General features: G+C 33.9%; 4 protein-coding genes and 1 non-coding gene across 11 annotated transcripts; 4 read left to right on the top strand and 1 right to left on the bottom strand.

Moving 5' to 3' along the window:
- Positions 1-28,418: 28,418 nt before the first annotated feature.
- On the bottom strand, positions 28,419-28,525 carry LOC121207498 (small nucleolar RNA R71). Its single transcript, XR_005902587.1, has one exon. It is a non-coding gene; the product is annotated as a small nucleolar RNA R71 (small nucleolar RNA).
- A 31,290-nt stretch (positions 28,526-59,815) lies between these two features.
- On the top strand, positions 59,816-67,778 carry LOC107888468 (WD repeat-containing protein 26 homolog). Of its 4 annotated transcripts, XM_016812586.2 has the most exons (7): positions 59,857-60,057; positions 60,185-60,207; positions 60,338-60,405; positions 62,674-63,564; positions 65,158-65,259; positions 66,074-66,700; positions 67,403-67,778. In XM_016812586.2, exons 4-7 carry the CDS (start codon positions 62,767-62,769, stop codon positions 67,616-67,618), a joined length of 1,743 nt encoding a protein of 580 aa, XP_016668075.1. In that variant the 5' UTR covers positions 59,857-60,057; positions 60,185-60,207; positions 60,338-60,405; positions 62,674-62,766; the 3' UTR covers positions 67,619-67,778. The 4 variants fall into 4 exon arrangements, with proteins under 4 accessions (XP_040933537.1, XP_016668073.1, XP_016668075.1 ...); XM_041077603.1 differs by lacking the exon at positions 60,185-60,207 and having other exon boundaries at positions 59,816-60,057; XM_041077602.1 differs by lacking the exon at positions 60,338-60,405.
- Positions 67,779-94,376: 26,598 nt separating this feature from the next.
- On the top strand, positions 94,377-122,810 carry LOC107888469 (transcription factor PIF4). Of its 4 annotated transcripts, none has more exons than XM_016812589.2 (9): positions 94,397-94,546; positions 94,896-94,985; positions 95,080-95,587; positions 95,684-95,767; positions 95,864-95,929; positions 96,621-96,686; positions 96,774-96,965; positions 97,037-97,169; positions 102,288-102,580. In XM_016812589.2, exons 2-9 carry the CDS (start codon positions 94,915-94,917, stop codon positions 102,311-102,313), a joined length of 1,146 nt encoding a protein of 381 aa, XP_016668078.1. In that variant the 5' UTR covers positions 94,397-94,546; positions 94,896-94,914; the 3' UTR covers positions 102,314-102,580. The 4 variants fall into 4 exon arrangements, with proteins under 4 accessions (XP_016668076.1, XP_016668078.1, XP_040933535.1 ...); XM_041077601.1 differs by lacking the exon at positions 102,288-102,580 and adding an exon at positions 122,644-122,810 and having other exon boundaries at positions 94,404-94,546; XM_016812588.2 differs by lacking the exon at positions 102,288-102,580 and adding an exon at positions 97,618-97,963 and having other exon boundaries at positions 94,404-94,546.
- A 732-nt stretch (positions 122,811-123,542) lies between these two features.
- Positions 123,543-125,342, top strand: LOC107889830 (uncharacterized). Its single transcript, XM_016814382.1, has 5 exons — positions 123,543-123,694; positions 123,797-124,245; positions 124,437-124,595; positions 124,705-124,920; positions 125,167-125,342. The coding sequence occupies exons 1-5, from the start codon at positions 123,543-123,545 to the stop codon at positions 125,340-125,342; spliced, it is 1,152 nt and encodes a 383-aa protein (XP_016669871.1).
- A 10,193-nt stretch (positions 125,343-135,535) lies between these two features.
- Positions 135,536-143,210, top strand: LOC107888470 (auxin response factor 6). The gene is given in 15 exon segments (XM_016812590.2): positions 135,536-136,136; positions 136,243-136,355; positions 136,646-136,700; positions 136,703-136,743; positions 136,830-136,886; positions 136,972-137,130; positions 137,247-137,331; positions 138,362-138,452; positions 138,999-139,163; positions 139,244-139,366; positions 139,549-139,624; positions 139,745-139,892; positions 139,998-141,142; positions 141,383-141,573; positions 142,730-143,210. Coding segments are annotated over 15 exon segments (2,712 nt in total). The 5' UTR covers positions 135,536-136,093; the 3' UTR covers positions 142,950-143,210.
- Positions 143,211-144,179: the final 969 nt, after the last annotated feature.

Raw genomic sequence — 144,179 nt, 5'->3', positions numbered from 1 at the left:
CCCTCCCGAAGAATACGTGTAAAATGGATTTAGCCCGGACGGGTAATTCGAATTAGGGTATGAATTTAGCCTGGACTGGTAATTCAGATCCAAGCTCATTAGAGTAATTGTCGTTGCAAGGGATTTAGCCTGGACTGGTAATCCTGACAATACTCTTTGAGTTTATATTACAGGGGATTTAGCCTGGACTGGTAATCCCACTGTAAGGATGAGGTTCGCGAGAGTGTGCTCTCTGATATGAAATGTGTAAGACCATGGTTGAAAGATACCATGGCAACCTGTGTGTAAGACCATGGTTGAAAGATACCATGGCAACCTGATATGAAATGTGTAAGCCCATGGTTGAAAGATACCATGGCAACCTGATATGAGATGTGTAAGACCATGGTTGAAAGATACCATGGCAACGTGACATGAAAAGAATAAGACCATGGTTGAAAGATACCATGGCAACATGACAGAAAATGAGTAAGACCATAGTTGAAAGACACTATGGCATCATGTCAAAGATAAATAAGACCGTGGATGGGAGACACTATGACATCTGTTGAACAATTGATATTCAGGTAATATGTATCAGATGACGAATGGTTATATGAAATAATTATTAAGATAGATAAACGAAATAAGTATAAGTACATGGAATATAATTTATGTTAAGTTTGATATAAGTTATTACCAGAATAAATATACATAAAATATATGGAAATGATGGAGCATGAAATATTGATATAATGAAATGAATGATATATGCTTATGAAGAAACGGTAAGAGAATGATATGTTTCATGACATGTACATATATGATTATCTTTGATATGTTGATACAAGGAAATTATGTAAGTAAAGAAAATTATTAAACTCAAGTGTGACATGTCGAGAAAATAAGTATATCAATGTTGAATTTATATGAAATATGTGCAAGTATACTAACAATGATGTGGCTTGATGCTTAGACAAAGGTCAAGCTATTGATTGAATGGTAACATGTTTAATTATAAGAAGCATTGAAATGGTAAGTACTTAGATGAAAATCAAATTTAAGATTTTGCGAAATTTTTTATGATCCCGATTTAATTCCGGTTGGTTTTTAATGTATGTTTGGGGCTTCGAGGGCCCAATAAAGAGACGTTATGATTATTTTCAAAATATGAATAATAAATGACTCAAAATTATCTGAAAATGTTCAGTAAACTCTGATAATGCCTCGTACCTATTCCGACAATGGATACGAGTAGGGGTGTTACAAAACCAGACATTTTGTGTGAATTCGTCACGAGCATTAATCTGCAGCCCATGACATTTTCCCCCACCCATTCCTATTACGCATTCATCGCATCTTTAGAATAACATAAGTTTGACTCGTTTCAGAACTGCTTCAATGCCTCAGCCGATTCCCAACTAGTCTTTATGTCGGGTAGTTCCGCCCTTTAGAACATTTACCTCAGCTTGTGTCTTCTTTGTTGCTTGATTTGCCATAAATTATACTATTATTTACATCCCTTTTTTTAAACATAATTATAGCTTGGTTAATAGTAATTCAAAGCATTTTAGTATATATTAAGGTTGCCATAATTAAAGTAATAATTTATGCTTTCTAGTAGTTTATATTATATTTTATATATCTAAATAAGGTTGCATGGTCTTGTAGGTCAAGTCGGGAGCTAAAGATGCTTATTCAGGCTAAAACTGATACTTATGTTGAAACAACAAGAAACTGATATCTCAACATTAAAGGCAAAAGCTAAAAACAAGTTCTGGAGCAAAATTGCCTTCAATGTATCGACTTCAGAGTCTAATGTTGCAACACTGCAGGCCTATGTTGCAACCAACCCCCTACGCAGCCCAAAAACTCTTGCACGTTTTAATTACATTTTGGAGGGAAATTAGGTGAATTTGTCCCAATCAAACTCTAATGACTTCAATGATAATTTAGGAACTTTAATATTCCAAGTTTAGCCTATATAAAAGCCATTATAATCAATTTAAATACACAATTTTGAAGGTTTTGAGTCTTAGGTTTTTCTTTCATTCCTAGTTTTCACTTAGGTTATTTTATGTTCTTGTAATCGGAATATCCTATTCCGAAGTGAGACTTCTGCGAGGGGAAATTATTTTGAAACCACGCTTTCATCAATAAATCCATAAGCATCTCTTTTCCTTATTCTCTTCTTTCTATTTTCTTTATTTAACATTGTTAGATGAATTTTTGTGTAAATATTAGAATTATTTTATGCTTTCTACATATTTTGCATGTTTCAATTTCTTTAACTTGAATGATGGAGTTTCTTAGCGGACCAATTATTTGGGAGAGGAAGAACTTAAACACTAGGAAGTCATTTAGGTGGGAATTAACCCAAAATTGGTTTGGCCTATTCGTGAACACCTTAACCTTGAATCAGTCTGGGCTGTGAGTTTGGAAGATAAGTAGTCCTTGCTGACTTATTATTTTAGTGGAAGACCGAAGGATCTTGCTAGGCTATCAACTAACTGATTGATTAGAACCCTACATCAATAACTGATTAGGTAAAACAATTGCATCTAGGTTAAGAGGAACTCGCATAGTCAAAACAAGAAATAGGAAAAACCGATACCGGAACCTAGGAGTAGATTTAAGTTTAGTTAAATTTATTTAGTTTCTTTTATTATTATTATTATTATCATTATCATCATCATCATCATCTTGCTTCTTGGTTAACACTTTTAATTTGTGACTCGAGCAGATTAGTAATTATTTCCTGTAATTGGCTTGATAACAGGTTTCCCCAAACTGCATTCCCTTGGGTACGATCCTCGGAATACATACGAAGTGTTTCGTTGTAAACAAACTATATTAAAACCTAGCCTGTATACTTTGAACGTCGCCTCAAATCTATATCTTTAGTTGCAGTATTCACACTCTAGACGTTGGTATATCCGGAGGCGGTGAAGTTGTTGGCGCTGTTGCCGGGGATTGCAATATTGATAATTGTTATTGAATCAGTTACTTTTAAATAATATTATTCAAAAGACGAACAAGTTAGATAGTGTGCTAATTTTATTAATTTATTATTTCAGTTTAATTTTCATTTTTCATAATTTTTATTATTTTATTTCCCTTTTTGATTAAACAAACTTAATCATGAGTGCAACTAATGATGATTACAGTTGGTATAAAGGTAAGATGTGGGATAATTTATACGATGATGCGGAATCAAGTTGGTTAGATGGAAATTCGATGGATCAATGGAGTTTGTATAGAGAATATGGAAAAGAATGGTATTTTTATGAACCTCTGTATGAGTTAGATGATAAAAAGATTGATATACTCAAATACCCAATAGAGTCTCTTTCTAATCCATTAGAGATATGGTCGTGTCAAACAATTAAGCTCGACAAACCTTTAGACCAGAACATAGACGCACATATGGATAAATCTAATGATGACGATAGTGGGTTTGAGTCAGATAAGTCGTCCTTTTGGTATGATGAGTGGAAGAATAATGAAGACAAATTTGGTTGAACAGAGCTTTGACAAATCAGTGCAGTGATAACAGTAAATACAATATGGCTGAACATCTTGACGAGTTACCTTACGATGTGTATGAGAGTTATGACCACAAAGATAGAAGCAAGTATCCTGAGGAACCCATGCGTGAGCTGAATAAGCATCCATCCGAGTGTGATCGAATCTACCAAACTAACAACAAAACATATAACATTTTATCAAGAATGTTAGATAAGATGACACAAATGATGACAATGCTCCAAGAGATATCAGAGGCATTACCTCCACAGGAAGAGGTCGTACATGATGTTCTCAACTCTGTCCCTGATGACCACTATATTACCAACAATCGTCCAAACTTAGATGATGGAAATCAATAAGAGTTTAGAATTAGGGATTGTGTTGATGAACTAAACATACTCGAAGGTGTCCCCAATCCAATTAGCGTAGAAACAAATATAATAGTAGATACGACTGTTGACGTAAAAGTAGAAATAACCACTAACATAGAGCTTAAATCGATTCTAAATGAAAGTGTAGAAAAGGCAATACACTTTCTGGCTATAGCAGAAAAGGTACCAACCAAAGAGATTGATGAGTTCAACTCATTCTCATCTGACAAAGGCAACAAAGCTCGAGTGACCAAAACTTCACATGACATGGAGGGGAGGAAGCTCAAGGCAATAATATCCCAGAAAACAATTTAGGGTTGGCTCGGACTTGGTACCAAATGGCTTATAATGTGGATGTCGCATCGGTCGAAGATAAGACAATATCATTGAAATCGACTGAAAGGGCTGGTTCATATACATCGATAGAGGAACAAATGCCAGATCAAAGTGTTGAGAACCAGCTGGAATTTTTTCTATGGTGGCAACATGGATCGTCCCAGTTTTTAAAGAACTTCTATTTCCTGCTTTAAATTTTGTTTTATTTTTATTTTTATTTTTCGTTTATTTTATTTTATCAATATTAGTTGTGTTTAGTTTTTTTTTCCACAATAGGTGTAGATACCATGGAGTGACAAAACTAAAAAAAATCAAAGAATCCAAAAACTGGGCTCGATGTCGTGTCATCGCACCCTAACATCGCTACATACTAGACAGAACATAACCTCACAACATTGAAGGGCCAAGTTCACCTGAGAAGTTCTGTCATCCATTATCGACACTTATTATTTTTCCTCTTATTCTTTTTATTACATTAAATTTCATTTGTTTTCATAGTATTTTTAGGCACTTTTTCGTCCACTTGGAACATACAAAACCCAAGATTATCATAACAACAAGGATTCGACCGATTCAGGGAAGTTTTCTTGTTTTTGCACTTTAATTATTTCACACTAAGGCAATGTATGTTCTAAAGTGTGGGGGGAAGTACATAGGATTAGTTTGTGTATGATTTTGTTTGTGTGTTTGTTTTGATTATTTATTAAAAAAAATATTATTGCTGTACGGTGCTTGGATTATATTAATACTATGAATAGTAGTTTAAAATAATGAAGCATGTAATGATTTTTGTCAAGCATGAAACTTTTTTCTAATATAAGATAATTTGCTTATTTTTTAGGGAAATTGATTAGGTTACTTAGTTAAATTGCATAATAGATTAGAAGTACCTAATTAAGAATGTTTGATGATGCCATATGAGATAAGTCTTTTAGATAGTCATAAATACATGAATGCTTGAATTGATTATTATTCATTCGATTTAATTTGCAGCATGAAAGAAATTGTGTATGGTGGGATGCTTAGGGATGACCTAAGGCATTATTTGAATAGCCAGTTCTCAAATGACTCTACCTTGACGCTATGAATCTCTAGTCTCCTCATTTGAGCGTGATAATTCCTTTTTGATGAACCTACAAAAATTGAAACCCAAAAACCACACATAAATTGAAAACTTGAACTCTTCCCTATCCTTGGTCCTTTAATATATTACGAAATAGATGTCAGGCCATAGATATTAAGGGTTTAGGTAGATGCATCAATGTGGTTTCAAAAAAAAAAGAGTGAGAAAGGAAGAAACAATGTGATACAGTAATTATAGGTTGAACAAAAATGTGTGACAAAGAAGAATCGAGAAAAAGTCAAAAGTAAAAACGAGAAGAAAAAGTACAAAACAAAAACAAAAGCACTGTGATTTAGAAATGAGTAAAAAGTCAAAGTGACAAAACAATGAGCCACAATAGTAAGCAAACTCAGTCATCAGTGCACCAAAACTCATTAAGCCTATCATAGTTGCTAGTATTATGTTGTATCTTCCTACATGGAGAGATAAGGTAGAGATAAGGTAGGTGAGAGAGAGAGACAAAAGGCGATGAACTTGGATAGGACATTAAAGGGGAAGAGAGGGAACAATGTCATGTGCCTAACTATTTCTAGTGTTTGAACCGTTTTGAGCCATATATTTCTTTGAACTCCTACCGTCCTAAGCCTCAGAACGTTACAAGCGTAGAATACCAACGTGACTTAAGCGTTCTCTGTGCATAATATTCTAGAATTTCTAACAATTATACTCAATGAATATTTTTTTTATTCACATGATTGTGTCTACTACATATCTGTTTGATTTATGTTAATGGTGATATTGTTAAATATTTTGTCATGATAATTATTTCTAATTTGTTAGTAATGTAACTCTGTAAACTAATCCTGATTTGCTTTAAAAATTTTCAAGGCATCAATCTATCAAGATTAAGTTACTTGTGCGATAAGAATTGTTGTACCTTTAATATTTGACAATCATGTTCTTAGTAGTAATCAAAATCCAAGGGACGTTTCTTATTGCATGCTATGTGCCTAAACTTGGTTTGCTTGAAGACAAGTAAAAAGTTAAATGTGGGGAAGTTTAGGTGTAAGGTTCTTATTTACATCCATTTTCATTAACTTTAGCTTGTTTAAAGAAAGAAATTAAGTCATTCTTGTATTAATTTGTTTTCCAATATATGTGTTTTGGATGCTTGAGGACAAGCAACAAGTTAAGTGTTGGGGAGTTTGATCTGCCATAAATCATACTATTATTTATATCCTTTTTTATAAATAATTATAGCTTTTTTAATAGTAAATCGAATCATTTTAGTATATATTTAGGTTGTCTTACTTAAAGTAGTAATTTATGGTTTCTAGTAGTTTTTATTACATTTTATATATCTAAATAAGGTTACATGGTCTTGTAGGTCAAGTCGGGAGCTAAAGATGCTTATTCGGGCCAAAACTAATGTCTATATTGTGACACCAAGATACTGATGTCTCAACATCGAAGACAAAAGCTAAAAACAAGTTCTGGAGCAAATTTGCCTTTGATGTCACAACATCGACCTTCATTGTCACGACATCGGACTCTGATGTTGCAACACTACAGGTCTGTGTTGCAACCAACCCCCTGCTTGGCCCAAAAGTTCCTACACATTTTAATTACAATTTGGAAGAAAATTAGGTCTATTTTGTTGGGAAATCTGCTCATATTGTAGTAAACATGTAACTGTTTTCTATTTATTTGAACGATGAATAAATAAATAAAGTTAATTTTACATTTCACTATTTTGTCTTTTGTATTTTCCGTCTTTTATATTTTGCATGCATAGCAAAATTGTGACAAACAAATATTAGCTCATTGATTGTCTAAAGTTCAAACTGAATATAAGTGGCATTGTAAAGAATGTTTCCATTACAAGAAAGACAACTTACATTAATAGATAATCTAAATGAGTCTGTAATCTCATAAAAGAATCAAAGTGAGCATTTGATTCAAATACTGAGAAGGATTATTATGTCATCTACAATTTCAATTGAGGAGGTGGCTAGTCTTGGGTATCGGAGCAGTTGACACCACCAGTAGAGACATAGATGTATTCATTGGTAGAATGATACATTGGATTGGACCCAAGATGAATTAATTATGAATCCATTTGTGAATTAACTCACTTGTGACGTTCGTGGTGTGATTTACCTAAATCCTGAGTTAGTCACTGACCATGTATATGCAACTCATATGCTTTGATATAAATGGAGGCTTATACTCTAAAGATGATTGAGCCCATAGCCAATATGTTGAGTACATGACTTGTGTATGGAATTGCTTTACTAGCAACAATGGAATTCATAGCTCAATTAAAGAGTTAATAATATCCTCTATTGGCATTGTGTAGATTGATAAATATGAAATGTGACCACGGGTTGCTTGTTCTCGAACGAGAAATTTATCACAGTCATTTGATGATAATGATAATATTAATAATTAATAAGATACAATGGTGACAATGAGATAAAATAGGATTGTAATGAGTGAATGAATTTAACTCAAAGGAATCAATGATATCATATGAGGGTAACACACACATGACCAGGTCATTGGACAAAGTAGTTGGATAAGTTTCTTTAGTAAAGAGTATTCCATAAGAAGTTTTCAATCATGGTACTTTTTGTGGACTGACTCCATGATTAAGTAATTTCGAATTATCGAACGATGCTTCTATACATAATTGCAATCACTAGAGACTAATTGTATATATCCGATTGGTCCTTTTGCTAGCTCAACAAAAGCTCAATCGGACTATATTTGAATCAGAAGAAAATTTTACGACTTTGGGAATAGTTTATTTGAGTAAATATATTCAATGTGGAATTAAAGTAGGTGGTTGTAAGAATTGTTTAACTAGAGTATTTGATTAAAAAATTTTCTTGAAAATTTAATTTGGAAAATCTAAGTGATTTTTGAAAAAATATTAATTTTGATCAAGTAAAATTAAATTAATAAAAATCAATTAAAATTAATATGATATTTTTGGAAGTTAATTTTCAAGTCAAACATCGTAAATTAGGCCTGAGAGCCCAAAACCGAGACCAAGACCCAAAAATTGGTCGAACCAGGCTCGGTATGTGAAACTGGGGTGACAGTCCAATCGGTGGCTACTGGACTGGTCGGGTCATCATTGACCCTGATCGAACCGGCTTGGGGTGCCGTAAGGGTGTCGCACCTGTATCATCGGACATGCCGGTGTCGGTGGCTGCGACGGCGGCATTATAGTGGCCGGCAGCGGTTGGTCGTCGGTGATTGAGCATCGAAAGAGTTACACTCCTACTAGAATTTTACCGGAGAATTTGATTTCAGATTACTTATTCCAAAAATAATAATAGTTTAATAATTTAATATTAAATATAATTTAATACTTATTTTAATCGTATTTTATTAATTTAATATTAAAGTGATTACCTTAATATTAAATTTAAGTTAATATTTATCTTGTATATAAACATTCTATTATTTTAATAATATTTAATATTAAATTTAATCCAATATTTATTATTTATCTTGATGAATATTATATTAATTTAATATTAAAGTGATTAAGTTTAATCATAGTTGACCTCTCTAAACTCTCCCTATATAAAGAGAAAATTCAAGAGAAAATTCTTTAAAAAAATTATTTCAGAAAATTTCTAGAGATATTTTTTTGATTTACAAGTTGACCCAAAAGTTTAGAGAATTTGTAAAATTACCCCACTGGTAATTTTTGTGAAATTTTTTTGATTTGAAACGAGCCCACATTCGGCAGACGTGAGCTTGAGAATAGCGAGGAAGACTACTCAGTAAAAGCGGTCATCCAAGATGAATCGAAAAAGGTACAATTTTGATTAAGTGTTTATTACTTTAGAGATCACAACCAAGATCTTGTTTTGAAAAAAAAATTTAAATTTTGGTTTTTCCTTAGATTTATTTTCCGCTCTGTTGTCCAAACCCGTTTTTCCAACATATTTGTCCTAGTCAAACTCTAAGGACTTCAAGGATAATTTTGGCACTTTAATGTTCCAAGTTTAGCCTATATAAAGGCCATTGTAATCAAATTAAACACACAATTTTGAGGGTTTTGATTCTTAAGTTTTTCTTTTATTCCTAGTTTTCACTTAGGTTATTTTATGTTCTTGTAATCAGAAGATCCTATTCCGAATGAGACTTCCACGAGGGGTGATTGTTCCGAAACAACGCTTTTATTGATAAATCCATGAGCATCTCTTTTTCTATTCTCTTCTTTATATTTTCTTTCTTTAAAATTGTTAGATGAATTTTTGTGTAAAGATTAGAATCAGTTTATGCTTTCTACATATTTTGCATGTTTCAATTGCTTTAACTTAATTAATTAATTGAATGATAGAGTTTCTTAGCGGATCATCAGTTTGGGAGAGAAAGAACTAAAACCCTAGGCTTGACAACCCTAGGAAGTCTTTTAGGTGAGAATTAACCCAAAATTGGTATCACCTATCTGTGAACACCTTAACCTTGAACCGATCTTGATTGTGAGGTTGGAAGATAAGTACTCATTGCTGACTCATTATTTTAGTGGAAGATCGAAAGATTCTGCAAGCTTATTGACTAGTTGATTGATTAGAACCTTACATAAATAATTAAATAGGTAAAATAATTGGATCTAGGCTAAAAGGAACTGGTGTAGTCAAAACAAGGAATAGGAAAAGCAGATACCGGAACCTAGGAGTAGGTTTAGGCTTAGTTAAATTTATTTAGTTTCTTACTAATATTATCATCTTGTTTCTTGGTTAACACTACTAATACGTGACTCGATTAGATTAGTAATTATTTCCAATAATTGGCTCGATAGCAGTTTTCTCCAAACTATAATCCTTTGGGTATGATCCTCAGAAAACTTAACAAGTGTTTTGTTGTAAACAAACTATATTACAACTTGACCCGTATAGCGAACACCCACTCAAATCTATATCTTTAGTTGCAGTATTCACACTCTGGATATTGGTACGTCTAGAGGCAGTCATTGCCTAACTTGAACTTTATTTATCTATTATATATCTCGATCGTAAGAGGCCACCACTCTTACTTGCCTCCATTGAGACTTACCTCGATTGGGATCCCCTTAATCCTCAAAAATAGGCTTAGGCATGCCCACACTAAACACTGGGTTAACCTTGAGTATTGTCGTCAACTCTGGTTTGTAAGCCCTGTAGGTTACCCACTTAAAAACTCTAAAAGGGCCTCTGTGTCTTTGCCAAGCCAATGGTAAGTCATAATTTAAAGCACTAGATATGTGTTTGAGATGTACCTCACTTATAGCATTTAATTTTTCCAACTTTCTAGTTTGCATTATCACTTTTCCCACAAAGTTTGATTCACAACCCACATCTTTCATAGGTGGTTACCCTATTGATAACTTAACAAGTTTTACATTGGTTTGTCGCACCTCTAACATTTCCAAGGGGGTCTCTTTAGCACTCCAATCTACCAAGTATTCTTACAATAATGAACATTTTTGGCTAGCTGGATTGCTGATAATTCCTTGGTTCCACTTTTTTCATTACAACTCACTGGTATAATGCATTGATGTTGATGAGTATCCAAGATACATATGCAATCAGAAAAAGGAACCAAAAGATAATTAAGATGGTCAAGGAAATTCAAGCCAAGAACAAGGTTGTAATCATATAAATAAATTACCTCGAATTCTTCTTTGCTTTTCATTGAATGATCTGTAGCTCAACTCATGTTGCTACTTCATAGTTATGACCTCTTTAGAATTAACAGTCTTGATATTTTTAGTTGATTTGTTAATTGAAAGACCAAGTTTACCAACGGCTTTCTCTAACATGAACATTCTGATGTCCTCATATCAACGAGAGTACTCTTTCTTTGACCTGCGATGTTGATTACGATCCATCTTCACTTTAGTAGAATTTACTATCATTAGCCTAAGCTTTAAAGCCTCACTTTTTGGCTCTGCTTTCTTTTTATTGATCGCGTATATCTTGGATCGCTCTAGACAAATCCACATCCTATGTGGACCACAACATAAGAAACATTTCACTGACATTTTTTCATTCTCTTTGGCCCTCTTAGCTTTGATAGAACTCAAGATCGAACAAGCTTCATCGGTGCTTTGTCTAGCTCATCATTCTCCTCCATGGTAAAAAGCGCAGATTTTTTTTGAATAGTCCTTCACTATACGCGAACCGTCACAAAGGAAGCATTTCACTGGCCCCTTCAATTTGTTGTTAGGCTTCCTTTGTCATTATGTCGTTTCCCATTACCACCATTCTTACCATTGCCACCATTTCTATTTTTATCATGTTTTTTCTTATGGTCTCCCCCACCATTTCTCGTCTCGCTGGGCTTAGAAGACTTGAACATGTCTTTCCTCAAACCAAGCTCGACAAAGGACTTTGCCTCGGCCATGCTTATGGTAAGCTCAATGATAACTTGTCAAAAAAACTCCTACTTTTCCTATGGCTTCAACCCATCTATAAACCAATAGAATGCTTATTTCTCACTCAAATTAGAGATTTGAAGTATCAATTCATTAAAGTCTTTGACATACTCCTGAATAACGCATTGTCACGTAAGCCAATGCAACTTAGCCCGAGCCTCCTCATCGGCATATTGTGGATAAAATTGCTTCTTTAATACTTTTTGGAACTTCTCCCAAGTCCCAATTGTGGTACCACCTTTTTTTTTTCATTTGTAGACCTACGATGTCACCATAAGAGAATGACATCAGTAAAATAAATTACAATAGTGTTTACCTTAGTGACGTAATCCTCAATGTCCATCGCACAGAAGTTTTGTTCCATCCTCCAGAGAAAACTGTTCACATCCCTCGTGGACCTTGCCCCCTTAAACTCTTTTGGCTTGGGAACATCCATTTTACGCTGTTTAGGAACTAAAGTCAGTATCCTTTTACCCAAAGAAACCTTGTAGATAGTGAGCTCTTCTTCAACCTCTTTTCGACATCATGGCTTTAGTTTCCTCCTTCAAAGCCATGATCATAGCTTCGAGAGCATCGTTCCTCTTAGTTAGCTTAGCTGTCTTATTATCCATAGTGATATTTGTTGTACCAACCTTTATTTGATAATTATTTTGATATAACAAATTAAAATGTTTTTGAATAAAAGCTAAAGATGAACAAAATTGGCAAATTTGTATTTTCAAATAAAGTCTAAGAGACATAATTTTGAACCTACTATTTTGAACTCTTAGAAAAAATTTTAAATCGACCTTTAATCAAGTTAAAATGGTTTCAATTGAGTTAGACTTTTTCAATCAAAGTTAAAAATATTTGAAAATGAGTCAGTATAGCTTTTGGTCAAAAAGTATTGATACTTTTTTTGCCAGTATTGATAGTTTCTAAAATATCGATACCCCTCAAAAAATCAGTTCCAAATTGACATTTTATTTCTCAAACATTTCAGCTAAGTATCAATCCAGTCTCAATATTTTTCACGTGGTAACAATAAAATTTTACTGGTATCGATATTTCTGGCTCCAACAGTCACTGAATTTTTCATTAAATACTAAATATATTGATACTTTGTTAACAAGTATAGATACTCGTGGTTGCATGTGAATTAAATGTACTGGTTATTTCATCCCCAACTACTCTATTAGTTTTCCTAACAATAACAATGGTTGGAAATCAATTAGGAGGTATAAATACCATCTTACAAAGGGCCTACAACAACAAGAGGGAGTATCAAGCTTAAAGATGAATAAAAAACAACCTTGTACTTTCAATTCTCAACAATTTCCTTTATACACACTTTTGAGCTTTCATTGTATTCATTCAGTTCAAGTTTTTCTCTTTGTATTTGTGCTTCATTTGTAAACATTCTGATCTTGTAAGGGTTATTTCTTAGTTTACTTATTTATTATTCTCTTTAAGAAGTTTTTGTCTTAAGGTTTGGGTAGAAACCTTAAGAGAGTTTGTAAGGTTAAACCTTGCCCTCAAAGGTTTTCAAATTAGTGAAATTTGGAAAATCATTAGTTGTTGAAAGCTAAGGTAGTGGAGTAGGCAATTTGGGCCAAACCACTATATATCGTCGTGTTCTTGTTTCTATCTATTCTCTTAGCTACCACAAATTTTTAAAAAGACCAATTCACCCTCTTCTTGGCATTTTGAGTTGATTAATTGAGGTTACAATTGGTATCATTGATAGTCTTTTTCAGACGATTTAACAACCAAAGAGGAGATCTTTGAGGAAGCTCAAGAATTAACAACTCAATCCAAACAATGATGTCTACTTCTGGGTCAATTTTTCTTGGTGAGTCTCAATCTATCTCCAAGCCTTCTTATTTCAATGGTGCCAACTATTCTTATTGGAAAATAAGGATGATGTTGTTCATTCAAGCAAATGATCTTACCGTATGAGACATTGTCATGGATGGTCCTACAATTGCACTGAAACAAGAATGAGAGATTCTAGTTCCAAAAAGTAAGAATGAATGGAATGAGGAAGATAGGAGAAGCATTCAACTTAATGCCAAGGCAAACACACTCTATTTTGTGCACTTGGTCTAGACAAGTATAGTAGAATATTTTCATGCACAAACACCAAGGAAATTTGGGACAAATTGGAGGTCTCATGAAGGAACCAGTCAAGTGAAGAAATCCAAAATCGGAATTCTCACTCTCAATTATGAAACCTTCAAGATGAAGTTGGAAGAGAATATCAAGACGATGTCCAATCATTTCACCATCATCATCAATGGTCTAAAGTCTTATGGTAAGACATATCCAAATGAAGATGTGGTGAGAAGTATGCTTAGAAACCTACCAAAATCATGGGAAGCCAAAGTGATCGCCATAGAGGAGGCAAAAAATTTGGAGACTCTTTCATTGGATGAGTTAATCGGTTCTTTGCTCACTTATGAAATGAGAATCAAATAAGGGAATAAATAAGAAAAATTTGAGAAGAAGAAGGTTGGAGTATTTCTCAAGTACACAATAATTAAGGAGAGTGAATCAAGTGAAGAGGTAGATTGTAACACTCCTAACCCGTATCCGTCGTCCAAACAGGGTTACAGAGCATTACCAGAATAAACATATCAAATATAAACATTTTATATCATTTCTTATTTATATCAGAAATCAATCATGAAAAATCATATTGTCCCTTATATGAACCCTCAAGGCCCAAAACAAACATTAGAAACAAGTTAGGAATAAATCGGGTACTTAGAGAATTTTTCGTGAAATTTTAAAATTTTTCGTTGGTGCATGGAACACACGTCTGGGTGGTCAAGCCGTGTAGCTTACACGGCCAAGAGACACGCCCATGTCTCTGGCCGTGTATGCATTCAAATTTGGGCACATGGCCGTGTGGACATTCATATTTGGGCACCTGGCCATGTCCATACCCATGTAACTCTTTGAGTTAGGCCACACGGCCAAGTCACACACCCATGTGGTAGGCCGTGTGTAGGTGCAGGGGTCACACGGCCAAGCCACATGCCCGTGTGCCTGACTGTGTGAAAAATCTTGAGCATTCTATTTTGAAATTTTAAGATACAGGTGACACACGGCCAAGACACATGCCCATGTGCTAGGATGTGTGTCACACATGGCTGAGACACATGCCCATGTCTCTACTCGTGTGGACGAAAATAAGCCATTTCTAAGGCCATATTTCTCACCCAATCTGTCTTCAACCTACATCAACACTTTAATACATTCACCAACCAATTCAAGACATTAAAATCAGACCAAAACTAAATCTTATGCATGACATATTATCACATATGTTCAAGTGTTCAAACTTACCAAATACACATATGTGCATATAAACATATTTTAATAATTATGCTATCTCAAACCTAATCATCAATAGATCTATAAACTTTCCACCATTTAACCATTTCAAACACACACATCAAACATGTTTAGGCCATATTTATATATCAAAATATACCAAACACAAGCCATATCAATGGTTAGTTACAACTAAATATTTATATGCCATCATTTGGCCAATTTAACCTATTCATGCCATTATATCCAAAAGAAATTTTGCTATTTATACCAAAACGAGCTGAAGGGTAGTGTGATGTTGCTCCGATCCACGTCCAACCTTTAAGAGCTTTCGAATACTATAAAACAAAGGAAATAAATAAGGTAAGCATTTAATGCTTAGTAAGTTCGTATAACGAGAAATTAACTTACCATTCATTTTCATTAAAATAAACATATAAGATGCCTCCAAGAAATTTAGCTAATAGCCTAAAACACACAACTTCATCAAACATGTTAGTCATTTACTTCACATAAATTTCAAGAATCGTGTATGATCTCATCAATACCAAATTTCCATGTATTTCATATGTATACAAGTAACAATTCACTTTGAATTCGTTTATTTTTCGTATCAGGGTTTTACTCTTTGAATAATTTAAAATATCGATGGATACCCGGGTAGTACACATAAAGTGTACAAGTTTATACTTCGTCAATTGATATTCGGGAATACTCGTACGAACACATAAATGGGAAGCCTTCTCTCAAGCCATATAATGGGAAGCTCATATGAGCCATGTAACGGGAAGCTTATCCGAACTGTATAATGGGAAGCTCATATGAGCCAAGTAACGGGAAGCTTTTCCGAGCTGTATAACAGGAAACTCGTAGAAGCCATAATCAGGAAGCTCATGCGAGCCAATAACGGGTAGCTCCGAAGAGCCATTAACGGGAAACTCCGTATAACCATATATAGGGAAGTTCAAGGGAGAAATATCGAGAAGCTCACAAAGAGTCTTTAATCAGGAAGCTCAAGAAGAGCCATATAACAGGACGCTCATAAGAGCTACGGTGTGTCTACAACACATACAGAATCACAACCAATCTGGATGCTTCGAAGAGCTATTATCGGGAAGCTCGCAAGAACCATATAACATGAAGCTCGAGAGGGCTAATATTGAGACGCTCTTTCAAGCTATGGTGTGTCTGCAACATATGCAGGACCGCAACCAATTTGGGAAAATCCTGTATCCATCGAAATTTCATTTATTCAAACGAGATTTATTACTTATCGGGTATTATCGGATATGTGATCAATTTCATACATATAGCATTTATACATTTCACATATACAACATTTAATTCAAACATATAAATATACACAATTTAGTTACATGAACTTACCTCGACAATGTTCGTGAACTCGTATACTACTAATCCATTACTTACTCGTATACTACTAATCCATTACTTTTTCTTTACCTCAATCTAGCTCCATATTTGATTTATCTGGATCTATACGAGTAAATTTATCTCAATTTAATAGAATTCCTATTCAATTCAATTCAATACAATTCACATCCTAAGCAAAATTACCATTTTGCCCTTATACTTTTAATTAATGATGATTTCGTCCCTAGGCTCGAAAAATGAAATTTATGCAATTTAATCCTTATTCCTAGCCTAACTGATTTTTACATATAAAATTTGTAGCCCATGTAATTCATAAAATTCATAATTTTTCCATGAATTTTACATATTTACAATTGTCCCTAAATCACAATTTCATGAAAATTCACTTTACAAAAGTTATTTATCTATCAACAACCTTTCATTTTCTACCATAAATTTCATAATTCATATATATTCATCCATGGAAAAACCCTAGTACTTTAATAACTTTTCAAATTAATCCCCGAGATAGCTAAAATTAAGCTATTACGATCTTAGAAATATAAAAATTACTAAAAATGACACTTGAATACTCATTTAATTAGGCCAAATAAGTTTTCTCTTTCTTCAATTCTCCATGGCTAGGGTTTCCATATTTTATTTGGGAAAGATGATGATAAAATGATGACATTTTCTTTATTTTATTATTTATCATCTTTATTTATCATCTTTCCAATTTTATCCTTTTCTTTTTCTAATTTTCCATGGATGAATCATTAAACTTATCTACTAACTCCTCGTAATGGTCTATTTTCCATATAAGGACCTCCAATTTTGAATTCCATAGCTATTTAATCCTTGTAGCTACTAGAATTAAACTTTTTCATTTTATGCAATTTGGTCCTTTTATCAATTAATCATGTAATTGGTAAAATTTTCTTAAGAAAATTTTTATATGATATTCCTATTATACCATAGACCATAAAATAATTTTAAAATAATTTTTCTTACAGGTACAAATTTGTGGTCCTGAAACCACTGTTCCAATTTCACTGAAAACGAGTTGTTACATGGATGAAGACAAAGAGATGGCCATCTTTGCTAGACGATTCAAGAGGTTTATGAGGTCCAATAGAGGTAGAAAATTCCAAAAGAAAGGAATCAAACTTGAATCCACCAAGGAGAAGGATCCTATCATATGAAATGAGTGTAAAAAGTCGAGATACATCAGATTTGATTGTCTCTAATAGAAGAAGAAGGGATCAAGCAAGCAAAAGCTCAAGGCAAATGTTGCTACTAGGAGTGACAAAGATTCCTCCAATGACGAAGAACATGAAGTAGAAATTCTTTGTCTTATAGCCATAGAATAACCAAAGGTAACTTTTAACTCATCTAGCTCAATTTCTTATTATTTTTATGAGTTACAAGATGCCTATGATGAGTTAGGTTTGGAATTTGAAGTCATGGTTTCAAAGCATAAGAAAAATATTTCGAAATTGAAAAATGAAAATGACTTACTTTCTAAAACCAATTATGAAATTTAAGATAAAGTAAACAAAATGTAAGAAATTATTGATGATTTTGAGAAAAAGAATTTAGACTTGAATAACTTACTTTCAAAAGTTCATAAAGATCATGAAAAGCAACTTGAGTTTCTCAAGAAAGAAAAACTTTTTCAAACAAAGTTTCTCCAAAATGATTTGAAAAAGAATAAAATTCAAAACCAAACATTTGAAAAAGAATAAAATTCAAAACCAAACTTTGTTGGAACAAGTTTTAATTTCTATAAACTTAGAGGTCCCTTAAGATTTTATAAGGGACAATTTGTTAAGAGTATATGGGTTCCTAAAAGATCATTACTACTCAAGATAATGATATTCTTTTAAAATGGATACCTAAAGGGACTAAAATTATGGTAACTAATGCTTATGGACCGAAAAGAATTTGGGTACCAAAAATCAAGACTTAGTTCTATGTTTGTCGGGAAATGAGCATTGCTTCAAGTGCAAAAATCAAGCACAAACTCATGATACCTTGATAGTGGATGCTCAAGAAACATGATCAGTGACAATAGTCATCTAATTAAGCTAAAGCCAAAAAATGGAGGAGAAGTTATATTTGGTGGCAACTCCAAGGGACTCATTGAAGGAATTGGCTCAATTTGTAAAAATCCTTCAATATTCATTGAAAATGTGTTATATTTCAACGGTCTTAATCATAATATATTAATTATTATTCAATTATGTGATAAAGGTATCTGATCTGTCGTAATTTGGTTAGCAGATTAAACTAGTTTTCGCAGTTAAAGAGCTTGAATACAAGCATTTCCATTTTGTTTTAGTTAAGTTTTCTTGGTTTTATTTACATTCAATAAAATATGAAAATAGAGTTTTTTATTGACCTTAGGGGCCGAATGAGGCCTAAGGGTGAGCTAACGCACTTGTGAGTGTGCATAAGACCATTAGAAGGCGTACTGAACAAATACTTGTAACATCCCAATTTTATTTCAATAAAATGTAGAAATACATCACAAATAATGATTTGGCCCAATGGTTAGTTAATGGATGTGGGAACATGAAAGTTAGTTGGGGTTTTCAAGTTCAAGTCACATCTTTTACAAAATAAAATGATGTTTTGCAAATTCCTTTGTTTTTTTTATTGCCATCCAAGCCTTGTAAACCTAGGTATAAATACAATTTTTCATCAAAATAATTAGCTTTTAACTCCCTTTTTTTCTCCCTTAGCTGTCCCTGACCCCCTCTCCCTCTCATTATCTTTAATTTTTTTCCTTTCCCTTTTTCCTTCATTGTTTTCTTTACCTGCACCTTCCCTTTAGCATCTCTTTCTTTTTATTTTTGCATCAAGATTGTACATCATCTTCATCCCTACCCATATGCATTTTTTTGAATTAAATCAACCCCAAATCTGAAATTTTGAACTCCAAGATCAATCTCAAATATTGCTAAGAAAGTGTAATTGCCGTTTCTCTCAATTAGCTTGGGTAATGTCTCTTTTCTCTTCAATTTCTTGATTGATTTTGTCAATTGAAAACCTAAATTTCCAGATCTGGAATTTGGGGGAAATTAAATTATTTCAAAGGTATTTTTCCAAATTTTAATGAGATCTCAAACCGTTTTAAAATTCAGCTCAATTTTGGCCACCGTAGGTGGTGGTACGTGCGCATAAGTGTAGAAAAGGGGACTATTTTGTTTATTGAATATTTCTCAATTAATTCCAGCCTTAATTTAAGTTATTTAACCCTCGTAATTATCTTTTAAACCCATGTCAATTAGGGAAAATTATTCTTGATTGATTGGTCATTCGAAACTCACAAATCGTGAAGCGTAAGTGCAATTAAGGGTAACTAGTTTGCTATTTCGACATAGTTGTTGAGTAAAGGTTATGGATTGATTATATGAAGGAATTTAATCATTAATTAGCTACTTATTTTCCATTATATCATTGAATTAGGTGCTAACCCGAATGCCCCGAATCATTCCTAGAACCGAAGAATGATTGTACATACAATTCGCAGCGATACAATGTAAGAAATCTGATTAGTTTGAATTTGTAAAATAGTTATAAATTCGATGATGGTTTAACGACAAATTATTGATTTTTTGGGTGATCGATCTAGGTACATTTCGAGCCTTAAAAGATTGACATGTTGGCAAAATTACTAGTTTGATAATATGAATGTTTGATTGAGTTTGTAATGCATATTTGAGTTATGAGATATGAGAATGTTTGATTGAATGGGATGACGTGTTGGGATATTAAGCTTATGTATGATCTAAATTCATGAGATATTTGTTATATTGTGTACTAAAAAGGTTGTTATTTATGCATAATGAAAATTCGTAATGTATGTGAAATTGAACGATATTGATAAATACCGTCATAATGGTAATTTGAAAGTTGGAACACTGTTTCCATTTATTGAACTTATGTGATTACTGAGAACATGATGAGAATGTCAAATGAATGTGAAAAGTATTGAGATATGATTATGTATGAGATTGTGTGACATATTTAATATGCATTGGGATGGGATTTTGTGGTTGACAGAGGAGTTCTGTGGAGTATCGATAGCATATTAAGTCCGCATATATTCGTAGTCAGTGCATTGCATCTGGAGTACTGAGGGGATTGGCGATTATATCACATTATTTTTTATTTGGTAGTTCCACTACATTATTAATTATGGGTGGTTTTACTACATCGAGCTTTGCTAATATACGTTGGAGTTTGGCAGACGGGTTCTAGGGAACTCGTGGTGTGTAGCGGATGGTATGGGTAGGATCTCACATGTACATTTTTCATGATCATGTGCATTTGAAATTATTTTTTAGAATTTTTTATTGTGCTATTGTTACCTCTATGAAATTGATTGTTTGAATGCTTTATACCTGCTTGTTTAGTCTCACACTAAGCTTGCTAAGCTCAACCCATTACCTCAATTTATCAGGTAATGATCAAACTTAGGATTGAAATTGGCATGTGGACGTACGACGGACTTCTGACTTCACTTCATCATATTATTTTAATTTAATTATATTTTTAGGTCATTTTATTATTATTATTTAGTTTTGGATTGTAAAGTTTCTTTAAATTATGGTTTGGGAATGTTTGAGATATTGGGCTTTTTCATGCATGCATGACTCTCATATTTGGTATAAATACACGGTATTTATATATATTGAAGTGGACGATGCATGATATATGACTAAATTAATAATTTGACTAGTAACGGTACATTTCCGCTACTAAAAAGATAACAAAATGTTTTTTTTGAAGGGCAATGCCATCTGTAAGGTTTCTATAAAAACTCACCTAATTCACTAATTTGACCTAAGCATGGTTGGACTAAGTAAATGGACTTTTTCCAAATTTAGAAATAGAAACCTCGGTTTTACAAAAGAGTGTACTTGTAGGTTTTAAACTATCATTGGAGTAGGTCCTACACTAAGGTGTCCAATGTGTCTTTCACGATTCAACCATAACGTCTAGGCCAGGTTGGGGAGGTTACAATACTGGTCACTATGTCACAACACGAATGAATCGATGTCATAACATATGGAACATAATGGAGAAATCTCAAATTTTTCTTTAATGTCGCAACATGGACAAAAGGTGTCTCGACATACCCTTGAAGACATCTCAATGAGGAGTGTATTGTCACCTCTATTGTGACACATGTCCTGGTCTGTCGCGACATCGACTCTGTGACGGAAATAAAACACGAAGCAGGGGCGTTTTGGTCTGCACAATCAAATTTTAAACTTGACGACGTCAACTAACCTAGGGTTAAGGATGACGGCCACCTAAAAGCTATAAATAGGTTCCTTTGGCACATGTTATGGACATCATGCCTTTAGCCTAAATTCTCTTTGTAAATTTTAATTTAATTTTCTTTCGTTCTTAGGTTTTAGATTTCTTTCAGTTGTTCTTGTTGATCTCAAGAGATCTGAATTGTTAAAGCATTCAAACGTTGTGGATTTGCAATTAATCTCAATACAATCAGGCTCTTTCATTTGCCTTATCTTGTCGATTTAATTAACATTCTTTCATACTATAACTAATTTAAAATACTAATTAGATCCTTTTGGTATTACGATAACATTTGAAACATTTAACATTTCATAAAATTAAATATGCAATCATAATTACCATTAAGCAATCACATACCATTCATAAACTAATATACATATACGAACCTTAAAACGAGTCAACAAGGCCCTAAAAATAGATTGAAAAGATTCTGGGTTCAAATCGTTACAAAATGGAGAAGTTGGGAAAAATTAAAAAAATTTGGGAAAAGGGGACACACGGCTGTGTGGTCAGGCCGTGTGTCACAACCCAGGCTATGTGGACATTCGAGTCCAGACATACGGTCGTGTCTCAGCCTGTGTGTTCGCCCGTGTGAGTTTTGATGTTGGGTCACACGGCGTGTCGTTACCCGTGTCTCAGATCATGTAACTAACTTTTTTAAGACACATAGCCGTGTAGCAGGCCATGTGGAACCTGCACCTAAAGACAATAAGATACACAGCCATGTGAATAGACCGTACGAGTCACACAGCCGTGTGGCAGCCCGTGTGTACCATAAATTGCTTCAAAAACAAGGTAAATTTTATACCTAACTTGGCTACCAAACCATGCCTAAAACCATACTAAAATCATGAAAAAAAACTCTTACACAAGTCCAAATATACCAATTACCTATAATTGAAGTGCCTAACCAATGTGCCCTTATTGACACCACAATTCAATATTCATTCAATTAGTTCAAACCTTACTCTTCTATACATCTAATCCATACATTTTATGAACAAATACCAACTCAATAAGTCATGCCATACATTTCTCAAAATAACCAATTTCATTGAACTTATAGCATGAAACAACACACAAGCAATTTCAATCATCACAAAATTTTATCCATAAACACATATATATATATACAAACCAATAATCACATGTTTAAAAGATTTAACTTCTAGGACATATTTACACCCATTCATAACTATAGACTAAAAGTCTAAGACCAAAAAAAAAATATCATCCTAGGTGCATGCCAAACTGTAAAAGAGAGTTTCACCAACGTTGAGTCTAAGATTTGATCGTTGGATGCTGAATCATCAAACACAAAAATAGTACCTAACCTACATATGAGGAAACAATCTTATTTTAAGTGATCTCATTATCTCAAGAACCTCAAATAAATTTGATGATCCACATTTTTATACTCCATAGCATATATAGTTATATTTATAGAATTTACTACTCAATTCAACTAAATATTCTATACATCTTCCATAACAGCTTTCATACACCAATCTTCCACTGTGGATTAATTATACCTTGTCGATTTAAATCATTTGATGAATGGAACCTGATGCCTAACGGTTAAACCATATCTAAACTTTGCGCCCAGTGCTAGTCGGATGAACTGACAAATATAAAGGGTGTGCCCAACACTAGTCAAATAAACTAACAGAAGTTGTGCCCAAAGCTAGTTAGATAAACCGATAGATATAGAAAGTGTGCCCAACACTAGTCAGATAAACTAATAGAAGTTGCGGCCAGCGCCAGTCTGATGAACCAACAGATATAGAAAGTGTACCTAACACTAGTCAGATAAACTGACAGAAGTTGCGCCCAGAGCTAGTTGGATGAACCGACAATATCAATTACTCATTTGCAAGTCCATAAAATCATATTTCATAACCCAATATCACATTTCATAACTCAATATCACATTCACTTCAACTATCTATTAATCATTCATAATTCATTCCATAATGCCACATTCTATCTATTTATGATTTTGTCAATATCCATTCAATAGAGCTTAACCAAACACAAATAAAAACATAGTTAAATAATAACTAACACTTAACTAATTAAATTCAGCAAATAACGTTCAATTTCTAAGACTAAGAACTTACTGAATTTATGGTAGTTTCTGATGATCGAAATTGATTAATTGATAACTTTCTCCTTCCTTCAGTTAACAACAGCTTTACTTGATTCTTGATCTAAATACAATAATATAATTCAGTTAACTAACTTAAAATCATAATAATTCAATTTAACATTCTATCGTAAAAATCATATTTATACATTTAGCCCTTAACAATTGGCAATTACACAATTAAATAATTAACTTCAAAATTAACTTAATAACATCTTCATTTAATTTCCATAGCTAACCACTATACATATGGTTCATTAAAAATCCCTAAATTATTGAATTTTATAGATCAACACCATGCTAATTTCATTTATAGCATTTAACTCCTTAAAAGTTAATACAAACAAGACCTATAGTACAAAATATTCAATCCAAATTTCTAGCACAAAGAACAACCTCCAAAATAGTCCTTAAACAACTTCAAAAACTTAACTTTCACAAAGATAACATTTTCCACAACATTAACAACTCTAAAAATTTCAACATGGACAATTTAGCTTATGATCTCAAGGTTCCAAAAACACAAAATTTATACAAAATGAACCAATATTTACTAACCAATTTGAGCTTCAAAGGTAAAAGAATTACTAAACAAAAATGTTTCTTCCCTCACCCCCAATTCGGCATACAAGAAAGATAAAGAAGCTTAAATTTTCTTCTTGTTTTCCTTTTCCCCTACTCTTTTTGTTTCCTTTATTTTATTAACATTTTCATTTCATTTTCCTTTTATTATATCCTAACATAAATCACTAATTTAAGAATGACAATACAATTAACATATATATTATATATAATACCCTCATAATCATCCACTAACAAAATCCATATAATTAATGGCCTATTTATTTAAATAGTCCCCTAATCTAGTCCCACTTTGAAATTTAATATTAATTACTACTTTTATCACTCACTTAATTTAGTCATTGTACTTAATTTAAAAACTAATTATTAAAATTATCTAACTATCATTCAAATCACTTCTAAGATAACTTTAAAAATATAATAATAATATATTTATGAGCCTGATCTGCGAAAACAGAGTCCAAAAAATACATTTTTCGACACCCCTAACTTACAGGTCATTACAAGAATTGACCTAGCACTCGTCTTCCTTAGGTACCATCCTCGAAGTACTCACCTACTCCGTTGTAAAAACTATATTACAACTCAACCCGTATGCTTGCGGATATCGCCTCATATTTCTAAATCTTATTGCAGTATTCACACTCTGGACGTTAGTATGTTCAGAAGCGGTCAAGTTGTTAGTGCCATTACCGGGGAGGCAACGTCACTAGATTGATTTTATTTTTTTTTTACATAAAAAGAATAATTAATAAATTCTTAAGTTATAGATACTATTCGTATATAAATCACTAACAATATGCAGGTTTTAAGGACATTATTTGATGTAAACTGGTTAAGATCTAGCATTTCCCAACTTGTCATCCATAGTTCACATTTTGAATTAAATCTTGCATTATTAATATAGATCTCTAATAATGTCAGATTTGCCGACCACATAAACGAAGTTCCCTTAGCATTTTTGTAGAAATTTGACCATATATACAACATTGTTAGTTACTTAAGGATTCCAACCAAGACTATCAAATCATTATTGGTTCCATTTGCATTTGCATTTGAAGGGAAAGCAAAAATGTTGTTAGAGACACTTCCTCCAAACCCCATCATTACGTGGACTGATTTTGTATAGTTATTCCTTCGCTGAATGTTGACTATGACTAAGGTACTAAGTAGTTACATGCAGTTATTTTATTTCCACCAAGGTATCACATAAACTTTAGGGCTAGCGTGGAAAAGGTTTAAGTCAATCCTTAGATCTATATTAGGTGAAGGCATACATTTTGTAGTTCAAATACAACATTTTTAATACAGGTTAGATAATCAGAATAAATGAAAGTTACATATTATGATGATGGAAGTATTTGGACAAAAACCCAAAAGGAAATGATGGAAATATTGGAAAAATTCAGCATTATTGAATCAACCTGGGAAGAATATCCTGAAATACAAAGTAAAGAACGGGAACTTGTAGACCATAAAGAGCAAGAATGTAACCAATTAGAGTTCAGTACCAAAAAATCAACGGGTTTTGAAATAGAAGAAGAAGGAGACAATGCAAACCAGGAGAACAGTCACATGTTAACCTAATTGGATTGGTGGAGACAAAATAAGGAACAGCCAGAGCAATTAATCCCAACCTCAGTAAAAATGGTTCCATCTATTGTCAAACCCCTAGAATTAGAGCTAAAGCCATTACCTAACCACTTAAAATATGGATACTTGGGGAAACAAAACACTTTACTAGTAATTATTACTGCAAGATTAGATGCAAAATGGAAAGAAGCTTTATTAAATGTCCTAAAAATGAATAAAAAGGCGATAGGATGGTGATAAATGCCAAATTATACATATTTTTACCCCAAATACTTAGCATATTTATGGATGTTTATCACTAGATTTATGGATTTTGGTGCTCTTAATCTGGTTATTTCATGTTTTGTACTCAGGAGAGCACCAAGAGTCAAAAGAAGTCAAAAACGAGCCAAAAAGGGACAAAATGAACCAAATCGAGAAGATGACACGGGCTAAGCCTTGCCACACGGGCTGTTCACACGCTCGTGTCTTTTGAGGGTGTCGACCAAGGCTTTCACGATTCACACAGCCTGGCCATTGACCCACACGGCTGTGTGCAATTTAACAGATCGAACACGGCCTGGCAATCACGTCACACGGTCGTGGCATACTGGCGTGCCCCTTTTTCAAAAATTTGTATTTTACACGGAAAAAGGATACTTATGGAGGAAGAAAGCCAATCCAAAGCCTATATAAACACCCTAAGTATGACTTAGAAGGGGCGGCTCCCCTCTAGAACTTTTCTGGAGAACAAAAACACACGTCGGGAATTACTTGAAGAAAGCCAGACGATCCATCCCAAAAGCCGGCGCTACTCCAAGACTGAAGATCTCTCTCAGAATTCCTTCAGGGGTTGTAGAGTTTTCTTTATGTTTTTTTATTTTCATACTTTTGAGATGTACTCTTATTCTATTATGAACTAAACCCCTAAATACCTAAGATGAATCTTGTTATTATTTTCTGAATCGTATGATAAATATTTAACTTGTTCTTAATTATGTGTTCTTAATTCTTGTTTTGATGTCCCAGGATACTGATTCAAGACACGCTCTTATTCAGAGGAGGAATAGACCCTGTCTATGAGTACATTTGTCATAATTAAGCGAAATTGATTGCGCGTCGAGAAATAGGGTGACAAGATTTTACTTGATTAGGGTGAAACCTAATAAGGGGATCCATAGATCGAGTTAATGCAACCCTAGAGTGTCAATTAGAGAAAAGTCTCAGTTATTCAAAATAGGGATTAGACATTATTAGTCTTAAATAGGGATAAAACATAACTTAGGGATCTCTACGGAACAAGTTGAATGAATAAATCGTCCGATTCGGAGCCAGAATAACAAGTAAAGTCTAGGTGGATTTTTCCTTAGGTATTGTCTCAAGTCAATCGATTTTCCCAAAAGAAATTCCCCAATTCTTTTCTCTGTGTGTTCTTAGTTTAAATAATTAGTTAATTAAAACAAACCCTTTTACTCTTAGGCTAGATAATAAAAAGATAGTTATTACTAGTACTTTTGGTTCCCTTGGGTACGATATCCCGGTCTTGCCATTACTACACTATTGTTCGATAGGTGCGCTTGCCTTTTCGTCGTGATAATAGTTAGTCTAGGTTTGATCTTCATTATAAATATTTATTACTTGTGATAAATCACGCGATCAAGTTTTTGGCGCCGTTGCCGGGAACTAAAATATTAGGAACGCTAAATTTTTATTTCTTTAGCCATTTAAATTTTTTACAACTTAATTTTATTTTTATTATTATCTATTAATTTACTTATTCTTTCTCTTGGCAGGTTTTTATAGTTTATGACTAGAAGAAACTCATCGGGACCATTACATTTTTATGAAGAAATCGATCGTACAGTTCGTAGAAATCAAAGAGAGATAATGCGCAACTTATAATACACAGAGAACGAGCAAGAAGACGATACTCAACCCCCAACCGAAGAGATGGCTGAAAACCAAGGCAATCAGCTACCTCCTACAATTGCGGCTAATCAAAATCCTGCTCCACGCACTACGTATGATTATGCTAAACCTTCTTTAACAGGAACTGAATCTAGTATAGTTAGACCTGCTGTAGCTGCAAATACTTTTGAATTAAAACCTAACACTATTCAGATGATACAGCAGTTTGTTCAGTTTGATGGTTTGTAGGATGAAGATCCCAATGCTCACTTAGCAAATTTCCTGGAATTTTGCGATACATTCAAAATCAATGGCATTTCTGATGATGCCATTCATCTTCGGTTATTTCCCTTTTCACTGAGAAACAAAGCTAAACAGTGGTTGAACTCGTTACCACGAGGATCTATCACTACTTGGGAACAAATGATCGAGAAATTTTTACTAAAATATTTTTCGCCGGCTAAAACAACTAAATTACGTAATGATATCTCTTCTTTTGTGTAGATGGATTTAGAAACACTTTACGATGCATGGGAGAGATACAAGGACTTACTGAGAAGGTGCCCTCACCATGGGTTACTGCTTTGGCTTCAAGTACAAACATTCCACAATGGTCTGAATCCCTCGACTCGACAAATGGTTGACGCAGCTGCTGGCGGAACCATCAACAACAAAACACCTGAAGAGGCTTATGAATTCATTGAAGAAATGTCACTGAATAACTATCAGTGGCAAGTCATGAGGACTAAGCCAACAAAAACAGCCGGCGTTTATAATGTCGACTCAGTTACTATGCTGTCAAATCAGGTAGAACTTCTCAATAAAAAGATTGATAGTTTTCTTGGTTCTACGCAGGTACATCCAGTAATGAGGTGTGACTCAAGCGGAGGAGGTGTGCATACAGAATATCAATCCTTCAATCCCACAATCAAAGAGGAACAAGTCAATTATATGGGTAACAATAACTTTAGATCTAAAAATAACCCATACAGTAATACTTATAATGCAGGTTGGAGGAACCACCCAAATTTCTCCTGGGTGGTCAAGGAAATCAAAAGCCACAAAATCCTCTGGGTTTTCAACAGCCACCTTATCAACAAGAGAAGAAACCGAACCTTGAGGAGATGCTCCCAAAATTCATATTAATGTCAGAAACCCGTTTCCAAAATACCGAGACAACACTTAAAAATCAATAAGCATCGATTCAAGGACTCGCAACTTAGATAGGCCAGCTTTCCAAACTGATCTCTAAATGACCACAAGGTAGTTTGCCAAGTAATACCGAACCTAACCCAAGGGAACAACTCAATACAGTTAATACTCAAGATGACGAAGGAGTCGTTGAGCCTGAACCAGAACCGACGCAAGAAACTGTGGTAAACAAAGGGAGAGATGAGGTAGGTCAAAGTAAAAACAAACTGGTGACTGTCGAATATAAACCTGGTGTGCCAAACCCTAACGCGACAAGGAAAGACCGCTCAGACGAAGAATTCGGTAAATTCCTTAAACTTTTGAAAAAATTACATATTAATTTACCGTTTATTGAAGCTTTGTCACAGATGCCAAATGCAATGAAATTTTTAAAAGAGCTTTTAGTAAATAAGCGGAAGTTGGACGAAGCATCGCATGTGGAGCTAAATGCAGTCTGCTCAACTATCCTACAGAATAAGCTACCCCACAAATTGAAAGATCCAGGGAGTTTTACAATTCCTTACTTAATTGGTAGTTTAGATATACATCATGCATTAGCTGATTTAGGGGCTAGTATTAATGTCATGCGTTACAAAATGTTTAAGCAACTAGGTCTTGGGAAACCTAAACAAACTACGATGAGCATTCAATTGGCTGATAAAACTATAAGATTCCCTAGGGGTATTATTAAAGATGTACTCGTGAAAGTAGATAAGTTCATATTTCCCGTTGATTTCATTGTTCTAGACATAGAAGAGGATAATAACACCCCTTCGATTATAGGGAGGCCCTTTTTAGCAACTGCTAAAACAATTATTGATGTTGGTACAGGTGAGCTTACACTTCGTGTGGGAGACGAAATGATCACCCTTCAAGCTCGTAATTCTGGCATCATATCAAACATTGAAGGTAATAGTCCACACCAATATACTAAAACTGACAATATGACTTTGCAGAAATTAAGCTTCAAAGAAGTTCAAGAAATGATAAAGGACACATTCATGAAGAACGAAGGCTACGGATAGAGGAGCTAGACGAATGGCGAGTACACAAATCAAGAACACATGATAAACCGAAACTACGTCAATACAAGGCCGATACCTCTCCTAATCAACTTAAGGTTGGCGATAAAGTCTTACTAGATGCCGCAGATCCCCACATTGTCACTACCATACCGAATGAGGAAATCCCTCTTATGGTACTCAGTATTTTTCCATTCGGTACGGCGAAGGTGAGCCACCCCAAGTTTGGCACTTTTAAGGTAAACAACGCCCGATTAAAACCCTATTTTGATGAGATTGATAGCAGGAATGAGGAGTATAAACTCTTCGAACCACCCTGACCATTCACCAGAGAGGTAAGTCGGGCTTAGACTATAAATAAGCGCTTCTCGGGAGGCAACCCAGCACTAACATATTCTGATTTCTTTATTTTCAATTTCTAACACTTTAAATCATGAACTTTATCTTTGAATTGCAAAGTTTCTCAGCACACACGGCCAGGCACACGGGCGTGCCTAAGGCCGTGGCCATGCAGGAGAAGAAATACAGCCATCCGATATGGCCGTGTGGAAGCAGGACATGATCTCCCCAAAACACGAGATGCGATAAATCCCCACGGCCATGCGACAGGGCCGTGGGTGAACTTGATAGGAGAACACGGGTATGGGAATGGAAAAACACGGGCGTGCCAGGGGCAAGGCTCGATTCTGTTTCTTCGACACGGGCGGACAACAATACACGGGCGTGGTACCCTAACACACGGGCGTGGGAGAAACAAACAAGGCTAGGCACGACCGTGCGATATAGCCGTATGCCACACATGCCCCAGACACACGGACGTGGGACAGTAGCCAGGCACGACCTAAATTGCAAAATTTAAAAAACACGGGCTCACTTTCAGAGTACATGGGCGTGGCTTTAGGTCATGTGGACCTCCCCTATATAAGTAAATCACTATTCATTTTTTTCTTCCTTTCAAAACCCTAGTCAAAATCTCCCCTTCCCCACTCCCTAATCCCTTTTTCGGCCACTATTCCTGAGATTCTCACTTCCCCAACCCCCAAACCACCCTCAAATCCACTCCCCCTGCATCAATCCTCACTTTCCCCTCTCTTTTCCTTCTATTTTTCCTCCACAGGACTGTACACCCACGCCACACGCCCGTGCGCCGCCTTACAGCAGTTTTTGGTTCACTTTCTCAATCTTGTTTTTTTCCCCAATTTGTGTTGCTACATTAGTATTCTTTATACCTTACAAAGATACTATTAATATTACCCATTTGTTCTAATTAAGTTAGGAATTTTCTTTAGTATTTTCTATATTTGAATTGTTTAAACTACTAAATTGCATATACTAGTTCTAGGATTCTTGCGTAACCGGTGATGCATTTTTTATTTCAGTACATGTTTCTCAATAATCATATAAATTTTTCACCTCTCGCTTGATATCGGTAAATATTAAAACAACTTGGAACTAATATATAAGTGCTCATACATTTTCAGGTACATTATATCATCATCGAGAGGCAAGAAGGCCGTGGTCTCATCCTCAAAGAGACGTAGGGGACCGGGTTCTTTCTCGGTACGTGCTACACCCGAAGTTTGGCACCCATTCCTTGAATTTCCACAAGCTTCGTAAGAGGAGCTATTTGAGATTTTATACGCATGACCCCTCACTACAGGTCACTGCATCAACTGGGCTGCCGTAGAGCAAGTCCAGCTAGCTGATGCCATCCGCGCCCTCCTGTCCATAGACCCATGGGAACGGTTCTTTGCTATTACCGAGCCCACTTATGTAGAGCTAACTTTAGAATTATGCTCTACTTATCATTTACAGGTGGTGATGACGAACAATGACGACTCAGGCACCATTCATTTTCGATTAGGCGGTCTAGTTTGAGCGATGAGTGTCCCAGAGTTTGGAGTCGCTCTGGGACTTTACACCGATGAGTTTATGGAGAAAGAGGACATGAATGCACTACCACGGAATATCCACATTTCGCCCTCCTCGTGATGGAAAGCTTTGGCACTACTCTCTTCCACCTACGACCCCAGCCGCTCGAAAGCCTCAGCTCTCGCCCCTTCCCTACGATATCTCCATGCCATATTGGCACACATCTTGACCGGAAGGAGAGAGAGCACCGGCATTGTCAACACCCATGATGCCTACTATTTATGGTGCATTACGAATGCACACGTGACTGACTTAGCATACTTCATCGCTTTCACCATTCGCCATCAGACCGAGCGGTATCGGAAGGGAGTAATCTCTATCAGCCCCTACGTGACACGCCTTGCCAGACACTTTGGCCTCCTCAACACCGTGGCCCAGTCATCAGTGCTTACACTAATAGGTCAGATCTCCCCATAAGGCATCATGACTATGTTACACATAAGGATGATTGAGCGTCGCCGTGGGACCGATCATCCTCAGTACCGTCTCACTCATGCCATTGACTAGGAGGATCTAGAGGACATTCCTAATAATGTCCCCCCACAGCAAGGGGAGCCTTCTACCACGCCACCTAAGGAGTGACTAGTTCATGCGGCTGCTTCATTGGCACACCTTTCCGACTGACTCGCTCACTTCAAGCAGTATTGCACTACACAGTTCGAGATGATTCACGAGCGAGATCGGCAACGTGACAGACAGATGGACGACATGCAAGCCATGATGTAGCAACTGTGCCAGCATTTCCACATCGCCACTTCAGCACCACCACTTGTGGAATTATCTTTTTATTTTTATTTTTATTTTTATTTTTATTTTTATTTTTATTTTTATTTTTATTATTTTCTTTTGAAAGACATATCTATATTAGTAAATTTTACTTTCTTCATTTTTTCTAGTATCTCTAACAAGTAATTCCACTACACTCTCTTCCACACAAACTCTTAATAAGCTCTTCATGATTCTACAGACTTCCAAGCAAAGCTGCTAGGAATATTTTACAGAATGAGGAAACAAATGCGAAACAATACCTCATGAGTGTCATATTCAACGACCCAATTTCTTCATCTAGATAAGAACAGTGGCAGCTACTACTTCCCCAAACACTCTAACCTCAGAATCAAGCTCCACATCCATATAACAGGGAGTTTCACCTGCTTCCCACTTATGATTTTCTTTATTTTGAATAATCTATCTTTGTACATTGAGGGCAATGTACATCTTAAGTGTGGGGGGTGAACATGAACATGATGCCTAACTTTTTGCATTATTCTCAAATCCCTGAATTTGATCTTGTGCTAAAGTGATTTTCTCATAATATTGATCAAATGAATTCTGATTGATCTATAATTATTGTTGATATGTCATGAATTAGACCATGGGAATTATGCAAGATTATTTGATTATAGGACATTAAAGAATCGAGCATGATAAATTGATATTTTGAGAACTAAAATTTTTAGATTATTTTCCTAAATTTAGGTATTATCTTGAAATCTTAAATATACAGGATTGACATCAAAGACCCAAAGTTTTTGGTGAGATTTTTGAGCCTTTTGAGCATATAGCTTTCTTTCTTGCTCACTTCTTTTGTGGTTTGAATGTGTCAACATTGAACTGTTATTCGATAACTTGCTTCGATTATACATGTCGAGATCACACGTATGATTTGATATACTGAGATGATAAAGGCACTTAGGATTTAACCTACTTACTCCATAACAAGCCTTCTCACATAATTAAACCCTTAGTAAAACCCCTTGAGCCTATTAACCCTTTTTATTAATTAACCCTCATCATTAACCCATTAACCCATTATTGTTGAAATCCTCTTACTTAATTTACCCTTTTTTTTATCGAGATTATTTTTAATATTTTTACCTCACTATGTTCACCATTTTTTGTCACTGAATCAGGAAGTATGATTTCTATATTGTATTAACTTGATTTGTTCTTAAAAAAAACTCAGTATTATTATTGTAATTCTCAGCAAGCTAAAGTTGTCATGAGCTTATGTAATATAGTTCTAGATATTTGTTTGTGATTCAGTAATTAAGTTTTTGATAGTGGGGTAATATATTGAAATTATCTCGACTTTAACCTTTGTCTCTTTAGCTTGTATCCATACCCGTAACCTAAACCTCGTTACAACCATGCAAAGACCTTTTGATTTGTGTATCATATCATTTACAAGTGGTGGAGATTTGATTTTCATGCAAGCCTATGGTAATAACTTCTCATGTTAGACAATCGAGTACTTAATCCTGAACCTTAAACATTTTGAATGATTTAAGTGAATCTTTAGTGAGGATGTCATCTCTTGTATATTTAGGACTAAAGTTAATTACTTAGAAGAAGGAGATTACCTATGATTTTATTATCAAAATATTCGATTTAGATTGTTTAAGGCTTTTAATGCCCCTATAGTTAAATTCTCACTATATGCTTTTCTATGGAATAACTTGTAACATTATCAGTAATGATTATGTGATTGAGAGGAATGAATTCTAGTAGTAAATGAGAGTTTTGCTTGAGGACAAACAAATGCTTAAGTGTGGGGGTATTTGATAAACGCCAAATTATACATATTTTTACCCCAAATACTTATCATATTTATGGATGTTTATCACTAGATTTGTGGATTTTGGTGCTCTTAATCCGTTTATTTCATGTTTTGTACTCAAGAGAGCACCAACAGTTAAAAGGAGCCAAAAAAGAGCCAAAAATGGAAAAAACGAACCAAATCGAGAAGATGACACGGCCAAAGCCTTGCCACACGGGCTGTTCACAAGCCCGTGTCTTTCGAGGGTATCGATCAAGGCTTTCACGATTCACACGGCCTGGCTATTGACCCACACGGTCGTGTGCAATTTAACGGATCGAACACGGCCTAGCAATCACGTCACACAGTCGTGGCACACGGGCGTGCCCCTTTTTCAAAGAGTTGTATTTTACACGGAAAAAGGATACTTAGGGAGGAAGAAAGCCAATCCAAAGCCTATATAAACACCCTAAGTATGAATTAGAAGGGGCGGCTCTCCTCCAGAACTTTTCTGGAGAACAAAACCACACGTTGGGAATTACTTGAAGGAAGCTAGACGATCCATCCCAAAAGCCGGGGCTACTTCAAGACTAAAGATCTCTCTCAGAATTCCTTCAAGGGTTTTAGAGTTTTCTTTATGTTTTGTTATTTTCATACTTTTGAGATGTACTCTTATTTTATTATGAACTAAACCCCTAAATACTTAAGGGGAATGAAACCTAAGACGAATCTTGTTATTATTTTCTGAATCGTATGATAAATATTTAACTTGTTCTTAATTATGTGTTCTTAATTCTTGTTTTGATGTCCCAGGATACTGATTCAAGACACGCTCTTATTCAGAGGAGGAATAGACCCTGTCTAAGAGCACATTTGTCATAATTAAGCGGAGTTGATTGCACGCCTAGAAATGGGGTGACAAGATTTTGCCAGATTAGGGTTAAACCTAATAAGGGGATCCATAGATCGAGTTAATGCAACCCTATAGTGTTAATTAGAGAAAAGTCTCGATTATTCAATCTAGGGATTAGATGTTATTAGTCTTGAATAGGGATAATAACATAACTTAGGGATCTCTACGGAACAAGTTGAATGAATAAATAGTCTGATTCGGAGCCAGAATAACAAGTAAAGTCTAGGTGGATTTTTCCTTAGGTATTGTCTCAAGTCAATCGATTTTCCCAAAAGCAATTCCCCAATTCTTTTCTCTGTGCGTTCTTAGTTTAAATAATTAGTTAATTAAAACAAACCCTTTTACTCTTTAGCTAGATAATAAAAAGATAGTTATTACTAGTACTTTTGGTTCCCTTGGGTACGATGTCCCGGTCTTGCCATTACTATACTATTGTTCGATAGGTGCGCTTGCTTTTTCGTCGTGATAATAGTTAGTTTAGGTTTGATCTTCATTATAAATATTTATTACTTGTTACGAATCACGCGATCAGATAGAAAATTGTTGAAATTAAAAGAATCAACCCTGCGTTTTGCTAGCATAAGATCAAATTAGAATAAGGGAAAAAAACCTATGGTGGATGCTCAGGTAGACTTAATCTAGCTATGAAAGAGGTGGTCAAAAAGGAATTTCTTAAATGGTTAGATGCAAGTATTGTTTATGCTATCTCTGATGGCGAATGGGTTAGTCTAACCCAGTGTGTTCCAAAGAAGGGAGATCGAACTGTAGTCGAGAATGATAACAACGAGTTAATTCCAACACGAACCGTTACTGGTTGGAGAGTATGCATTGATCCCCTAAAGCTGAATGATGTAACAAAAAAAGACCATTTTTCATTGCCATTTATTGACCAAATGCTCGATCGTTTAGCAGGAAAAGAGTATTATTGTTTCCTTGATGGGTATTTAGGGTACCATCAAATCCCAATTCATCTTGATGACCAAGAGAAAAGCACTTTCATGTGTCCCTTTGGTGCATATGCCTTTAAGAGAATGCCTTTTGGCCTATGAAATGCTCCAGCAATCTTCATGGGATGCATGACTGCTATCTTTGTTGATATGTTAAAAGAAGGATTCGATATATTCATGGACGACTTGTCAGTATATGAAAAATCTTTTCAAGAATGCCTGGGTAACCTTGAGAAAGTGTTAAAAAGATGCGAATAGACTAATTTAGTGCTTAACTGGGGAAAACATCATTTCATGGTGAAAGAATGATTACTTTTAGGGCATTAGATATCAGGAAAATGTTTGGAAGTAGATAAATCCAAAATAGAAGTTATAAAACATCTTCTGAATCTAAAATATGTTAAAGGTGTTTGAAATTTTTTAGGTAATGCAGGATTTTATCAAAGGTTTATAAAAGAATTCGCTCATATTTCTAAACCTCTTAATCAACTCCTCCAAAAAGAGACATCTTTCCTATTTGACTAGAGATGTATCAAAGCTTTTGGCGTAATAAAATAAAAACTCATATTTGCTCCTATAATTATCACCCCGAATTTGTCGAAACCTTTTATTATTATGTGTGATGCTAGTGACTATGCAGTAGCTGCAGTTCTGGGACAAAAGCGAAATAATTTATTTGTGGCTTTTTATTATGCTAACAAAACACTAAATCTGGCACAGTGCAACTATATTACAACTGAGAAAGAGATTCTGGCGGTATTGTTCGCTTGCGAAAAATTTTGACCTTACATAATAGCGAATCGACTATATGTGGATACTAATCACTCTGCATTAAAATACATTATGAAGAAAAAATAAAGAAAAGCTAGACTAATGAGATGGGTTTTATTACTCTAGGAATTTGATTATGGATAGTGGACAGGAAGGGTATTGAGAATCAAATCACATATCATTTATCCAGAATTGAGAATAATTTAAAAGCAAGGGATATTGAAAAAATTAATAAGACTTTCACGGATGAGAAATTTTTAGAGTATACATTAATCAGCCCAAATCAGGTAAGCACATAACACTATGGAATGAAGATTATGTCAATTATATTACAAGAGGGGTTTTCCCAGTGCAGTCATCTTGGCAACAGAAAAAGAGGATAGCCCATGAATCAAGAAATTATGTTTGGGAGGAACTATACGTATTTCGATAATGTATGGATCAATTAGTCTGACGATGTGTAGTAGAAGAGTAGATACATGATATCTTATAGGGTTGTCACACATCTCCTTGTGAAGGGCACTTTAGTGGAGAATAAACAACCTAGAATGTACTAAAATTGGGGTATTATTGGCCAACTATGAATAGAGACGCTTATGAATTTGTACAAGGATGTGATAGGTGTCAGAGAATTGTGAACATATCAAAAAGGAATGAAATGTCGCAAACAAGGATACTTGAGGGTGAAGTGTTTGATGTTTGAGGATTAATTTCATAGGACCTTTTTCGAGTTCTTTTGGGAATTAGTATATCCTCCTAGCTATAGATTATGTCTCAAAATGGGTTGAAACTATCGCACTACCTACTAATGATACAAAATCAGTAGTGATATTCTCAAGAAAAAAAAACATATTCGCCAAGTTTGGTACATCACGAGCGTTGGTCAGTGACGAAGGATCTCATTTCTGTAGCAAGCAGTTTGAAGCAAGATTGGCTAAATGCAGCATAAGACACAGAATGAAAATGGCATATCACTTAAAGGCTAATGGTCACGAAGAAGTATCTAATCAGGAAATAAAGCAAATTCTGGAGACAACTATGAACCCAAGTCGAAAGGATTGGGAAGTCAAACTGGATGACACATTATGGGCTTATAGGATAGTATATAAAACTCCCTTAGGGATGTCTCAACATAAACTAGTTTACAATAAGAACTGTCACGTACCAATTCAATTGGAAAAGAAGGCATATTGGGCGATCAAAGAGTTAAATTTAAATCCAAAATTAGCTAAAACAGAAAGACTATTTCAATTTCAGGAATTGGAAGAATTCTGCTTTATGGCTTATGAAAATACTAAAATGTATAAGGAGAGGAGTAGACTTCGACATGATGCGAAAATCAGAAAGCATGAATTTGTGTTGGGACAGAAAGTACTGTTGCTCAACTCAAGATTAAAATTATTTCCTAGGAAGCTTAAATTAAGATGGACAAGTCCATGTACAATAAATTAGATAACTCCTCATGGAACAATAGAGTTGATCGGAAAAGGGGACAACCTTTTCTCGTTAATGGCCAAAGAGTAAAACATTATTTTGGAGGAACAATTAACACCATATTTGATGAACAAACTTTACAGTGTAGTGCACTTTGGGATTTCCAAGGCATTAATGGGAAATCAACAAACATAAAGAGTGATAATAAAAAAAGTGACCAAAGTAGTGATTTTACAACACATAGAGAAATTTGGTCGTCATGCCGTGACGCTGCTCCCGAATATCGAGACAATGAACGAAATTTTGATTCCGGAACCTGCCCTCAATGTTGCAACATCATTAAAGGATGTCGCAACGCTACTATGTAAACTCTGTTTTTTGAAATAACCTTAACTATTGACGTTTTTGTAGCTTAATTATATTAGGATTCTTATTCTTTAACTTATTATTTAGTATATCTAAACTATAACTCTTGATTAATATATTCTTTCCTTATAATCTATAAATAGGACACATTGCTACCCTCTTTTATCATCAACAAAGATTAAGTAGCAAGAATAATAAATTTCAGCAAGAATAGATAATCAAATGGCTAGTTATAGTGTGAGCACGTCAACTCTAGTTGCTGAGTTCCAAGGAGGCCACATGTATAAATACTTACAGCAACTACTGTCATATACCTTTATTCAAGAGCATGGATTTGAACCTCTAATGAAGAATTGCAAAGGAATATGGGAGAATGCAACTAAAAGTGAATGGACAAAATTTTGTTTGTCATCCAACGAACCCTTAATAATTCCTGTGGTATAAGAATTTTATCTTGCATTAAAACAAAGGGAAGCAACCAAACCATTTTACCAGATGCGATCTTTTGTGAAGGTCAGAGGGGTTAATGTTTTAGTAACTGATATGGTATTTGCCAAATTTATGATGTGCCATATTATTATTGCAATTATAACGAAATTCTCGATCACACTAAAGCTATAATCCCTAAAATACCCCTAAAACTCTTAAGCCCTATTTTTGGGTGTTACACTCTTTCATTTACTTTATCTTACCGATTTAATTATCATGCTTTCTCTTTATATCAATTTCATATTATCTATGAAAGGCATAAGAAACTAATCCCTCTATAGGGGATTAGTGAGTGGAGGTATGATCTATTAACTATTTTATAAGGTTACTTAACTGATCAATTATTTAGGAAAGGAAGAACGTGAAACAAGCCCTAGGCCTGACAACCCGGGAAGTTATCAACGTGGGAATTAACCCAAAATTGGTATTGCCCCTTCGTAAACAACCTTCACCCCAAGCCAGTTTGAACTATGAGGTCGAAAGATAAATAGTTCTTGCTGACTCACAATGTTAGTGGAAGATCGAAAGATCTTGTTAGGGTAGCGACTAGTTCATTGATGAGGAACCCAAAACAACAGTTCGTAGAGATTATCGAAGCGAGCTAATCATCCATAACCAAAATTTGATTCATTCTACTTTTCTATCTCTTGAACTTTTATTTCTTTATGTTATTTCCTTTTATTTTATTATTATAAAAACCCTTAAACCACCTTTTTTTATGTTTTCATACTATAGGTGATTTAAAGTACTAATTAGATCCTTTTAGTGTTTAAATTAGAATTGACCTAGCACTCGCCTTCCTTGGGTACGATCCTCGGAGTACTCACCTATTTCATTGTAAAAACTATATTACAAGTCAACCCGTATACCTACAGATACCGTATCATATTCCTAAATCTTATTGCAGTGTTCACACTCTGGACGTTAATATGTCCAGAGGCAGTCAATATCAATGTCATTTTTTAGTCTAAAGGTTATAAGATTATTGACATTGTGTGTAATAAGATTATGCTTGTAGGTCATAGAATAGGAAACATTTATATGGTGCATCTAGATGAATTATAGGATTCAAATGTTTGTTTGATTGCCAAAAATGAAAATTCTTCTTGTTTATGACATAGAACACTAAAACATGCTAATATGAACATATTGCACAAATTAGTTAAAAATGACTTAGTTAGAGGGCTTCCAAAAATTTACTTTGATTTAGAAAAAATTTATGATGCATGTACTAAGGGAAAACATAGAAGAGTTTCATTTAAACCTGTTAATGATGTGTCTACTAGTAGAATTCTTCAACTAATTCACATAGATATTTTTGGACATATTAGAACAACTAGCTTGGGTGGAAAAGAATATGCATTTATGCTTGTTAATGATTATTTTAGATTTGTTTGAGTTCTTTTCTTATGTACTAAAGATGAGGCCCTAGAAAAATTCATTACATTTTCAAAAATGAAAAATGTTACTTTATTTCTAGTGCAAGGAGTGACCATCGAACTGAATTTCAAAATCTTGGTTTTGATCATTTTTGTAACTTAAATGGGATTAGCCATGATTTTTCCGCACCTAGAACCCCTCAACAAAATGGAGTTGTTGAGAGGGAAAATAGAATTTTAGAAGAAATGGCTAGAACCATGCTTTGTGAAAATAATTTACCAAAATATTTTTGGGCGAACGTAACGCCCCGAATTTTGGGCCTAGAAGTATTAGGTTTTGAGCATGGGGACAGTTAGGAGGCTGCACATAAATATTTTGTTATGCAAGAAAGTGACATAACTATGTGTCTGGTTTAGTGGTTATGTGGTCTGGGAAGTGTTTGAGAAGTCTTGGGTTTAAGCCTTGTCTTATGTAAAATTTTTGTCTTAATTGAATAAAACCCTTGGCTCTAGACAGTAGGGTTTTAAATAATTGTGAGGAAAACATGTCATAAAACGCCTACTGGTCTAAGGGCAAGTGGCATATGGAGTATTCCATGAGGTCTGAAGTTCGAATCCTACGATGGGCAAGAGAGTGTTTTTCTAGGTTGACCGAAACTCTAAGGAGATTGAAAAGAGTTCAAATAAGTAGGTTGGAGAGATTTAAGGAGGGGATCAAGGGATTGGTGAACGATTTGAGTAATTTGAGGAGGAAAATTCGGGATTTGGAAATGAGTGGGAGAGTTTTGCCAATTTTGGACTCCCAACACTCAAAGAATTCGGCTCTGGTTAGTATTATTCTCTCTATTTCGATTTCTGTCTTTTGTTTTGAGATCTTTTCACTTCTTTGTTGAGGCCGTACATTTCCTTGAGCATTTGGGTTTTCTGCATTTTGCGATCGTGTTTTTCCTTTCGATCATTCTTCGTTAAGCTGACTCCCTTTTCTTACTCTACTTTTCCACCTTGCGTGTTCTCCCTTGTGATCTTTGGCTGAATACCTTGCTTTAGTGTTGGCTGAATATTTCCTTTCCTTTTCTTTTCTCTTCCCTCTCTCAATCCTGTTCTCGTCTCACCCTTTCTTCTAGATACTTAAGCCGATTACTTCATATTACTTTCTCTCCATTTTGTTTTTGATTTTTACAATTGATAATTGATCAATCCATAGGTGCACTTGGTTCTTTTCTATTTTCTCTCCCTCTCCCTACCGTAATAATTTGTCCTTCTAATAATTTCCTTGCAACCGTTTATTGCTAGGGGTGTGGTGTTGCTAGCCTTGCTTCTAGAGCAACGTGTGACTGGTTGGGGGTAGACTGATTGCTACCTTTCCCTTATGCTTGGGGTGCATTTCGGTAAGTGATTATTCGTTTAGATTCAATTTGATAATGGGAATATATGTTAATCGGTGTCGGTTGGAATGCAGGTTATCATTAAGGAGCAAGTGGTTAGTCTTTTGCAACGGGTTAGGTGTGCAAACCCCAATCGATTGAGTTAGGCAAGTGATAAGATACTATTTTGTTAAGTGATATTGATAGGGATTGCTAATCTATTGTTAAAGAGATTTATGGTGTTTTGTGTTTGAATATAGGTTGGTGTACTTGGGAACTATTCGCACGTATTCAAAAATAGGTGTGTAAACACTGACCAAACTATAATCAGCAAAAGTCGAAAATACGACTATTGACGCTACACGAGCGTGCGCTCCCTCTTATGGTAAACCGACCATGTAAAACATGAGCGTTTGATAGTAGAGGCCACCATGAGCGACTTCATTGACTTAAGCCATTTTGGGCCACGTTGGGCTGAAATAGATCGTGTGGGCCCCACATAGGTAAACTAAAGGGTCATGCGAAGTTTATTAGGCCAGGCTATGTAGTTCACACGGCCAAGGCCATTTCAGGGCTTTGTGGGCCACACAGGCCCGCAATATGAGCTTTGGGCCCATTTTCTCTGTTTAACTGTTAAGGTTGTACGGGTCGCCCGAGACGACTGTAGACCTACTATTGGGTCAGTAAGTATACCTAGACCCCCAAATTGACAAATGACTGTTTTGCTCCTATGTGGTAAAATAACTGTTTTTCCCTTATGTGGTAAAATGACTGATTTGCCCCTACGTGAGGTATTTATACATATGTACATGTATGATTGTATTTCAGCATGCTTTTTAAACTGTAGTGGATACATGTATGATTTCTATGATATGACATGACATGACTGTATGATGCATTGCATTGGGTTTATTATGATTGGAGGAAGTGTACTGTACTGGCAGCTCTACTACAAATCACTGATGGCTCTAAGCCTATTATACTGGCATCTCTACTGCAAATACTGTTTAGTGCCGTAATTGATGCTATTTTTGGTGTGTAAGGATGGGTGGGTTGATTTTATCCCCACATGGTGTGTAGGGCTGGACGGAGTGGTGTGTAGAGGCTGGTTGGGTAGGATTTCTGATTACATATCTATTATGTTACTGTTACTGCACTGATTACTGTTACAGCAATGGGCCAAGGCCCAAACACATGACTGTTTCTGTATTGAGATGGGCTAAAGCCCAAACTGATATTGTCACTGTTACTAAAAAAGGGCTATAATATGACATGATATGACTCTATGATGCATTGCATGGGGATGGGTTTGTTATGATTGGAGGAAATGTACTGTACTGACAGCTCTGCTGCAAATCACTGTTGGCTTTAAGCCTATTATACTGGCAGTTTTACTGCAAATACTATTTAGTGCCGTAACCGGTGCTATTTTTGGTGTGTAGGGATTGGTGGGTTGATTTTATCCCTACATGGTGTGTAAGGCTGGACGGAGTGGTGTATAGAGGCTGGTTGGGTAGGATTTCTTATTGCATATATGTACTGTTACTGTTACTGCACTGATTACTGTTACTGCAATGGGCCAAGGCCCAAACACATGACTGTTTCTGTATTGAAATGGGCTAAAGCCCAAACTCATATTGTCACTGTTACTAAAAAGGGCTTAGGCCCAGGCTGTGTTTGATTTCTGACTGTTTGTTTATTAAGGGATTACACACTGAGTTTTCGTAAACTCACCCATCTGCTTATTTGTGTAGGTAATCCTTAGGCCACACAACCGCTCATGCTTCCATATTTGGTTTTTAATTTATAAGTAATTTAATTTGAGTATTTTGTAATAAGGGATTTTTGGATTTTATTTTTAATTTGGGGATTTATTTTTATTTTGCTTTAATACTGCTAGCGGTAGGAAAAAGACTCGGGTTTTCAAAAGTATAATTATTTTCCAAAAATACCACGAATACGTAAACGATTTTAAGAGCTTCCACAAGAAACAATGTTTTAAAATAAATAGCGACGTTTTAATATGATTTATTTTTGACAAATGACGTACATTTTGAAAATTAACAACAAGACTTGAAATCTTCTTTAAGATCGTACATAAAGGTTTAATAGAGAATGGGTTTTTAACAATTTCGCAGTTTACGAAAAACACTTCAATGTGACATCGCCAAATTCGGCCATAACGTCCAGGCCGAGTTTGGTGTGTTACAGCGAAAGCCACAACACCACATGTACATTGTAAATCGAGAAATGATTAGGCCTATTTTGAAGAAAACTCCATATGAAATTTTCAAAAAAAAAAAAGAGCCTAACATTAGTTATTGCCATCTTTTTGAATATAAGTGTTTTGTTTTAAATAATGGAAAAGATAATCTTGGCAAATTTCATGCAAAAAGTGATGAAAGAATTTTTCTTGCTTATTCATTAAATTCTAAAGCTTATCGAGTCTTTAACACAAGAACTTTGTAGTATAAGAGCCTATACATGTTTTTTATGACTCTAACTTTCCTCCTAGAAAGGATTCTTGTATTGATGATTATGATGTAGAAATTTTTAATAATAATGAGAAAGTGGATCACTCATTAAGTGAGAAAATAAAAGAACAAACCCAAGATGCTCTAAAGGAGCTTACATTAGAGGAGAGGGGAGTCACTTATCCAAGGGAGTATAACTATGTGAAGAACGGTAAGATTTTGGGAGATTCGTCCAAAGGGATAAGTACTAGATCTTCTTTTAGAAATACATGTAATTTTGTTGCATTTATCTTGTAACATCCCAAAAATAGGGGGTTAGTAGAATCGGGTTTGTGAATCGAGAGAGAGTGATCATGCCTTAATTTTTTAAATTATCTATGCATTTTTAGGAAATAAATGAGGTATTGGTTTATTAATTAAGTGTTAGTGTAACGTTTCTTGAAACCTAAGTTCAAATCTCTTCTCTCGTATGATTTTTATTATTTTGCAAATTTTGCCTTAAACCCTAGTATGTGACATGCCTTGTTTTTTAAAAGAAATATTTCAAATTATATCAAGAATGAGTTATTGGTTTGATGGTTACACATTAGTGAATTTATCCTTGAGGTCCTAACTTTAATTCCCTTTCCATGCAAATAATTTAATTTTTTTTTACAAAAACCCCTTGTTTTAATGTGTGGGCCATCCAAGCCTGGTTAACCTAGGAATAAATTTTAATTTTTCACTAATAATCAGCCTTTAATCCTCCTCCTCATTGCCCTAGCCATCCCTCTCCTCCTCTCATTCTCTTTGGTTTTAATTTCTTTTTCCTTTCCTCCATTGTTGTCGTCGCCAACACCTAGTTTTACCATCTCTTTCTTTTCTTTTTCTTTTTCTTTTTCTTTTTGCCACAAGATTTGTTAACATATTCTCAACCATATTGCTGTCATTTTTCCTCATTAAAATTATCCCCAAATCTAAAATCTTGAACTCCAAGATCGATCTCGAACATTATCAAGAAAGTGTCATTGTCGTTTCTATTGACTAGCTTGGGTAATGTCTCTTCTCCCTTCAATTTATTAATTAATCTCGTCCATTAAAAACCTAAATTTATGGATCTATAATTTGGGGGATTTTAAATGATTTCAAAGTTATTTTTCCAAAATTTAATGAGATCTCAAACCATTTTAAAATTCAATCCTAATTTTGGCCACCATGGGTGGTGGTGGTGCACCTATGTGCAAGAAAGGGGGTTATTTTGTTTCTTGGTTCTTACCTATATTTTTTCATCATTAATTTGAGTTATTGAACCCTCCTAATCATATTTTAAACCCATTTCAATTAGGGAAAAATGTTCTTGATCGATTGGTCATTTGGATCCCACAAATCGCGAAGCGTAAGTGCAATTAAGGGTTACTAGTTTGTTGTTTCAACATAGTTGTTGGGTAAAGGTTATGAATTGATTAAATGAAGGAATTTAATCATTAATTAGCTACTGTTCCAATAAATTATTGAATTAGGTGCTGACCCAAATGCCCCAGATCATTCGTAAGGGCGAAAAACGATTGTACTTACAGTTCGCATCGATACAGTGTAAGGAATCTAACTAGTTTGGATTCATAAAATAGTTATGATTTCAAAGATTGGTTTGAACTCATAATTGGGTGTTTTGGGGATGGTTTAATGGTAAATTGATTGAATTTATACTGAATTTTGGTTTAGGTTCGTTTAAGGAATTTTTAAGGAAAATTGAAAGATTCGCTTGTGTGCTTGCGATGAAGCGAAAAATAAGTTGTGGGTCCTAAACTCATAAAATTGTTTGAAAATGTTAAATATCATGTTATATATGATAAATTAGCTTTTTGATTGGATTGTCTTAATATCCAAATTATTGATTTTGTGAGTGGTTGAACCAAGTATGTTTCGAGCCTTACAAGATTGACATGTTGGCAAAATTGCTAGTTTGAAAGTATGAATGTTTGATATTGTTTGACGGAGTTTCTAATTGCATTTTTGAGTTATGGGACATGAGAATGTTTGGCTGAATGATATAATGTGTTGAGATATTAAGCTTATGTATGATTTAAACACGTGAGATACTTTTTATATTATGTATTGAAATGGGTACTAGTTATGCACAATGAAAATCCGTAAAGTATGTGAAATTGAACGTGTAACGCCCCAATTTTTGGGAATTCTGTGAATGTTGGCATAGGTTTAATTATATTAGTGGGCCTCTAGAAGGCCCAAGCTTAAGATAGAACCCGGCAATTTTAGTTAATTTTTTTTGTTCCATAAGAAAAAGGGGGTGAAATTATGAAATAGGACTTATGTGAAAATGTTTGAAAATGCTATAGGCTAAATTGAAGTGGCCAAATAAATAGGAGTGCAAAATAGGAGGATTTACATGACAAACCTCCCATTTTACATGAAGTGGCCAACCATCATGTTGTTGTAGACAAAATGTGCACTTGATATCTATAATTTATGGTACAAATTGATACAAATTGATAATGGGTTAGGTAAATGTTCCATGATAATAGGTTAGGTAAATGTTTCATGATAATGGGTTAGGTAAATGTTCCATGATGGGAATTTCATGTCTTTTGTATTAAAGAATTAAATGGATGAAATATGAAATTTTACTAAAAGAAAAAGGGGTGAAAAGAACAAAGTTTTGTCCATCTTTGTTCATCATAGCCAAAAGTTAGAGAAGAGAAAGGAGAGGAGAAAGCTCTTGAATGTTCGGTCACTTGGGGAAGAAAATTGAAGGTAAGTTCATGGTAGTTTGCTTCTATCTTGATGTTCATGAGTTCTTCTTGATTCTACCTTAACTCTTGAAGCATATTTTGGTTTTTAGTTGTGTTGTGAGCATTTAGTCATGAATTAAAATGAAGGAAATGGTTGTTGTTTCATGTTCTTTTGATGAAAAATGGAAGATAGGTGAAGTTGAGCCAAACAAATGAGCATGCATGTGCCTTAGATGCTAAAGGGAAAAATCGACTAACATGTTGTGCTTTAAAATGATAAAATGGAGATTATACTTAAGTAAAATCATAGATATGTGATGATTGATTGGTGATATACATGTTTAAATAACATGCATGCAAGGTATGTGTGAAAGAGTGATTTGGTAATAAATCTGCTTGGGACAGCAGCAGTAACGTGACTTTGGAAAATCACCATAAATTGTGGGAGATGAATTAGAAGCTGAATAAATTATGTAATTAAAGCTTATTGAGTCTAGTTTCAAATGAAATAAACAAGAACATATTTTGAATTCTGTACAATGAGAAATTTGATTCGTAATGAAGAGTGGTCAGATTAGTCAAACAGTGAAACATGGGAAACTTTGAGAAAAATATGGTATTGATTGGCTAAACCAAAAATTCTGAAAATTTTATGGATAGAAGATATATGAGTCTATGTTCAGGGAAAATTAACAGCACTTGATTTGGAGTTTCGTAGCTCCAGTTATAAATTATTTAGTGACTATTGCTCAGGAAGACAGCTTGCAGTGAAATTATGATTATGTGGTAAACACTGACAAAAATTTGTTAATGAGTTGCTTATTGATTTCTTATAAGCTTACTCTGATCTGTAGGTGTGGTTGGCCGAATATTGTAAGGGGTTAATACGTAGTTCGTATTTGAATAGTTAGATTAACGTGTTAGTAATCCAATTGTAGGCGGTTCGTGTGTGGATCTCGTCAGCATATCGTCGCAAACAGGTGTGTAACTAACACCCTCTTATAGACTAGATCGGCAAAAGCTGAAAAGCCGGTATTTTGAGAACTTGCGAGTGTACGAATGCTCGTGAGATTAATAGTTTGATGTATATGGTAAATTAAAGTGATAAGACTGCAGAGTGCGCAATTCCGTGCATTTCGATGTTTTTGGGCTTAATGGGCCAAAAACAGGATAATGGGCCAACGGGCCCAAGTCGGTAAGAAAATGCGGTAAGTGTTTCTGATCGTATGTAAATGGCTATGATATGCATGAAAACCTTAAGAATAGTTAAATTACTTGAATACCCCTATGTATGGAAAATTACTACTATACCCCTAGGTGCAAAATTACCATTATACCCCTAAGGTTACTTTTGACTGAAAAGCATGACAATCTGATTCTGTATGATGTATGCCATGATTATATATCTACTGCATGGGGACATGGGTTATATTATGGAGAAAACGTCCTGGTGGCTATGCCACAATTATCTGATCTGGTGGCTCTGCCACATATATCTGTTCTGGTGGCTATGCCACGATTATCTGACCTGGTGGCTCTGCCACATATATCTGTTCTGGTGGCTCTGCTACAATATCTGTATCTGGTGACTTCGTCACAATATCTGGCAGCCTCGCTGCGATTTCTGTGGTGTGTAGCGGTTGGGTGGGTCGAGTAGTCTCCCCACATGGTGTAAGGCTGGTACGGGGGTGTTATGGATGAATCTGGGTTGGGATTTCTGCATTCATGTAATATCTGTTCTGATCTGTTATGGGCCTATGGGCTTTATTCTAAATTCTATTCTGGGCTAAGGCCAACTTATTCTATTTCTGTGGTTTGAGCTGATATAGGCTATGGTTGGGTTAATTTACACACTGAGTTTCCCCAAACTCACCCCTTTTATTTTCATCCACGCAGGTAATCCCCAACCATAGTGGGCTTGGAGCTGTGAGGGAATTCGGAGTGGCCACCCGTTCTGAAAGTTTGATTTCCTTCTGGTGAACTGGACATCCTTTTATTTACGTTGAAGTTTTGGGTTTTTAAATGTAATAAGGCCGCTTAATTATTTTTGATGGTTTTAATATTTATTACTAAGATAGGTATTACTTATTTTAACTGTTGAAATTGGATAGCTTTAGGGCGCGTTTTCAAAAACAACAATTGATTTCAAAATAACACGACAACAAGCAAAGCTTCCGCAATGAAAGTATTTTCCAAAATTAATCACTTTTCCTAAAAATGACTTAATCAAATCAGTTTCCTAGAAATATCCATGACGTTAAGGTGTGGCAATGGCGGTATGCATGTCTAGGATTGGATCCGAAGGGAGGTTGGTACTTAAGCAGTCCGATGGACTCACCACCTCTTTTTCGGTTTCCTACCTGGTGCACAGCTTCCATTCACTTTAACCTATAATGAAATTATCTTTTAAAACACTAAGTAAGTTTTTCTGGATCAACAACATAAAATGTTTTGAACGCTTCGATGTGGTATGTCGGATCCGGTCATAACGTCTGGGCCGGGTTTGGGGTGTTACAGAACGATATTGATTGATACCAAAACAATGGTAATTTGAAAGATTGGAGCACTATTTCTATCTATTGAAAGTATGTGAGTATTGAGGACATATTGAGCAATGTGAGTATTGAGGACATATTGAGCATGCCAAATAAATGTGAAAAGTATTGAGATATAATTATCTATAAGATTGTGTGACATATTGCATATGCATTGGGTTTAGATTTTGTGGTTAATGGAGGAGTTTCGTGGAGTACTGACGGCATATTAAGTCTATATTATTCGTAGTCAGTGCACTACACCTCGAGTACCGAGGGGATTGGCAATTTTATCGCATATTATATGTTATTGGCGATTGTATCGCACTCTTTGATATCCGATAGATTTTCTACATTATTGATTATTCGGTGGTTTTACCACATCAAGCTATGCTCATAACATTTTGGAGTTTGGTAGATGGGTTCTAGGGAACTCATGGTGTGCATCAGATGGTATGGGTAGGAACCTTTTTGCATTGCATCATGTGCACGACATATTCGAATGTTATTGATTTGCTACGTATTGTATTTTGTTGTATTGAATGGTATCGAAATTAATGATTGTTACTTGAATGAATGATGACCTATGCTCATACACCATTTGACATCAATTTGATAATGGCTATGTAATGACATGAAATTCCCATGATGGTTCTGTTTTTCTTCTGTTAATGCTAATATGTTTCACTGTATTTGATGTTTTTGCCCGTTTAAATAATTATTTGACTCACACTGAGCTTTTCATAAGCTCACCCCCAATAGTGTTTAACTTTTCAAGTAAACCTCAAAATTAGGATCGGACTCGGCATTCAGAGAATCCACTTGGACCTCAGATTATTATTTTTTAATTAAGAATTATTAAATCTTTATTGGTTTTGGCTTGTAATTTGTAATTATTTCTGGTATGTGGCTTGGTAACTTTTCTTTTGGGGATTTTTGCATGCATGGATTACTCAAGCATAATTAACCGGATAATGCATGATATCGAGCTTAATTAAAATTTGATATTGTTCCCTAATTTCCACTACATTGCAAAGGAACTGTTTTTGTAAAACAAATCAATAAGGCAACTAATTTTCCAAAATGACTTGAAAAATGGTTTTTCTGCTGCATTAGTTTAACTTCGAGTTTTTTTTAAAGAAGAGCGACAAGCAAACAGTTTTTCTAAAATAAAACTGTCAACAATAAAATAAATCCTAAGCATACACGACCTAATGAATGAATGCTTTTAAGCTAACTCAAAGTATAACTACGATTTTCTCTAAAATGAGTTTATTTAAAGTCTTAAAAAGTAACGTAAGTTAGCTTAGCCATTTTGGTGGCTAATGTAGCCTTTTCAATCTAGCCATAACGTCTAAGACAGGTTTGGGAGGTTACATATCTCATGCATAGAGCCTAGAAATATTAAAGAAGCATTAAATGATTAATATTGAATGTTGGCTATGCAAGATAAGTTAAATTAATTTGAAAGAAGTAATGTATGGACCCTAGTTGACAGACTTAGTGAAAATTTTATTATAAGTACAAAGTGGGTTTTTAGGAATAAACTAGATGAGAGTGGTAACATAGTGAGAAACAAGGGTAGCCTTGTTGCTCAAGGCTACACTCAAGAGAAAGGAACAGATTATGATGAAACATATGCTTTCATAGCTAGAATGGAAGCCATTAGGATGTTTTTAGCTTTTGCATGCTATAATGCTTTCAAATTATTTCAAATGGATGTCAAAAGTGCCTTTTTAAACAGTTTTATTAATAAAGAAATGTATGTTGAACAACCACCTGTTTTCTAAGAGCCAAAATTTCCAAACCATGTTTTTAAACTTTCGAAAGCTTTATATGGTTTGAAACAAGCTCGTAGAGCTTGGTATGAAAGACATTCAATTTTTTCTTAAAAAGGTTTGTCTAAAGGGAAGGTTGACATAACACTTTTTATTAAGAGAAAAGGAAAAGATTTATAAGTAGAGCAAATTTATGTTGATGATGTTATTTTTGGTGCTACTAATGAATTTTTTTGTGAGGACTTTTCAAAGCTAATGTAAGGTGAATTTGAGATGAGCATAATGGGAGAGTTTTCATTCTTTTGGGGACTCCAAATCAAGTAAGGAAGGATGGCATTTTCATCAACCAAGCCAAGTATATAAAAGAAATGCTCAAGAAGTTTGGGATGGACATCCTCAAAACCTCAAGTCACTCTTATAAGCCCTTCCACAAAGCTTGACAAAAATGATGAAGGTAGACGTGTAGATATAAAATTATATAGGTCTATGATTAATTCTTTGCTTTCTCTTACCGCAAGTAGACTGGATATTATGTTTAGTGTTTGTTTGTGTGTTAGATATCAATCATGCCCTAAGGAATCACATTTACAAGCCATTAAGAGAATTTTTAGTTACCCCAAAGAAACTCTTAATTTAGGACTTTGGTTCCTAGAAATTCACCCTTTAGCTTGTATGCTTTCTCAGATGCAGATTTTGGAGGTTTCAAATGGTACTTGTCAATTCTTAGGCAACAGGTTAATTTCGTGGTTTTCACATAAACAAAATAGTTTTGTGTCGTCTACCACTGAAGCGAAATAAATTTCTATCGGTAATTGTTATGCTCAAGTTTTATGGATGAAACAACAACTTAAGGACTATGGAGTTGATATAGATATTATTCCTATCAAGTGTGACAATACTAGTGCTATTTGTCTCACTAAAAATCTCATCCAACATTCTAGAACTAAGCATATTGAAATAAAACATCATTTCCTTAGAGATCATCTCCAAAAAGGTGATGTTGTTCTAGAGTATGTAGACACTTTGCATCAATTAGTAGGTATTTTTACAAAACCTTTAGAAAAAGAAATATTTGGACAATTAGGAGAGAACTAGGTTTGACTACCTTGCCTTGACTTTGTGTTGAATCTTTTCTCTGCACTTTGAATGATTTTTTAAACTTGTATATCATTTAAAATGTATTGAAAAAGCATGCTTACATAATTTTCATGGTGCTTATATGAAAAAAGATAGAGGGATTTTAGACTATTTGATTAATCTATTTTGACCTTATTTGTCTAGCATGATTTATTTTCCATGCCCTTGAACTTGTTTGAATAGATTTTGTCTAGTTAACTTAGTCAATTTTTTAAATGAACTTGTTATGATCTACGAATCATATGCATCATATTTATTTTATACATTTTCATGTATATGAAATCATTAAAATTTATCTAAAAGTCATTTTAGGACATTTAGAGTACATTTGGACTTTAAAAATTGAGTTTTGGAAAATTACTGCGCTTGGAAAACATAATCACATTTTGGTATCGATACCGTTATAAAATTATCGATGTTTTTCTAAAATTATTGTTACCCTTGTAAAAAATATCGATACCTGTCAAGTTTTAAGAATACCTGCACCGAAGGTTTCAAAACAGTTTTTAAACCCCAAAATTATTTTTCCTCTCCATCCAAAAACCCTCTCAAATCTCTCCTAATTTTTTCACAAATCCTCCCACTTTTTCACCAAATCTTTGCTCCAAAACACTTTCTAACACCATTGTATCAAGATTTCCTCAACATTGCTTCAAGTTTTTGAACATTTCAACAATTTTGAGGTAAAACCTAAACTTTTCCTATTTTAAGACATTATGAAATGTAGGTTAAAATATTGAACTTTGATGGGATTTTGGATTGCTTTGGACTCTATAAATTATGTTTCGTTGCAGGGGGTTGTCTATTTTTAAAAATATTCTAAAATTTTTGTTTCAAACCCTTTGTACACCAAATGTTCGACAAAATTCCTCAACAAAATTCTTGTTAGCCTTAGTGTGTTTTTCAGTATCTAGTATTCTATCATGGCCCCTAAGAAGCATCTTAGAACTGAAACTCATGTCTCAATCCTTCTAGTAGGTTTAGATCATCCCTTAGTGAGTGTTTTTATTCTGAATCGAAACGAGAGTGGTTTAATAGAAATTTTGCATCTAAACATGTTTGGGAGTCCAGAAAGCTAGAGTTTTTTCCATGTTACAAGGTATAAATTTCTATTATTTTCCAATTTTGCATAGTTGGGGTTGGATTGATTTCCTAAAAATTCACTCGCCTACTTACATTAATCTTGTTCGAGCTTTTTACTCAAATGTCAAACTCGAACATTATGAGTCTGATGAGACTATTATTGTTATTAAATCATTTTTAATGAATACCCCAATTCGTATAACTTTAGAAGATTTTTAAAATTTTCTTCATTTACCTTTCGAAGATGAATCCAATAAAAATTATGCTTATAACCCCCAATCTTTATATTAAGTCCAGTTACGCATCCGAACTTAATCTCCGTTATCGTGTCCTCCATCTTATCGTCACTTGGATCTTTCGACCTATCAAAAAGCATGTCATGCTTCACTCCATCAATTATTAGTGGATTGATTGTGTTTAATTCGATAGGCGTCCCGACCTTGCTCTTATAATGTTCAATGACATAACTAAAGGCACCAGGAAGGCAATGTCTACAAGCGTCACCCTTTCCTATGACACTTATTTGTCATACATTTTTAGGCAACTAGGGATTAGCACCAATGGAGACATCCTTACCATTTCAAACCAACCTCTTAGTTATAGGGCCCTTCACCATGCTAGTTACCGTTTCTATTCTAACTCCGGCAAATGGATAAAGAGTGGACTTTCAACAGCTCATAAAGAAGATGTTGCCAAAGGTGCTTTCGAGGATATTCTTGTATCGGAGCATGTTCCTCATTCTGAGCATGTTCCTCCACCAGTTGCTTAACCTCAGGCTACTACATCTTCTTCCGATGTTAATGTTGTCATCCTTAATGCTCTTCATTCCTTGAGTAATAATCTTCGAGGATTTAGAGATGAAGTTAATTGTAGGCTTTCATCGTTAGTAATGCAAATGGCTTCACTTCTAGCTCATCATTCCTTCGACCCCTCTATTTTCTCCTAGTAATGATGATCAGGATAGTTATTGCACTTTTATGCCATTCTTTATGACATTTGCACTATTAGTTTATGTGTTTCCTATAACTATGGTATGTTGTACCTTAATGTTTAATAGGTATTTTAAGATACTTTGATGATTACTTTACAAATGTTAGTTCACTTGTTTTTTATTTTTTTTAACATTTATTATTGTACTAACCATTTTTTTCTCCTAAGCTTTATTTGTCCATTTTTTATATAACAAAAAGGGGGAGAAAGCAAAGGTAAATTGTTGATATTAAAGGTAAATTATCAACAAAGATAATGTGATTAAAGTTTGATATTGAACTAAATTATCATTATGCAAATTATATAAATTTAGTGAACATTCTTTTCTAAGTAAAAATGAATGTCAAATTTTTTCTTAAAATTTTACTAAGCCTTAAATTGAGAATGACTTTTATAAAGGGGAAAAGCTTATTCAAAAACAAATTTACCAATTTTTTTATATCAAAAAGAGGGGAGATTGTTATACCAAACTTTATTTGATAATGTGTTTTGATATAACAAATTAAAATGTTTTTTAATAAAAGCTAAAGTTGAACAAAATTGAAAAAATTGTATTTTCAATGAAGTCTAAGAGATATAATTTTGAACCTACTATTTTAAACTCTTAGAAAAATTTTTGAATCAACCTTTAATCAAGTTAAAATTATTTCAATCGAGTTAGACTTTTTCAATCAAAGTTAAAAATGTTTTAAAACGAGTCAGTATAGGTCCTGGCTATAAATTATCAATACTTTTTAGCCAGTATTGATAGTTTCTAAAATATCGATACCCCTCCAAAAATTGGTACCAAATTGACATTTTGTTTCTCAAACATTTTAGCTAAGTATCGATCCAATATTGATATTTTTCATGTGGTATCGATAAAAGTTTGTTGGTATTGATATTTCTGGCTCCAACGACTACTGAATTTTGCATTAAATGCTAAAAATATCGATACTCGTGGTTGCAGGTGAATTAAATACACTGGTTATTTCATCCCTAACGACTTTATTAATTTCTTCAAAAACAACAACGATTGGAAATCAATTAGGGGTATAAATATCATCTTTCAAAGGGTCTACAATAATAAGAGGGAGTATTAAGCTTAAAGATGAACCAAAAACAACCTTGTGCTTTCAATTCTCAACAATTTCCTTTATACACACTTATGAGCTTTCATTGTATTCATTCAGCTCAAGTGTTTCTCTTTGTATTAGTGTTTCATTTGCAAACATTATGATCTTGTAAGGGTTATTTCTTTGTTTGCTTATTTTTTATTCTTTTTTAGAGGGTTTTGTCTTAAGGTTCGAGTAAAAACCTTAAGGGAGTTTGTAAGGTTAAACATTGCCCTCAAAGGATGTCAAATTAGTGAATTTTGGAAAGTCCTTAGTTGTGGAAATGTAAGGTAGTAGATTAGGCAATTGGGGTCAAACCACTATATATTATCATGTTCTTGTTTCTATTTATTCTCTTAGCTACCACAAATTTTTAAATAGGCCAATTCACCCCCTCTTGGCATTTCGAGTTGATTAATTAAGCTAACAATATTGAGGGCCTTTTTCATCGCATTCAACTTAACATTAAGAGCTTCTGCCACATAGTCCCTGAACTACTCTTTCATCGAGTCCAACTTATCGGTGCATCCTTAACTATCTTAAGTGTTTCCTTCACACCACCCATGGATTCCTTGAGATTGACCACTCAACTTTTCAAAGCCGACAACATATCCCTCGATCTGCTATTTTTCTTGCCTGTCTTATGGGCATCCCTAGGCTCAACCTACTCGTCTACTTCTTTCGTCATCTCAACCGACGCCTTTGAACTTTAACTCTGATACCAACTGTCACGAGTTTAGAACTTAAGTCTGGAAAACCATGTGGCCTTAGGCGATACCTTTACTTCAAATCTACCTAAGTTAGACTAACTCTCAAAAAAGTGAGAATTCTCACGAAAATTCTCTAAGGCACGGCAAACTCTCAAAAGACAAAGGAGCTCAAATCGAATAGAAAAGCCACAAGAAAGCTAAGCACACCAAGTGTTTGAGTAAATGCTCTCAAATATATTTAATAACTTTGAATGTGATGATTACAAATGAAGGGGAATGCCTCTATCTATAGTTGAGCTCCCCCGGATCCAACGATATAATTTAAATTTCATCGATAATTAAGATTAATGGCTATCTACAAGATGAGAGTCCTAAAGAGTTTAAACTCTATACAATTTTATCTCTTAGGATTACAAATATTAATCATGGTAACTTTAGTTTTACTAGAGTGTTCCACTGGGCCACCAAGGCTTCAAGTGGATGCGTTTCTCCATGTGTTCCACAAATCGGACTAATTTAAGTGGATTAAATGAGCCCTATTTAGTCAATTGACCTCTATGGGACAGTATGTGTGCATTCATCATAGACTTTGTATTGGATCTAGTGCCCTAAGTGTAGCATTTTTTTTGCAAACTTGTAAGTTTTTCAAACAAATTGGTTAATAAAACAAAACATTGATTAAATTAAAATACTTTGTATGATTGTCCTTATATGGGTTTTGTACGCAAAGCAAAATGGAAGCAAATGTTGCTCGTTGGTTGTCTAATGTTTAAACTAATACTAAGCGGTATTACGTGATCAGATTGTAATACGAAAAAACATCTTATATTAGTAGGTGAACCTAAACATGTCCTTAGTCTAATAAAAAATAAACAAACCGATTGAAAGACTAATATGTCATCTATCAAGTCTAATTGGAGAAATGTTTTGTCTTGAGCATCGGAATGGATGACTCCGAGAAGATAGAGACATAGATGTGACTGACTGGACTGATAATACATCAAACAAGACATAAAAAGAATATATCCTGAATCCACTTATGGATTTATTCACTTGTGACGTTCAGAGTGTGGCATACCTAAATCCTGAGTGGATGACGGATTATGTATGTATGACTTATACACTTTGATGTAAGTAAAAGCTTAAGTTTGAATAGATAAGGAATCGAAAGTTGATGCATTGGGTGTAAGACTTTTATAGTATGTAGTGTCATTTACAACAGTGGAATTCATAGCCTGAGACATGGGTAAATGATATCCTCTCATTGGCATTACATGATTGATGAAAAGTAAACGTGGCCACGGGTCGTTCATTTTTGTGATGGATGACTTGATCACTATAGTAATTGGCTTTTCATGAATGAAGATGTAATGGTTACCATGAGATAAAATAGCATCATAATGGGAGAACGAATATTATCCAAAAGAGATTAATGATATCCTATGAGGGTAACACACTTATGACAAGGTCATTGGAAGAGTATTAATCGAGTTGCTTTCATAATAGCGTGTCGTTAGGGAGAGCTCAGGTACGATGCTATAGTGGAATGGCTTCGTGACTAAATGAGTTTATAATTAATAGGAAAAAAGATGGAACTTAATTATAAATGATTTAGCCTCAATTACATATGTTTAATCGGTCCCTTCGCTAACTTGTTAAAACCATAAATGAATTGCATATTGAATTAAAATGAGTAGAAATGGAGAAATGTAAAACATTCAAGAAATGGTTATCGTTTTCTCCAAAATGAAAATGGAGAAAATGGAATCATTTGGAAATGAATATGGTTTTCTCAAAATGAAATGGAAACAAAAATGAAAATGAGGAATGAATTCATTTAGAAATTAACAAGGAATTCTAAAAAATGATTGGAAGATTGAGTTTATGTTTTTTAGCTATTTTAAAGCCCGAAAAATAGAAAAATAGAATAAAGTTGAATCAAATTACAAAGTACTAGGTTGAAAAGTTTGGGAAGTACTCGTAATTGGACCTAATGTGAAAGAGATTCAAAATCCCCTCATGGAATATGAAGGGGCGGCAACTTTAGTAGGAATACTAGGGGTATGCCGCCCACCCTAATCCTATTCGTGTTTTTCTATTTGAAATAAACTTCTTTAATTCAACAAGGGTCATACCTTTTCTCCCTATAAATAGATGACAATGATAGGGCTATTTACACAATTTTAAGATATTATTATTTTGTCCGAAAATAAAGAGACTTTTAATCTCTAAGAATTAAATATATTTTCCGAAATAACAATTCTACCAGTTTCTATTTGAGAAGAAAATTTTCGTTTTCACTCGAAAAGAAAAAAAGTATTTCTAGTTTATGTGTTTGATTCAATTTGATCAAGCCAACACTCGAAGCAATTCATGGTACAAGAATAGTGGAGAAGACCGTTCGGTTAAAAGCCAGGAACGACAAGGATCTGTCTATCTGGAAACACAAGTACGTTTTTGATCTAAGGTTTATTGCTATAAATATCATAAACTGAGTCTGTTTTCAAAATTTTTATTTTCTGCTATGCAAGAAAACCCTTTTCAAATTGATTCTTTCTAAAACTTTGATTCGAGACTCGTGACACTTGTACTAGAAGTTGGATTGTATTTTGCCTTTTACTAAAAAAAAGGTAAATTAGTCCGAGTACATTAATCAAAAAGCAAATTGGTCCTTCTATTATAAGTTTCATCCATTTCTACTGTTAAAAACTAGTCTCCATATGTTAGCATGAGGTATATGAGGCATGTCAAGTGTAACTATCTGATTATTTCATACCACGCTAGTTTTTAAGAGTAGAAATAGATGAAAATTTTAATAGTAAGGGTCAATTTACTTTTTTATCTAACATATAAGGATTAATTTATTTATTTTTTAAATAAATATAATAAAATATAAATTGACTCTTAATATAATAGACTCGTAATACTTTTACCTGTCACAAAATAAAAATAAAAAACATTCATTATACAAAAGATATAGCAAATAATCATCATATAAGACCATTGATTTTGCTACGAGCCCAATCTATCATCAAGGCTTCGGTGATCATGTACGGCCTGGATTTGAAACTGCTCAAAAAGCCCCATTTCCTCAAGCTAATTGCTCAATTCTCAAAGGCACAAAGCCATCCTCTCACGCTCTTTATAGCCCCCATTTGAGGTGGTTTCCTCCACGCAAAGGAAAAAACAAGGGAAAAAAGCTCTTAAAATCTCGTGCTCTACCCCTTTGCAAAGGTACCAAACGCTTACCTTTCTTGCCCTTGGGTGCGGTTACCCCTTTAGACTTTTTCATCTGATTTGAATCCCTTATACCTTTTTTTTTCTTTCGATTTATTTCCACTGTTTGTTGCTTAAAATCAAGTGGTGCCGACAAATAAGAACAGGGTAATCGTTTTTGTTCCTAATCATTATATTTTCCAGTTCTTTCACGATTCTTGATTAATTGGTTTCTCAATCCGATTTTTTGTGATCTGAATCGGCTTGTTTGTTCACAATCCCTTTGTGGGTATTCCAGATTTTTCTGTCTTGCTGCTGATTTTGTGCTGATTTACCTTGCAATCTTTTTTTCTTTGCTGGTCTTGGGTAAGTTTTGGTTTAGAGCTAATTGGTTAGTAGCTTTTGTTTTTTTAAATTATATTTTTATGTTATTAGTTTTATCTGCGTAGCTTTTGTTTTTTTTAAACTATATTTCTATGTTATTAGTTTTATCTGCTTGGTACTTGGAGACTCTGCTTTATTTATTGTATTTCTGATGTGGGTTTTGCATAATTTCTGCTAAGAACTTGGCTTTACTCAAATTTGGATCTCAAACCATTTTATTTCTTCGCTCTGCGTGTTACTGCTGATGAAAAGGGCCTTCCTTTTTATTCTTTTGTTATGATCATCTTATTTTTAATGTAATTTGTATAGCTTGAACTTCATCATTTATAAATATTGTGGCAGCCTGATTCCTTCAATAAATTATAAATGCAGGTTTCATTACTTGATTACATGTTATAACCAACTCAGCATTTGACTTTAGACCTTTAAGCTGACGGCTAGGTTTTTGAAATCTGCAATCTTCTCAGGCTTGCACATTGATATTAAGAATTGTTTTTGCTCAATTTTCGTTGCCATCCTAGCAAAACAAACCTTATTCTTTGTCAGTCCTTTATGCTTATGTCTATGTTCGGCTTTTCATTTTGACTCTAGTTTGATGCAAATGTATAACAAATAATTGATTTAAAGATGTATATAATGTTAACTTCACTCTAATTGTCTAAGTAATGATTGAAGTTCCCCAATTTTGCCACAATTTGTTAACAATTTGCACTTGTGCAGCTTTGTGAACTAAAGTAGCGAAGGTGGTACTACCAAACTCCCAATTGCTTCTAGTTTATAGTTGGCCACAGGATTATAAACATCTTTTTATCACAAAGAAAATTTTCAAAAACAACAAAGTTTGATGTCAGATTGTGTTAGCAAATCATGATAATAGCAGTAGAATTGCTTCAAATATGACTAATTTGGAAGCAATGTTTCTGCAATTTGGAAGAATAGTATGGTAAGAACAATCTCTGAATGATATATTGGTACTGTATGTACCCTTTGTTTCCTTTAGGATACAAATACGTTGAGGTTAAATTCTTATATTCGTTTTCTTTTATTATATTTATACCATATTTAGTTATGTCAAATTAATGGAATCTTCCTCTTTTTCTTTTTTCCACATCCAATGCAAATTATTGTGCTAAAGTCATGTTTGTAGCGAGAAAGATGTATTATTTTTCTTATTTATATGTAGGATCTTCAGTTATATTAAATTAATAAATTGTTCGAAGCAGGTAAGGGAAGCTCAGTGATCTTTTTAATTTGCCTTATAGGTGCAAAGTTCACCTGAATTTGATTTTTGGCTGTAATTTCAACTTAGAGATCGTACAATTTACATTGGATCCCTTAGGCTAACTAATTAGTGGACTTATCCATGGTACCTTTTGTGGGCTATCCGATATCCATTGCTGTACAGTGTTAAAATATTTTTATTCTAGACAGGCAACTATGTTACTATTGTGTTATAGCTTAGGAGCTAAACCACAAGTGATGTGATCAGCTGCAATTATGTACATCCTATGGTTCGAGTCAGTTGTTGGGGTATTTACGTAATGTTGATTGGATTTGACTGTTACATTTTACATAATGGCTGGAAATGTAAACTGTGCAATTTTAGGGGGATGATGTCTTAATCAAAATAGATTTTTGTTTTTTCTCCTAGCTAGAAACTTAAGTTCCTATGACTATTTTTCTTTGTGAAAGAAGCTTATATTGAACTTATTATTATTAATATGAGTTAGCTATAACCTCATATGATAACTGGTCTCTACAGATGAAGGTTCTTTCAAAGTTATTAAGATTAACCGAAGTGCCCTATGGATGCCATTGAGGCTCTGACCTGAATCTTTTCTATTATTTTCTCTCATTTTTTTTGGGGCCTCGCTGCCTTTTCCCTTTTACCCCTGTTCTTTGAATCTAAATCTTTCTCTTTGCAGTAGAAATTCTGTGTTTGCATTGTGATGATTGACTCAAAAGCATTGTAGTATGATGGCATTTTTAACTATCAAGAGGATCAAGGTTTTATGAACTTGCATGTGGGAAAGAAATGATATTTAGATATAAAAAATATAAAAGGTTTGTACATGCACCTTTTATGAGGGATAACTAAATCAATTACTTTCAGGAAATAAGATGTAACCTTCTCATAATTTTGAATTCTTTTTCTCTCACATTGATAATCCTTGAATTTTTCTGTACTTCTATCTCTTTCTTATGGCCAACTTTAAGAGCCTATATCCCCTTTTTGACTATTTTATGCAGGGGCTTGCTCCTAGTGATTCATAGAGGCATTTACTTATCCATATTGCCATTTCTCTACCACTCATATAATATATGGGCTGAGGTGCACATTTCATGGGAGGTGTAGAGGATGATGAACCAGCCTCAAAACGTATGAAACTATCCTCTGAAGAATTGAGACGTCTTTCAAACGGTTCAACTATTAAAGAGCCTGTAGCTGGGTCTTCGCGTGACCTGATGGCTCGGCCCCTACAGTCTGAAGGGGGCGAAGAAGTTGTTGGCTCAAAAGGGGTAATAAAGAAGGTAGAATTTGTCCGAATAATAGCAAAAGCATTATACTCTCTTGGTTATATAAAGAGTGGTGCTCATCTAGAGGAAGAGTCAGGGATACCATTACATTCTTCTGTGGTCAATGTCTTTATGCGGCAAATTCTCGAGGGAAATTGGGATGACAGTGTTGTCACATTGCGTAATATTGGTCTAACAGATGAAAGGACAGTAAAATCAGCCTCTTTTCTGATATTGGAACAGAAGTTCTTTGAACTTTTGGATGAAGAAAAAGTAATGGATGCTCTGAACACATTGAGGACTGAGATTGCACCTCTTGGTGTCAATGATAGTAGAGTACGTGAGCTTTCTTCATACATTGTGTCACCATCTTACTGTTCTCCCACTCGGTCTCCGAAACAAGATACAGTGAGGGCAAGATCTCGGAGCAAATTATTGGAAGAATTACAGAAGCTGCTTCCAGCTACAGTTATGATCCCTGAAGGAAGGTTGGAGCATTTAGTTGAACAGGCCCTTGTCTTGCAACGAGATGCTTGCATGTTTCACAACTCTCTGGATAAGGAAATGTCACTATATTCTGATCATCAGTGTGGGAGAGAGCAAATTCCTTCTCAAGCATTGCAGGTTAGACTCTGTTCTGCTAATCAGATTTATTTTGGTTATTCATCTTTTGTTCTTTATTTTAAGATAGCAATTTTTTTTATCGATGCAAATTTCCATGTGCATTATGCATTATTACATAACAGATTGTACACAATTCATTCTCTTTTTATTTTCTTGGGTTAATTTTATGCAAATTAAAAATCAACTTTTAAGTTCTCCTTTATCAGTATGGAATATTATGTCTTGAATCAATATTAAGCATTTGGCTTTAAGTTAGGTTTAAATTGCAGTGTTTACATGGTCACTGAAATTATTGTTCGAATACTTATTGGATAGGAAGTTATTTATTGTGTGCAGTCATGAGGTATTCTCTACCATTCTACCTGTTTACACTAGCCTTGAAAGTTTGTTGAAGAGGCTGTTAGGATCTGAAAATGAGAGTGGAAAGAACAATCTAAAGTTATCAAAGAAGATTGCTTATCATTTATGTGTTCCTAGAGGCTCACATTTAATAGGGATGATGCCAAACAAAAAGATCTAACATTGAAGAACTCATTAGAGAAATGGACTAGAAGAAGTGATTTGATGTCTGTAATTGAGGTAGTGAGCTCTTTACTATCTCTTTTGTGATTGGAAGAATTTTGCTCAGAAGGTTCCAATCATGATACTTGAGAATTGTTTGGAAAAGATGGAATTCAATGTGATTTCTTAGCAAGAATGCTAGTGAGTCTTTTCGAAGCTGGTGAATGTCCATTAATATCTTCTTTCATTGGTAGCCATAGGTTTGATCCAAGAATAACTAAGATCAGGTAAGTTTGATAGTTCATTAAGGCTTCGTTTACCATTGAGGTTGAATAGTGCTTTTCAACCCAAACCATGATTTCAAACCAAAAGTAACGGTAAACAAGTAGCTTTTCAAACCCCCAAACCACGTTTTTAAATTGGGAATTTAACCCAAGCCAAAAAGCCAAATTTGTTAGTTTTTGGCTTTTGCAAAGGTACTTTGGTTGAAATTACTTATCCTCGTTAAACTAGTCCAACATATCTTTTACTTTACAGCATCATGTCTAAAATGGACATTTTATTTTTTAAAAGAACTTTTGACAGAAATGGTAAACACTATCAAACTTTTCAAAAGCATTTTTCCATTGCACCTTTCAACTTCAGTGGTAAACTAGCCCTAAACCTTAGTTTCATTAAGTCAGCTTTGCCTTTAGTGCTTAACATGCAGTTGTACACCACTTGGTTGATTCAAACAATTAACAACCGTTAATGTTCTCCAAGTAAATTATAAACCTCGTATTAATTAGAAAAACTATGACTTATGATTCATTTTCATTTATTTGGGAAAAGCTTGCAAGTGAAAGTGATGGCGATTCAAAGCGTAAAGATGTCTTCTTAGACTCATGGAAAGTGCACTTGGCAGCTATACAATTTTAAGTCCACTAGTTTTATTCAGGTCTTTTTGTTAAAGATTTTAACTCCATCATTGTGCGAATTCGTTCCCCAAAATTTTATCTTATTGGGCTTTGCATTTTTCTTTTTGTGAATTGTAGTTGCAAATTATTATTATCTTATTGTAAACAAAAATCTTTGTCATTTTTCTTGCAACAGATATTACAGGCTCACACTGGTGAAGTATGGTTTTTGCAATTCTCACATAACGGAAAATACTTAGCTTCATCGTCAAATGATCAGTCAGCAATCATTTGGGAGGTATTGCTGTTCACTTGGAACATAACATATACTGTTGATTTTGTTAAGGATAAACTTTTTAAATCCCATCATCTAGTAATAAATTGATTTGCATTTTCAACTATGTTTTTCAGACTGCATTGCAGAAATGTGTTTTAGTAATTTTTATGTACTTTCAATTAAAATCTAGTAATGTGTCAGCTTCTTGGATGCTTATTCTATATGTTGTTTGGTCACCCTTCCTCACATGTTCGTCATATGACTTGTCAATTCGATACCTCTGAAATGTGTAATTTTCTTTTCATACAGACAAGTTAATTTTTTCCTCAAAAAAGAAAGACTGCTCTTTCTTGACTTATCAAAATATTTTCAAACTGTTGAATAAAGTTTGTAAGCCAAGATAGTTGTCTTTTCCTGTTAGGTTGGATGCCATCTGGTTGAACTTTTCCATCTAACTTCAGTACTCATTATATGTACTACTGACTACCCCCCCCCCCCCCAAAAAAAAAAACGAAAGAAAAACCTCCAAGTTATTGAATGCATGCTTCAATTAAGTCCATTCTCATTTTTCCTCTCATTTGGGAAAGGAAATTTTTTGCCCAATACTTGAGATTGAAACTCCAACTTTTCTTTTTCTGAACCTCTACAATTATGCAAGCATTTTGGTGATCAGGATTTTTGCTTGCCTGGATTTAAATTTCAAGAACAAGGATTGTATTATTGTGTTTCGATGCTTAAACCAGTACTTAATGACTGGGTCAACTATTTTTTTGCTTGGTCAAAAGCCCTAGCAATTGGTTGATTTTTCTCATTCTAATATTTTGACGCATTGTAGGTTTATGAAACTGGAGTATCTTTAAAACATAAGCTCTCTGGTCACCAGAAACCTCTCTCTTCTGTTTCATGGAGTCCTGATGACCGTCAACTTCTGACATGTGGTGCAGAAGAGGTTGTAAGGCGCTGGGATGTCTCTTCTGGTGAATGTCTTCATGTTTATGAAAAAACTGGTCTTGGTATGGTTTCATGTGGATGGTCTCCGGATGGCAAGTGGATCTTTTCAGGTCTGAATGATAAGAGTATCTGCATGTGGGAATTGGATGGGAAAGAGCTAGAGTGCTGGAAAGGGCAACGAACACTAAAAATTTCTGATTTGGAAATAACAGGGGATGGAAAGCAGATTATAAGTATATGTCGGGAAACAGCAATATTATTACTTGACAGGGAAGCAAAAGTTGAGAGATTTATCGAAGAGGATCAACCAATAACTTCATTCTCATTATCTAGAGACAGTAGATTCTTACTGATAAATCTTTTAAACCAAGAGATCCATCTATGGAATATAGAGGGTGATCCGAAGCTTGTTTCTAAATATAGAGGCCATAAACGCACTCGCTTCATCATTCGATCTTGTTTTGGTGGACTTGAGCAAGCTTTTATTGCCAGCGGCAGCGAGGACTCACTGGTATGGACTTTTTTTAAAAATTGTTCTATGTAGCCTCTTGCAGTAACTTAGCCTGTGACTAATATGGAAAGCAGTTTCTCATAATATGATTAACAGGTCTGCCTCATTAGTTGTTTACTTCTATATAATGCCTTTATCTTACAGAAAATGATACTCCTTGTCTCACTAAAATTGTCACATTTTGATTTTTAGCAGTCAAAAATTTGTAACTTGTTCTTTTTTTAAAAAATATTATAAAAATTTTAATGAAATAGTTTTTAAATATATTTTTTATGTAAAATTTAATTAATTAAAATATATAAAATAATTAAGGTTAAAGTTTAAAAAGTTTGGCCCAAAAATGTCATCTGTGACATTTTAATTGAGACAGAGGGAGTGTAAGATTTTTATTTGTTGCGGATAGGCTGGATGTTATGAGCCATGAATTTGTTAGCGTAGACATTTGCTGTCTGCAGAATATTGCATACAAGTTTCTGAGATGGGTGTGTTTAAATTTTTTTTATGGTATTCTGTGTTTAGAGAATTCTTGGAGGATCATACCCTCCTACTCAAAGTAACATAGGTCGCAAGTATAGTGCAGAAAAATAGATTAAACAATGCAACATTATGCATGCACCTTTTCTAAATGTAAATTTGTGGAAATTGATTTGCTTGTGAAGTTAAGAGTGAAATTTAATTTTTTTTTCTACTGTATATGTTTAGGTCTATATATGGCATAGGGGCACAGGGGAGCTTATAGAGACATTACCAGGTCATTCCGGAGCTGTTAATTGTGTGAGCTGGAATCCAGCAAACCCTCACATGTTGGCATCAGCTAGTGATGATCGAACGATTCGGATATGGGGCTTGAATAATCTAAGCACTAAACGGAAAGAACCTTGCAGTAATGGCATCCATTATTGCAATGGAGGATACTGAGAGATTGAAATGCTTTGGTTCTGCAGTCATTGATACTCTCTGATATAATTGGTTTAATGTAAATACTTTTACCTTGTTGAAAGCTTGACATTCATATAAAAAAAAGGATTGTTAACAATGCAGCAACTCTGGTAATAAATTTGCTATTTTCTTTTTTTAACATGAAATTTATTTCATTGCACAATTATGGATGAAAATTTGGAGCTTGCTTACTATTTATTAGTGTTGCTCATCTGTGCTTGGTTGCAGATGCTTTTTTGGTAATTAACTTGGCAGTCTCGTAGAGTATTGAAAGATGATATGTGGTTTTTGGTTATTGTAAGTGGGTAACATATTCGGGTAATAAATTTGAATTTGACATTATAACCAATGTTGGTGGTTCGGAGAGGCACTTTGAATTGGTTGACTCAAGAATTGTGTAGATCAGTTGAATTAGGCAAAAAAATTTTTGAACCGGATGACTGAATCGATTAAATCTGATTTATTTAATGGGTTAAATATAAAATTAGTATTTGAACTTGTTCACTTTTCTCAAATTGGTACTTAATTTTTTGTCTGAAATTGGTATTCGAACTCTTTTTTCGTCTGCTAATTTGGTACTTGAGTCTAATGATGTTAAGATTTTGTTGATATGGCGATGTTGGCCATTCACGCGTCGCTTCGTGTTGCACTCTCAAGACCGGACCATTTTTTTATTGAATTCTTTTAAATATTATTACTTAATAATATTATTCCTTTAAGACATATTATTCCTTTAAAAAATTTTCTTCATCATCGTCTTCAACCTTTTTTTCTTCTATCTCTAGATTTTTTCTTCACCATCGTCTTCAAACATTTCTTCTTCTATCTCTTTCGTTTACCCCTCATTTGTTCATCCATTTGTTTTTTTTTTGTCCTTTTTGAGTATCTCTTTCATTTTTTCTTCCGCTTCCTATCTCTTTTGTTTGCAACGCAAATAGAGTTTTGTGCTCTCTTTCGTTTTCTATCTCCTTCACGTCTTCACCATGTCTTTTTCTAGGAACAAAAAATCAAGTGCTCAAAAAAGGGCTTTGTACTGCCATTGCGGGTTAAGGACTCGCATTTGCAACGCAAATACTTCAAAGAACAAAGTGAGAAAATTATTTGGGTGTGCGAACTTCAAAGAGGTAAATTAGGGTTGTTTTGGTTTGTCATAGGTAGGTTTGTGAGAAACAAAGGGTTTTGTGTGTACTTACATTTTGTTGCAATTTGGGTTTAAGATTTATTCTAAGATTTTTAATATTCTGATTTTTTTTTTGTATGTGAGAAATGAATATCGGGGGTTGTGATTTTTTTTTGTGGGTTGAAGGTAACAGTGATGGGACGGATTCAACTGCAGAAGAACAAGGATGCACAATCGATGAAATAGTGCTTCAAAATAAGATGTTATTGACAGAGTATGGGAGATTAAGATTTGAGAACGATGAGCTCAATATTGATGAAATGCGAAGAATGAAATTCAAGATAACTCGTTTGGAAAAGAAGATAACATTGTACAAGGCTAAAAAGTCAAGGAACAATTGTAACACCCCTTACCCGTATTCCTTACCGGAACAGAGTATGAGGTATTACTAAATTTTTAAAAATTTTCGACAGCATTCCTACTTATTTTTGCTTAAACCTCCTGCAAATTTAGAACACATTCCAATATACCAACCAATTTCATTTGTATAAACACACATATAGTTTAACTATTAATAAACACTACATTTAAAAGGGAACCATAACATATATTTACATGATGATCCCACATTACATAAAGTGTCTATACATGCCATAAAATTTCGGAACACTAGTAGTAAAATACCCCAAATGTGAAGGATAGTGTAGATGATTGTCTGACTTCGTTCCAATTTCCGAGTTGTTGGAAGTCACTATAACCAAGAGAAAAATAAAATCGAGTAAGCATATAGCTTAGTAAGTAAACACATGATAAATAAGTAATTACTCCCATAACTACACCAAAATATAAACATATTCATGAATAACTTTATTGTTTAGGCAATTTCCAGCAAGCTGTTTTTCTGCGTCATAGTCGCTAATTTATTTTTATCTGGAGCTACAGGGCTCCAAATTGAGTTCCGTAAATTTTTCCTGAAACTAGACTCATATACCATTTCACCATAAAAATTTCAGAATTTTTAACCCAGCCAATTAGTACAGTTTATTCATTAAACCTTCCCCTGTTTCACTGCCCAACGGTTCTGACCCTTCCTCACTAAAATTTACTTAACTCTCTGTACAAAATTTGAAAAATGGGTTTTCTTGTTTCTAATAAAAATAGACTCAATAAGTATTCCAGGGATATAAATTTCATGCCATAATTATTTTTTTACAATTTTTGGTAATTTTCCAAAGTTAGAACAGGGGATCTCGAAATCAATCCAGCCCTGTTTTAGTAAAATTCAGATATCTCCAAAAATACAACTCTTTTGCTTATTCTATTTCTTTCATATGAAAACAGACACATCCAGCTTCAATTTCATATATTATTCAGCTTCCCATTCATTTTCCACCATTTATGGTGATTTTTCAAAGTTACCCAACTGCTGTTGTTCAACACAGTTTATAATTAAATCGTTCCTTTTTCGTTTTTGATATTTTCTCCCATCTCATACATGGATCGATTTAGTGTCCAACTCAATATTTGCCCCATAAAAATTTCCACCATATGGCAATATTCACCTTCCACACTTATTCGTTGAACACTCGGAATGTTAACCGTTATTGGTGGATCTCGCACTTAGCACCACCACTGAATCGGGGAATCATCACTTAGCAACCCCTCGGGGGAATCAGCACATAGCAACCCCCTTTTCATTTCAAATATACAATGGATATCGCACTTAGCAACCCCTCGGGGGAATCAGCACATAGCAACTCCCTTTCACATTTCAAAGATATGGTGGATATCGCACTTAGCACCACCAATGAACCGGGGAATCAGCACTTAGCAACCCCTCGGGGGAATCAGCACATAGCAACCCCCTTTCACATTTCAAAGATATGGTGGATCACGCACATAGCACCACCCATAAATCGGGGAATCAGCACACAGCAACCCCTTTTATATACAACATACTACGGCTTATTCCGAGTGTTCAACCCATAACCCATATATTGCAACCCTTTATCACCTTTCCCGATTTAACAACATTTTTAGGATATTGCCAAACATTTATTTTAATTCCAAATAAATCTCAAAATATATCAAATAATATCAAAATAATACATTAAGTCACGTGTTTACTTACCTCGGTGCAAAATATCGTAATTTTGCACTTTACTCCACTATCTTTTCTTTTCCTCGTTTGATATACTCTTCACGTCTTTCTTGATCTATAATAGCAAATTTAACTCGTTTAAAGTCCACATTTATTAAAATAATCCACCACCCAACTTTTTGAAAATTACAATTTTGCCCCCAAACTTTTGCATAATTACACTTTTGTCCCCAAGCTCGGAAATTAAACTTCATCACTTATTCTTAAGTTTTATAACATGCTGAACATTTTTCCCTTCTATGGAAACATCAAATTCCCACTCCAACACATACTTTTGAATATTAATTATTTTTACTGATTATGTCTATTTACCCGTTTTCGCTTAAAATTGCTTAGCAAAAGTTGTTTAACATAATCTCTAGCTTCATATTCCACCATAAAACAGCAAAATAAACACATTTCACCTATGGATATTTTTCCAAATATGAACCCTAATATGAATTAATGGTAGAATAAGCTAAACCAAGTTACCGGGACTCCAAAAATACGAAGAACATTAAAAACGGGGCTTAGAATCACTTACTATGGAGCTTGAAAGCTTAAAAACCCTAAATATGGCTTCCCCCTTGCTGATTTCGTTCACCATGAAGAAGATGAGCATATTTTGCCATCTTTTTCCCATTTAATTCTATTTAATAACCAAATGACTAAAATGTCCCCATTTAAAAAAAATCTATTTCACCCATTTCTTATGTCTATTTTTGTCCATCAACTAACTAATGGTCTAATTACCACATAAAGACCTCCAATTTAAAATTTCATAACAATTAGACACCTCTAAGATGTAGAACTCAACTTTTGCACTATTTACAATTTAGTCCCTTTGACTAAATTGAGTGCCCAAACGTCGAAATTTTCGAACGAAATTTTTACGAAAATTTTCCGTGAAATTGTAGATCATAAAAATATAATAATAACCATACTTTCCCTCGTCAGATTTGTGGTCCCGAAACCACTATTCCGACTAGGCCCAGAATCGGGCTGTTACAACTCTCCCCCCTTAGGGATTTTCGTCCCCGAAAATCTTACCGAAAAAGAGGTTTGGGTACTGTTTCCTCATAATTTCCTCCGGTTCCCACGTAGCCTCTTCCATTCCATGTTTTTGCCACAACACTTTCACTAAGGCTACACTTTTATTTCTTAACTGTTTGACCTCCCGAGCCAAAATCTTTATGGGTTCTTCTTCATAAGTCATATCTGGTCGAACCTCAATCTCTGTAGGAGAAACTATATGTGAAGGATCCGAACGATAACGTCGCAACATCGACACATGAAATACATTATGTATCTTTTCCAACTCTGGCGGTAAAGCTAACCGATATGCTACAGGGCCAACTCTCTCGGTAACTTCATATGGTCCAATAAAACGTGGACTTAGTTTGCCTTTACGACCAAATCTCAGAATCTTCTTCCATGGGGATACTTTCAAGAACACTTTATCACCTACTTGAAACTCAATTTCTTTTCTCTTTAAATCCGCATACGACTTTTGCCGATCTGAGGCAGCTTTTAGGCAATCACGGATTATTTTCACCTTTTCTTCAGTTTCTTTCACCAGGTCGACTCCATGAATCCGATTCTCACCGAGTTCAGTCCAATATAAAGGGGTTCTACATTTACGCCCATATAATGCTTCATACGGTGCCATTTGTATACTTGACTGATAACTATTATTATAAGCAAATTCAACCAGTGGTAGATATTTCTCCCAACTGTCCTTCATTTCTAAAATACAACACCGGAGCATGTCTTCAAGAACTTGAATCACCCTTTCTGATTGTCCGTCAGTTTGCGGATGAAATGCAGTACTGAAATTCAATTTCGTACCCAAAGCTTCCTGTAACTTTATCCAAAACCTCGAAGTAAATCTCGGATATCTATCCGATATAATAGATTTAGGCACCCCATGTAGTCTCACTATTTAAGCAACATATAATTCAGCCAACCTGTCAAGTGAATAATCAATGCGTATCAGAATAAAATGGGCTGACTTTGTCAATCTATCCACAATTACCCAAATAGCATCTTTCTTCTTTGGAGTTAAAGGCAATCCTGTCACGAAATCCATCGTGATACTGTCCCACTTCCATTCTGGAATCGTTATCGGTTGAAGTAAACCCGATGGCACTTGATGCTCAGCCTTCACTTGTTGACAGATTAAACATTTTGTTACAAATTCCGAGATATCCTTTTTCATGCCCGGCCACCAATACAACTTCCTCAAATCATTGTACATTTTCACACTACCCGGATGGACTGATAAATCACCACTGTGTGCCTCACCTAAAATAGTCCGAATTAGCTCATCATTTCTCGGTACACATATTCTGTCCCTGAACATCAGGCAATCATCTGAACCAATTTGAAAATCTGAGTCAACACCTGCTTCACACTGAGCTCTCTTGGCTTGCAATTTACTGTCATTCTTTTGAGATTCCTGAATTTACTGAAGAAATAACGGTCTAGCTCTCAATTCAACCAACATTGAGCCATCATCAGATAAAGTTAACATCGTACCCATAGCTCTCAAAGCAAATAAAGATTTTCTGCTCAAGGCATCAGCAACCACATTAGCTTTCCCGGGGTGATAGTCAATCACTAGCTCATAGTCTTTGATTAGCTCGAGTCATCTTCGTTGCCACAAATTCAAGTCTTTTTGACTCATCAAATATTTCAAACTCTTATGATCAGTGAAGATTCGGCACTTTTCACCATACAAATAATGACGCCAAATTTTTAAAGCAAAAACAATGGCAGCCAATTCTAAATCATGCGTCGGATAATTCTTCTCATGCGGTTTCAACTGTCTCGAAGCATAAGCTATTACTTTGCCCTCTTGCATTAACACACACCCAAGGCCATTCAACGATGCATCACTGTAAATCACAAACTCCTTCCCGGACTCAGGTTGCACCAACACTGGCGCCTCAGTCAATAATGCCTTCAACTTTTCAAAACTCTGTTGAAATTTATCGGTCCATTCAAACTTGACATTCTTCTGCAGTAACTTAGTCATAGGAGAAGCAATCATCGAGAATCCCTTGACAAACCGTTTGTAATACCCAGCTAAGCCCAGGAAGCTTCTAACTTCAGTCACATTCTTTGGTGGCTCCCAATCAACAATTGCTGAAATTTTGCTTGGATCAACCCGAATACCTTCACTTGAAACTATATGTCCCAAGAATCCAACCTCACGAAGCCAAAACTCACTTTTGCTGAATTTAGCATACAATTTCTTTTCTCTCAGAATCTGCAACACAATTCTCAAATGTTCTGCATGTTCCGATTCAGCCCGAGAATAGATTAAAATATCATCTATGAACACCACCACGAACTTGTCTAAGTACAGCCGAAAAATTCGGTTCATCAAGTCCATAAAAATAGCTGGAGCATTAGTCAACCCAAAAGGCATTACCAGAAATTCATAGTGTCCATACCTCGTTCTGAAGGCGGTTTTCGGCACATCAGACTCTTTAACTCTCAACTGATAGTAACCAGACCTCAGATCGATCTTGGAGAACACTGTTGCCCCTTTTAATTGATCAAACAAATCATCAATTCTCGGCAAAGGATACTTGTTCTTTATGGTCACCTTATTGAGCTGACGATAGCCAATACAAAGTCTCATAGAGCCGTCCTTCTTTTTCACAAATAATACAGGAGCACCCCAAGGAGAAAAACTCGGTCTCACAAATCCTTTATCTGTCAACTCTTGTAACTGAGCTTTTAATTCCTTCAACTCAGTCGGAGCCATTCGATACGGTGCAATAGAAATCGGTGCAGTACCAGGTAACAGATCAATAGAAAACTCAACTTCTCTAATCGGAGGTAACCCAGGCAATTCCTCTGGAAATACATCTGGAAATTCACAGACTACCGGCACTGATTCAAGCTTCGACCCAGTTATATCAGTATTCAACACATAAGCAAGATAAACTTCACATCCCTTTCTCAAGTATTTCTGAGCAGACATGTGCGAAATCACCATAGGCAACTTATTCGGCTCCTCTGTTTCAATCTGGAGAATTTCACCATTTTCACACTTTAATTCAAGAATTTTCTGTCTACAATTCACCTTGGCATCATGCAATATCAACCAATCCATCCCCAAAATAACATCGAACTCATCAAATGGTAACAACATCAAATTAGCCAGGAAACAGTGACCTTGAATCATCAGGGGGCAATTCTTGCAAATCTTATCAACTAAGACATACTTGCCTAATGGATTTGATACTTTAACTACATATTCAGTGTTTTCAACAGGCAATTTCTTACTAGATACCAATTTCATGCATACATATGAATGAGTAGAGCCGGGATCAATCAAAGCAATAACATCTATATCATGAAGAGAAAATGTACCAGTAATCACATCGGGAGATGAGGCATCCTCTCGAGCACGTATGGCATAAGTCCTGGCAGGCGCTCTAATTTCTTATCCTCCAGCTGCATCTTTAATCACACTTTTACCACTGACTTTGCTTCCCACATTTCTCGGCGGTCTCCCTCTACTAACAATATCACCCGATCCAGCTCTTGGCAAATTTTCTTCCTCTCTTCTCTCAGGGCAATCTCTTACATAATGCTCTTGGGAACCACACCTGAAACAAGCTCGTTTAAATCCCCAACACTCACCAATATGTCGCCTGCCACACTGTTGACATTCAGGCCGGGTGTTTCCTACATTGCCCACACTTGCTACAGAGGTAGCTCGAGTTGTAGCTCCAGAATACGACCTCCCTCGGTCTCTGCGTGAATACCCAACTGAACCAGTTGGTCGTGGATCCATCCCTTTAAACTTCTTCGAATGAGATTGAAATGTTCTGCCCATTGTCCTCTTCCTTACATCTCGAGATTCCATCTCTGCCCTTCTTTTTTCTATACTCAGTTCTTCAGCTTTACAGGCCCGATCAACTAACACCACAAATTCTTTTAACTCTAAAATCCCAACATGCAATCTGATGTCTTCATTTAGCCCCTCTTCAAATCTTTTACACATAATAGCCTCCGTAGGCACACATTCCTGGGCATATTTACTAAGCCGAACAAACTCTCGTTCATATTCTGCTACGGACATTCGGCCCTGTTTCAACCCGAGAAACTCTTTGCGTTTTTGATCAATAAATCGTTGGCTTACATATTTCTTTCTAAATTCTTCCTGAAAGAAGTCCCAAGTAACTCTTTCTTTTGGAACCACCGATATCAATGTTTTCCACCAACGATATGCCGAATCCTTCAATAAAGACACAGCACATTTCAAACATTCTTCAGGGGTGCAAGATAATTCATCAAATACCCGAATAGTATTTTCAAGCCAAAACTCGGCTTTTTCCGGATCATCATCAACATTGGCCCTAAAATCTTCAGCCCCATGCTTTCGAATTCTATCAACAGGTGGCTTACTTGATCTCACCAATTCGGCACTCCGTGGAGCTACGGGGACCGGTTGAGGAATAGGAGGGGGTGGAGGAGGAGGAACATTCGGATTTACACGGACATATTTTATATACCAATCACTCATCATTCGGAGGAAGGCTTCCCGAGCCTCATCCTGTCCATGTGTCTCATGTCTACTCTCTTCCTGCGCGGTCCCTTGCGCGAGAGCCGGCGCGTTACTTTCAACATCATCTGCCACACTTCGATCAGGATCCATTTACTATATAAAACAAAATTTTAAATTGTCAGAAATCATCACACTATCACAATAATTTTATGGCATGTATAGACTGACTTCCACACGTATTTTATTGGTCCAAGAACCGACTAAACCGTAGCTCTGATACCACTAAAATGTAACACCCCTTACCCGTATTCCTTACCGGAATAGAGTATGAGGTATTACTAAATTTTTAAAAATTTTCGACAGCATTCCTACTTATTTTTGCTTAAACCTCCTGCAAATTTAGAACACATTCCAATATACCAACCAATTTCATTTGTATAAACACACATATAGTTTAACTATTAATAAACACTACATTTAAAAGGGAACCATAACATATATTTACATGATGATCCCACATTACATAAAGTGTCTATACATGCCATAAAATTTCGGAACACTAGTAGTAAAATACCCCAAATGTGAAGGATAGTGTAGATGATTGTCTGACTTCGTTCCAATTTCCGAGTTGTTGGAAGTCACTATAACCAAGAGAAAAATAAAATCGAGTAAGCATATAGCTTAGTAAGTAAACACATGATAAATAAGTAATTACTCCCATAACTACACCAAAATATAAACATATTCATGAATAACTTTATTGTTTAGGCAATTTCCAGCAAGCTGTTTTTCTGCGTCATAGTCGCTAATTTATTTTTATCTGGAGCTACAGGGCTCCAAATTGAGTTCCGTAAATTTTCCCTGAAACTAGACTCATATACCATTTCACCATAAAAATTTCAGAATTTTTAACCTAGCCAATTAGTACAGTTTATTCATTAAACCTTCCCCTGTTTCACTGCCCAACGGTTCTGACCCTTCCTCACTAAAATTTACTTAACTCTCTGTACAAAATTTGAAAAATGGGTTTTCTTGTTTCTAATAAAAATAGACTCAATAAGTATTCCAGGGATATAAATTTTATGCCATAATTATTTTTTTACAATTTTTGGTAATTTTCCAAAGTTAGAACAGGGGATCTCGAAATCAATCCAGCCCTGTTTTAGTAAAATTCAGATATCTCCAAAAATACAACTCTTTTGCTTATTCTATTTCTTTCATATGAAAACAGACACATCCAGCTTCAATTTCATATATTATTCAGCTTCCCATTCATTTTCCACCATTTATGGTGATTTTTCAAAGTTACCCAACTGCTGTTGTTCAACACAGTTTATAATTAAATCGTTCCTTTTTCGTTTTTGATATTTTCTCCCATCTCATACATGGATCGATTTAGTGTCCAACTCAATATTTGCCCCATAAAAATTTCCACCATATGGCAATATTCACCTTCCACACTTATTCGTTGAACACTCGGAATGTTAACCGTTATTGGTGGATCTCGCACTTAGCACCACCACTGAATCGGGGAATCATCACTTAGCAACCCCTCGGGGGAATCAGCACATAGCAACCCCCTTTTCATTTCAAATATACAATGGATATCGCACTTAGCAACCCCTCGGGGGAATCAGCACATAGCAACCCCCTTTCACATTTCAAAGATATGGTGGATATCGCACTTAGCACCACCAATGAACCGGGGAATCAGCACTTAGCAACCCCTCGGGGGAATCAGCACATAGCAACCCCCTTTCACATTTCAAAGATATGGTGGATCACGCACATAGCACCACCCATAAATCGGGGAATCAGCACACAGCAACCCCTTTTATATACAACATACTACGGCTTATTCCGAGTGTTCAACCCATAACCCATATATTGCAACCCTTTATCACCTTTCCCGATTTAACAACATTTTTAGGATATTGCCAAACATTTATTTTAATTCCAAATAAATCTCAACATATATCAAATAATATCAAAATAATACATTAAGTCACGTGTTTACTTACCTCGGTGCAAAATATCGTAATTTTGCACTTTACTCCACTATCTTTTCTTTTCCTCGTTTGATATACTCTTCACGTCTTTCTTGATCTATAATAGCAAATTTAACTCGTTTAAAGTCCACATTTATTAAAATAATCCACCACCCAACTTTTTGAAAATTACAATTTTTCCCCCAAACTTTTGCATAATTACACTTTTGTCCCCAAGCTCGGAAATTAAACTTCATCACTTGTTCTTAAGTTTTATAACATGCTGAACATTTTTCCCTTCTATGGAAACATCAAATTCCCACTCCAACACATACTTTTGAATATTAATTATTTTTACCGATTATGTCTATTTACCCGTTTTCGCTTAAAATTGCTTAGCAAAAGTTGTTTAACATAATCTCTAGCTTCATATTCCACCATAAAACAGCAAAATAAACACATTTCACCTATGGATATTTTTCCAAATATGAACCCTAACATGAATTAATGGTAGAATAAGCTAAACCAAGTTACCGGGACTCCAAAAATACGAAGAACATTAAAAACGGGGCTTAGAATCACTTACTATGGAGCTTGAAAGCTTAAAAACCCTAAATATGGCTTCCCCCTTGCTGATTTCGTTCACCATGAAGAAGATGAGCATATTTTGCCATCTTTTTCCCATTTAATTCTATTTAATAACCAAATGACTAAAATGCCCCCATTTAAAAAAAATTTATTTCACCCATTTCTTATGTCTATTTTTGTCCATCAACTAACTAATGGTCTAATTACCACATAAAGACCTCCAATTTAAAATTTCATAACAATTAGACACCTCTAAGATGTAGAACTCAACTTTTGCACTATTTACAATTTAGTCCCTTTGACTAAATTGAGTGCCCAAACGTCGAAATCTTCGAACGAAATTTTTACGAAAATTTTCCGTGAAATTGTAGATCATAAAAATATAATAATAACCATACTTTCCCTCGTCGGATTTGTGGTCCCGAAACCACTATTCCGACTAGGCCCAGAATCGGGCTGTTACAACAATAAAGTAATAGTTGCTTATAAGTTGTTGTTAGTTGTATCATGGATTGTGTTTTTGGGTTATCTTGCTTGTGGATGGTGAAATGTTGTCCATGTGTTTGTTGCATTAGTTGTTAAGGATGAATGAATTGAATTGAATGAGAAATCTTTTTATGTTGTTGTAAAAGTATATCCATATACCAAAACAAACATCAACAAAATATAACCATCAAATACAACCATCATATAAAGGATTAACATAAACTATCCAACAAAATAGGACCATCAAATTATTAATTGCATGTTAACTAATTAAACCCAACTAGGAGGTATAAACCACAAAATAGAGTCCATAACTCATACACAAAATCAAATTAACATCAACTATCTCCATGTCTTACGATTGTGCTTGGGTGGATCTTTGGACTTGGCTTTTTTTATATTCCTACTTTCCTGAGTGCCACCAGCAGTTTCAATGTTTCTGCTTCCCTTCCTTTTATTAGTGCACTTGATTGGGGTAGTCACTACGGTTTCCCCTCTCATACCAAGCCGCAATGCATAAAATACATAATTAAGAAACATGTCCCCCAGAATACAATAAGCATAACAGTTTAACAATTGGCAACTTACATTCAAAATTTGCATTCATGTCCTTTCATCAGTGTATAACCCAATCCCTTGCACAACCTATTTTCCCTTACTATGAAGTGTTGTAAGTATTTGTTGTGTTGAAGAGGGTGGCACGGTGAGAGGAGTTAATTGTGTTGAATGAGCTGGTGGTGATGATGCAGATGCTTCAGATGCAACTGTTTAAGGAGGATTTGGTGGAGCAAGATTAGAGGGAGCTGTTAGAGCTGGTAGAGGTGTACTTAGAAAAAATGACATGTTAGGAGTTCTCAAATTAGCCAAAAATTGCATTAAAATTCTTGGTCATGAAAACACTTATAGTAGATGAAGTTTGAAAGCTTCTGGAGTTGTATCCAACCATGAAACACTTGTGGCACTTTATCTTCCTCCCTCTTCTAGACAATTTACTCCCACTTCTCTCTCATTCTTCTCTTACTATGTTCTTTTTTGGGCTCCCGAGCATTTTTCTTGGAATGGGGGGTCAATTGATCCCATATCAGTTTTAAACCAAAATTTCTCACTTGGGTAGCAGGCAATACAAACCCATACAAACTTTCAAACATATTTTTTAAACCCCTTATAGACGAAATCAAAAGTATAAGATTTTTTCCATAAAATGGTTGCAACAGCAGGTGAACATGGGATGCTAGTGAGATCCCATCTCCTACAACTACATGGCCACTGAAATAAATCAACAACTACAACATCACCAATGTTTTACACTTCAAACCTTTATGCTCCATTCCATTTAACATGACAGCATGAACTTAATTGGATACTCTTGTGTAACTTCTCACATATCTTAGGACAAAATTGTTTATTCCAATTTTTACATTTGGTCAAATTGTTTACAATACTCCCCGTTATATACTCCCTAATTTCTTCTAACATGGAAATGATAGACATTGACCTAGCTCCTAAAATTGATGCATTAAAGGACTCAACAAAATTTTTGTCAGTTGCATCACATATAAACCTACTAGAAAAAAAAATCCTTTGACCATTGCTCAGGATCAGTCCTAAGTAGAGTTACCTTAGCACTATGTTTGATACGATCAATTTTATTGATGTTATCTTCAAAGTCAACGGTTATGTATGATTTGCATGCTCCCCAAAATGCTTGTTGCAGGTCTCCAAGATTTTCTTTCATCCAATTGGAATATAAATGCCTTGCATAAACTCTATGCTCAACCCTTGGAAACAACTCAAATATCTCATCCATCAATCCCTAAATGCAAAAAAAAAATGGTATTAGATGGATCTGATTTAATAAATTAAGCATAGTAAGAATTATTTAAGTAATGTCCCTAACATACCTTTTGTTTATAAGTCATGAACGTGAATCCAGAACCATCACCAATTTGTAAATTTAAAATAAGATTCTTAAGAAATGAACACTATGTTTCTCGGCTTTCATTCTCCACAACTACTCATAAAATAGGACAGATTTGGTCATTATCATCTCTGCTGACAATAGATAGAAGTTTCCCCTTGAATCTTCCCTTTAAAAAGCATCCATCCAAACAAATAAAAGGTCTACAACACTCCATAAAACCTTTTCTCAATGCACTAAACCCTACATAAAATCTCCTAAACTTGGGAACCTCAGTAGGGGTTGGTCTTTCTACCATCACTTTTATATTTCCATCCAACTCTATCTTTTTAAGTGCATTTGCATAGTCCCATAGTTTATTAAACTCATAGCTTACCCTTCTATTGATCTCCTTTAGTGCCCAGCTCCTAGCCCGTTGCATGTACCCCTACTCAGATCAACTTACAACTCTTCCTTGGCTAGTTTTTGCATATTAGTTAACTTCAACTTTGGAATCATTTTGATTTTACTTAATAAATGTTCTCCAACAAACTTGTAAGATACCTTTTTGTTTCTAAAAAGTTATTGAACGCTCATGAGTTTCTCTAAAGGTTTTTATCTTGTAAAACCCATCACTATTATCTACATAGCATATATTATAAAAGGGCACCTATATTCCCTACACCTAGCCCTAGTCCTCCCCTTTTCATTCCTAAGATAAACAATATCAAACCTTTTTTCACTGCATACTTTGCTAAAGTAGTCTTAAATTCCTTTGGTCCGCTAAACACTATACTAAGCTCTACATGTAAGATTGGGTTATTAGGACCGAAATATATATGTCAGCTTCTCCTACAGACTACCTCACCATCTGAATGTAATTTGTTCCCCTACCTACTCATCTGAAACCTCACCATTTTTTCTTCGCCTTTCACTACCTTCACCTACATTTACAAACTCATTGTTAACCCTAGTTGTTGCTTTTGTTTAGCTCTTTTTCTTGGCTTTATAATTTTTATACCAAGCCTTGATATTTCTCACCTCTTCATCCTCAAAATCTGCCCCTAAAACTTCTTCACTGCCCAATGAGCTGTTCGTATCACTGGTCCCACTACTTTCACAACTTTCCCCATTTTTAGCACATGCATCACTACTCTCACCTAACTCGGTACATGGTTCTTTAACCCCACTATTCACTTCCCTTTCTCCAGTAGTAGACAACAACATAGTATTATCAATAACATCAGTCGTGTCTATATCATGTTCAATATATACATGTATGGACCCTATATTTCTAATAAGGTTCATCATTGTTATGAATGATGAATTATCATAACAAATATTTAGTCTCTTACTAAAATCTATCCCACATTCTAGTATACAAAGTTCTTCACAGCTTTATACCTAGCTTCTACTGCCGTCTCACACAAAGTGTAATGACACAGGAAATCTGGGTCAAAATCCTATTACAGCACTTCCCCTCCTGCATAGGCTGCACAAGCGTCTGTGACAAAAGTTCTACCCAAATGCCTATGTACCACCCATTTATCCCAAGCCATGATAAAATACTGCACATACATAATATAAATTGTAATATACATAGCATACATCATATGCATACATAAACAATAATATACATAACATACATAATATCCATAGTAATATACATGCATAACAGATATACTAATATATCAATTGACTGATCTTTCAACCTCAATCAATTTCACCCTCAAAAAGAAATTCCCTTCACTATATAGTTATTTACTTACACACGAATGCCAAAAAAATAATAAGTTGTAATACGAATAAAATATCTAAAGAACGAAAACCATAAGCACAGTTAAAAATTAGTTCAACATTAAACCAACACTAAAAACCCTTACAAATTATTAACATTCTTTAAACCAAAAAACTGATGGTCCCAATAAAATATTTTTAAAGTGAACTTTTAAGCTTATAAATGATTTAAGGACTAATTTGTAAAGTAAATTTTGTTAGTTTTGAGTTTAAGGAGTAAAATGTAAAAATATTGATTTTGCCATGAAATTTCTATAATTTATGTTTATAGAGGGTTATAGAAAGATGGATTTGAAAATGTATTAAAAAATGGAGCTTCAATGTGAAAGTTATACTTGTTTCAGTTTTAGGCATTAAATTGAATAAAATGTAAAACTTTAGGAAAATTATGGAAAGTAAAATTAAATCATCATATTCATGAAATGAGATGAATTATAGTTATAGGAACTGATAATGTGAAATGAATTGTTGTATAGATCAAGATTTGGAACAACCGGTAGATAAACGAGGAAAATGAAAATTTGCAGAATAGTCCCTGACATTTTGCTTAATGTCGAATTCACCTGGTAAGTTCACACGGAATAATTATGTATAACTATGTAGTATTTGTGGTTGGAACTATGTAGTATTTGTGGTTGGATTGTAAAATTATAATAACTTAATGCATTTTAAATTATTTACAAATTGGTACAAAAATGTGAAAAAATGACTATATTAGAAAATATGAGATTTGTGATAAATACAGATAGATAGGCAGTAAAGTATGAATGTAAAATTTAATATACGAGTGTATGATATGACATATATATGGTGTTGTTATATTGTTAAAAGGCATATATATTGTTGGACATCAAGTGGATTAAATTGATGATATATAATTATATTTTGAATTGTGGTTGGAATGGTACAATATGTGAGAAAAAAATAAATTTTAATAAACGATATTGATGCAAAAAGCGTGCCTAGATGAATGATAGGATAGGATACAATTGGCATGCCAATAGGGTTGATTGCATGCAAGTACGGGATATGTGTAAAAGATGATGTGGAGTAAAAGATTTGATAGAGATATCACTGATTACGCCAGAATCTTGCATTTGTTGCAAATTACCGAGCTTTGTCTCTATAGAGACCTTGGTGTGGTAGAGGGATGACACATTATATGTTATGACCTTTGTGCCTATGGGCTTTACTCTTCGGTGCCTTGGTGTGGTATAGTAATTGCTCTATTGAGCTATTTTGTGTATTGGAGGGATGATATATTACATGATACGATATTATGCCTATGGGCTTTGCACTAAGGTGCCTCGGTGTGGTGTAGTTACCCGTGTATCTATATCTTATTATATTAGTTCATCGGGCAAATTGTTTAAAAGGAAAGGAATTGACTGATTCTATATGATATATAAAAATGGATGTGTGTATACAAATATTATGTGTTATACAATTGAACTGAATAAATGATGTATAGGTTTGAAAATTATACATAAATGATACTAGATTGAATTATATAAATGGGGAATGTTATATGTCTGAAATGTAGATGTGTGTTTCGAATAGATATGTTATATGATGATTGAATAATTTAATTGAAATAAATAAACAATTAATGATACTAATATAAATGATATTGAATTGAGTTATATGGCATTATATAAATTGAATTGCTTTGAGACTTGTCTTTGATGATCTCACTTTATTGTTGTTAAATGTGGAAACAAGAAAGTCATATAGTAGCTAATTCGTTATATTAGTAGTGAATAAGGTGATTTCAATGTTTTAGTTCCTATGTACTTACTAAGCATGCGTAATGCTTACTCTATTTCATTTTCTATGTCTGTAGTTGACATTCTTGTAGAACGTGTCTATCGGATCACACCAGAGCTCACACTATCCAGTTTCAGCCTCGGTATACTTGTGAATTATTTTAGAACTGGTTTTGTGGCATGTGTCTAGGTTTTGAGGTGAACAAGTGTTTATTTGGTTGATAATTGTATAATATGCATATAATTCTTGTTTTGGGGAGCTTATATGGTATGTTCATAGATGTTGATGAGGTCTGTTTTTGTGAATGGATTGTTGTCTAGTTGATGAATTTGGAAATGAGTTAATGCTGATATGTGCATCGTGGTGTAATTATGTTAATATTACCAAATGTGGTGTATTGAGGTTGAAATGGTTGGTAAATGATTTCCATATGAAAAATGAATAGGTGAATAAGTTATGATTTGAATAGAAATGAAAACAACTAGGAGCATCATTTGGGGTTTGTTAGTTATTAATAATTATGATTATGTTATGTTTGATCTTGAAAGTTAGCAAGTTGAATAAGGTAGAAATGAATGACTATGGAACGTATGTATAATGACAATTTGTATATTATAGTATATGATTGAATTGTGTTGTTTGAAAGAATTAGATTGGTAATTGATGCAGATGTAATTGTACTTATGTTACCTATTAAATGGTGACCTGATTTGAGCATGAAATGTGTATTCAAACTTGTGGTTTTTAACCATCTAGGTAAAAGTATCAATACCAAGGACCAAGGCATCGGTATTTTACTATATGAACAATTTTCAAAATTTATAGAATGTCAATTTAGTATCGATACCTAAAATTAGCAAAATGCCAAAATGGTATCGATAATGATATCGATAACTATTACAAAGATATCGACACTTATTTCCTTAGTATTGATACCCAGCCTAAAGTTTTGAAATTTTACATGTTGGTCCTTATTCATACTCGAATCAAATAAATTATGTTTGATTGATCTATTTTATCTTAGAGATGTTTGAAATTAATATCATGCTTATAATTGGTTTAAATTGATGTTATTAAATGAATTGATTGAAAATAAATGTTTCAATAACTATAGTAGCATCATGTAACTCGGGCTCGGCAACCAGACTGGGTAAGGTGTGTTACAGCATTGGTGGCCAGGAATGTAACACGAAATCTCTGAGTTTGTGGCTAAGTGTTTGGTATGTCAACAGGTGAAAGCCGAGCATTAAGTTCCATCAAGTTTGTTATAGCCTGTAATGGTTCCTGAGTGGAAATGGGAACATGATACGATAGATTTCGTATTGAGACTGTCGTTATCTCTGAAAAGAAAGATTCAATTTAGGTTATTGTTGACAGATTGACGAAGTTAACTTATTTTATTCTGGTTAGAACAAACTGTTCACTCGAGAGATTAGCAAAGTTATATGTTTTTGAAATTGTGAAACTACATGATGTACCATTTAGAGGTGTTTATGGGCTGGGCCGGGCTCAACAAAAAATTTAGGCCCGTTTGCTATTCTCAGGCCCAACTCGACTTGAAAAATGGGCCTAAAATTTTGCCAAGTCTAGCCCGAATAAAAATACTAAAACTCAAGCTCAACCTCCACGTTTTAATTTTTTATATAATTTTTAAAAATATATAATACATAAAAAAATATTAAAAATCTTAAAATAAATATTTCTCAATAAATTAAAAATAAATTTAAAAAAAATATGTATACTTAAATAACTCTAAGATAAATGTAACTTAACAAGCAAATGTGAAAAATAGTAACAAAATTAACAATAAAACAAAAGTTATACAATATCCAAATAATAACAACAAAATAGTAGCAACATAATTGTGAAATGATAGCAAAATAGTGAAAAAAAAAGAAAATAATAAAAAATAGCAAAAAATAATAAAAAATAGTAGGTTTCTTTTGTTTTCATATTCCGGCCGAGCTCGGCCTAAAAGCTTATTTTTTTACCCAAGCCTATTTTTCAGGCCTATACTTTTACCCAAACACTCCCATTTTTCGAGCTAGTCGGCTCAGCCCATGGACAGGTCTAGTACCACTGCCTATCATTTCTGATTGAGACCTAAGGCTTACCTCCAGATTTTGGGGTAAATTACATGAGGCTTTAGGTACGAAACTGAATTTCACCACTGCGTTTCACCCCTAGACAAATGGTTAGTCTAAACAAGTAATTCAGATTCTCGAAGATATGTTGCGATGTTATATTATTGAATTTGAAAGCAACTGGGAGAAATTCTTACCATTAGCTGAGTTCACTTATAATAACAACTATTATATGAGTATTGAAATGGCACCATATGAGGCCTTATATAGATGTAAATGCAGAGCTCCGTTATATTGGTTCGAGATAAGTGAAAGAAAAATAGTCGGGACAATCTGATTCGGGAAACAAAGGATAAAGTCAGGATTATTCAAGATTGTTTAAAGGTTGCTTTTAATCGTTAGAAATTATATGCCGATTTAAAAGAAAAGACACTGAGTTTCAGATTGTGGATATAGTATTTTTGAAAATCTCGCCCTGAAGAAAAGTTTTGCTGTTTGACAAAAAAGGGAAGCTCAGCCCAAGGTTTATAGGGCTGTATGAGATTCTTGAAAGAATCGAACCTGTAACGTATTGTTTAGCCTTGCCGCCAAATTAGAAAAGATATACAATATTTTTCATGTGTCAATGTTGCATAGTTATCATTCAGATCCCTCACAATATGATATCTCCCGACAAGTTGAATTACAACCTAATATGTTATATAGTGAAGAACTAATAAGAATTTTGGCTTGGAAATAAAGGAACTCCGAAATAAATGAGTACCATTAGTGAAAGTTCTGTGGCACAAACACGGTATTGAAGAGGCTATATGGGAAACTGAAAAGTTTATGAAAGCACAATACTCGAATATGCTCTCAAGTAAAAAAAAATTGAGGATGAAACTTCCTAAAGAGGGAGAGTTGTAATAACCCATTTTTCAGTGGTAATGAAAAGGGCAATTTCGAAACCCTGTATTCTGATGATCGAGTCAGTAAATATTATTTAATAATATTTACTAGTTTAATATAGTATTATATTGGATTTTGATATGATAAATTTGCCAATTGGACAGTTAGTTAAAGTACAAGTGGTTTGACCCTAAAGTTAGTGGTTTTAGAAAATGAGGTACAATGACTAAATCGTAAAAACTGTCAGAGTTTGTAAAAATTACCATTGATGTATGCTTGAAGCTTTTGTGGTTATTTGGTTAGATTTGAAGCTTACATATGAAAAAGGACTAGTTTGTAAAGTAAAAGTTGTTAGTTTTGAACTTAGGGACTAAAGTGTAATAAGTTTGAATTCGGCATGAAATTTCTATAAACATAGGTTTTAATGGACTTTAGAATGATGGAATTGAGATTGATTTCAAAATTGAAGCACAAATTTGAAATTTTTGGCATATTTGGTTTTAGGACTAAATTGAAATAAATGCAAAACTTGAGGAATTATTCTATAGATGAAATTGAATTGTCTCATAATTGTATTATGTTGTTAAATGATGTTTGGAATAGATAATTCAATTAAATTATGGTTTAGATCGATATTTACAATAATTGGAGGATATACAAAGAAAAGGGAAAAGTACTGAATAGTCCTTAACGCCTAAACCGTTGTTGTTTTGCCAGGTAAGTTCATACGATATAAATAAGTTTAAGTTGCTATTAAATTGTATCTAAATGCATATATATAAGTTCTATTGAAGGTTTGGATTATTTACAAATTAGTACATAAGTTGTAATTGGATTGAATTAAAATGAAATTGTATTGAACTTTAATGTGGAGATAATCCTAATGAACTTAGTAAAAGTCTTGTACACATAGTTATAGGTTGATTTCCGATGATTTCATGCTCCAACATTTTTTTGCGAATTCGAAGATACATGTAACACAAGTTTAGCTCGGACAAGTAACCTGATGTCATTTTATAGGTTTAGCTCGGATGGGTACCCTTACATGTATATATAGCCTTGGCCAGCTATTTATTGTGTCAATAAAGGTTCCCAAATAGGTAACCCAACACTAATGTATGTGTTTAGCTCGAAGTAGCATCAGATCTGATATGTACCTATATATTGAGTTCTTTTACAATGATTCATCAGGAAATATAAAAGATATGAAATATCGATACTAACAAGTGATGAATAGAAATTCGTATGTGAAATATCTTGACTAAAATTTGGTATATTACCATTTGGAAATTATAAATGTGATTATGTACCAAATCTCACCTTGTTGAAGCTGTTTTATTATGCCCTGATAGGTGAAATTGTTTTGCATAGCGATTTGTATATGTTAAAATGATTAAGGTAAGCTAATTTTTTATATTGTATGAGCTTACTGAGTATTCGTAATACTTACTCGTTGTTACTAGTTTCTCTGTAGATTTTAGACGTTTAGAACGTGTCAATCAGATCAACAAGAAGCTCACACCATTCGTCTCTCGATTCGGTAGACTTTTTTATTGTTTCAAACTTGGTTATATGTGGCATGTACATAGGAGTGTCAATGGTTGTAATGTTAAGTATGTTTATGGTATAAATAGAGTTTTAAGCACATATGGTAACTTATGAATGTGATTAAAGGTTGTGTTCACAACTTTAACACATTGTAATGCAACATGAATGATTAAGCAAAAATGGTTTTGTGCATATGAACTAATTTGTAGTATGAATTGTATAATGTTATGGAATGGTTTGTAATGATCATGTTCATTTTTAAGATTTGGTGTCAAATGTGGCATATTGGTTAAATGATTAGGGAAATGTTATATGGCATGTTTTGGCATGGTATTGACATGTTTTGGAAATGTTTTAAATGTTGTCAAAGGCATACATAGGCATACTTGGTAAGTCGATTTGAAACAAGATCAAATGGACATATTTTGGCCAAAACAGGTTTCTCATCCCGACGTCGAGCTTCTCTCGTAACAACATCGACCAACAGCCTGTAACGTCCTAATGTCAAGTGGTCCGCATCGTGACGTGACAGAATTTTTGGTGACGTCACGACGTGGGGAATGCCTCATCACGACATTGGCCTTATATTTTTTTCAAACTTTACAATTTGATCCTTGTTCAATCCCGAATCAACTTTAGAGCTCACGTAAGCTCGTGTTTGGCTTGAAAAAGGTTTAAATTTTCTCTAAATGACTTATATTATGATTGATATTTATTTTTTATTTGAATTATCCATTAAAGGTCTGTGACTGTTCTATTTGTACTATAGTATTTTGTAGCTCAGGCCTGGCGATCAGGACGGACTAGGGGCGTTACATCCTGAACCAAGACTTGTCTGATATCAACTCATCTATCCTAATACAAAATAGATATCTAGACGTGTTCATAACACCACATACATGAGACTTCCTACTGCAGAAACATAAGGAACCTTTCTCATATGCTCTTTTTCTTCTACTGTCTTAGGATAGTTCTCTAAAAAAATATGAAAGCTCATCAGTACACCATTCCTATTATTAAAATATATATTATATTCTATAAGGATAAATATCAAAACTCTATATGAACTTTGATCCAATGTGCAATTATTCACATTACACTTTGACTTTGGTTCAAATATATACATATAAATTTGATTTAATTGTACACATTTAAAGAAATAAATACAACAATTTATTTTTATATTTGATAAGTATAATTATTTGTGTACGTAGTATGTAAAAGTAAAATGCTATTAAATCAACAATGATGTTAGTCCTTTATGAAAGTTTAATCAAATCAAAATATCGTGTATAAAATTACACAAAATCAAAGTTAATATATAACAGTTCATATTGAACCAAAACTCGTGTAGTTTTGGAATTTATCCCTATTCTATATATCGTAAATATCCAATTATAAATAAATTTAAAATATTTTACCTACTAAATATATATATGCACATTGAATTAATTTAGGATTACATTGTTGCATACAAATTTATTCAAAGGTTTAGCTTATATATATTGAACCAAAACTCATGTGTAGTTGGATGAGGTTGACAAAGTGGTTTGCAGCTCCGACTACTGGATCAAAATAAATATTTAAATTAAATTAAATTAAATTATAAATATTTTTAATGATTTTTTAATATATTATAGTTTTCAAAATTATTATAATTTATTATTATTTGAAAATTGTATTGCCAGCAAAAGATGCAAATGAAAACACTACTACTAATTGTTGGGGCATAGTGGATGCAACCCATTGGGCCTCCAACACCCCTGAAGATGAACCCTCAGAAAGGACCTACCACTGCCACATACCTTAATAAGTGGAGCAATCTTGAGAAGTGAAAAAGCTTTAAGAGAAATGCTGTTAAGGCAACTTTGCATTGTTTGAACTGCCTATTCTAATAAAAATACAAAACAACCATTGCTCTTAGCTTTTCTACCCTACCATGATCTTATACAATGTAGATGCAAGAGGAATAAGATGCATAGTGTGGGAGACAAAGGCAACAAGTGACATTCAATAGATGCAAAAGATGACTATGATAGAGCTATTTTCTCCTTCTATTAGATGATGTCCATTGTTGCTGCAACCTCAGTTCAAGCTTTCAACTTTTCCTTGAAAGTCCCACTAACAATTTTAAGGGTGCTATTTTAGGTTGGTTGCAAATGTTAGGTAAAACAATTTAATCTGTTTGGATTCTGTTTCGAAAAACTAAATTCAAATTAACCAAATTAACTAACTTTAAATATCTATTATTTTAATATAATTTAAAATATTTAAATCTAACCCATATTGAAATATATTATCCGAGCCTATATCAAAATAAATTCAACACACCCAAATATATTACCTAAACTCAAACACAACATATAAAAAAAACATGGTAATGTTGGTTAAGTCAGATAATTAACTAAAAAAGTTGGTAAATCGATTAAAATGACCAGAAAAATTAAATTTGGTTTATTCAATTTTGTTCATAAAGTGGGTTGATTTTGATTTAAAAAAAAAATTGAAGCTAATTAAGTTGATTTTTGAATTTTTTTTTGAACCAAACCAATAAAATTGAGCGGTTGCTCACCTCTAAAAAAATTGATATTGTTTTACAAATAATTTTTTTTTGAAAGTTTTGAAAAAAAATATTTTTAATAAAAAATAGTATATTAAAAAACCTAACGAGCACTTATATTATGGATAAATTATACAAATGGTCACCCAACTATGCTCACATTCTTATTTTAGTCACCTAACTTTAAAAATTTTTAATTTAGGCACTAAAATTTCTATTCGTTCTTGTGGCTATTAAATTGATAACATAAATAATGGCGTGACCTTTTTCCAACTGGTATAATAACATATTTAGTCCTCAATACTTTCATATTCTATCAATTTGATCCGAAATCTAAATAATTTAATAAATCAAACCATTCACATTTACAAGTTCTATTAATTTGATCCCCAAACTTCCTGACCAAAACTTTTAGCATTGAAAACTGACGCATTCCACATTTATAAATTTGTAAAAGAAAAAAAAATTCTCCTATTGTGCAAATATAACATACTTGTAATATAAATATTTTTGAGGAATAAATATAAATGTTATATTTATACAGTAAATATACAATTTATTAAACCATATTGAAAACCATATAAATATATAACATTTAAATATAATTATAAAATAAAAATATATTAATATAAGGAAAGAATTATACTAGAATTGTTCAAATATTGAATTTTTGACACTTTTCTATAATTATTTATATAATTAATATTTTAAAAATTCAAATGTTAAATTGTTCAATATAATTATATTTGTCAAATATAAATTATTTTAAACGATCAAATAGATTTAGAATATTATTTTTATTAATACTTGATTATATCAACCCTATCATATATGTGAATGAAATTTTTGAGTAATGGTTGAAGTTTTTCTACCTTAAAGATTTAAAGTTAAAACTTTAATATTGTATTTTTAAGTAAATTATTTTAAAGATTTTATAAAAAAATATTAAAACACATAAAAAAACTTTTATAATAATAATTGTTGTTTATTAAAAATAATATTTTAAACTTGATCTAATTAAATTGGTGCCCGGTTAACTTATGACCTAATTTCATTCAAGAGCTTTATATACTGTATAGATATATTTAAAAGTTTAAAGTTTTTACATAAAACAAATAATGCAATATTCTAGTTTTATTCAAAACTTGACAAAACATGATTTATATAAATAAAATAAAATAAAATAAAAGTGACGATTGAATTGTTAAAATATTAATGATACAACTAATCATAAAAATATGTAAGATTATTTTAAATTTATATTAATATATTTATTACAAAATATAAATAAAAAAATTTATGGACACATGTGGCTCTCAAATTAAAATAGACTCGTTCAGTCAAGCCTTATGGTGGGTTTGTATGGGTGGTGGGGTGTAGTTCGTTTAACTTACTTTTTGTCTCACACTATAGTATCTAATCTCACCAGTATCGTTGTTTTTACACTAACCACATATAAATATACTGCCCATCCAAACCCACCATTAAACTCCTACGTGTTAATTATGGTACACACCTAATTTCTCCCCTTTCCTATATGTAATAACGTAAATATATGAATATTTCAAATAATTTTAATGTAATATAAAATATTTTACATGTGACCATGACAACAAAAAACTTAAAACATAATTTCTTATATTATATTTGCGCAATTAGAGATTTGTTTTTTTTAAGTTTTACAAATTGATAGAATTTATAAATATAAAGGGTTAAATTTATTAAATTATTTAGAATTATGATTAAATTTATAGAACATGAGAATTAAATGTGTTATTATACTAATTAGAAAAAAATCATGTCATTAATTTCGTTATCAATTTAACGATAAATGATTAAAATAAAAAAATATATATATAAAATTTAGAGCTTAAAAAATCCGTTGAATTTATTCATAAAATCGACCGATTTCAATTTCTAAAAAAATAAAGCTAAATTTTTCGAATTTGTTTTTAATCCAACGGACAGATTTATTCCCTCTACAAAGATAAATTTTTTAAATAATTTTTTGGAAAGTTTTGAAATATATATATTAATAAAAAAATAAAATATTAAAAAAACCTAAGGAGCATTTGTATTATTTGGTCCTCGGTGGATGTGAGAGTGAGTTGGCAAAAACATTTAAAGTCGACAACATTGATAACTTAACCTCCAATCAAAACGCATTCATTTGCCTACGTGGCATTTTCAACTATGCCGTTCCCAGTCACGCACCCCATGAGCTTCAAGTTATAGATTTTGGACCTAATCTGATCTGATCTGGTCCCACTTTAAAATTACGAACCCCTTATCATAAGCCACGTGTCCATTACTGTAAACAAAATAATTGTATTTTGTTGTTTATATCAGAATTTCTTTTTCCTTCTAAAAATTCTCTTGTGCCTCTGTCATTTCACTCTACTTTCTTCTCTCACAGTTTCTAAAATAAACCCAAACAGCTTAATCTTTTCTCAGGAATCAATCAACCCCTCCCCCCCACTCTTTTTTTCCTCTTTGATTACTGCTTTTCATTTCTGGGTTTGTTTTCTTTTTTTTTCTTTTGCTGCTCAATTCTCTTTGCTTGTTACCTTTTCTTCAAACTTAAAAAAAAAAAAACAGAGGAAAGAAGTTTTTTCTTTTTTGTAGTTTTTCTTAGTTTTTAAACATGGGTTTTCAATTTTTTATAGAAAGATTTGTTCTTTTGCATGGAAAAGCTTTTCCAAATAAATCATGAGTCAAATAGATTATCTTAAGCTTCATTCCTCTGTTTTTACTCTTTTTAAGACATGGAATAGTGTATATATTAATAATATATAATTAAATAGTCAATTAATACTTTATTTGTAGTTAATAGAAATCTGGGCTTGTTTTTTTTATTGGCTTTCAGGGCATCTATCAGCTTAGCAATGAACCACTGTAGTTCAGATTGGAATTTTGATTCTGATCTTCCAATCTCCAATCAAAAAAAACTCTTGGGGTCTGCATATTAACTTTTTTGGATTTGCTTTTTGAATCTTTTTTGGGTCTGTTAAAATTATCTAATCATTTTATTTGTTTGGCCAAATTTGCAGTCAAGATAATGAACTAGTAGAGCTTTTATGGCAGAATGGGAAGGTAGTTTTGCAAAGCCAAACTCATAAGAAACAAGATGATGAAACAGTCTCGTGGATCCAAAACCCTTTTGAGGAATCATTTGAGAAAGAGATGTTTTCCAACTTTTTCTCTGAATTTCCAGCTTATGATCCCATGGATCACCAACATGAACAACAAGAGGATGATAAAAGTTTAAAACATAAGAACAATTTGATGCAAAGAGAAGTTAATGAACTTTCAGGAATGGCAATTGGGTCAAGCCATTGTGGAAGCAATCAAGTTCGAAATGATGGAGATCTTAGCAGAGGATCAAGCAATGGAATTGGAACTACATCCACTGGTTTATCTGTAGGGACATCTAAAGATGATGAAGATGATTATAATGGTGGCCAAGTTGAAAATGAGAAAGGAACTTCAGTTGGAGTCACTAGTAGCCAGAAAAGGAAGAACGGAGATGGTAGGGAAGATTATGAGTGTCAAAGTGAGGTAAAAACTTGCAATTTTTTCATTGTTTTGATCTACCTTTATTTGAAAATACATATCATCTAAGATATGAACATGAATTGTCTTATATTTCTTCAGTTTGCTGAAGATAAGCCAGTCCGACGATCTGGGTCTTATCGTCGCCGGAGTCGAGCTGCCGAAGTTCATAATTTATCGGAGAGGGTGTGAAAATTACGTAGTTTGATAGTTTGATTACACTTAATTTGATGTATTTGTTGATATTCTCATTACAATTGCTTGAAAATGAATACTATGCAGAGAAGAAGGGATAGGATCAATGAGAAGATGAGAGCATTACAAGAGCTCATCCCTCACTGCAATAAGGTCATTTGAATTCCATTGTTTCCATGGAGATTGATACATGTGTTGAGGGTTTCACTCTTTTACTCAGTAAAAAAGAAATTTTTGATGTGTCATCCTCTAAATAGCCAATTGAGTACTCGAATAATAAAAGTTTTATGCTCGGGGTGCTTATGATCAGTTTTAGCTTCAGGTTTTTGTCTCCCTACTCTAAATGGAGCTCAAAGGAATTTGCGGAGTTTCAACAGGAACGTTTAGATCCATCAAGGAAATGTTTTTTCATTTTGATTCGAACCTATGCTCTTAAAAGGGTGTTATTATCGCTAAGACTCTTTATGGAAATGTGCTTCATTTCCATGAGTAGGAATCAGACCTTCAACTATATTATTAAGGAATAAGGTGAGCACCCACTAAGACCCTTTAAAGACATGGTTTCGAACCCCATCAATGCCAAAATGCTAAAATATTTCTTTAGTGAACCTAGACACTCCCGCCAAAACGTCATGAATCCCGTTGGACTCTCCTCGGAGTTGGGAGACAAACCCAAGGCTAAAATTGAGCACAATACATCTACTGTTCGAGGGCTTTATCGACTACTCAAAGAACGACACTTTAAAAATTTCTTTCAATAAGAGAATAAGAGAATTGACCCCTCAACAATTTGATTTGATGCAATTAACTGGTCAGCTTTATTGAATTCATCTTAATGATGCAGACAGATAAAGCATCTATGCTAGATGAGGCCATTGAATATTTGAAGTCACTTCAATCACAACTTCAGGTACAACAATACTGTCGAATCACTTGAAATGATCTTTCAATAACTTTGTCCCAAAGTCCGTTAACAGTATGCTCTTAAGTGTTTCAGGTCATGTGGATGGGAAATGGGATGGCCCCAATGATGTTCCCTGGAATCCAACATTATATGTCCCCCATGGCAATGGGAACAGCTCCACCTACAATGCCTTCAATTCAAAACCAACGTTTTATTCAAAATCCCACTTTTTCTGAACAATATGCACGTTTTTTAGGCTTTCAACATATGCAAACAGCTTCTCAGGTATCACCTGTTTATCCCCTTTTGATTTATTGAAATGATCATCTTAAGCATCCCCACTTATTGTGTTGCAGCCAATTAATATGTTTGGTTATGGCTCCCAAACTACACCTCAAAGTCCCACGGTATTAGGCTTTAGCAATGGCAGTAACCAACTCAATGGAGGAATAACTGCTGCCAATAACACTTCTCTAAGTGGCAAGATAGGTAAGGTTCTCAATTATTTTTGTATAAGTTACATATATATACATATACAGGTAAAAGTATTATGAAGGCTTCTGTACTGGAGGTAAGATTACATTTTTCTCTTTCTACTAAAAAAATTAGTAAATTAATCATTGTACATTAGATTAAAAAGCAAACTTGTATTTATGTTAAAAATTTCATCCATTTCTAGTATTAAAATTTAATTCATGTACGTCAATATGAGGTACACGTGACACGTCAAATGTCACTATCTGGTTATTCTAATAACGGTAACTTTTTAATAATACAAATAGATGAAATTTTTAACAGTCTAACATATAGAGGCTAATTTACCTTTTTTTAGTAAAGGGAGTAAAATGCAATATAACTTGTAGTGTATGGACTTCCTGATACTTTTATCATATATATACCCGGTTATGCATCATACTTAAAACTAATTTGGCAATAGGTGGAGAGGTTCAACTTGAGTGCAAAACCACTGCCAATCTGGGATTTAACTGATGTGGAATTTCATCACTTGAATAAGTTTGATCACTTGTAGTATGTACAAAGGAGGTTACCATGGAAGCTTTTATAGAAGGAGTTAAATTGCATTTTGTCCTACATCTTTTCTTGTGATATTCATGTCATAAAACTAGTATCAAGTTCATCTTCTCCCAAAATTAACCTTCTCGTTGGCCCCAACTTCAAAATATTAGGGGGCAAAAGTACCATGGAAGCCATTGTATTAGGGGTTAGATTACATTTTGCCTCTTTTATTTAAAAAATAAGCAAATTAGTTTTTATACATTAGATCAAAAAGCAAACTGGTCCTTCTGTTAAAAAGTTCATCCAATTCAACTATTGAAAACTAATCATTGTAGGCTATATGAGGTACACGTGATATGCCATGTGCAACTCTTTTTTTATTCTGTCATTCACAACAATTTTAAACAGTAAAAATAATTGGAATTTTTAACAGGAAAGATCAATGTCTATTTCTTTTTTTTTTGGAGTAAAATAAGTAAAATATAATCTAACTTTTAATGTATTGTGTTCCATGATATTTTTACTAATATTAGGGATTAGCAATAAATCTTATCTTTGTGCATGCAGTACACGTATATATAATATGAACCCTCCATGCCCCATGTATTTGCTAATCATTCGAATCTAATGTGTTACGCTAGTCATCGTAGATGATCTATATCTTTATAAAAATTAGATTTTCCGTTCTTTTTTTCCTTTATGCTTTGAAAGCACTTCCTATTTGAATTCCTTAAATACTAAAATTATCAATAAAACCGTTTTATCTTCCTCTATTTGATAGTGATAGGTTAACAAAAGAGAAAGCAAAATGGACCATTAACAACTAGGTTGAAGCCGATACTTCTTAATATATATACCCATGTCATTGAATTGGTTAATTGCAATATAATTTCAGGATGAAAAGCACATATCAAATTGGCTACTTGGGATTTTGACAATAATTAAGAAAAGCAAGTGTTTTTTTATTAAATTTTGCTATTACTCTCAAGTTGTGGATTTAATCTTACTTTAATATAGTTAATTTTAATTCTTGTGTTTTTTGAACTAATCAGTTTATCCTAAAGTGCAACAATTAAATATGTGCTTTTAAATTCAATTACTAATCTTGTACTATGCGCACAATTGTATGTTTAGTTCATATTCTCAAATTGAAACATTCTAAGTCTTTATACTTTTCAAATTTTAAAAGTTTAGTCTTGACACAAATGACAGTCGTTAATTGAATTTCTAATGAGTAATATGTAGAAATAACAAGTTAACATAATATTATACATATTAATGTTTGTTGCATCAAATTTTGAAAATAGAAAAACTTAATTTAATGAATTTAACAGTTATTATTTGGGGATGACTGAAATTTAAAATATAAAAGACAACATATATTAAAATTGAGCAAATTCAAATAAAGAGATTAAATCCACAACTTTTGTAAAGTACAAGAACTAATAACAAAAATTAAGTTTTAGGAAAACCCAAAACCCGGGATATTTGGCTTTCACCCAGAAGACTTAAAATATATTTTGGGTAATAATTGTAATTTTTAAGGTTAAATATAAAATTGGTACTCTCAAATTAGTACTTAAGGTTTCTTTGTCCTAGATTGGTACCCAAATTTTTTTCGTCAACTAATTTGATACTGTTTTTAACACCGTTAAGTCTAGGATAGGTGACAGTACCAGACAATGGCACGTGTTATTAGTGACATCATGATGATTTCATCATATAAAAATTAGATTAAAAATTATTAATAAATTTAAATATATACAAAAATGATAAAAAAAATAACTTTTGAACTTTTCTAACGTCGATTTAAAGATCCGATCGTTGAACCATCTTGTAACTTCGACCACGACTTCTCCTTGATATGATAAACTTCTTCACCAGTCAGATCTTTCAAATAGGTTTCATCGCTCAGATCTCTTAAATGGGTTGGCTATTACAGCCATAATAGTCGGTATTTGACTCTTTGCCAAATCATTTTCTGCAACCATGGGATTTGAGGATCTTGGTATTATAAAGGATTGAATGGTTGATTGATGGAGGTTAGGAATTGATGGTTCTTGTAAGCAAATAAAATTGTTGCATATTTGGGGTTTCTTTTTACACAATTTTAAAATTGAGTTTTTTTTTATTTCTTGATATTCTAATTGGTTTTGGGATTAAATGAGTTATGTTTTTTTTATTGTTGCTGAATATCCATTTCAAGTATTCATTTAATTATTTTATTTGTTTGCATCTTTGTCTATTATCTTGAATAATGTTCTTCAATTTTCTTCAAAATTATTTACATATTGATTCTCAAGTAGGAAGCAATCTCGTCCTTAGGCTATTTGTCTTGTTAGGACAGTCATAAAGAATCCTCTCTTCCGCGAATAGAGAACAATTGAGAATGGTCTATTCACATGAAAAAAATCGTCTCTTTGACATCTAACGTATTCTAACCTAAATCAAAAACAAGCCCAATGAGTTATCTTCTCTGTTCTAATAAGCAAGCCTGGGTCAATGAAGAGATCTTAGAACATGCTCTCTTTAACGTGAAAGAGAAACTCTCAGAATAAAGACCCAGGTTGAACACATCGAACTCAAGTAGAAAACAAATAATAAAAACTCTTGTAAGACAAAGAAATAGAGCAGGAGATGGTAATGCAAAGAAAGGGAAATGGAACAAATTCGATGGAAATATGTAGAAAATTTGAGAATTTTTTTAATTTATCATTTATATATATATTTTTAGATTTTTAGATTTAAAAAAATTATGATATTTAAAAATATATTTATTGATTTTTAATTTTAAAATTATGACATCATCATGATGTTACTAATAACACGTGTCATTGTTTGGTATTGACACCTACCCCAAACTTAATGATATTAAAAAAGTACTAAATTAGTTGATGGAAAAAAAGTTTGGGTATTAATCTGAGACAAAAAAAAAACCTTAAGTACCAATCTAAGAGAAGTGGACAAGTTCAAGATTCATTTTTATATTTAACCCTAATTTTTATTATCTATTTTTCTAGGATGAAATAATGGAAACTTTGGCTGGTTGGATTCATTTAATATTATGCTTTTCTATGATAACATGATGATATTTAAATTGACTGAAAAACATGTCCATGCATATGTATGTTAAGAATGAAATATAGTTTAAAGGAAAAATGCCGCATGTACTTATCATGACATTTGTAATTATTCATGATTGAAAACCATAAATAAAAACCTTGCATTTTTTTAAAATATTGAGTGGGAAAAGGTCTCTAAACAAGACCTACGATTTCCATCAATGGTCTCTTGTGATGGCATGATAATTTTCCTACCCTACGGTGGGTATTGCCATGTGAACTTTACTGAGAATATTTCCTTAAAAGAGACAACTAGTCACACATGTTACTTATTGAGGTATGTATTAACATGTGAAATTCACTGAAGAAGTTTTCCCTTTTATAGAGGACAACTAGTCACACATGTTACTCATTGAGATTATCCCATGATAACTCATTTATGGTACATAGTATGATAGATGTTAAGTTGATGATTATACACTCAAAATCATTCTAGTTAAGGAACTTCCCAAGAGCTTTACTTAAGTTAGAATGATGGTAAAACATTAAGCGATTATTAGCACAAGTGAATGTTTAAAGGGTTAGGTTCACTTATTGATTGGATTGAAATTCATTTTCTTACTAGTTGATTAAGAATGGAAAAGAAATGAAAAATGACTCCTACTCTCTTACTAAACATACTTACTGAGAACAAACTGAATAAAAATAACTATAAGAAATGGAAAAAGAACCTCATGATTGTCTTAAGATGTGAGAAACTCAAAATAGTTCTTGATAATAAATGTCTAACGGCTACTCAAGTTAAGGCTAGAAAACATTGGGAAGAGTATGATGAGATAAGTCATTGCTATATATTGGCAAGCATGACCAACACTCTTTATAAGCAACTATAGAGCTGTGAGATTGCCAAAGCAATTTTAAACAAACTAGAGGACATGTTTGAAGGCCAAGTTTCCTTGACTAAACAATCAATTATAACTAGTTTATGAAAACCTAGCAGAAACTCGGAACTCCAGTCAAAGACCATTGATAACGAGCCCAATCTGAACTAGAACACACAAATAAGGATAGTATTCAAAAGCTTGTCTAATAACTTTGCAGGATTTAGAGTTGCATATAACCTTGGGAACAAGAATTTGACGCTTACATAATTCATGAAAGAATTACAATCTTATGACTTGATGTTAAATGGCAGTAAATCGGTCCAAAAAGTAGAAGCAAACTTAACGATTGCTTCTTTCTCTAAAGGGAAAGGAAAACATGCTAAAAGAAACAAGGCTAAGTCCTCTAGGCCACCTAAAGTGGAAAGGAAGAAAGTCAAGAAGCCTAAAGACTTATTTAAGCTTAAGTGTTTCTTTTGCAACAAGAAATGGCACTTCAAGGCCAACTGCAAAGAGTGAAATGATTACTTAGCCACTAATGGCAAAGATATAAACTTTTTATGGTAGAAACTTTTTTAGTGGAAGATTTGATAGAGGACTAGGTCATTGATTCTGGAACTACTAACCATGTGTGCTTTTCTCTATAGGGGTTCAAGGAAACAAAAGATCTTAGAGATAAAAGTCTATCATCGCAGACCGAAAATGGGATAAGTGTGGGAGATGTTCATTTTTATTTTGATCATTTTAGAAAGATTATGTTGAAAAACATTCTCTATATACCTAGTTTTATAAGAAACTTAATTTCTATTGCATGTTTATTTAAAGATGACTTGATCATGACTTTTAATAATAGTGATGTAATATTTAGAAATCATATTTTTATCTGTAATGGATGGATGTTTAATAATCTCTATTTTATTAAATCAAAGATGTACACACTGCTTGAAACTGAATTAGCAAATAAAAGACTTAAAACATCTTACTCTCACAAGACGTACCTTTGGCATTTGAGACTTGATCATATTAACCAAGAAAGAATCACTAGACTTGTGAAAGATGACACCTTAAGTTCGTTTAAGGAAGTTGATCATCTACAATGTGAATCTTGCTTGGAAGGTAAAATGACTAAGTGATCTTTTAATACAAAAGAAACAATGGTCATGAAACCTTTAGAACTTACACACATTGACGTATGTGGTCCCACGAACATCAGTGCAAGAGGTGATTCTGATTATTACATAACCTTTATAGATGATTATTTTATATATGGGTATGTATACCTAATGCATCGCAAAAGTGAAACCTTTGATAAATTCAAAGAGTTTCGTGCAAAAGTGGAGAAACAACTAGATTTACCCATAAAGACACTTCGGTCTAATCTAGGTGGGGAATATTTATCAGATGAGTCCTGATAAAAGGACGAGCACAGAGCAGGATCGTAAAGTTTTTCCAAGTCACGGATTTAACTTAGAACTCTAGACGTTCGAAAAGAAACTTGGATTTTAAAACAACCTGAAATGCAATCGACTCAAAGTAAAAAAAAACAATTAAAATAAATAAATAAATCAAATAGAACAATAAATCAAGTATTAGAACAATAAAAAAGAAAATAAATAAGATAGATGGAAAAGATAGAACGTGACGCGTAGAAGTCCTAAGAAGCCTTGGAAACAATAAAAATCCATAACTCCCTTCAAGCGACTCTAATTTCTCCTCCATGAAATAAAAATTGGGAAGAAAAGTTTGAAAATGATTCCCACAATCTGAAAAACATTGTTAAAACTCTTTTAAAAGAAAACTTAAGAAAATTCTTGAAAAGAAAAACTCAAAGAGAATTTATTAACTCAAAAGAGAAGTTATTGAATAATAATCAAATTGTTTTTTGTGTACAATGTAAAGGGATTTATATAAGTTAGCTAAATAAATCTAAATAAAACCCTTAAATATACTAGAACTCAAATTAACCTAAACAAGAAGTAGTTTTAAACAACTTTCTTATTGACATAAAATTCTTAAATAACTTAAAATACTTAATAGTTATAAAAAAATTCGTATTAAAAATAATAATAAAATAATAAAAGCTGATAAATACAATATTGGGCTAATATATAACAAAAAAATAAACCTAAAACTCGAACCCAATATGATTTAAACTCAAATTAAAAGCCCGAAACTCGTAATTCCCGTCATAATCCCATCCAAAATTCTGCTCACATAGTCTTCACTAAAACGATCATAACTTGAGCTCCCGAACTCCAAATCGAGTGATTAGTGCATTTCAAAGCTAAGAGATAGATGTTTGAACATCATGAGACATATTAACCAAGAAATACCTAGATCCTATCCAAAAAGTCGTCGCAAGTTTGCTAATTCCCTAAACATAAAAACTGGCAGCTATAGTGAATGAAATTTAATAAATTTCACCCATTTTGTGCATGTATCATTCCTCATTTCCTCCAAAAGATTCATCATCACATATTGCCTTTGATCGAATCTTGATTTAATTTGCTTGACCTTTGATCTTATTGTTGAGCCTTGAGGTAGTATAAGTCCATCACATCCATGGGTCTAAAATTGGGCCTTGAGACTCACATCATTCCCTTTCCTCAAGAAGATTTGTCATCGAATCTTTAGTTGCATAAAAAGAAAAGAGATTAGAATTAATAACAAGAAAATGATAAAAATACTTACCTAAGCTTTATTGGACGCCAAAACTATCTCAAGGATCAAAGGCATATTTCGATCCTTGAAATCAGCTTCAATCAGGGACATCTCCTTTAAAAACAATGTATCAATACTAAATAAATAAATGTTAGGCGCATGAGGGTACAAGTAAAAAATAACCTATAACTTTATTTTAATATGCATAGTCATCCATAAGAATTTCCAACGATGAGTCAAAAATTTCACATAAATATAAAAATCAAGAAGTTTAATATTATTATGTAAAAATTCATATTTAAAGTCTTAAGGTAGAAAAATTTGTTGCAAGATCAAATGCATAAGGTTCTTTAACAAACCTATCGAATGCAACAAATGTAAGCTTTACATACTTAGATAAACCCATATAAAATCAATTGAACTTTCAAATCGTTGTTTATTAAAACTTGACCAATGAAAAAGCATGTCGTAAGGGAAAATAAAATCAGTAGCATACTTATAAAAAATATTCAAGGTATGCCTACATATTTCAATTTTCGATGTAGCATTACTTTTCTTACCTTCTAGCACTTGTAGTGAATTATCAATGTTCAACTTACCTCTTTCCCACAAGTAAAATCGTCTATCGACGGTAGAGTAATACAATTTAAAGCTCGTTAATGGATCCTTAAAGTTCTGTAACAAGGAAACACCACTAAATAAATTTGAGTTAGAGTTAGTTAAAACATAATCGTTTTTCACTTTTGTATGAGTATTTTTTTGCTTTTCATTTTCTTTTTTCACTTAAGAACTCTCCAATTTTACGTCATATGGATTTTCACTCGCCAAATTTGGAACATTAAGTAGACTTTTATCACTCAAGGTCTTTTTTCTCTCAGTCTTTTCACATGATTCTTTCTCACTTCCCATATCCCCCTCACAAGTACTATGACTATTCCATTCAGTACAGTACATCTCAGTAGGAGAACATGACGTTTCTATCTAATCTACTTTATGGATTGAAGGAAAAAATTCTCATTATCATATATTTCCGATTCACAAAGTTTGTCATCACAAATCTCTTTTTCATTAGAGTAAGAGTCAAGAAAAGGAACAAAGTCATACTTATTTTCTTCTCTAGTTGGATATTTAATTGGACATCAAGAACCCTGATGATCTTTTGAACTACACCAATAACATTGCACAATAGGTGAGAGATCAGTTGTACCCCTCCTTTCGTTTGGCCATATCTTCTTGAATTACTCATCAACTAATTGGTTGACTTGAACATGGCATCGAAGTTTCATTTTGACCTCTCTGTAGTAATGAGAAGGAACAAACGCTTTTGCATCACTTGCTTCAACTCATCCCATATTTCAATTTCCTTTCATAGTTTTTTTGACGATTAATTCCAAGTTGAGTCCACCAACTCAACGCATAATTCGAAAATTTAAATATCGCCAATAGGACTTTTTCTTTTTCCCAACATTTATAGTAATGAAACACAAGTTTAATTTTTGGTTCTCACTCACAATATACCTCAAAATCATTCTTTGCACGAAATTGTGGAATAAAAAACTTTGGTTTAGCTACAGAAAGCTTGCCATGATCATGAGTACCCAAAGTTTAATAGTGTGCCAATATCCTCGTCTACTAGTATTAGAAGGAGTACGAGGCTATTCATTGTCCCTATCATCATCACTGTCATGAGCATGAGACCATCGGTTCGAAGAAGTCTCCAAATGAGCAACAACTTGAGTTAGCATTTGAATTTAATTGGCAAACTGATTAATGTTATCTTTTTATTCCGTTTGACACTTAGTCACATTGGCCTCAAATGTATCATGTACCTCGTTCAATTGTTGATGTTGATAATTTACCATCTATACAATATTCTCAAATGTAACATCTTGTTCTTTGTCATCAAATGGTGTCTCATCATGGTTCTTACAGTTACGAGAGTCACAAGTCATTGTGAAAGCCTTAAAAAACACAACACTCAAAAGAAAAATTAAGTAAACCTAACCTTATGCACTCAGAAATAAGATTAAATTCTCAATGAGGTAAGAATTAATCTTGTGAGTATTTTAAAAATGGTTATATCAATTTAGCCCAATACAACAATCATATAAATATAATGGGGGCATTTGATAGAGTCAAGTGCATAGCCTTCTCCACGACCGTTTCTCAAACAACTAGAAAATGGTACCTGTCACTACCTCGAGGGTCTATCCACTCTTTTGATCAGTTTGCAAGATGGTTCATGAGTCATTTCTTAGCCAAAAAGATGCTCTAGCAATCCCTAGCTTACTTGATGACCACTGGTAAGAGGAAAATGAGTTCTTTCGTGATTATGCTCGACGATTCAATGGAGCCACCATGATCACGAAGAGAGTCACTGATGAATGGGTAATTCAGGATTTTATTTTCGAAACAACCCATCAACATCTAAGATTCATCATCATTGGGAATACTCCAAGAAAACCCATTCATCTTTATGAGATAGTGCATAAATATTCGGAAGGGAAAGAGGTTGAGAAAGTTAGCGTCAATACCTCTGCCTCAACGCCCTAGCAAGCTAATCCCTCACGATAGTTGCCTTCTAGGAGATTTCAAGGCTACCAGCAGTCGAGGACTAAATCAAGAGAAGGTGGGCATGGGTATGGACATTACAACCTGCCAAATCAGGGAAGTCATCAATTGGTGAATAATGTCCATACCACGGACCGCTAGGGACCCATCTGTAACTACAAGGAAGGCCAAGATTAGCAATCCCAAGCTTCACACAACTAGTTTGGGACTTATCATGAGCTCAATTACTTCCCAACCTAGATTTTTGGCCAAGTAGAATATCAGTAAATTCTTGAAATAGCCCCACATCTTCCGCCCAATTAACATCGCATTAGCTTCAATCATCACTCTAGGTACCACAATGTTAGAGGTCATTGAATGAAGTAATGTGTGCACATCAAAGATGCTATTGAAACAACAATCCAGAAAGGGCATCTTAAGTAATTCCTACTTCAAGAACCTTATCAGCCAAATAGAGCTCATAACAGAGAAATAGGACCGCCGCAACATTATGACAGAGGAAAGAAGCCGGTTAGAGGAATTATCAATATTCTAGTGGGAGGGAAGCATGTAGACTGGTTGCTTCCAATTTAAAGTAGAAGGCTCACATTGGAAGCATCTTGTCAATTTTAGCCACGTTTAAAAAACCCAAGCGCTCCTTCTAAGACCTTCGATTCTCAAAACAAGATGAAAGAGTTGTTTTAGATGTGGAAGGTAAAGACCCTTTGGTGGTCTCAATTAATATACCCTCTTTCCAAGTCAAGAGGATTCTGGTCGACACAAGTAGTTCAGTAGATATTTTGATAGCCAAGGCATTCTACCAGATAAGGCTTAAGGATTCACAACTCAAGCCCGCAAGCCTAGTTTATATCTTTACAAATCAACTTATCGCAGTTAAAGGATCCATTGTCCTTCTAGTAGTCCTAGGAAACGGTGATCAAACCAACACAAAAAGGGTAGATTTTCTAGTAGTTGACCACCTAGTAGCCTACAACACTATTTTTAGGAAGATAATCATGAAAATGACGAAGCTGGTGGTGGCCACCTTTTGCATGAAAGTGAAATTCCCTACTCCCACAAGCGAAAGATACATAAAAGTTGATCAGAGGACAACTCGAGTGTGCCATATTGTTGACTGTCTCTCCCCTACTCTCACAAATGGGGGAGAGAAATCAACACTAAAACAACAAGAAAATAATCAGAATATATACTATCATGTGGTGTCTGCAAGTGTGACAGGTCAATTGTAATATAATTGTACAACGGGGTATGGAGTACTCCAAGGATCAAACCTATAGGAGTCGACAATTGAACCAATTTTAGCTACAAGCATGCACAATAAAGAGTCTAACTAACTAATCGCTAAACAATATAGTAAGTCAAACCATAAATTCCAGAGTAATTATACTAATTTGCGAGCTAGCTACAAATGACTAAAATATAAAGCATGCAAAGTTACGAAATTAATAGATAAATAACAAACGGTGGTTGATTGATTTCGATATGGTTCACCAATCCTCAAATTAGGGATCTAAATTGCTTAAACTCCTAAAATGATTCCACTTTACCTTTCAGTCTCAATTTTACCAAATTGGACAAGTTAATCTAGCTTATTTCTTGATCTCACCAGCTAACCTGAGATTAACGAATAGATGCCTAACAAGATTATCTATTGGTCTCACTTGCCTAGACTTTCCTTTAGGGGCATCAATTATAAATTTTTAGGTTTATTCAATTTAGTCCAATTTATTGCATTTTAGTTACTTACTCAAAAATCAGCTTACCCATATTTTCATCAATCGACCCCTTAAAGTTTAGTTACTCATAATAAAAACTAAGCTAATAAATAATAAAGAAGAAAACATGGCAATCATTAACATAAAGTTAACAAGAAAATTAAAGTTTTGATTTTTAACCTAAAAGCTTAAAAGAAAGATGAAGATACGCACTAGCATCAAAATAAAGAACCATGAAACATTAAAGGTAAAGTTTTTAACAATTGAAACTAAAGGAAACTAAAATAACATTAAACAAGGAGTGGAATGTCATTACAAGTAAAAGAGATGAACTAAAATTACAAATAAACCCTAGTTACAGTGATATCTAACTTAACTAACTTAAAGGATAACAAGAACAAGAAGAAAAATGTAGCAAAATAAACACTACAAGTATGGAGAAAGATGAAAAATAAGAAACCCTAGAAAATAAAGAATAAACCTAAAAGAAAGCTAAAGGAAAACTATCTAAAACTAAGCCTCTTGTGTGTATCCTCTCTCCTCAATCAAAATTGGTTGCTTTAGCAGCAAAATTTGACCTAAAATTGTTGACCAAAATGCCCCAAAACATGCCTTATTTGATTGGTGTTTCGATTGGAAAAAGACTACCCTTGGTGTCATTTTTTCCCCTTCACAATATTGATTTCACGATACCCATGGTAGGGTGTCGCAATATTAATGACAGTTTTGAAATGGGGTGACCTTTGGCATATGGATATCATGATACCCAAAGTGGATATCGAAATACCACAATAGGTGATATTCATTTCGGGCATGTGGAAGACGTCGCGATGTCCATGTCTCAATGTCATGATACCCCTTTCTTTGATAATGTTTTTGCACAATTTCGAGCCACTGTCAAGTACTTACAATAGTCAATCAGACGTTAAGGCCCCCAATGACACAATTGGCCAATTTGAGACTCAAAATGAGTAAAAAGAGGCATTTACACTTATTTAATCAGAAATCTAAAAACTATACTAAATTGAAAAAAATATACAAAGGGAAACCCTTCAACAAATCTACAGCAAAACCCAGCCAAACCTAGAAAACTTCAAATTTTGGAAACATTTTTGGGTTGTTTCCGTTCAAAGATCACTTCTATCTTCTTTAGATCTACTTAAATACCCTCTGCATACCACATGACCCAAAAACATAACCTTCTTAAGTCAGAATTCACATTTACTCAGTTTGGCGAACAAATTGTTCTCTCAGAGGAATTGTAGAACCTTTCTAAGGTGTTCATCGTGTTCGAGTTTGGTTTTGGCGTAAACTATGATATCATCAATAAACATAACCATGAACTGATCAATAAAGGGTTGGAAAATTTGGTTCATTAGATCCATAAAAGTGGGCGTTGGTTAATCCAAATGGCATCACAAGGAACACAAAGTGGTCATAACGGGTTCTAAAAGTAGTTTTGGGTACGTCCGCCTGTTGGGAAATGTGCTCATATTGTAGTAAACATGTAATTGTTTTCTACGTATTTAACAATAAATAAATAAGTTTCACATTTCACTGTTATGTATTTTGCATTTCTGTGTTTCATATTTTACATGCATAGCGAAATTGTAACAAACAAATATTAGCTTATTGATTATCTAAGTTCAAATTAATGATAAGTGGCATTGTAAGATTGTTTACATTGCGAGAAAGACAATTACTTTAGTAGATAACCTAAACAAGTCTGTAATCCCATAAAAGAATCAAAGTGAGTATTTGATTCAAATACTGAGAAGGATTATTATGTCGTCTACAATTCTAATTTGGGAGATGACTAGTCTTGGCTATCGGAGCAGCTGACTCCACAGGTAGAGACATAGATGTATTCATTGGCAGAATGATACATTGGACTAGATCCAAGATGAATTAATTCTGAACCTGTTTGTGAATTAATTCACTTGTGACATTAATAGTGTGATTTACATAAATCTTAAGTTAGTCATTGACCATTCCTATATAACTCTTATACTTTGATATAAGTGGAGGCTTATGCTCTAAATATGATCAAGTCGATAGTCGGTATGTTAGGTATGTGACTTGTGTATGGCATGACTTTACTAGCAAAAGTGGAATTCAAAGCTCAACTAAAAAGTTAACGATATCCTCTCATTGACATTGTATGGATTGATCAATATGGAACGTGGCCACGGGTTGCTTGTTCTTGAATGAGCAACTTATCATAGTCATTTGTTGACAGTGATCATATTAATCATTAAGAAGACAGAATAGTGACAATGAGATAAAATAGGATTGTATTGAGTGAACAGATTTAACTCAAAGGAATCAAGGATATCATATGAGGGTGACACACACATGACAAGATCATTGGATAAAGTAGTTGGATGAATTGCTTTCTTAAAGAGTATACAATAAGGAGTTTTCAATCATGATACTTCTTGTGGACTGACTCCATGATTAAGTAACTGTAAATTATTGGAACGATGCTTCTCGACAGAATTACAATTACTGGAGCCTAATTGTATATGTTCAATTGGTCATTCCGCTAGCTCAACAAAAGCTCAATCGGACTACATTTTGGCTAAAAGAAAATTCTACGACTTTGGAAATAATTTCATTGAGTCGATTTATTTAATCTGGAATTAAATTTGAAGGTCATAAGAATTGTTCAATTAGAGAACTTGATTAAATAATTTCCTTGAAAATTTAATTTGAAAAATCTAAGTGACTTTTGGGAAAATTAATTTTGATCAAGTAAAATTAAATTAATCAAATTATTTAAAATTAATATGATATTTTTAGAAATTAATTTTTAAGTCAAACAATTGGCCCAACAGGAAATTGGAGTTGAGATCGTAGTTTGGGCCCAGGAGCCCAAAGTCGAGACCAAGACCAAAAAACTGTTTGAATTGGGCTTGTTATGTGAAATCAGGCTGACAATCTAGCCGAAAATGGCTCGAGGTGTCAGCGGCTGTGACGGTGAATTCCGATGGCCAAAAATGGTCAACGACGGTAGGTCTTTGGTGGTTTGGTAATGGAAGAATTACACTCCTACTGGGACTCTATCAGAGAATTTGATTTCATTAACTATTCAAAAAATATTATTATTTTAATATATTTAATACTAAATTTAATTTAATACTTATCTTTATAGAATTTTATTAATATAATATTAAAGTGATTATCTTAATATTAAATTAAATTTAATGTTTATATTAAATTAAATTTAATGTTTATATTGTAGATAAATATTCTATTAATTTAATAAGATTTAACGTTAAATTTAATCTAATATTTATCAAGATAAATAACATGTAATCCTTATAAATCGGACCAAAAACTAGCAAAATGTCTAGAAGTTAACATAGCTATAAACAAGTCCACCAAATTTCCTTATTCCCTAAAATGTAAATAAATATAGAACACCTACGAAATAACAAATAGACTTGCTTGGAACAGCTCTTCGAAACCACACCGCTCACACCGACACTTCACTACTTTGCAAGGGTTTTAAGAAATGAGTGGGTGAGCTTAACAAGCTCAATGAATGCATAAAATAACTACCATGCAAATAATTCATCAAGTATCAACAAAACAACCATATAGCACAACCTCAACGGTTCGAACACTAGTGTCATAATATACTTACTCGTGCATTATTTTCTATTTATTTTACATGGTAAACATATTCGCTTTTAAGCATATATCTTATTGCACATATAATCTCCTAACATCCAAGGTATATCACAATATACATATAATCCCACAACATTTAAGCATATATCACAATAATAAAAAAACATGTTTATAGATAAATTACATAATGGTCACATATCATATAAACACATAACACAATACATACATATTCATAATTTAAGATAATTTGGCACTTGATCTATGAAACGTAAAAGTGAGTTATATTATCACTCATTAGATACACGGATCTCCAACACACCACATAGACTCATAAAGTCGAACATGTCCCAAAAGTGAAGCATAAAGCTAACACTCTCATTATTTTCCCTCACATGTCCTGTTGAATAGAGCTTAGCTCACATTCCATTATCCCTCCAACATGTCCCAAGGTCTTAACGCCCAAAATCATTGTACATATAGGTGAGTACTCACAATCCTATGGCATGCCAACTATATCCAATGATTTCAAGAGTGCAAGGCCAAAATATCTGAAATCAAACACATATCACTTACCGATTATCTGTGCACTATCACTGCATATTTGCATATTTAAAAAAACACTATCACTAACATTTAACATATTCATAACATGTACACATTTGCACTTTCACAACAGTTACCATAACCACATATCACATGTTATAACGTCTTATCTCAATTAACATATTCGCAAACACATAAGCACATAGTTCATAAGATAACATAGGTATAAGGAAGCTTACACTCGAAATTTAGAGTAGGGGTTTAGGCTACTACCAAATTCTCAAATAACACATTGAATCATGTCCACAAGCAATTATTCCAAACACTCACCGATTGTGCTTTCGTTGAAAAGTCGAAAGCTAAAACTAGCTTTTCCTTGCCTTTATTTTTATTCGTAGAAGGTCCTACATAATTCGAAACTTCAATACAACAATTCACACAACAATGCATTCAATAATCAACTAAGAACTCACCACAAGCAATAAAAAACATAAGCCTAAGCTATGTTCCCATGTAACCAAAACTTATAACATAACAAACTTTAAATTTGAATATCTAGATCTACACTTAATCTTTTCACCTAAAATAAATTATGTTCATCTTATAATTCACCTACGACTAATTCCCAACCTTTAAACCACAATAAAATACTCAATTCATGGTATCAACTTTTATGACATGTTTTTTGAATATTTTTTGAAAATTCATTAAAACTCAAGAAACCTTTAACGAAACTCCAAAGTAAGTTTAGGAACCTCTTAATCATGTCAAAACTAATTGAAAAACACTTTGAAACCACATTTTCACTCAAAATCCTGAAATCCACCATTAATGAGCTAATTTTTTACTTTTATCCAAAACATGTTATTTAATGGCTAAAAAAATGGTTTTAAAAACTAAATAACATTTAAAACTAATGAGAAGATGAATTGTTACCTTAGTTGATGAAAAATTGAGCGTTTGATCGAGAACCCGAAACACCCACAAGCTTGACAATGGAGGAATCTATGGTGTTTTTGGGTTTTTTTCTTGAAGTATTATAGAGGTTTAATGTTGTGAGGATGATGGAAATCAAAAGACTAATGTTTGGAATAAAAAATTGAAAGGAAAGGATGAGGGAAAATAAAGGGATGGCAACAAGAATGGGAAGGGAAGAAACTAACGTGAAATATATGTAGGTGGGGGAAGTATTAGGTTGAATTATATAATTTGGTTTAATTGCCTCTTAAAAACTCACAATTTTGACTCTTTTACAAAGCAGTCCAATTTTCAAAATGAAGGTCTTTAAAACTCTTTTTCAAAAATTGATTTAATTTTCTAAAAACCACAATAAAAAACATTATCGATAAATCATGTCGCAAAATTTTGAACACTCTAAGGCTATAATTCCTAAATTACCCCTAAAATTCCTAAGTCCTATTTTGGGGTATTACAAATCTCCCTATCTAAAAGGAATTTTGTCCTTGAAATTCCTTGCTAACCTATCACTTGCTTAATTACAAAATATGCTATTTCTACTTTTAAACTAACTACCACACTTTCATTACGCATTCTGATTCCTATTCTCTCCAACTTTCTACTGTTTTCCTTAATGGTCCTATTCACTACCACGAACTTATTCTATAATAACTTTGCTAACAATTTCCTTTATTCATTACGGTACTCTCATCTAAAGAACTCATAACCATTTTTTCAATAGTCTTTATCGGGATTCTCTACTTATTAGCTAATTCATTTAAAATTTACAAAGGCATAGAACTTAAATCTATCAGCGAGAATAAAAAAAATGGCTATAAGGCAAAAATACCCTCAATCTCGACATTTGAATCTTGATCCTTAGGTTCTTTAATTGTATAAACCAGAGATGGACCTCCAGACTCAATCGATATAGCAACAATATGAGTAACAATTCGCTGCTTGACTGGTCTCCCATTACCTCTACCGCGACCACGACCTTTAGCAGGCGCAGAAGCAGGTGCCAAACTCTGAGTCTGCGAAACCTCAACTCTATTTGGGCAATCCCTTAGAAAAATTTCTTTCAAACCATACTTAAAACATCCACATGTCAACTTACGACACTCACCAGAATGCCTACGCTCACAAGACACACAAAGTGGCCATCTGGAACCACCCATCAAACCACTATTACTAACCACAACCTTACTCTGCTACTTAGACTCACTTGGTCGAAACTCTCATTAGAACTCTGAATTTCATGTCTCCTCTTAGACGTCCACCCAAATACACCATCAGAAGTCCTCTTACCCAATTCAGTTACTATAAAACAAGGCAGCTTAGCCAAAGTCTCTTTAACAACCTTGGCTTTCTCAACTAACTCATCAAATATCTCCACGTTCTGAGCTACCAAGTAAACCCGAATCTCACGATTGAGCCCAAAATGGAACCTCTTACATCAATCCCTCTCAGAAAGTATCATCTCAAGAGCCTTAAATTTATTTTTCACTACATTTTCCAAATCTGGTTTTCCAACAGATAATACCATTACCTTATATCTATTTTGGAGAACACAGTGGCACCTATAAATTGGTCGACCATATCATCTATCCTAGGCAAAGGATTTTTTTTTTGATACTCAACTTGTTTAGCTGCCAATAATCCATGCAAAGCCTTAGGGAGCTATCAATCTTTTTCACGAATTAAACTAGAGCTCCCCATGGAAAAACATTAAGTCTAATAAACTCGCGACCCAAAAGCTCCTAATGTTGTATTTTCAATTCTTGTAATTATTTTGGTGCCATGCAATATGGAGTAATAGACACCGAAACGGTTTCGAAAATAATTCAATATCGAATTCTACCTTACGATCTGAGGGTATTCCTGGTAGCTCTTTGGGAAAGACATTTGGGAATTCCCTAATAGTTTGGATTCTATCCAAAATGGTCCTATCAACATTTTCATCCATCACATAAGCTAGGTAAGTTTCACATCCCTTACGAACTAACTTTTCAGTGACTATAGTAGAAATTACATTAGACAAATAGTTCTAACGCTCCTCAACCATAATAATTTCTCTACCCTTGATTATTTTCAAATTTACCCTCTTAGAGGCACAATCTAGGCTAACTTGATGTTCCACTACCCAATCCATACCCAGAATTAGATTAAACTCCACAGACGGTAACTCTAGAAGATTTACGAGAAACACTACCTCTTGAACCTCTAACGGACATCTCCTATAAATTTTATTTACAACAACGGGTTGTCCTAAAGGGCATACTACAGTTACAACAGTAGTGGTGTCATTTACCCCTACACCCAATTTTTCTAAAATTTCACAAGATACATAAGAGTGGGTGAATCCTATATCAACAAGGTAAAGTATGGGACAGAATAACGGTAAAGATACCTATTGTGACATTTGACGCATCCCTTTCTTCACGACCCCTAACAGCATAAACAAATTTGGGTTGCTTAGTTTCAGTTTAGTTTGCGTTAGTACTTATAGTATTCGCAGCCTGATTCTACCTATGGTCCCTTAGAGGTAATTGGCTTACTCTCTAATTTTGGGACGGAGCTTGTGTTTGCTCGATTCATCGAAGGCATTCCCTCTTCATATGCTATATTGACCCACATTTAAAGTAGACACCTAACTTTTTCCAACATTCTCCCGTGTAGCACTTTTTGCAATATGAACAATTGGGAGTCTTATTTCTAGTATTAGTCACAGCAGCCCCTTACTACGGTATACCTTCTCTAGCTCGTTTAACAGGACAAGAGTTCGAACCAGTGGAACCTGAATCTCTTTTAACCGATACTTTATATTTTTTCATTTTCTCATGTCCCACCAGCTTAATTTCCTCCGTGATCTTGGGTTTCTCTACTAGGTTTTCAAACACCCGTTCCTGATGTAGAACAACTTGAACTTTAAGGTCGAAATGTAGCCTGTTCTTGAACCTCACATATTTATCCTATTCCGTGACAAACAAACCCTAAGCATATCGGTTGAACTTTAGGAATTTAGCCTCATATTCTACCATGGACTTGTCCCCTTACTTTAGCTCAATGAACTCGAGCTTGCAGATTTCTACATACCTCGTGCCCACATACTTCTTCTAGAAAGACTCTTGAAAATATTTCCAATTAATATGACTAGCCCTTGTACACCTAATGTTAGACTAACACCAATGATAGGCTTTTTCTTTAAGTAAGGACATAATGCCCTTTAGCTTCTACACTGAAGTACAGTCTAAATCCTCCAGAATCCATTCTGTTGACTCTATTCAATACTCAGCTACGGTAGGAGTCGTATTAGTAATGCCCTTAAACGTTTCTACCTCATTTGACCGGAGTGTCTTCATAATAGATCTGTGGCTCTCTGATCCAGTTTTGGCTCCAGCAACCCTTTATAGGACCCTCAACATCGCCTATGTCATAGCATTATTGTCATTCTCATAGCCTTCGCCAATAGTGGAGGTAGAGTTTTCGACATACTCCTCCTCAAAAACTAAGAACTCACCCTGAACAGAGGGCAGCTTTACAGGTGCAACCCTACGCGGCTTACCCCTACCACGTCTACCTTGAGTGTTCATAGTGTTTGCGAAAGTTTAAGAAGTTTAAAGTATATCTACAGTTTTATGCAAGAATATTCATCTTCTAAAGTTCACAGTCTATCTATAGTTTTAACAGTATTTAAAGTAGGATTGATATTGGAGACTCGGATTTAAGATCTTGTAGAAAATCAATTTTTCCAAAAATGCCCTTCTGATGCAGGCATGCAAATTCATTTAATTTTTTTACGATTCGAGTTTAGAAAACCTAGGCTCTAATACTACCAAATGTAACCTCCCCAACTCAGCCTAGACATTAGACTTGAATTCGAAAGATTACATCAACCACCGAGATGGCCTAGCAAGGTTATCAGAGTTTTGAAAATAATCATTTTAAAACATTTATTAATTTGGTAGAAACTTAGTTGCAAATCGATCTATTATCTTTTAAAAACCTTAATTTTAATTTAGCAGCAGAAAAACAATATTTATTGGTTTTAAGAAAAATCGAGGGTTCATGCATACTAACTAATAATCATAATTTAATATCCTAATGATTTAAATTAAATGTTAAGCAAAATAAATCAAACCCAAATCTTACGTCTCATGTCATGGTTTGAAATAAAGTAATACAGACTTTGGAAATATTAATCTTACAATATTTAAATAAAATAAATCCTTCCGAGTCAAGACCTTCTGAATGCCATGTCTGCGTCCTAACCTGATGGGTTATTTGTAAGGATGAAAATTTAAGGGGTAGTGAGCTATGACGTTCAGTGTGAGTTCCATCACAAGGAAATCGGTGCAATGATTGATAAGATATATTAAATAAAATCACATAAATTAATCATAATTTAGACAAAATTTCAGAGTATTGTATTTCAATGCAACCATTATTAACATATATCAGAACTTACAATAACAGATATCAGAATAACCAAAAATTCAGGTTTTGCCTACAATATACATATATCCATGCATACGTATATCATAACAGAATTTCCAAATTAGTATGCACATAGTTTTTAAAGATGTCATACAATTTCAGTTTTTAACATATTAGATCCTACCCCACTGCTACACACCATAATAGGAGTTGCCCAGAACTCCTTTTTTTCCAACACACTAAAATATGGATAAACCACTACTGGTTTATAGATAATAACTGCCATTAGGCTGTGGATACATAGTAAATTCCTACAATTGGAATCTGCCTTCGGTTGTGGGTTCACAGTAAAAAGTCTTGAGCCTACTTTTAGCTATAGATTTTACAACATAAACCTGCAATTGGAATCTGCCTTTGACTATGTATACATAGCAGTACCTGTAGATGGAATCTGCTTTCGGCTGTGGGTGCACAACAAAACTGATTATTGCAGATAAACTGCCAAACTTCCTTCGATAACATCTTCCATGCCATGCAATGCAATACGGCATATTTAATACAAATTACATATGGTTGTATTTAATGATTAACACATGGCAAATCAATAGCAAAATCAAGTTTTTCATGTATTCAGATTAACAGTAATCCAGGCATGTCGTTCATACGATCGCAAGTATATAGATACAACAGTCATATATACTATTCATAGTTCATGCATATATATAATATTAATTTAATCAAGCAAGGCATGTATTCTAACATGTTTCATATTATCGGGGACCTAATTGAACAAATTAAACATTATAATAATTCAGTCATCAAACAGGGACTAATTTGAACAAATTATAAAAACTTTGGGTCAAAACTATAAATTCTAAGTTGTAGAGGACACACGGTTGTGTGTATGGAAAAGGTACACGGTTGTGTGGGTAGGCCGTGTGGTGTTTGAAAATTTAACCTACAAGGGAGACACAGTCGTGTGGCAGGCAGTGTGGAAGGTCTTAGGCCGTGTGAGAAGCAAAAATTCTAGGGTTTTAGGGGGACATGATCATGTGGCAGGCAATGTAAAGGGTCCTACACCTGTATGGCTGGCCCTGTGATCTATTCTAGGCTCAGTTTTGCCTCAATTTTTTCATAAAAAAATACACCTGTCTCCGGGGTCTCGAATGCCATTCATTGCACCTAAGTCTGATCTGAGGTACCTAAATCGAGTTCTTCAACGGAAAAATAAGCAAGAACTAGTATTGGTTGTCAAGATTTTCAAGATTTTTAGGAAAACTCGTAAAAGATTCGTGATTGAGTTGAAAGATCAATGAGGAAAGATGAAATCTCAGAATTCATGGGTTCTACTAATTGGAAACGAGAGTGTTTACCGATCTTTGATAAGATTTCGAAGGTTATCAATGATAAATTCAACAACTAATGAAGAAACGAGTTTAATCGCGAGTTGATTTAATTCGAGGTATTCAAGAACATTTTCAATAATGGATGTAAAATAATTATAAAGATGAGAATGGAAAAGAAAATGGGAAGAAATAGGGAGAGAAAAGGAAATATTTTAGTTTTATTAATAAAAGAAACTAGATTTCATTTGTGCTTAAGAAATAGGATTAAATAGTTAGGATTTTCAAATTTTAAAGGGCTAATTGGGTAAATAATCTTTCTTTCCGCCCAAAAATAAAAGGAAATGAGGAGAAAGGGTGGCGTGATTTAAACTTAGGAAGTAATGGGGAAATGCAAAAGCCTTACCATTTAGGTTGTTACCCACACTTAGCATATTTCTACCAATTTTAATATATATTCTAGTTTGATTTTGTTCCTTAATTATTAAAAAATAGAAGAAAATGAGAAGAATGAGATTTGAACCTAGGATTTCTTAGAAATTACTCTAGCTATATAACCATCAAGACTAAGCCATTTCTTAGTGATTTATTAATTCTAACCCTATATATCTTGAGGTGTTACATATTATATCCATGTTAACATTTGAAATGGTATCCCTAGACACTTGAAAAATAAGGGTAAGTGCTTACATCCCGTAAGATCTTATTAAGCATTTATGCTTAATGCATTATTGTTTCCTTGCGCATAGATTTTAAGTAAAGTGCATAGAGTCCAACTCACCATTCGAATCGCATCACCATTGTGAGACTCAAAGAATATGAAACTATATGGCATTGACTCCTTATTGGCTCGTATTTAAAGGTTTATCTAACGAGAGAGCCAAGTAGAGCCCATGGGGGCCATGGCCCCCCAAAGTTTAATTTTTTTTCAATTTAGTCATTTGTAAATATACTATGGCCCTTCCAAAAATATAAGTGCCCCCAAGGTTTAAGATTTTTGCAATTGCCTCATTTATATATATATTATAGCCCTCCTAAAACTATAAGTAGGCCCCCTCCAATATTTTTATAGTATTAAAAATAATATTAAAAAATTTATTCTTGATAAAAATAAAAGAAAATCTTCTTGAAAAAGTTAAATTACTCATGATGACTTTTGAATGATATTTTTTTTCAATAATAATAATTTAATATTTATTTAATATTTTACTTAAAAGAATAATATTTTATAAGTAATATAATAATATATATAAAAAGAAAAGAAAATATGAACAGACTTTTATCATCTTTCTTTTTCATATTGGTGCCTAGCAAGAAAAGAAGAAAAAATTTCTTTATCATTTTTCCTCCAAATTATAAGTATAAGGTATGTTTTTTTTAAAAAAAAATCATAGATTTTGAATCTTTGCAGCTTGTTTTACATATATGTACCAATAGTTTTTTTTATCAAGTATATTAAAATTTGTCATTAAAGGATATTGATGAAAGCTTATAAAATTAAGTTTTTTTTATCAACAGTTTCTAACTTGTTGGAAGTGTAAAAACGAACAAAAATAGCTAGATAATGTTATAGTAAGTTTCAGCCAAAGTGAAGGGGAGGAAGTAAATCTTGGTCACTTTGTTCAAAATTATGTCAAATGATAACTTGTGAAGCAGTGAGTATTCTAGTGAAAACGAAATAAGAAATGGTTAACCAAGTCAAAAGATATGTGAATTTCGGATTAGGAAACTTAAGTTGTTAACTTGATAAACCATGTATATTCAAGCTTGTCATTAGTAATTGATTTACTATATCAAGCTTTATTAATTTTATTTTTATGAATTTTGAATGATTTAATTAGGATTTAAAAGATTATGTTTCGAATTGACAACTATGATTTCAATTATAAAATTAGTCAATTCTTGATTTTAATTTGAATTTGAATATTATGATTTCGAATGGTTGAACAAGCACAAGCATGAGTATGCTTGATTAAAAGTAAAAGTTTTATATTCTGCGATTTATGATTTGAATATGAAATGAAATTGAAATGAGAATGATATGAAAATGGAAATAAAATGGATTATAGAATTTGATTTTATCCCATTACACAAAGTTAGACTAAATCAAATATAGTTGGCATGTCATAGACTAAATAAAATGGAAATAAACCATTGTAGGTTCTGGAGTGCTCGGGGATCATTTTAGCATCAGTCGAAACCAGGTGTGTACCTGAAATGCAAGAAAACCTTTCTGTTGATGCCACACGGCCGTATGGTAGGCCATGTGCCATAACACAGGCGTGTAATCGACGAGGCCAGGCCATGCGCGCAAGACACAACCGTGTGATGGCCAGGTAGGCCGTGTATGACACACGAGCTAGACTTTTTGGGCCGTGTGGGCTACATGGGTAGTCCACACGGGCGTGTAGGATTCTGGGCCAAATCGTGTGATCCACACGGCCAAGGCCAAATTGGGCCGTATGGGCCACACGGGCAGGCCATATAGGCGTGTGAGCCCATTTAACTGAAATGTGTTCTAAGGTTGCACGGGTCGCCTAAGTCAATTGTGAACCTATTGTAGGGTCATTAAACACTACTTAAACCCTTAAATGTGAGAACTGCATGTATGATGTATGTACTGAGCATGATGATTATATGAATGAATACTAAACTGTATATATAACTGATATTCATGTATTAGCAAGTCATATATTATATGTTGCATTGCATTGGGTTGGGAAGTTGATAGTTGGAGGAAGTGTACTAAAAGGCTTTTAAGCCTATTATCTGGCAGCTCAGATGCAATTTACTAATTATGTGCCGCATTCGGTACTACTTGGAGTGTAGGGATGGGTGGGTGTTTTAAACCCCGCATGGAGTACAGGGATGGATGGAGATGGTGTTTAGAGGCTGGTTGGGTAGGACTCTGTTTATTGATTAATGTATACCTGATACTGTTTCTATGATGGGATTAGGCCCTAATGCATATCTGATACTGAAACTAAAATAGGCTAAGGCCCGAATTGCTATTGAAACTGAAATGGGCCTAGGCTCAGACTGCATTTGACTATTTGTTATGTTTGTCTGTATGCATGTTTTCTGTAGGGATTACACACCGAGTTTACATGAACTCACCCCTTTTTGTTGTATCTGTACAGGTGATCCTCAGACTTAGACAGACTGGTGCGGCGAAGGACTCAATGGTGACCACATAACTATTGAACTATTTTAATTTCATTTAAGGTTTTTATTTCCTATTATTTTTGGGGTAATTTTGATGTAATTTGGAGTATTGCCTTTATTTTGGACTTTAACTGTTTTCATAGACTCTTAAACTGCAAACCTCAACGAAAACTCGGTTTAAGTAGTAATAACGCTTTTCCTTAATGCGAACAGTTTTCTTCAAATTTTACGGTTTTAAAAGCTTCCACTACAGAATATGTTTTTAAACGAATCAATTAACAAGAAAATAGTTTTGAGATAGATGAAAAATAAATAAAAGCTAATAAACGGAAACGATTTTAACTTGATACAATTGTTTTCAGATTCCAATTCATGTGACATTGCCAGATTCGGCCATAACGTCTAGGCCGGGTTTAGGGTGTTACATTTAATAGTATCAGAGCCAGGTTGCAAAACTCAGCTTTAGATTTTGGGTTTTAAAAATTGGTTTTTAAGAACTGATTTTCAAATGATTTGAAGTGATTTGACTGAGAATGTGGTACACCGAGTCTCCGGCGCCAATTCTGTAAGTATTCTGATAATCTGTTATAATATTACAGATAGTTTATTCTGAAAACACTCTAGTGAGTGTATATTGAAACCATAGTGAAACTGAAACTGATAGAAACTGTGTTTGCGAAAAACAAACTCTGAATTTATGATAATGCTTACATAAAACATCTATTAACAAATACTGAAACTGTAACTGATTCATAAAATTCGTAATACAGATAAATCAAAATAGACATGAGCACACGATGTATTCGTGGACAAGGTACTAGAGGTCAAGATAGAAGCCGGAGGAGGGCTTGAGCTGAGCTCCTCTCTAGGCAGCATGCCGAATCTAGATACGAGTGAGACACCGGTATCACCTGCTACTGAGACTAGGTCTCAAGATTGTATGGTTGGGAATGACACATTGTTCCAGGAAATGTTAAGAATACTAGAGAGGGTCACTGGGCCCAATACTGGATTTGGGGGCCGAAGGTCAGTTACAGAACGACTCCGGTCCAATGGAGCTGAACTCTTTAGGGGTGTCACTAGAGTCGCCCCTAATGTGGCTGAGTATTGGTTGGAGGCCAAAGAAAGGATAATAGATTATCTAGACTGTGCCCTTGAGCAGAAATTGAATGGTGCAGTCTCGTTGCTTCGCGATGAGGCCTATCAGTGGTGGCTGACTATTAAGGAGGGCACACAACCCGATCGTCTGTTTTGGGAGTTCTTTAAGTCTGCCTTCCAAGGGAAGTATGGGGAAACTAGTTACATCAATGCCCGTAGACGTGAGTTTCTGAACCTCACTCAAGGAGACCGATCAATGGCCAAGTATGAGGCTGAGTTTCAGAGATTGAGCTGCTATACGCGAGGTATGGTGGCGTCTGAGTATGAGAGATGCGTCCATTTTAAGGACGGCCTTAGAGATAACTTAAGGGTGTTGATAGCTCCACAAAAGGAGTGGGAGTTTTCTGTTCTGGTAGAGAATGCGAAGATCGCCAAAGTGGTTAAACGCGCTGAGCGCCAAAACAGAGATCGCGAGAAGGGTAAGAACAAAAGGGATTCAAAGCTCACGAGTTCGCTTTAGAGGCCTAAGAAAAAGGCCAGGACTGATGGGCCAGTTAGAGCTGGGCCCCTATTTCTCCTACTGGACTACAGCTGTGTGGAGATTATGGTAGACGCCATCAGAGCGAGTGTTAGAAGAGGACTGGGGCGTGTTTGAGGTGTGGGTCATTAGAGCACTGCATTCAGGAGTGTTCGTTGAGGGCCGCTCAGATACAAACTCTGGGTTCTGGTACTGCGCAGCCACAAAGGGTAGTTCAGCAGCCACTAAAGGGCTGTGGTCAGGCTAAGGGTGGTAACAGTATGAGCCGTGCACAGAGGGTACCAGGCAAAGGTGCTGGACAGACTGGGTGAGGCAGCTCGTCGCCGAGAGGACAGAGATGCGCCAGACGTCATTACCGGTACATTATTAATTTATGATGTACCTTACTTTGCTTTGATAGACATAGGTTTCACACATTCCTATGTAGCTAGTACTGTGTCTGGGAACTTTAGGATTCTAGTTGAGAGTACTTCTAGTGATGTGATTATACTGAGTCCACTGGGGCAATCGGTTCGGATTAGCAAACTATATAGAGATGTTCCGTTAGAGGTTCAAGGGTCAGTATTTCTGGCTAATCTGATAGAGCTTCCATTTGGGGAGTTTGATCTGATTCTGGGTATGGATTGGCTGGTCAAGACCGTGTAAGTCTGGACTGTGCGATTAAGAGGGTTGTCTTGAGAACTGAGGAGGATAATGAGGTAGTCATGATTGGAGAACGTCGGGATTATTTGGCTAATGTGATCTTTGTACTGGTAGCTGAAAAACTAGTTCGTAAGGGATGTGAGGCATTCTTGGCCTACATTAGTATTTTCATTTCTAGAGACTCTACTGTAAAGGATTTTTTCAAACGTCTTTCTTGAAGAGCTACCAGGTTTACCTCCGAATCGAAAAGTGAAATTTGGGATTGAGTTTCTTCCTGGTACAGCTCTGGTGTCTATCGCCTCCTATCGAATGGCATCAAAAGAGCTTACTAAGCTTAAGGCTCAACTTCAGAAGTTGTTGGACCGTGGTTTCATCCGTCCAAGTGTGTCTCCGTGAGGAGCACTGGTACTGTTTGTTAAGAAGAATGGTGGATCCATGAAGATGTGTATTGACTACTGGCAACTGAATAAACTGACCATCAAGAACAAGTATCCGTTACTGAGGATCAATGACCCGTTTGACTAGTTTCGAAGAGCTTCGGTATTCTCTAAGATTGATCTCCAGTCGGGGTACCATCAGTTGAGGGTTAAGGAAGCTGAAGTACATAAAATGGCATTTAGGACTCGTTATGGTTACTACGAGTTCCTAATGATACCATTTGAACTAACTAATGCACTAGCAGTTTTCATGGATCTGATGAACCGAGTATTTTGCTTAAATGCTAGAACTATATGTATGATGTATGTACTGAACATGATGATTATATGAATAAATATTGAACTGTATGTATAATTAATATTCATGTATTAGCAAGTTATATATTGTATGTTGTATTGCATTGGGTTAGGATGTTGATATTTGGAGGAAGTGTACTAAAAGGCTTTTAAGCCTATTATCTGGCAGCTCAGCTGCAATTTATTGATTATGTGTCGCATTCGATACTACTTGGAGTGTAGGGATGGGTGGGTGTTTTAAACCCCATATGGAGTGTAAGGATGGACGGAGATGGTGTGTAAAGACTGGTTGGGTAGGACTCTGTTTACTGATTAATGTATATTTGATACTGTTACTGTGATAAGCTTAAGCCCTAATGCATATCTGATACTGAAACTAAGAACTGCTACTGAAATTGAAATGGCTTAGGCCCAGACTGCATTTGACTGTTTTTTGTGTTTGTCTATATGCATGTTTTTTTGTGGGGATTACACACTGAGTTTACGTAAACTCACCCCTTTCTGTTGTATATGTACAGGTAATCCCCAAGCTTAGACGGATCGGTGCGGCGGAGGACTCAATGGTGACCACATGACTATTGAATTCTTTTAATTTCATTTAAGGTTTTTACTTCCTATTATTTTTAGGGTACTTTTGATGTAATTTGGACTATTACCTTTATTTTGGACTTTAACTGTTTTCATAGACTTTTAAACTGCAAACCTCAACGAAAACTCGGTTTAAGTAGTAATAACGCTTTTCCTTAGCGCGAACGGTTTTCTTCAAATTTCATAGTTTTAAAAGTTTCTGCTATGGAATATGTTTTTAAACGAATCAATTAACGAGAAAATAGTTTTGAGATGGATGAAAGATAAATAAAAGCTAATAAACGGAAACAGTTTTAACTTGATACAATTGTTTTCAGATTCTAATTTATATGACATCGCCAGATTCGGCCATAACGTCTAGGCCGGGTTTGGGGTGTTACATTCTTAGTCTCAAACACCAAAACTTTGATACAGAAATTGAGAGAAGATGGTTGAGACAATTTGTTGGAAATTGTGAAAGCAGTTTGTGAAACACATAATATTGAGGTTATTGATATAGATTCTCCATATGTGGTAAAACGTTGTTATCACCAACATGTTGATATCAATATGGAGCACCATTATCGGGTTAGGATATTCAATGCTGTTATAAATTCTCAACTTCTTGAGCTAAATAGTCGATTTAATGAATAGACAATTGATCTTCTTACCCGTAGCTCCGCTTTGGATCCTAAGAATTCTTATAAACCCTTCAATATGGATTATTTGTTGTATTTGAAAAAAATATTATCCTCTTGATTTCACTGAGCAAAAGAAAGTAATTTTAAAGTATCAAGTGCAACATTATAAGCAAAATGTTCCAAATCATCCGAAATTACAAAATTTGTAGACAATTTTTTATCTTTGTCAAGGATTAGTAGAGACACAGATGTCAAAGGTATATTTTCTTGTTAATAGATTAATTTTGTTAATAGATTAATTCATCTTCTGTTGACTTTTCATATTTCAATTGCAACTATAGAAAGTTCATTTTCGACAATGAAAAATGTCAAAAGCCTTCACAACAATGGAGGATAAGTTTCTTATAGATAATCTTGTTGTTTATATTGAGAGAAAGATTGCTGAAACTTTTGATTCGAACTCTATATTTAGTGATTTTATTTCTTTGAAAGAACGTCGTGCACAATTTTAAGTAACGATATGATAATTCATCTTAATTGTTGGAATACGACTTCTTTTAAATCAATTGTCTATATGTTTAAATCGATTGTCATGTTGGAATAAGACTTCTTTTGAATTGACTATTAACATGTTTAAATCGATTCTTATGGTGGAATATTGTTTCTTCTTCTTTTGAATCGATTTTTTATATGTTTAAATCGATTGTTATGTTGGAATGTTGCTTTATTTTGAATCGATTGTTTATATGTTTAAATCAATTGTTATGTAGCACGTCTAATTTTAGCTTGGCCCTCCCCAAGATTACCATCCTGGCTCCGCCACTAGGTTTATTCATGTTATATATATTCTAGTTTCGTGATAGAATTGGACGGTTATTTTATGGTTGGCTTTGAGCCATGGTTTAATGGATATTTAGCCTTGTGATGCATGCAAGAACATACTATAATCATTTGGTATGTTACAATTTAGTCGATTTTGGCGGTCTTGTCAGTTCAGCATTAGTTTTTCTGTTTTATTTGTTGGTTCTCTATTTTTTAATTTCAAAACCGAAATGATCTAAAAAATTTACTTATATTATATTATATTATATTATTTGAAATATATTTATTTGTATAGTATATAATAAATATATTTCCTACTAAACTCAACGTAATAAACTTAAACTTAAATCACCAGCCCAATAACCTCTAAACTCATTAAATCTGATAAAACACAACCCGATAAAAAATAATAGTTGAACATTTAAAAATTTACTAAACAACCCTTATTTTTTAGAATTTATTGATTAATTTAATGATCATTTTGTAAATTTTTATAATTAAATAACCAAAACAGAAATTTATTAATAGTCGGGTGGCTACTTGTAACAGCCCATTTTTAGTTAAAACGGAATAGTGGTTTTGAGACTACAAGTTCGATGTGTAAATAATTATTTTATTATTATTTTGAGGTCTACAGAGTAATAATATGATTGTATAAAAATTTCGTTAAGAAATTTTAACATTTGCATGCTCAATTTGATAAAAAAATTAAATCGCGTAAGGTGCAAAACTTGAGTTCTATAAGGTAAATGCACTAATTGGCTATTGAACCTTAATATAAGAGTACTTAAGTGGTAATTATGCCATTTTTGTGTTAGTGGACATTTATGACTTTGGTTTTATGGAAATTATTAAAGTTTTTAAAGGGTATAAAGGTAAATAGGTAATTAAGGTTAAAATTAATAAAACAAAAGCCATTTTTTTATTTCATTCAGTTTCTTCCTCCATCGAAATTGAAGAATAGATAACACAATTAAGGATTTGAAAATTTTGGCTCAACCTCTAGCTTGCATGTAAGTGATTTTTGTCCCGTTTTTAATGATTTCTATGTTTTTGGAGTCGTCGTAGCTTAATCTAACTAGCCCAGGGACTAATTTGTGAAACTGTTAAAGTATTAGGGTTTCACCATTGATGAATATGTATGTATTTTGATATTTGATGATAGAAAATGAATGGTTGTCGTTAGATAAACAACATTTATTAAGTGATTTTGAATGAAATTACAAATTAGGATTAAATTGAGAAATGTGATGAATTGTGGTAAAAGTGTGATGGGTTGCTATGAACATAGAATAAATTCGGCTAGCATGACTGTGGGTTAAATTGTATGAATTTTCATTTTGATGAGCTAGGGACTAAATTATAAAGAAGTTAAAAGTTTAGAGGTAAAAGTATAAATTTGCAGAAAATGTATTTCAGGCTGAATTGAATGGAATGAATACTAAATGGATTGAATTTGATTATTTAGACCAAGTTAAGCCTCACACAGATCTAGATCGAGGGAAGGATAAAGTTTTGGACTAGTCGATCCTATTTCGTCGTTTTTGTGATTGAGGTAAGTTCGTATGTTAATAAGCATTAAAGTAATTGTGTTTTAAATACTTTATTATTGCATTCTTTATGAATACGACTTCTCAGAAATATTCAACAAAGATTTGGTAACATATGAAATCCTGGTTGACCCTTAGGAATAGATAGGATACAAATGACATGTCATTAGGGGTTATAGTGTTTTGGGTGTTGGTCTGTACGTTCTACCAATGGCTGAGTTTTTTGGCATGTATTGCGGTTACTCGTCAGCTTGTGTGAGCAGCACCGTGTAACTACGTCTTGACCGTCAGCTTGTGTGGGCAAACCTAGTGATAGTTCGAAAGTGAGCATCTATATGAGATAGGACATTGAAATGGTTTCGACCATGTTTAGGCACTTAGTGTGCAAGATTCTCGAGTATCTGATAGTATTCCAAATGGTTCCACAGGTAAAGATAGTGGTACGGGAATATAATGGTTGATACGAACCAGTTCAGGTATTTGTGGAAAGTATGATAAATAATTCATAGTTGATTTATTCAAATATGACTGATATGGTTACGATTATGTGCTAACCTTTGGATTTGGTTGTAACATACCTATGTTTACTTCTGCTTCTTTAAATTGTGAATGAATGGTAAGTTGTACTTATTAGCCATACGAGCTTACTAAGCTTAATTGCTTACTTTGTTTATTTTTCCGTGTTTTATAATGATTCGGAAGCTCGCTCATTTTGGAAATTGTCAGACATTGCATCACACTATCAAACTCTTATTTTGGTACTTTGGGACTTTATGTATTTTGGTTATATGGCATGCATAGGTTAGTTGGATAATGGAAGTCTATATGTATTATTATGTTTTAGCCATTGATGTGACTTGACAATATTATATGCTTTGGTATGTAAATATGTGTAAATGACCCTTTGATATGTGGTTTATAATTGCCATGTGAATGCCTTGTTATGAATTGATATTTAAAGTAGCAATTGGTTGAAATTGAGAAAGTATTAGCATGCTAAGTATAAGGTAAGATAATGTATATATGAAAGTGACCATTTAGGTGAGTTCTTGAAGGTGATATTGGTATGTTTTAAAATGGCAAATTGTGAAGTTTGTGAGCTTATGGTTTTTGGTATTGGTATTACATGATTTGGACTTGGTTGAGATTGGTGGAATGCTTATTGATGATATGGTCATATGCTATTTGATGTGTTTGGGTTGATGCAAATTTAGGTGAGAAAAATGGCTTGGAAAATAGCCTATTTTTGTCCACACGGGCAAAGACACGGGCGTGTGTCTCAGCCGTGTGTGACACAAGGTCAGGTGGCACGGCCATGTGTCCCCTCGTACTTATTTAGAAATCAAGGCAGTAGCTTCACACAGCCTAACACACGGGCATCTGGCTTGGCCGTGTGGTACAAGTCATATATCCTCTAGTTTTCACACGGCCTAGCACACGGCATGGCACACGGGCGTGTGAGGCCATTTCAAAGGGTACACGAGCCGGTCATACGGAAGTGTGGTTGGCTGTGTGACCCAAGTCAGAGTGTTACATAGGGTCAGGCACGGGTTGAGACACGGTCATGTGATCTTATTTTGAATGTCCACACGGCCTGTGACACGGGAGTGTCTCTTGGCCATGTGAGACACACGGCCAGGCTACACGGGCGTGTGTCCCCTGTACTTTGAAAATTTTTTCATCTTTTCCAAAATTTCCTTGAGTTCTCGATTTAGTCCCAACCACTTCTAATGCTTGTTTTAAGCCCTGAGGGCTCGTATTAGGTACTATGTGATTGTATTTGAATGACTTCTATTTGGGTTCGAGAAATGTATATGAAAAGTATGATTATTTAATAAATAAGTCTGGTAATGCTTCGTAAACCTATTTCGGCGACGGATATGGGTTAGTGGTGTTACACTACTAGTATAGTTTGCTCTTTGACAAATATATAAAAATATCACATGTATTTGAAATTTTCAATAAATTTAACAATCTATATAGAATAGAACTGTATATATGGTTTCAACCTTCAAAACAAAAAATGTATTGATTGATTGTTGATTTCAACTAATTTACCAATTAATGTTGGAAAAAAATTTACGCGAATAGGCCAATTTTAGAAAAAAATATGGGAATGGGCCATTTTTTGAAAAAACGCTTCTAGTTGGAAGCATTTTTAAGTGATTTTGTAGGAAAAGCACTTCCAGTTGGAAGCGTTTTCAGTGTGTTGCCTGGAAAATGCTGGAAGTGTTTTTCCCCTAATGGTTAAAAAAACGGCTACATTTTCAATGACTATTTAATTAGTTGTTGCCCTCCAAATGGTCAAATTTTTTTACTATAACACCCCATTTCATTTTTTTTTCTAATTCAATCTCAACTCTCTCTCACATTTTTAATTCTCTCTCAAATTCCTCTCAATACCCACTTAAATTTACTAATTTTTTTTGCTCTCTCTATTTTACTTACTTATTTATTTAAATTATCTCAACATTTTCTTAAATTATTTTTTCTAATACAAATTATTTTGGGTTTTTTGAAATTATCAATGACAAATTGTCTAATCCGTCATGATAAGAACCACGTTTCTGTCGATCAATTGCAAATGGTAAGAATATTTCTTATTATATTTTAATGTTGTATAATTTTTATATTTTTTGTTATATTTGAATTTAATATTTTGTATTTTTTTCCTTGAATAGGCAGGAGATCAAATTTTGCAATCCAACATTTGTAATCTACCTGCTCCTCCATCACCCTTAATCGAACCATACTTGAGAGAAACTGGTTTTTCACACATGATCCTTGTAGATAGAGGGTGTAAGTTTAACCCGACACTCGTAAGCGTGTTGGTGGAAAGGTGGAGACCCGAGACGCACACTTTCCATCTTCCATGTAGCGAATGTACTATCACTTTAGAGGATATGCAATTACAGCTCGGGTTACCAGTGGATGGGTTTGTAATGACTGGAACTATTCACGCTGATTGGAAAGTCGTATGCGATGAACTTTTAGGATTGGTTCAGGAGACAATTTTTGGAGGCCAGATAGAAATGGCTTGGTTAAGAAGAAATTTTGGTGAGCTCGATGAGGATTTGACTGAAGTCAGTAGAGAATAACACGTTCAGGCTTACATCCTTATGATAATCAGGGGGTATCCTAATGCCAGATAAGTCATGAAATCTCATCCACTTTAAGGTGGTTGTTGAAACTTGTCAACTTTAGAGAAGCGGGCAAACTCAGTTGGGGGTCCGCTGTGTTGGCGACCTTGTACTGAGAAATGTGTCGGGCGACGTAACTACGGAAAATTAAAATTGGCGGTTGCATGCTACTACTACAGTTATAGGCACGGTATCGAGTGTCATTTTTACTTTCTAAAGCAAACTACCCTTACACGTTCCCACTCATAACAAGGTAAAATTCATTAGATAACCTATTTACCATGATAAAATAATTTAAAGTTAAAATGATTCTGTTAGACCAACGTTCTGAAGCAGAAGTAAGTATTTTTTTAATTTGAATTATTTTATTACGATATTTGACTTAAGATTTAATAGTATATATAACTAATTTTTTTTATTTTAATATAGTTTGTATGGATGGCATATGAGGATCCGACAATTTGGGAATGCATCCTATCAGAATTCCTGGTGAATCCTAACATCTAGCACGTGAAGGTACCATTAGTAATGTATGCTACCGTGGAGATGCATGAGTTGGATAGAGTGTTGCGACAATTCGAGTTCAAACAATTGATTCCAGTGACACCTCAAGACCTCAATGATTTGCATCCTATTGACTTCTAAGGGAGGCCGAATTAGAATTGGATTAGATTCCACGCGAATATATCAACATGTGGATAATCGGTACGAGTTTTTACCTCCTCGTGAGGGCATGTTTACTTTGGAGTTAGCTTGCCATCCGGAGTACATGCCTTGGTTTAAGCTTGTTGGCAAGCCATACTTGCTGAGCGAAGAAGATAGGAGTAGGCAACTACATATGAGGAGACTATGACGGCCGCCGACACATCCAAGGTCTGGTAAGACGGGTTTGTTAAAAACACATGTACACAATTTTAAAAAAAGTAGGGTAATCGAAAAAATTAATTGAACCAACCAATTGATATTGGTCTGGCTTTTTCGATTTTCTTAAGAATGGTCAATCGGTTCGATTTTGATAGGTTTAGGTCCGTTAAGTCGGTCTCAAATTTTTTTTTGACAAAATTGATTACTCACTCCTAACTAATTTAAATTATAGGTACTTCTATTCAAAGTATTGATACAAATAGGGGAAGTATCAATACCTTTCAAATTTGTATATGAAATTAACAAATTAGTGGCTAAAATGTTACAATAACTAAGTTAAGTATTGGTACGTCTAAGAGTTGTACTGAAATTAACAAATTAGTGGCTAAAATGTTACAACAACTTATATTTTGATTGTTTTAAATAATAGGATGCTCGTTTTATATCTCAAAACCTTGTAAATGATTCAATATGATTCCAAAATATGTTTGAAAGCTTTGAAAATGTCAAAAATGGTTTCGATAGGATTTTATTAAGTTAAAAAAATAATAATTTTTATTAAAATAAATATGGTAAATGCATAAAAAGTGTTATAATAACATTTTTTTTATTTGTCACGATGATTGAATCAAGTAAATGATATCATCTAATATAATGGATTAAACAGGTTTTGAAGGAAAAGATGATTAATAGCAATTACAATGCACTAATAAGTGAAATTTATTGTTGTGGACACTCATAAAGTGACTTGTATCCCTCATATTTGTATTCTTACCACTTATTTTCTTCAAAATTGTTATGTATAGAAAAAATATTTAATTTCTGATGCATGGGATAAAGGGCCTACTTATCCTCTTCACCATGTCATGATCAACACTAGGAGTTAAATAATTTGTATTTTTAGACACTTTTGAATAATCACTTTAATAAATTTTTTATTTAAATAATATTATTATTTCAAATAAGATTGAGGTCATAAGAGAGATAAAAGACATTTAGAGTATTGTTTTTTAAAAAACACTTATTTTTGAGATAGAAGTATTATTAAATAAAATGTTTTTGAGTTTTTTAAAAGTGCTTTGCAAACATATTTCTTTAACCAAAATAAGAAATAGAAAATTTTAACAGTATTTTTTAATTTAAGAAGTAATGCTAAACAAAGCCTTATAATTATATAAAAAAATTTAAGCATTTAAATATATTTAAGTTATGTATATTTAAAAATTAATACAATTATTAAAGATTAACTTTTATTTTTTATAAAAAGCCAATATATATATGTATATATAAAATACAAGTATAAATCACTTGAATTGAATTTTTAAGTATAAGCAATATTTAACAGAGTTTTAAATGGGGTTTGGCTCATAAACACTTAATATCTTCACTTCTCTTTTTTAATAATTCACTTCTGCACTTAGTTTGGAGTTGAATTAAAAAAAAAGGTGAAATTAAAAAGTAAATTAGTCTTTTTTTTTAATTTCATTCATTTGTATTATTAAAAATTAGTCGTTATTATTAGGTATAAGTGGCAAGCCATATGTAGCAGTCTAATTATTTCATCAGCCATACCAATTTTTAACAGTTGAAATGCTGAAAATCTTAATATGTATGAATAGTTTACTCATTTATCTAACTTACAAAAATCAATTTATCTATTTTTGAGTAAAATGAACAAAATATAATTTAACTTCTAATTAAAGGGTCTCCATGATACTTATACCAGCGTGTAATGTCATTTGAGGCAAGTATTGGACTTTTAAAAATTTGAAAGATAATTTAATAAAATGATAAATTATATTAATATCACTTAACTAACAGTAAATTTCATTTTTTTGGTTATCTAATTATAAAAAATTACAAAATAGTCATCTAACTATTAATGTTTTTTCTTAGTTAACCAACTATGAAAAATTATAAAATAGTTATTTAAGTATTTAATTTTATATTTTTTTCATTTAATTATCTTGGATTTCAGGTATTTTATTTTTATATAAGTTAATTGGTGACAAAAAAGAACAAATTAAATAATTATTTTATAATTTTTTATAATTAAATAATAAAAAAGAAATTTATTAATAGTGTGGGTATTAGATTACCCTTTGATAAATATATAAAAATATCACATGTATTTGAAAATTTCAATAAATTTAATAATCTAAATAGAATTGGATATAATAAGTCTTAAAACTTCAAAACCAAAAATGTATTAATTGATTGCTGATTTCACCTTTTCTGTTTTATTTTTATATTTTAAAAAAAAATTACTTTTGGTTCTCTCTCTTTCCACCTGCAGTTCAGTCCTTCAGCCCTCTCTCTGACATACGCACCCCAAAAAAATCCAAAATATATTTTTTTTGAAAAAAGTATCATTTTCTAGTTTTATTTCTATAACTTAACTAATAGCAGCTCCAGACGAAAGGAACATTTTTGGGATGAGAGTTTGGCTTAAGAAACCAGAGATCTGGTGAAGTAAAAAGCTAGGGTTTTTAGCTTTACAAAGTTTCATTTTTTATTTATAAAAGAATTTTAATGTGAAAAAGAAGTAAGATCTGAGCTTCATGAAGCCCTTCTGAGTAAAGGGTAGTTCTGTTTTTTTATTTTTTATTTTGGTTATTTTTAACTTAGGTTTAGAAACTTCTGGTGGAGAAAAGGGGGGGTGGGGGGTGGGTTTTTTCCCTTCTTTTGCTTTTAACTATGGATGATGTTATAAGAATCCTCAATGTTCTTCAATAATTAGGGTACTTGTAGTTTCCTTTTTCAACTACTCTTTTTTTTTTCGTTTGAATAGAAAAAAAAATACCCCTTTTTTGTTTTTAGATTTTAAGAATGAGACTCTCTTCATCAGGGTTGAATCAGCAAACTCAGGAAGGTATCTGCTTTTTAGCTTTTTTCTAGTAGTTTCCTTAAGCATAGAGCTGAATGAACGTTTATTTTATTTTTTCGAAATTATGAAATTGAGAAATATTTTTGTACAGGGGAGAAGAAATGTTTGAATTCTGAACTTTGGCATGCATGTGCTGGTCCTTTGGTGTCTCTTCCACCTGTTGGAAGCCGAGTTGTTTACTTTCCACAAGGTCATAGTGAACAGGTAAGTATGCCTGCATCGTTTATCATAGTTTACTAGCAGAAGTTTTTTAATGATTATACAGAGTTTAAGAAGCTATGTAAGGATGGTATATAATTTCTTTTCCCATTGATATGCAATGATATGATTTTCTTGGGCCTACCATTTTAGTATTGCTGAATTTATCCCCACTTTTCTTGTTGTTAATGCATGAATTGCTGGTGAAGCTCCTCAAAAGGAAGAGCAGTCTATAAGGAAATGTATATTCATCTGATATTTTAGCCTACTTTTGGTGTTTATGATTCCCTCTGCAGGTTGCTGCTTCTACTAACAAGGAAGTAGATGCTCATATACCGAACTATCCGAGCTTACCCCACAACTTATCTGTCAGCTTCACAATGTGACCATGCATGTAAGTTAAATGCCTGTATAGACTACCTTGGTTTTTATGGAACTTTAGTTGGTTGCTTATCAAGTCTTTTATTCTTTCAAGTACAGGCAGATGTGGAAACAGATGAAGTGTATGCTCAAATGACCTTGCAGCCACTGAGTCCAGTATGGAACTTAAACTTTGTTCGAAGATTTAGTGCTTGGTAATCTTTTCTTTTTCTTGTTTCTTGACTTGAAAGCATTCTTGTAGCAAGAGCAAAAGGATGTCTACCTACTGCCTGCAGAACTAGGTGCTCCCAGCAAACAGCCAACCAATTATTTTTGTAAAACACTAACAGCAAGTGACACTAGCACTCATGGAGGATTCTCTGTTCCGCGCCGTGCTGCTGAGAAAGTCTTTCCTCCTCTTGTAAGTTTTAGTTGGTTACAAGCAATTCAATTAACTAGCTTCTGCTTTTACTTGAATTATTGCACGTTGACTTTGTAACTAGTTTTTTCTAAAGTAAATATTTATTGTACCTTCAGGACTACACCCAGCAACCACCAGCTCAAGAGTTGATTGCCAGGGATCTTCATGACAATGAGTGGAAATTTAGACATATATTTCGAGGCGAGTGATTAAAATAGCTTTTTTCAAATGTGTTCCAACTTTGTTTTTTTGATGACTTCCGAATTTTGATGATCTCATTGTTTTATTTGTCATTGTATTTATTTATTTTTGTATTAAGCTTATATTCAGTTTATTAACTTTATGGTGTGCTGTAACATTTCTTAACCGTTTGGTGTTTTATATGGTTGTTTCTAGAAGTTTTAAACAATAATTCACAAAGATAGATTTAGTTGATGAGCCAGGATATATCCTTGTTATATTCTGTATTAGTTATTGCTCTGGTTAAATCGTGGCTAAGAATCTTTGGACCTGAGATTTAGTTATTTTCTTTACGGTTACGTCTGAATCTTACAAATGAAGTTTTTTTCTGATGAATAAGGAAAAAATATTGGATGGGATATTTCTTAATAAGATATTACAAATAATGCTTTCACGTTGTTTGTTTTGCTGGTTGTATGCTCTGTTTATGCTGAGTCCACATGTCCATTTTTTAGTAAGTTTTAGTTGTTTCTCACCTTTCACTTGTTCAGGCATCTTTTTCTGGACTGAAATATTGGTTCATGTTGGTCATAGCACATTGTGAAGTATGATGATCTTCGCAAGTAAATGTAATCCACTCTTTTTGAAATATATGCTTCAGATGTGGTGGATGTGTTGGATGGAAATGAAACATATTTCTGTCAGTTTTCCATAATCGATTTATCTTTATAATCTTCATGATGTGGCTTTGATGAGACTAAGTCTGCAGGTCCTTTTCCATTCATAAGAAAATGAGGGGATGCAAATATTTAATCAGCTGTCTATGTTGGGGCTTTTGTTGAGAACATTTAATACTCATGTCTATTAACTGGTAGCAATTCTGTGAGAATAACATCTGAGAACTTGGGAATATTTCTAATATGCACGATTTACTTGATGAGATCCAATGTTGTATGAAATTGGAGATGGATTCTTTTTTGATGAAAAGGTTTTGGATTTCAATGGTTGCATTTCCAACTATTAATCAGTTTGTCTCTGCTCTCATATGCAGGTCAGCCAAAGAGGCATCTTCTTACAACTGGGTGGAGTGTTTTTGTAAGTGCAAAGAGACTAGTTGCCGGTGACTCAGTCCTTTTTATCTGGTAAATAGTTTTATTTGGTGACTTAGTCCTTTGCTCTTTGATTGACTGTATTCTGATAATAGCTTTCAAATCCCTGATGGGACTTGAATCAATCTAGTGAAATCATCCTGCTTGGTTTGGCAGCAAAACAAATATGAATGCATGTTTTTTGGCATATGGATATATTTCTATGTTTTTCATTTCTGAAGTGATGAGCCTAGTGTGGCATGCATTGCTCTGTTCACTAAAAGTGCCAATTGAGTGGGTTGGGTCACTTCTGGCAGTAAAAATTGGGTCATTTTATGTTTGGGTTGCTTTAGGTTCAAGATATTTTGTAATTGAACTGTTTTTAATTTTAGTTCTGGTCGTTCTGGGCAACTTTCCTTGGTCAAATTGCTTTGGTCTGGTTTTCAGTTTTGGTTCAGCATTGCTAGCTCTAGGGTGCACATTTATATGTTGACAGTTACTGCTTTACTGCTGTTTCTTGTCGTGTTACTGATCAATGAGCTTGCTAAACAGTCAATAATCTTTCTGATTCCTATTCTGTTTTTTTGGTTCTCTTACCAGGAATGATAAGAATCAATTGTTGTTGGGTATACGGAGAGCAAACCGTCCTCAGACTGTTATGCCTTCTTCTGTTTTATCAAGTGATAGCATGCACATTGGTCTTCTTGCTGCTGCAGCTCATGCGGCTGCAACCAATAGCCGTTTTACTATATTTTACAACCCAAGGTCAACTACCTAATACTAGTTGAGAAAGGCTGATGCTTAGTACAACAAAGACTTGTTCATTAACAGTAGCTTGATTGCAGGGCTAGTCCTTCAGAGTTTGTCATTCCTCTTGCCAAGTATGTTAAAGCTATCTCTCACACCCGGATTTCTGTAGGCATGCGGTTTAGAATGCTGTTTGAGACAGAAGAGTCAAGTGTCCGACGGTAGGTCTTAGTTTTCTGAATGTTTTCTTGCTTCCCCAAATTGTTTATAGTTTATGGTGTTGTGTTCCACAGTAATGGTTTATATTCCTCAAGTAAATACTTATATTTTTTATCAGTGAATTGACTTTAGTGTCATTGACAAATATAGGTGGTCAATTGTTTAACAATTTTTTTTTAAGCAGATACATGGGAACAATAACTGGCATTAGTTACTTAGATCCTGTTCGCTGGCCAAATTCGCATTGGCGCTCTGTTAAGGTTTTTTGAAGTTTCTAAGTCTATTGTATTTTTGATATTTGATCTTTTTGTCCCCTTCAAATTGGCTTCGAAGACAATGCGTTCATTGCTGTCTGACATGAAAGCTTTTACTATTTCCAGGTTGGCTGGGATGAATCCACTGCAGGAGAGAGGCAGCCAAGAGTTTCCTTGTGGGAGGTTGAACCGTTAACAACCTTCCCTATGTATCCATCTCCCTTCCCCCTGCGGCTGAAGCGACCATGGCCGTCTGCACTACCCTCCTTCCATGGTATGCTAAAACTGTTGCTATTTGATGATTGGAGTTGCACAGAATATCTTCTTTACCTGGCGTTTCCCTTTTCTGTACTGAATCAGTTTAGTTTTTTGTTATCAGCTTTCAAAGACGGTGATATGAGCATTAATTCCCAATTGATGTGGCTTCAAGGTGGGGTCGGGGATCAAGGACTTCAGTCTTTAAACTTCCAAGGATTTGGAGTTGCACCTTGGATGCAACCAAGGCTTGATACTTCTTCAATACCAGGTGTACAACCTGATCTTTACCAAGCAATGGTGACTGCAGCACTTCAGGATATGAGGACTGTTGATTCCTCCAAAATAGGCTCTCAATCTCTCTTGCAATGCCAGCAAAACCAGAGCACATCCACTGGGCTGCCTGCTCTAGTTCAGAGGCAAATGTTACAACAGTCCCAAACACAAAATGGGTTTCTTCCAAGTTTTCAGGAGAATCAGACTGCTTCACAGGTTCAACTTCTGCAGCAGTTGCAGTGCCCCAATTTGTACAGTGACCAGCGACAAAAGCAGCAGCAGCAACAGTCTCAAGAAACACAGCAACTGCCACCTGTTCCACAGCAGATTTCTAATGTAATCCCTGCTTTTCCTTCTGTGTCAGCCAACCAAGCGCAGTCATCTCTGCCAGCTGTTGATTCACAATGCCAGCAGTCGACATTTTCCGACCATCTTGGGAACTCTGTAGCTACATCTGATGTTTCTTCTATGCAAAGCATCTTAGGTTCATTATCCCAGATGGGAGCTTCCCATTTACTCAACTTGAATGGATCAAACCCAATTCTCTCTTCTTCTACTTTCTTGTCCAAGCCTGCAGCTATTGAACCACGGCTTTCATCCGGAATGGCCAACTCTGTACTTCCCCAGGTTGAACAGTTGGGAACTGCACAATCAAATGCATCTGAACCTAACAACTTATTACCTCCATTTCCTGGAAGGGAGTATTCTGCTTACCACAATGCAACTGATCCACAGAACAATCTTCTCTTTGGGGTTAGCATTGATTCCTCGTCTCTTATGCTGCATCATGGGATGACAAACCCGAAAAGCATCAGAAATGAGAATGATTCGATGTCCCTTCCGTACGCTGCTTCAAATTTCACAAGTGCTTCTGGCACAGATTTTCCTCTTAATTCAGACATGACTACCTCAAGTTGTGTCGATGAATCAGGTTACTTGCAGTCCTCTGAAAATGTGGACCAAGTAAACCCTCCAACTGGAACCTTTGTCAAGGTAATAGCATTTTCCCTTATATTTTCAAATGTATCTTTGATTATTTTTAGATTGGTCAAATATGTGGAGCTGTCTTATCTAGTTAGTATGGCATATAAATCAATTCATTTAGTTATCACAAAGTTGTGTTTTGGTCATACTTTATTGGATTTGATGATATCTGTTGGAGACTGTCTAAACCTCATAACTGGTCTCATGGCATGTGATTCTCATGGTTTTCTATCTTATGCGTGTTGACAGGTTCACAAGTCGGGGTCCTTTGGGCGCTCATTGGATATTTCCAAGTTTGGCAGCTATGATGAGCTGCGCTGTGAGCTTGCTCGACTATTTGGCCTTGAAGGCCAATTAGAGGACCCTCAGAGATCAGGCTGGCAGCTTGTATTTGTTGACAGGGAGAACGATATTCTTCTCCTTGGTGATGACCCATGGCAGTAAGTTCCAAACTGCACTATTTATTCTTGAAAGAATTGTATGGACTATTAAAGATAGCTGTGAAAAAACCTCTGTATTATTATTGCTTCAAATTTCTTGATGATAGCTCTCATTATTGCTTATTCTAGCTATGTTTGTTGAAATATTGCATCTATGAAGATACCGTGATACTGAAAATGGAGTAGTCGGTTTAAATGGATGTAGGAATATGCTCAGTGGATTATCAGGTCCAGAAAGATCTAACAACTTGTTGATAGTCTCCTACACTTGGTTCCTAAGAATAGGAAACTTCTAAAATTGCATCTATGGTACTAGTCTACAAGCGACTAAAATTATGGAAGAGAAGGCATTGCCTACCATGGGGGGAAGTGGGGACCATAAGTCTAGAACTACACATTTTATGTTCGGAAAGTTGAGTGTTTAGAAGACCAGAAGTACTGGAAAATATATTTTATGGTATTTACTAGAATTTAGATATAAAATTTGAGGTATCAATCGAAGGTAAACCAGAAAAGGATTTTCAGTGTTCTTAATGTGCTGTATAGAATTAAAAGTATTTGTTGATGCTAAACAGTCTCAAGCAAATGAACAGGTTAAGGAAGGGTATAAAAGTACCATGGAGGCTCTTGAAGTAGGAATCAGATTGCATTTTGCCCCCTTTACTAAATAATTGGTAAATTAGTCTTTGTATGTTAGATCAAAGAGAAAATTGGTTATTTTTGTTAAAAAATTTATCTATTTCTACTGTTAGAAACTGGCATTGTTGATAGATTAATCAAAAAGTTACACACGGCATGCCATGTGCACCTTATTCTAATATATAGGGATCAGTTTTTAACAATAGAAATGAATGGAATTTTTAATGGGATTAGTTTGCTCGTTGATCTAATATACATTGGTTAATCTGTCCATTTTTTGAGCAGAGTAAATAAAATGCAATCTGACTTTTAGTACAATGACCTTTATGGTACATTTACCGAGGTTGAAGGTATGATTGGATGCTATGCCAGTCATTAGTCTTCACTAGAGTCGAGTCTGTATTACCAATCTAAAATACTTGGGAGTTATCTAGTTGAGTCTAGTTTGCATTCCTAGTACATTGGCGTTATAGTTTAATGTGTTTCAAGGTTTTCGTTGTTCTTTTGTGATCATCAGGGAATTCGTGAACAATGTGTGGTATATCAAGATACTATCCCCACTTGAAGTACAACAAATGGGGAAAGGTCAGAATCCTGCTACTTCTATTCCGAACCAAAGGCTTAACACCACCACCACCGCTACCACCACCAGCAGCAATGGCAACCACTGTGATGACTACATGAGCAGACAGGACTCGAGAAGTTCTGTTGCATCAATGGGGTCTCTTGAATACTAAATGAAAATCATCCTCAGGAATGAATAAAGTTTTAGAGGAAATGAAAATGGATAGTTGAAGGTGATAAATCATGAATGTTGTAGGTGTTATATGGTACTGTTAGTAATATGTAAGCATATGTATTGATACAACATCAATTGAAGATTTACCCTTGCTGCCTGGGACCTAGGTTGATATTGAAGCTTTTATGTCAAGACTACTACTGTACTGCTGGGAAAATTATAAGTGGAAATATGATTCTCCGACTCGACATTATTCTAATAGTACTTATGAGTACCTAGGTTTATATATGTAATTATATAACTAATATTTTAAGTCTTGTTCAATTTATCATGAAAGTTTTTTAACCAATGTGATAGAAATATCATATTTGATCGAGAATATCTTTTTCTTACAGTGTTTTACGTTAAAAAAATATTTGGGTAAAATATATTTCAGGTCACTCAACTTTTAGGAAACATTTAAAATAGTTACTTTCTTGTTGGAAATTTTTAACTTGAACGTCACTTTTAAAGAATTGATATGTGGTATACCCTAGTGTATTTTAAATTTTTTATATTTATTCTTTAAATATTTTATTGTACAGGACACTTTTTTAATATAACTTGTAGAATAAAGATTTTCTTGTTGGTTTATCAAATAATTATTAAAAAAAATTTAAGAAAATAAAGTCTTAAAAGATTAATATACATAAATAGAGGTTAAAAATCTCTTTTTCTTCTTTCTAAATAAATAAATAAAATTAAAAAAAATATTTTATAACTTTTTAGATTTTTTGAAAATACTTATTTATATATTTTTAAAAATTTTTAGAATTTAAGATTAAATTGAGATAATATGTAAATATTGAGGGTAAATTTTATTAAAAATTATAAATAAAGTGACACAATATGTAAAAATTGAGGACTAAATTTGATATTATATCAATTTCAAATTGTCATCTTACCCTGTCATCAAATAGTTGATGGCACCTAACGGAAATGAATAAAAAAAAATTGATTAGTTGGATGATCATTTTAAAAATTTTAAAAATTAAGTGAAAAAAAAAACTTGAATATGATTGAGAGACCCTTAGTGTATTTTACCTAAAATATTTAAAAATATTTATTTATTTAAAATACATGCATAATTTACAAGAAATATGACACTTAATGTAACGCCCCAATTTTCGGGAATTCTGTGAATGTTGGCATAGGTTTAATTATGTTAGTGGGCCTCTAGAAGGCCCAA

The sequence above is a fragment of the Gossypium hirsutum genome, chromosome A09 (assembly GCF_007990345.1).
Source record: "Gossypium hirsutum isolate 1008001.06 chromosome A09, Gossypium_hirsutum_v2.1, whole genome shotgun sequence".
NCBI classification, from domain to species: domain Eukaryota; kingdom Viridiplantae; phylum Streptophyta; class Magnoliopsida; order Malvales; family Malvaceae; genus Gossypium; species Gossypium hirsutum.
This window is presented reverse-complemented; position numbering and strand designations above follow the sequence as displayed.

What these genes read in the sequence shown, in the direction of transcription:
- LOC107888468 (XM_041077603.1), top strand. Translation starts at nt 62,767, where the DNA reads ATGGGAGGTGTAGAGGATGATGAACCAGCCTCAAAACGTATGAAACTA. An exon ending in TTCCTTCTCAAGCATTGCAG is followed by an intron (nt 63,565 to 65,157) that starts GTTAGACTCTGT and finishes TTCTTGCAACAG; the next exon opens with ATATTACAGGCTCACACTGG. An exon ending in GCGGCAGCGAGGACTCACTG is followed by an intron (nt 66,701 to 67,402) that starts GTATGGACTTTT and finishes GTATATGTTTAG; the next exon opens with GTCTATATATGGCATAGGGG.
- LOC107888469 (XM_016812587.2), top strand. Translation starts at nt 94,915, where the DNA reads ATGAACCACTGTAGTTCAGATTGGAATTTTGATTCTGATCTTCCAATC. An exon ending in AATCAAAAAAAACTCTTGGG is followed by an intron (nt 94,986 to 95,079) that starts GTCTGCATATTA and finishes CCAAATTTGCAG; the next exon opens with TCAAGATAATGAACTAGTAG. An exon ending in ATTATGAGTGTCAAAGTGAG is followed by an intron (nt 95,588 to 95,683) that starts GTAAAAACTTGC and finishes ATATTTCTTCAG; the next exon opens with TTTGCTGAAGATAAGCCAGT.
- LOC107889830 (XM_016814382.1), top strand. Translation starts at nt 123,543, where the DNA reads ATGCCGAATCTAGATACGAGTGAGACACCGGTATCACCTGCTACTGAG. An exon ending in ACTGGATTTGGGGGCCGAAG is followed by an intron (nt 123,695 to 123,796) that starts GTCAGTTACAGA and finishes GGCCAAAGAAAG; the next exon opens with GATAATAGATTATCTAGACT. An exon ending in ACAGAGGGTACCAGGCAAAG is followed by an intron (nt 124,596 to 124,704) that starts GTGCTGGACAGA and finishes TTGCTTTGATAG; the next exon opens with ACATAGGTTTCACACATTCC.